The sequence below is a fragment of the Dipodomys spectabilis genome, unplaced genomic scaffold, assembly GCF_019054845.1.
Source record: "Dipodomys spectabilis isolate Male_0828 unplaced genomic scaffold, ASM1905484v1 ptg000140l, whole genome shotgun sequence".
NCBI lineage: Eukaryota > Metazoa > Chordata > Mammalia > Rodentia > Heteromyidae > Dipodomys > Dipodomys spectabilis.
In genome coordinates, this window is record NW_024870817.1 from 15,404,004 (window position 1) to 15,548,182 (window position 144,179).

Below are 144,179 nucleotides of genomic sequence, written 5' to 3' on the forward strand. Positions count from 1 at the left end.
GGAATGAAACTATGTGTAAAAAAACCCGTGTTGTCCATGAACAATTAACAGTTCAACAAAATGATTAGTAGACTAAAACACAGTTTGAGTGGGAGGAGGCTAATGAGACAGGAGTAGAAGAATGGAAAATGGAATGGGAGCAAATATAGGCACAATACTCATTGAACACATGCCAGAAAGACAGTGTTAAGCTGAAGGACTAGGAGGAGTGGAGTAGGGAAAATGAGGGATATGGTACATACTTAATGATTAAATAAAAATAAAATAAGATGCTAATCAAGAGAGTAATGATAAAAATGCATGAAGTGCCCAAAAGAAAATAATCAGTGACTTCAATAGGGCCCAGCTGTTTTAAATCTTCCACTTCCACTCCAACTAACACTTCTTTCCAGCTGCAAAGGCCACTACTGTTGATGGTAATCCTGCTTCAGGTAGTCATGACCACTCTAGACAACCTACGTTGACCTATCACCCCAAGCTAGGACTTGGTGAACTCTAGATGACCTCGCTTACTCTGCAGCTTTTCATGAAGGCTGGGGAAGCACTTGTTCCCCACCTTTTTTTGCTAAAGCTTATGTTTGGTGTAATATGAGATTTCTGATTAGTTCTTATTTAAAGCCGTTGCTGGCAGAAAAAAAAAAAAAACTGCTGGAATTTGTGGAATTTACAATAGTTGCATGCATGCCAGACTTAAATCATATCACTTTAAGGATGTTGGCCACACATCTCTAGTAAGCTAAGATGTACCTTCTCGTGCTACCCTTCAGTGTTAGAACATTACAGGCAATAAAACACTTTAAATAATCTGTATTGTATGTAGAGTGGGATATGCTGGTACACAAACAGGAGATGGTAGAAGTCTCAGTGAATCACAGAGAGTAGAGGTGGTGGTAGTCACCGCCTTGCTGAAAGCAGCAGCAACAGAATGAAAATAGCAATAAAGAGATGGTTGAAGAGTTCTAAAGAGTAATCAAGATTATGCGGAGCAACAGTGTCTCATGCCTGTAATCCTAGCTATTCAGGAGACTGAGATGTGAGGATCACATTTGAAGCAAGCCCAGGGAAGGAAAGTCTGTAAGACACTTATTTCCAATCAACTGCCAACAAATAAAAGAAAAGAAAAGAAAAGCCAGAAGTGGAGCTGTGGTCCAAGTGGTAGAGTTCTAGGTTTGAGGGAAAAAAAGAGAGAAAGATTTAAGGGAGTGATGGTGGTAGAGATGACCAACAGTGAAAGTGCAGAAAAAATGAAAAAGTGGGAGATGGTGGAGAGCTAATTGTAGAAGGCAGTAGCTTGTGAAGAGTTCATGATAAGAAGTCACAATTCTTAGCTGCTGGAAATGTTCTAAGGAGCTGTCCAATGGTCCTGATATCCAAGACTCAGAGCTATAAAACTAGACACGGTGATGGTCCAATACCTAAGGCTTGAAAGCTGTAAAACAACTCGCTGTATGGAGCTCAAGGTCCTCATACCAAACACTTGAAAACTGTAACACTAGTTGATACTAACTGCTGATCTGGCAACTGGCAAATGAAATTCAGAGCAATAAGCCTCTAACTAAGCACTTAGATTCACAAGCCTTTAGATTTCAGGACTTGGAGCTATATACATCTCCAGGTTTGTCAAGCCTTTGCACTCAAAAGCCTAGATCTCCCAAGCAGGATATTTATAGATCCCCAGATCAGGATATTTTTAAAATTTCACTTCTTTTTTCCTCTTTCTTATCATAGATAAGAAATCACCATTTTCTATGGCTAGAATTTTCCTCTAGTCTCTCTTCAAATGCAGTCTGTATTCTTCCAAACTTCCCTCTCCAAGCTACTCCTATAGTCAAAATCAGATATTTTGAGAGCTACAGTTACCTGTCTGAGTCCTTCTAAAATTTATTCTGAAGAAAAGAATTTGGTAGAGAATTTACATGTTTTTCCATGAGTAATTACTTTAAGAAACTACCTTGTTAAAATTTTTCCAAATTCTTATGATGGTAGATTTTTAAATTTTGACAAACTGGTACAGGAATGATGGTTGGAGTTTTAGTTTAGTACCTTCCCCAACACCCCTTAGAGCTGCAACACATGATCTCTTTTCCAGTAAAGCCAGCTCTGTTTTTGACACACTACAAAGAATGGCTTTCTGATCTGCCCTTAATCCCACATAACTTTTATCTATTTTCATTCAGAGGTATTTCCTCAAAAAGCTAAGACAAACTGCAAGAGTTGAAAAGAATTTCTTGTTCTTTTACCTAGACTGAAATGACCTAAGTTGCAAGGACTAGGTGATCTCAGATTCTCTGGAAAGTACAAAGTACTGTTTTTCTTGGTTGTATCATGGGCAAAACCAAAAACAATTCTTCAGTCTATGACCTATTGCCTAAGTTAACAGCAGTTTACAGTGGATCGCTCTATATTTGGAAATCCAAAATGTTAGCATTCACAATTTCTCTAAGAAACATGACTTGACAAATGAGATTCAATCATCACTGTCGTTGCACTAAAGATGAAGAACATTTCTTTCCCCTGTCCAATAATTAGAAACCCCAGCTTTAACTTTTGTAAGTCATATTTTAGTGTGGAAAATCTAGAGCCCAAAGACACCAATGGAATTTTATTGGAAGTAGTATACTGTCATTATTTGAGATGCATATTATTGAAGGAGCTTATAAATAAGTAACCAATGCAAAAAATTTAGAGGGAGATGGTATACTCAACCATTTTTGGTGCACTATGAAAAAGCAGGTATAGAACTGTGTATGTTTCTCATTAAATGCAAGTTTTGTTCTCTTGCATATTTTTCATAAGTAGTAAATGAGAAAATAAACCCCAGTGGTATGAGGGTTAATGTTTGTATCCCTATACCTAAATCAAAACTGAATAACCTTAAAAAATCATCATCACCTGCCTAAATTTGTGTCACTGAAAAAACTTCTTGCTTTACACAGACACTTGAAATTCAGTCAGCTTATTCAAGTAAATGGTGGTCATAGCTTAAGGAACTAATACAACAAAATGACTAATTATATTAACAATAATAATTACATCTGCCATATAACTTACCATGTTAAAAATTTAGACTTCAGCTTATATTACCTCATTTAATGCAATAAAAATCCTGTAAGGTAATTTTCATTTTCAACTTACAGAGAACAGATCTAAGGGACAATGTGGTAACAAGGTTTCTAAAGCTTAGTATGATGGCACATATCTGAAATCTCAACATTTGGGAGGCTAAGCCAGGAAAATCATGAATTTGAGTCTAGCCTGGCCTATATAGTGGGACGTCCTTAAATTGTCTCTAACATGACATAGATAGGAACTGTCAGAACTTTAACCTCAGCAGTCTATCTTTAAAGCAACCTTTATAGCCATATACCTTCATTAATCAGATTATTCTTTTCTTTTCACCAAGTATATGTCAAATATGAAGTAAGTTCTCAGTACTATAGTTGGCAATAGGACACATATGAATGAACCTTCTCTCATAGGATATAAGGTTTATTTAGAAATAAATATGAATATTAATAGTCAAATATATTTAAAATTGCAATGTGACTGATGGAAGCATAGAATTCCATTGTGTATATATACCACATTTTCTTGATCTAGGTTGGTTCTACATCTTAGTATGGCAAATAATGCTGCAATGAACATGTGGTTGTGCTGGTCACTTTAGTATGGCCTTGTTTGTGGTCATTGGGTAAATGCCCAGGAGTGGGACTGATGAGTCATAGGAGAGCTCTATGTTTAGTCTTTTGAGGAACCTCCATACAAGTTTTCACTCCCACCAACAGTATACTAGTGATCCTCTTTGGCCACAAACCCACATCTGTTGTTATTAAATTTCTCGCTAATGACCATTCTAACTAGCATAAGGTAGAATCTAAATGTTGTTTTGATTTGCATCTCTTTTATGGCTAGAGATGTTGAGCATTTCTTCATGTGTCTATTTACCATTCTTATTTCCTCTTGAGAGAAGTCTCTCTTTAAGTCTTTAGCCCACTTGTTAATGGGGTAGTTGCTTCTTTGAAGTTTTGTTTTTGGAGCATTTAATTTCTTGAGCTGTAAGTATATTTTAGATATGAGGCCATTTCTTATGTATGGCTAATGAGAACATTCTTCACATTTGATAAATACATGGTGAAAAGAAAGAATAACCTTATTAATTTAATGAGATCATATGGCTATAAAGAGTGCTTTAAAGATAGACTGCTGAGATTGAAGTTCTGACAGTTACTATCCATGTTATATTAGGAACAATTTTTAGGAAGGCCAGGCTAGACTCAAATTCATGATCCTCCTGCCGTAGCCTCCCTCATGTTGGGATTTCAGATATGTGCCATCATGCTAAGCCTTAGAAACTTATTACCACTGCAGAAGCTCTCCAGTTTAATGCAATCCCATTTATCCAAACTTTCTTTTATTTGTTGTGTTTCTGGGTCTTTTTTTATTGTCAAGGTGATGTATAGAGGGGTTACAGTTATATAAGTAAGGTAATAAGTACATTTATTGTCAAACTTATTACCCTTTCCCTCATTTCTCTTCTAGTTTCCCTCTACTCCCAACCCCCCTCCCAAGTTGAAAGTTTGAAAATCTAAGAAAATCTGCACTCAACAAACAAGTTAGTCTCAATTACTGGCATACACTTTAGTTCCTCCCCATGTAGATCACCCGGTATCAGCTTACCCCCATGTAGATTACCTTCAAAAGCTTCATCTGTGGCTATTTTTTTCTTCAGAACAATCAAAGGGAGAATACAGTAAAATCTGCAATGTCTTTAATGAATGATTTAATGTTCTCATGAATGAATTAGTACACTGAAAGAAAACTGGAGTAACAGAGTGATCAATTAATAGCTATTATGGAATTAATTTTGCCAACAAATTGAGCTCTGGAAGTCATATTCTGTTCTGCCATGTGATGCCTTCTGCCATGTCATGATTCAGAAGGACCTCATTAGAAGCTGGTGACATGTTTAAGGACCCCCTTGCCTTCACAACCATGAGATAAATAAACCTCTATTTTTATGTATCACTCATTCCACTCATTTGTTATTATACAACAAATGCAAACTCATGTAAGCCCTTGAGAGTCAACTTGAAGGCTAACTGATACTACAATATACATACAGCAATATGTTGAGACAGGCAACTGGTACACAATTACTGTATGGAGAATACTTTGAAGATCAAACTTTTGGCTGGGTGCCAGTGGCTCACGCCTGTAATCCTAGCTACTCAAGAGGCTGAGATCTGAGGATCACTGTTCAAAGCCAGCATGGGCAGGAAAGTCCGTGAGACTCTTCTCTCCAATAAAACCAGTAGAAAACTGGAAGTGGCACTGTGGCTCAAGTGGTAGAGTGCTTGCCTTGAGCCGAAGAGCACAGGGACAGTGCCCAAGCCTAGAGTTCAAGCCCCACTACTGACAACAAGAAAAAAGGAGAAAAAAAAAGATGAAACTTTTGATGCCATTCTTAAGAATACAGGTCATGATGCTTGCTAAACTTTCATCTACTATTCTGCAAAGTTGGGGCTGTTTACAGTATATTAGTTAATTCAAAGTTCAATATTTTAAACAAAATCAGTTTTTGAAAACCCCTTCCTAATATTCATTATGCTCATTAGCAAAACCTGATACAAGATGCCTTAAACACTATGTACTTGCCATAGGTCCCTCTTGAATATGGCCTTTTGTAGCTGGCCATACATGGGAATTTGAATTCATAATATGGTGACTGACAGCAATTATGATGTAGCCTAAAATAACACGTGTGACTTCCCATTGTGTATCCTTGATTGCTTGAAAGTAAACTATGAGTAATATAATACCACTCATGATTTAGAAGGATGAAAAATGAAAAAAGTAACTAGTCTGGCCAATGACTACCTCAGATAGATAGAGTGATATAGAATGGAAATTATCAAATTGTATTAATTGTAATTGTATTTCTGCTATTGGGATGTGTTGCAGTAAAAAACATCTATAACTGGTTATCACTTTGGACAAAGCATTTTGTGTTGTAAAGCTATTTTGGTAATTCTTTGAGAGTTCAGAATTAATCATTTCAAAGCACTTAGGACAAGTGTTTTACACTTGTAATTTTGCACATAGTAATCAATCAGTGTTTGTAATAATGATGGTGGTGGTAGTGATCATCGGATCTTCAGACACATACATCCTTCCTCATAATTTGTACTACCCTCAACTGATGGGAATTCTATTCAAAATGTCAACTCCACACTGGCTACTTTCACTGCTCAGGGTCAGTCTTTATCAAATGACTGGAAACTGACAGTTACACAATATTCCAATCCTCAGCTTCATCTTGACGCACATCTGAAGGGTTACTCTAGTTTGAGAGCCATAAGTAGGGTCAGAGTAGGGTTTCCTGTAACTAAAGGCCAACTTCTCTCTCCATCTCATCCTGCCCATCCTGTATTGCACATCAGAGCTCATTTCAAGAACATGCCCTAATTAATTTTCTGACATGCAAACTTTACTCTGAGGTTCACCTTCTCAGGGAACACAAGCAAAAGAAACATGAATGCTATTTAATTAGAAAACTACATAAACCAAGCCGGATGCTGATGGCTCACAGCTGTAACTCTGGCTAACTCAGGAGGCTGAGATAAGAGGATCTCAGTTCAAAGCCTGCCAGGGCAGGAAAGGCCATGGGACTCTTATCTCAGCAAAAAGTCAGAAGTGGAGCTATGGCTCAAGTGGTAGAGCACTAGCCTTAAGCAAAGAAACTCAGGACAGTGCTCAGCTATCTAGCACTAACAAACACACACTAAATGAAATTATTGTTCATTTAGATTAGAAACTTTAGGTCTTAAGTTGATAGTTGATAATCTATAGAAACTGTTTACTGGATATACAGGAATGCAAAAGGCTGTGGAAGTTTTTAACATTGTAGAGTTTGTGTGCAAATTATGTTCACCAGAACAGGCTAGGTAATGCTGCTTATAGAAATCTGAGAGAACTTTCACAAAACAGCTTTTGACTCAGGAAAATTTTTGGAATCTAGAAGGTCTATTTATTTATTCATTCATTCTTACTGTGACTTTCTCTTGTTTGCTTCCTTTGGAAACGTCATCCCAATATGATGTCTTATTATCTTTTGTGCCAGAAAGACAATATTGTAGTGACTCATATACTGAATTTTAAATGCTTTGGCCTAGAGGTGATACATGACACATTTGGTCAGTGGATGAGTAGAACTAATCATGTGTTCCAACTTAGCCTGAAGAAATAAGGAAAATAACCCTTGACAAAAGCTAGTAGTTTAGTATTAATAAGGATTACTTGACAAGAGCATTCTATTCTTGAGACAAATTCTCTGAGTAGATCTTATCCTCAGGAAAGACATTAATTTTAAGCAAATGTTTATTATGTAATATATATATAAAGTTAATTTAGTTAAGTTTAAACTGAACCAACATCTAAAGTAGAATTTGGCAAGCTATGTAAAGTTTTTTCAATTATAGATAAAGTGGGGTGGGGGAAGGAAAAAACATATGAGAGAGCTGTAAAAATTGAGGTAAATTTCTTTCAAGAATGTTCCTTAGAAAGTCTGCAAGATTTAAAACAAAAATAAAATAAAAACAAAAGTGAGATGTGTCTGAGTTTATCCCTATTTTTGATTGCTCCTCTAACAAAAAGGAACAAAATTTTCCAGCCAAATAAAATATGTCTAACATCTTCAATTTCACCGTTACTTATTTGGCGACAATGTACTGTTATGTGGCTAAGGCTGCCTGGAAGATGCTCTATCGCCCAGGCTGACCTTAAAAGCTTTTTGTTTCACCCACCTAAGTTGTAAAATCACAGGAATGCACAACAAGCCTGGCTCTATCACACTCTTCAACAAGAAAAAGGTCTTATATGAAAGAAATTCTATCACACTTTATAGCATTTAATGCTCAAAAATTAGAGTCTGCTATAGTTTGGATCCAGAATGGCTGCCCCAATTTGTGGTCTTCCAATTGGTACTATTGGGTGATGGAAGGAAGAGCAAGGTCACTTGAATAAAGTCCTTAAAATAGATACTGAGGATCTAGTCACTTTTACTTAAACCTAATTTATGGTACTCCAGATAGCATAATAGCTTAAATCTGTATATGAATTAATAGGTGATTCCTTTTTACTATTAAGTATCATTCCATGATATGGATGTACCACAATTTTCTCATACAGCTACTGGAAGACATTTGGATTATTTCCAGGTTTGGCTTATCTCTAAAATAAAGCTGAGATGAATATTCTTATATAGGGTTTGTGTGAACATAAACTTTCATTTCTTCATAGTAAATATTCACTGGTTGGATTTCTGGCTAAGATGCTAAGTTTATATTTATCAGTACAATAAAGTACCAAACTATTTGTCCACAGTGATTGTTCTATTTTCCATTCCCCTCAGCAATGAATGGGAGATCCAGTTGCCATCTAATTTGTTAGCATCTATATCATAAGTACTTTTAATTCTAGCTTTTGTTTTTAAGCAAAGGAGGGGGGTAACAATGTTTGATAAAAAATGTAATTATTACCTTACTCATGTAACTGTAACCCCTCTGTACAGTATCTTTACAATAAAAAATATTACAAAAACAGGTATGCATTGATATATCATCCAGGTGTTAATTTGCATTTCCTATTGACCAATGATATTAAGCTACAGTAATATTTTCACTTACAGAATATTTTACAGTTCTATAAATGTTTTCAACATATTCATTTTCACTTATGTGGTATAGTTGAAGTGATAAAAAGCTTATTCGTGGGCTGGGAAGGTGGCTCAGTGGTAGAGGGCTTGCCTTACACACATGAGGCCCTGGGTTCGATTCCTTAGCACCACAAAAGCAGAAAAAGCCAGAAGTGGTGCTATGGCTCAAGTGGTAGAGCGCTAGCCTTGAGCTGAAGAGCTGAGGGACAGTGTCCAGGTCCAGAGTTCAGGCCCCCATGACCCCCCCCCACACACACACACACAAAGCTTATTCGTATATGTCATATAAAAGATAGCCATGGCACCTGAAGAGACCTGAGGACCAATGGAATAGAACTGAAAACCCAGAAATGAACCCACAGACCTACAGCCACCTAATTTTGATAAGGGAGCTAATAAAATAAAATGGAAAAAAGATATCCTCTTCAGTAAATGGTGCTGGCAAAATTGATTAAACAACTGTAGAAAACTAAAGCTAGATCCCCATAGATCCCCATATATCACCATGCACTAAAATCAACTCCAAATGGATCAAAGACCTCGAAGTCAAAGCAGACACCCTGAAACAATACAAGAAGGAATAGGAGAAACTCTAGGTATCCTTGGCACAGGCCAAAATTTTCTTAATAAAGCTCCAGAAACACCACAAATCAAAGAAAGGTTGGACAAATGGGATTGCATGAAACTGCAGAGCTTCTGCATGGCAAAGGACATAGCTAGCAAGATCAATAGAAAGCCCATGGATTGGGAGAAGATCTTCACTAGCCATACAATGGACAAGGGTCTCATATCTAAAATTAAATCCCCCAACAACAACTCTTCAAAGAAATAATTGCCAATTAATAATGTCTGAGACAAGCAGAAAAGGTCAGATAAGTTGATGTTAGGTGAAACAAACCCCAAGATAAGTATTCAAATAGTTTTTCTTTCTTGTGATTGTCTCTAACATATTTATAAGATGATTTTTTTTGTTGCTTTGTATGTCCCTCCCCCATGGTATAACCCTTGCTTTCACTGTATTTGATCTTGGTATAATGTGTGGAGGGGAAGGGGAAAAAGAAATCGTTTAAATAGGGATACAGGTGGACCCATTGCAACAATGAGATGTACAAGTCATTATGTCGAAAAACGAGCTTTACAACTTTGGCGAGGGGTGGGTGGGAAGGGATAGGAAGGGGAAACAAAGGAGGAGGCAACAATGTTTGATAAGAAATGTACTCATTACTTTGCCCATGTAATTGTAACCCCTCTGTACGGTATTTTCACAATAAAAAAAAAACCAGCTAAAAAAAGTAAGTGGGCTCAAACAGAGACTTCTCTGAAGAGGAAATAAGAATGGCCAATAGACACATGAAGAAATGCTCAACTTCTCTAGCCATAAAAGAAATGCAAATCAAAACAATATTGAGATTCCACCTCACCCCATTTAGAATGGCTATAATCAAGAAATCTAATAACAACAGATGCTAGAGGGGATGTGGCCAAAAGAGAACACTATTGCATTGTCGGTGGGAGTGTAAACTTGTACAACCACTTTAGAAAGCAGTATGGAGGTTCCCCAAAAGATTCCACATAGAGCTCCCCTATGACCCGCTTTTAGGCATTAACCCAAATGATCACAAACAAGGCCATACTAAAGCTACCAGCACAACTATGTTTATCACAGCATTATTCACATTGCTAAAATATGGAACCAATCCAGATGCCCCTCAGTAGATGAATAGATCAAGAAAATATTATATATATATATATATATATATATATATATATATATAATGGAATTCTATGCCTCCATCAGAAAGAATGACACTGCCCCATTAGGAAATGGAAAGACTTGGAAAAAATCATATTAAGTGAAGCAAGCCAGATTCAAAGAAACATAGGTCCCATGGTTTCCCTTATCTGCAATAATTAGTATATGTCTAGGACAAGCAGAAGAGGTATACACCCTGATGCCAAACGAAATGAACCCCAAGATAGGGACACAAGAGGTTTTATCTTTGTTGCTGTTCTTTTTAATGTACTTATAATGTACTATGTGATTTTTTTTGTTTCTTTGTATGCTCTTCCCCCATGGTACAATCCATGCTGTCACTGTTTGATTCAGGTGTCCTGAAACTTGTATATACAATTTTCTAATTTGGGGAAGGGAAGGGAAATAACAAAATGCTGAAATTCAGGATTCAGGATTCAGGATGGCCCATTGTAATAATGAGTTGTACAAGACAGTATGTTGAAAACAAACTTTACAACCTTGAGGGAGTAGGGAGAAAGGAGGGAGGAGTTGTCCAGGTGGGGAGGGAAGGGATAGTAGGGGAAAAACAAAGGAGGGTGTAACAATGTTCAATACAGTATCTGTATAGTATCCTTACAATTCAATCCTCTGTACAGTATCCTTACAATAGTATATATATATATATATATATATATATATGTATATGTATATACATATATATAAAGAAGAAAAAAAGAAAGCAAAGATAATCAAAAAAATTAAAAAGTCATATGTAATTTCACCAATGCAGGCTCAAAGCAATGTAAAATAAAAAAGAACACAAGAGGAATTTAGTAAATTTTCGCCCCGTTGTACAGAAAATCAAGTCCCACAATGGTTAAATGACTTCCCACAATCCTGGAACCATAACAGAAATATACTTCCATGCTTACCTCTCTTTTATAACGTCCCCCCTACTAGAATTTATGCCTGAATCTTTCAAATGGCTGGAAATTCACTCACTTTTTGCTTTGTTCTTTTAGAAAGTGTTTCCTGACATTGAGGTGAAATTGCCTATAAACAATTGACAGTCTAAGTGTTTTGACATTGAGCTGAAATGGCTTCCTATATAGACCCTGCCAATGGGTTTAGACCCATTTTCTTAGATCTTCCCTCGGAATCGTGATCACTTTTCTTCATTGCAAAAATTCAGATACTTGATACCAGCTATCTGAATCTCACAAACATATATTCCAGGCTAAACATTGACATTTTCCTTCAATCATTTCTAAAGTGAGTTTATTCATGGTATTACTTGTTTTGATATAAACCAGATCTAGATTTATTATGGTATAAAACACTGAATAAAGTATTTCTTGTAATACAGATAGTCTATATACTTTCTAACCATATACTAGATACTGCAAGAGATGAAATAGCCTTGATTTTTCACTTAGCATAAATGGTTCTTTGTATCACTAATGTTTATATTTATATTTATATAAAATCTGAAGCAGAATGTTTTAAAATTGCATTTAATTTTTACACATATAACATACAAAGTTCAAAACACTGAAGAGGGCGGTAAAATGGCATGGTCCTTAGCTTTCTAGTTAAATATAGTCTGTGCTATATTTCACAGGCATTTTTTAAAAAGTACGTAACTGTTTACAATTATATTTTATAACAGCTGTATCTTTGTCTAAAATCTTTCTAGTTTTCTCAATCTCTCACCTTATTTTGCTGTAATAATCATAAAACTTCCATATGTAACATTATGTATTGAACTGAGAGCCTTGTGCTTATAGGTAGATATTCTAATACTTGAGCCATTCCTCCAGCCCTTTTGACATTGGTTAATTTCAAGGTAAGGCTTTACTTTATTTTGGGCTGGACAAGGCTGCAATCCTCCTACTTGTGTAGCTGACAAAATAGGGATATGCCACTGCACACAGCCATTAGTTGAGATTGATAATAATTCTGTTTTTTTTCTTTATTGGCCTTGAATTTCAATCCACCAATCTTTGCTCCCTAAGTAGCTAGTATTATAGGGTTAAACTACAGACTCTGGATGTTTTTAAAGTTCATAACTAAAAGAAAATTGCTGCATCAAATGGTATGACTTGTACATAAAATTTCTTCATAATATGGTAACTTTTATATTTGTATCAGCAGTATATACATATCCCTTTGTGGTACTTTTTAATTCCTAAAGGTATTTCATACCAGCTGGTGCTCATCACCCTATATATTGTTACCCCTTATAACTGTTTTATACTAAACATAATACCTTTGAATTAACATATTATAACATATTTTTACCTCTTTATAAGCCTGTTTCCCTTATCAGATTTTAAAGTGCAATTCAAGGACAATATCTTAATCATATTTCTAAAACCTAACTAGATGAGCATTAACATGGAGTATTAATTCCATAAATTTTAGACTTTTAAATGAATGAAAACTTTTGAAAATTCCCACTAGTTTGATGAATTCTGTTCATGTAAGACTCCTTAAATTAATACTCAAAATTTTATCACCACCATTTAGAATTTAACTTGGAGTCAAGATATCCAATGTTTAGAATGTACTCTATCCTTCCCCAGTTGAGTAAGATAAAAATTGGGTAAATAAGGGTTTTATGTCTTTATCAAGTAGACCCTGAAAGAGAGTGTGAATCTATACTATTCATCTCCAAAGATGCTGATTGCTAACCAAGTGGCTACTATCCTTTCATGTTAAGCTGTTACCTGAAAGTAGATTAGACTTTTTTCTTTTTCCCCACCTCTACTTACATGATTTTAAAAAGTAAAATACATCTTGGTCCATGATAAACACTGTCTATTCTATTTTACTTTTTTAATAGTCTAGTAGCTTTGTCAGAAAGAAAATTTAATTACACTGCAATAAATTACTGCAGGCAAAACAAACATTAGTTGAACAGATGTCTCTTATGGATGCTTTCAGAGTATTTCTTATATTGAATTTCAGATTTTTGCCTAGGATTAACATGGTCCTGGCAGGGGATTAGAGGTGTCAGGGAATCTCAGCTGAATAAATTAAGTTCCATTCAAGTAAATATTGAAGGGAGGGTCTCCAGGTGACTCTTTCTGGTTTTGTGCCTGCTTGGGAATATTTCATCCTGAGTATGCACATGGTTATTTAGGTATTTGCATATATACAGAAGTTATGCTGGCAGATCAAGGGAGTAAGGCATTGGAAGTATTTGTCAATCAGAGGCTCTCTCTGATCACCTGAAATATGCTCTGGAGGATCTCTGGCTATGACTTGGGCATTACATGGCTTCATGGCTAATACACAACAAACCTGTGAAGTCTCTTTCAGACCTTGACATTCTTAGCCAAAGTAGAAATATAGGATCTGTATTTCCCTAACTCCACTCTGGTTTAAAAACTGTCAGTTTCTGAGGCTCACATCTATAATCCTTGCTACTCGTGAGACTGAGTTTTGAGGATTATGGTTTGAAGCAAGCCTAGGCAGACAAATCTATAGAACTTTCCTCTCCAATTAACCAGCAAAAAGCCAAAAGTGGAGGCATAACTCAAGTGGGAGAGCACCAGTCATGAATGAAAAAGTTAAGAAGAGTATGAGGCTCTGAGTTAAGCCTCAGCACTGGTACACACACACACACACACACACACACACACACACACACACACACATGCACAAAAGCAGGTTGAATGCTTGGCTCAATTGGTAGAGTACCAGCTGAGCAGCCTAGCAAGCATGAAGCCTTAACTTGAAACCTGAATCCGGCCAGAAATAGGAAAAAAGAAAGAGTTTCCATGAAGTTTTATGGACTTTTCTTACCTTCTACCACTCATTTTAGTATATGTTAATTCCTATATCCTGTGAAATCCAAATCATAATAGTTAATTTTATGTGACAACTTGTTTGTACTGAGAAACTTAGATACCTAGTAAAATACTATTTGTATGTGTGTATTTCTGGAAGAGGTTAGCATTTGAACCAGCAGACTGAATAAAGATGTTTCTTCACCAGGGTAGGTAAGCACTATCCAAATCATAAGGCCCAAATAGATCAAAAAAGGCAGAAAGGAAAATTTGCTTTCTTAAGTTTTCATTTTTGGTGGGGGGAGGCAGCACTGGGGCTTGACTTTGGAACCTTACATTTGCCTGCTAGGTGCTTTTTTCCTTGGACCATGTCTCCAGTCCTTTTTACTTTGAATATTTTTGAGATATGGTCTCATTTTTGCCTAGGGCAGGCAGGACTGCAATTCACTGTTATGACAGATGATACAGCAGCTTTAAGATGGGTCTCAAAAGACTTTTGGCCCAGCCAGGCCTGCATTCATGATCTTCCAGACTTCAGTCTTATGTAGCTGGCATGACCAGTAGCTAGTTGTATGCCTATCATCCCAGCTTCACAGGGGGCTGAGACCAAGATTACAATTCCAGGGCAGCCAATGGAGATGAAGTCCCACAGTATAAAAAGTAGATACAATCATGCATTTGTTAGCAGGAGATAAATCTGAGAAGTGATTTGTCAGGCAATTCTGTCCTGAAAACACTATAGGCTGTACTGAACACAGTTTTATTTCTTTATTTTTATTGTCAAGATGATGTACAGAGGAATTACAATTACATAAGGTAATAAATACATTTCTTGTCAAACTTGTTACCCTTCCCTCATTTTTCTATTTTCCCTCCCCCCAATCCCCAAGTTGTACAAATCATGTCCAACATATTGTCTTGTGTATATCGCTGTTGCATTGATTCCCTCTTTTCCTTTGTCTCATCATTCTGTTGTTCCCCTTCCCTCCCCTAACTCATATAAACGTATATACAATATCAGTGTACCAAAATCAAATACAATGACAACAGGGGATATACCATAGAAGGAAGAACATACATGATAATGTGTACTTGAGCTATTAGGTGTCCTTAAGAATTTCTTCCCCCAAACTGGGAAAGAGTGAGGGAAGGGCTGATATTGTCCAAAGAGAAATGTACTCTTTAGCTGACTTAGGTAAATTCCTCTGTACATCACCTTTATAGTAACAATAAAATTTGTTTAAATAATTTTGTCCCCTATTTGGGATCAGTGTTGCTTTCTGTCAATATTTTCAATATTGGATGGATAATATTAGTAAGTGCTCTTTACTTCTAAATCTGATCCAGTGTTTTAAATATTTTACTTCCATTATTCAGAAAAAGTCATTCTGTGGAGAAGGTGTGCATTATTCTCTGTCCTTCATAGGTACATGGCGACAGAGAATAGCAGTGCAAGACATACATGTGTCAGCAGCTGACTCTTAAACAGATACCAAAGGAATCAAAAGAAAAATCTTGGACCCTGAGTCTGTTCCTCCTTACCCAGAAATAATTTCTTCATTGATTTATTTATTGCTTGTTTTGTTGAGGGATCCTGGTATGTAGTCTAAGCTGGCCTGGAGCTCTCTATGTAGCCCAGGCTGGACTTGAACTCATGATAACATATCTTTCTATAAATAATCAAGAGTAGGCTTTATAGGCAGGAAAAGGCTGAAAAAAGTAGTAACTAGGAACAAGAAAGTCTAGTCAGTACAAAGTAAAACAAAGGTTTAAAGTACAGATGGCTTCCTTATCATATGGATTAAAACTAGTCCATTTTTGGATTTTGGCTGTTTCCTTTTCCAATTTCTTTTTTTTAAATATATGTATATTATTGTATAGATACTGCACAGAGGGCGGTTACAGTTACATGAGTAAGGTAATGAGTACATTTCCTATTGAGCATTGTTACCTCCTTCTTTGTTTTTCCCCTACCATCCTCCCCACCTCCCCAACTCCTCCCTCCCTTCTCCAAAGTTGCAAAGTTCCTTTTCAACATAGTGTCTTGTACATCTCATTGTTGTAATGGGTCATCCTGAATCCTTTTTTCAGCATTTTGTTATTTCTCTTCCCCTCCCCAAATTAGAAAAAAATGTATTTACAAGATGCAGGGCACTGGAATCAAATACAGTGAAAACAGGGTTATACCATGGGGGAAGAACATACAAAAGAAACAAAAAAATCACATAGTACATTGTAAGTACATGAAAAACAACAGCAACAAAGATAAAACCTGTTGTGTCCCTATCTTGGGGTTCATTTCACTTAGCTTCATCTTATATGATCATATGTACAATTTCTTAAAGGTCAGATAAACAACTTTGTTGATGTAGAACTTTTCTATCACTGGCTCTATTTGGGTCTGGTGTTTGGACCCTAGAACTGAAGCTCAATTGAAAACAATGGTCTTCCATACATTTTAACAGTATAGAAGAAGTTAATCTAGGCTTAATTCTGATACTACAAGCATGTTCTTTTACTGTGTCAAATTATTCCTCTTTTTAAAGAAAAATAAAGTATGATGCAAACCAACAGTTTAGGACCTTTGCTTTTTCTGTTATCTCTAAGATTATAATAGAGGCTGAAAGTGGTTTTCTTGAGTATCTCCTGGCTCTGAACAGAATTGTTAAAGGTCCACTGTTTGTCAAATCTTAGCATTTTTTGCAAGTCTCACCTTATTTTGTGGGCTTCAAGTTGCTTAACACTATCTTTCAGTTTCCATTATAATTATCCTTGGTACTTTAGTGTGTTTTCTCAAGGTTTCTGTCACTTTCAATTAGCTATGCAATCCCTCCTTGTTGGTGAGAATCAGGTTTGCCAGTTATCTGTTGATATTTTAAATCTTGAGAAAGCAAGCAAAACCTTCTCACATTTCTAGCCCAACGAAACTTCTAAAGATGTTCAGCTATTTGAACTTTCTTCTTTAATTTTAGCATTGCAACAGGTATTGAAAATTATATAGAATGTTCAGTACTGTAATAATTATAATCTTTTTTTTTAAGACTAAGATGTGGATGTACTTGTTTGGAACCAGTTTTAGACCTCCTTCAAAAAACACTCGAAAGCACTTCCAAGTTTCTGTGTGTGTGTGTGTGTGTGTGTGTGTGTGTGTGTGTGTGTGTGTGTGTGTGTGTGTGTGTGTGTGTGTGTGTGTGTGTGTGTGTGTGTGTTTTATCCTAAGCCATTCCCATTTCTCATCCCTCACACAAGTTCACTACATGAAGAAATATTTTTTGTCTCTAATAAACTAGTTTATTTTGATATCTTCATACTTTGTAAGCTCAGGCCAGAAAGAGTAAGGTGGGATGGGAAATATGAACGATTTCTCTGATGTGAAATATATAGCAGATGTCTATAAATTTAGTAAGGAAAATGTTATATCTTAAATTTTGCTATTTTTTTCTGTGCTGGACACTGAACCCAAGACCATATACCCTCTACCAATGAATTACACTTCAAACCCTATATTTGCTAACTTTAACATAACATTTAACATGTCATTTCATTGTGAACACATGCAACCAATTTTACGTAGAAGAAATGTTGATGTTTTTGTAGGAAAATATTTTCCTATCACATTAAGTATTTCAAGATAGAATTAGTGTATGTGAAAATAAGAGATACTAGATAGTGGAGTCATCATTAAGTACCCTAAAAATGACATGTATGCTACATTTAATATTTTGCCTACTTTATTATAAAACTGATTTCATTTTAATTGTATGCATCACATTTCATATACTTAAGAGCACTATTATGAAAAGGGTTCTGTAAGCTTCATCCAATTGCCAATGAGAAACATAGCACAAAAGACCTGAGAATGTCTTACAGACTCGGGGTCTCTTCTGGCATTGAGGTCACAAGCATGTAGGTTTGTCACATCATTTGGATTCAAATTCTGCTTTGCCATATACTCTCTGAAGTTTAGATTCTTAGAAACTTAGGCAATACCTACCTAAAAGTTTTCCTACAAAGGTGATATATCTGTAAACAGTAAAACACAATGCTGGGCACACATTATACAATTTATGTCCGTATCTATTTAAGTGAGCAGGGCAGTCATTATGATCTTATTTGCATCTATTTCACATTCAGATTTTAACTATTTTCATTGGCTAAATAATCTAATATTATATTACTAAATATTAATTAGTTTCAAGTGAGTATTTGTGAGATATATCTATGGCATATAGAAGGATGAAGAGCTATCCACTCAGCATGAGGGAAAACATTTCTTTAAAAAGAATAAGCATGTATTTGTTACACAGATAATTTTGAGGGCAAGAATGAAATTAGTTATACCACGAAGTAGGACCATGACAGGAAAACCTGGACCCTCCTGTTAAACCAACCTGTATAATCATATGCTTAATGTTTTTGTATTGTCTTCCTTATTCTATCTTCTTTCCTCTTTAGCTAGAGAGAAATCATCTTAAATTTTGTTATTCACCCAACAACAAATCCTCAAAGAAACAACTGCCCAATAAGTAAGTGGGCGAAAGACTTAAAGAGAAGCTTCTCTGAAGAAGAAAGAAGGATGGCCAATAGACACATGAAGAAATGTTCAACATCCCTAGCCATAAAAGAAATGCAAATCAAAACAACATTGAGATATCACCTCACTCCAGTTAGAACAGCAAAAATCAAGAACTCTAACAACAACAGATGCTGGAGGGGATGTGGACAGAAAGGAACCTTACTTCATTGTTGGTGGGAATGTAAACTTGTTCAACCACTTTGGAAAGCAGTATGGAGGTTCCTCAAAAGACTTCACATAGAACTCCCCTATGACCCAGCAATCCCACTTTTGGGCATTTACCCAAATGTTTACAAAAAAGACCACACTAAAGCTACCAGCACAACTATGTTTATTGCAGCATTATTTACCATAGCTAAGATATGGAACCAACCCAGATGCCCCTCAGTAGATGAATGGATCAAGAAAATGTGGTATATATACACAATGGAATTCTATGCCTCCATCAGAAAGAATGACATTTCCCCATTTGTTAGGAAATGGAAAGGCTTGGAAAAAATTATATTAAGTGAAGTAAGCCAGGCCCAAAGAAACATAGGTCCCATGGTTTCCCTTATTTGCAATATCTAGTATAGGTATGAGTCAAGCGGAAAAAGTCAGAGAATGTGATGTTAGGAAAATGAACCCTCAAATATGTATTTTAATGTTTTTGTTTCTTTCATGCATGTGTTTCTAACGCATTTATAAGATTATTTCCTTGTTGCTTTGTATGTCCCTCCCCCACAGTGTAACCCCCGCTTTCACTATATTTGATGTCAGTATAACATGTGGAGGAGATGGGGACAAACAAGTCGTTTAAGGATTCAGGTGGACCTGTTGCAAAAATGAGAAGTACAAAATGTCATGTCAAAACCAGCTTTACAATGTCGGTGTGGGGGGGGGGGGGGTATGATTGGGTGGGGGGGAGTGGGGAGGCTGGGAAGGGAGGTGAAGGGTAAACAAAGGAGGAGGCTGCAATGCTTGGTAAGAAATGTATGCATTATCCTGTCCATGTAATTGTAACCCCTCTGTACAGTATGTTCTCAAATAAAATAAAATTAAATTAAAAAAAATTTTTGTGGTTATTGTTCTGTTGCTAAATTATAAACCTATTTTACAGACTTACTTAGCTTTTTGCCTCTAAGGTATGGCTTAGTTTTAATAGTTCTTTACATAAGTGGAATTCTATTGTGGTATTCTTTTATGAATTCCCATTTTATTCAACACGTTGTTAACAAGACTTATCATTTATTTTCTGAAGGGCAGAGAGTTGTTTCCAAGTTTCAATGTTATAAATAATACTAATATAATTGTTCTTGCTCATGTCTCCTGGTACACATTTTCCTAGGTCAAAGATCTCCATAACACCAATTCTTCCTATCCCACTTAAAACCATCTGCAGTTGCTCTGAGGCTTGCCTATGCCTATTTACAACCTTGCCCCAAAATAGTAGAAACAGAACCCACAGGGAAGTTCTGTATTGAACTCAACAGGATCTGTTCTTACAAAACTATTCCAGAGCCTCACTCCACTTCCAACTGTTTCTGTCACCATGATTCCTCTATCTTCTCAAATTGTCATACTGTATCTCTCCTCCCCCAATTTAAAGCAAAAACCACTATGTCATCACCTTGTCTTTGTGTCCTTTTCTAACAGAAACAACTGTTTCATGCCTGCTTCTTTTGGATATCTCAGAATTTTGATTTCTAGAATTTTAGGGCCATATATAACTTAGTATCAATTCCTTCTTGGTACTTTGACAAGGAAGATTAAAATTACCATCCATGGCCATCTTGCTTGATCAATCAGAAGGTTTTTTAGCTTCTCTCTCTTGCAACTGCATAACAGAACATGACAAATGTTATTCTGAACATAACTAAGGTAGCCACAACATAATCATGCCTACATTCTGAGATGCATCTCTGGGTTCAAGCCTGCCTCCAGAGCTGTCTAGTTATACCTAAATGAAAGGGCGAAAAGAGTGGATGGTAGTGAACGTGTCGGGGCAGGAGGGGGTGGGGGAGAGGAAGCATGTCACAGAACTATGGGTTCTAGGGGAAGTTTGACTTCTAGCCCCCGGGTAACTGTTACTGTCTTTTAGCCAAAACAAACTCGCCCACATCGAATGTGTTAAACGGGAAGCATTTTCTTCCTGGTGACTCGGTTCCTTTTGGCTTCGGGTCGTGTCTGTGATCAGCGAAGGAACCTCTCACTCCGATCCGGAGGAGTCACACGCAAGCCCCGAGCATCAGTCCACGGAGAGGGCGAGACCCGAGTCCACGGCAGAGTCAGGAAAACCAGAAGGCAGACGTGGAGTGGACGTGACCGCGACCACCCAGCATACACAGGGCCTGGCATCTCGGTCTCCACGCTCAGCAAACCACTGGGCCTGGGGTCAGCTCCCACGCCACCCCAGCCCAGGCTCCCTCACCTCCCGGAGCAAGGCGCGCCCACCTACCTCCGAGGCCGCTCCGGCTCCCAACCACGCCCCGCCCACTCCACCCACCCACCCACCCACCTGCCTGCGCCGCGCCTGCGCCGGCGCCTCCCGGTCTCAAGGTCAGCGCCGCCCCCCAGCCTCTACCCGAGCACCCGCGGAAGTGGCTTTAGAGGACGTCCTGCTTCGCCCCATCTCTGCGTGGCGCAGGGTCGCCGGCATGCTGGAGGAGGAGGAACTTCCTGTCCCGCGCGGGGAGAACTTCCGGTAGAGCCGGAAGCCCTGATCCCTGGCGGTTTCCCGAGCTTCCCCTCACGCAGCCTGGGGAGTGGAGATCCGGGGCGGTACTGGCGACTCCGGAGTGTCTAGTTCACGACCTGTCCTCGGCGCCATGGTGAGTCCTTCCGCGAGGACCGGTGGGACCCCTGTAGGGAGGAAAAGGCCCGGGCGGGGGCCGTGGGGAGGCGGTCCTCGGAGAGGAGCGGGGCCGGTGCGGGGCTCCGAATGGAGCCGGCTGCGGGGAGCCGTCGGGCCGGACCTCACCTGTCCTGCGGGCTGGGGCGCGGCGGGGCCGCGGCGGGGCGGGGGCGGGGGCACCCCGGGGGGGCAGCCTGCCCGCTGCGGGTCCTTTCTCCGTCCGGCCCGCGGCGCCAGGTGAAGAGCGTTGACCTTACCCGACCCCGCACCTCGGTCCCGCCAGCCCCTCCGCCGCCGCAGGACCGTGGGCAGCCATTGGAGACCTTAAGAAATTACCTCTGGGAAACAGAGTGCGGCCCCCTCCTAGACAGGAGCCAGCCACCCTCGTCATTGCAACGATCCCAGTCAAGTTATCTTCCAAACTTAGCTACTCCAGAGTCGGAAAAGGTGTCCGACTTGGGCTCCAGAGCCGGGTATGGTATGGGAGTAGGAACCACTGCGGTATCAGTTCCTCGAAGTGCAGGGCAAATGAGTCCAGGAGAGAACTCGATACGGGGGAACAGGTGGAAAGGAGTGATCATGGAGGACCGTAACCGGAGCCTGTTTCATTTTGAGGCCTTCCAGTTAGGGAGTTGTTAAAGAAGGTTTCTGTTTTCTGTATTGTTTTCAGGCTGAAGGTACTCCAGGACCGGAAGAAAGAGGATCTTAATCAAAATTGGGTTACTAAGGATTTAGTTCCCCGTAGCTTTGTGGGCCAGCAGGTCCACAAGCCATTTATGAAAGAAAGGATAGGAATTTCAAGGTTATGCTGGTACTCTCACCTAAGTGCCCTGGGGGAAGGGAGGGGGGGTGGATTCCATTCATTACATCATTTTCTGGAATTTTTTTTTTTTTAAACCTTACCTGCCTCCGAGATTGATGGGTTTTAGTACATTTCAGAGCCTTGTTAGGTACTTAACTACAGGAAAGATTTCAAACTCATATGAAGGAGCTTGTGTTTTAGCCTTCAGTATTGGCAGCCTCCTCTTTTGTATGATTTAGAAACTTACCTGAGTGTAAAAACAAAGACCTTCAACAGTTACTATGTCTCTCAACACTATATTTATATATGCATTGCAAATGTATGAATAGTACGGCTTATATTCTTTAACTTAATTGTGAAACTAGGCAAAGGGAACAATATAACTGGAAAGACCCAAAGCCTAATTTTCTAATTTTGTATAAGAAGGGAGACTATCAAAGAATACAATTGCTGAAATACATGATAACATGATTATAAGAGCTGCCAAATTATCTTACAAATTGGCTATACTATTTTTACTTTCACTTGCAGTAAACGAGAAGTTGTGTTGCTCAGCCTTGTCAGCATTTGGTATTATCTGTTCAGGATTTTGGCCATTCTGATACTTGTATATTGGTATCTTACAGTTTTGGGGGATTTTTTTTCTGCAGATTTTTAAAGAAGCAATTTTATTGATGTTAAATTTATATCTATTTTTTAAGGTCCTTGTAGTGTCCATTTAAACGTTGAAGTTCATTAATATCAGGCCTCCAACTTTGTTTTTCTTTATTATTGGCTATTCTGGGTCTTTTCCTTCTTATAAAATTTGTCAGCTTTTTTTCTACCCACCACTATTTTTTTTTTTTTTTTTTTTGCTTTTTTGGTTTCTTATATTCTTTTGTTTTTTGGTTGTATTGGGGTTTGAACCTAAAGCCTTGCACTTGCTAGGCAAATGCTCTACCTCTTGCTTGGGTCTTGTTCCCAGTCCTTTTGTTATTTTTCAGATAGAGTCTCATAGTTTTGCCTAGGGCTGACTTCCTACTGTGATCCTCATACCTCCCCATATGGCTGGGATTATTACAAATGTGCACCACCAGGCCCTGGCTCAGAGTTTTACTTTGAATTTTGTGGGGTTTTTTGTCATTATTGGCTTGTTTTGTTTGTTTTGTAGTTCTTTGGATCAAACCCAAGGCCTTGATATTTTAGGCAAATAATCTACCACAGAACTACATCCCTAGGCCCTATCCCTTATAAACTTTGGAAACAAGTTTTTTGGTATTGAAATTACTATTTCTCAGGATTTTGATTGCATATATAGATCAAATGGAGAAAGACTGACATCTTGACAATATTGACCCTTCTTATCCATGAGCACAGAGTAACTACATATATTTTGTTGTTTGGGTTTGATCTTAAGAGTCTTGTAGTTTTCTTTCAACAGATCTTATACATATTTTCTTAGATTTATATCGAGTTATTTAATTTTTTAAAAAATGTTGATGTAACAGTGGTATTTTAGTAGCAGTTCTGTGATGCTACACACACACACACACACAGAACCTAGAACATGACAGGCACGTGTTCTACTAACCTACATCTCTAGCCAAAATCACTTTTTTTTTTTTTTTTTGGTCAGTGGTAGGTCTGAACTCTGGGCCTGGGCACTGTCCCTCAGCTCTTCAGCTCAAAGCTAGCACTCTACCACTTGAGCCACAATGCCACTTCCTGCTTTTTCTGCTTATGTGGTGTTGAGGAATTGAATCAGGGCCTCATACATGCAAGGCAACCACTCTACCACTGAGCCACCTTCATAGCCTCCAAAATCACATTTTTAACTGCAAATTCTTCTTCATTGTTGGGAGATGGAAAAGTTACTAATTTTTGTATATTGACTTCTATTCTGAAATCTTGCTGTATTCACTTGTTGTTAGACTAATTATCTTTTGTATTGGAAGCATTAATCATGAAATTTAGAAAAACAAAACAATTTCAAATTTTGCTACTTTGATATTAAAGCTTAAAAATAAATACTAATGTCTGATTATAGTATATAATCTTTAATCAAGACACGTGAGTCTTTTTGTATGTGACTATTTCTAAAAATGATTGATGATAAAATAAGTACATGGCACAGAATGTCAGCTTGAATTAGAACTGGGTGACTTCTAGTTTGACTTAGCATTTCTGTGATTCTGAATGTATTAATTTGTAGATGTTGTTGATGTACAGTTAGTTGAATGTACATTGAAGGGACAATGGAAAGGATATTCAATATTTGTAGAATTCAAGAAGGAATTTACAAAGTGTTATTAGTCCAGATTTTTAAGGGCCAAGTAGAATTACTACAGAGGAGTAAAATTGAATTTTACTTTTCTTCAATAAGTAATAGTTACATATATTTTATTCTAAACTTAAAACTCATTTAGTCCTTTTGAAGTAATTAAATCTTGTGTAGATTTTTTTTTTTAATATTCATTTTACCGACATAGAAATGGAGGCACCACAAATTTAACCTGTCAAATTACACAGTTCCTGGTGATAAAATTTGACTTTCTAACCCAGTCACCTTGGCTCCTTTCTTTGTTTTCCAGTCTTGTTATCATTTATGTTTGATAAGTTTCCATTTGGAAGGGGATTGAATTTTGAGAGTTTAATTCAGTATTCAAAACTCAATCATTTTCCTATAAAAATATTATAATTAGAAATAGTTGCATTTTGTAGCTGTATAATTCAATTTCTAGAAAATCTTCTCAAGCCTAGTTAATATAGAGTGTCTTATATAATACTAGAGAAATTAATAATTACTGTCAGGCTATGCATAGTGACATTGCTTACTCAGATGCCAAACACATCTGCTACTGCTAAAAGAAATGAGAATACAGATTCTTTCATATCTTTGCTATCTTAGTTGCATCCAGTTAAGGCATTCCTTTACACTTGAGTAAGAGTCTCCCTTAGAGCTGGGGGTGAACTCTTAGTAATATTGATGAGTGAGAAACAAGTAGAAAAATTGGGGCTGAGGAGCTGTGATACACTAGAATTTCTTAATGAGCGTACGTATTTTGTGTGTCATTGTTCCAAGCCTGAATTATATCTATGTATTTCCTTTCCTGAGGGCTGTAAGAATAAGCTTGCTTTTTTTCTTTCTACTTGGATTCCTACTCGTGCACCTGTAACTTAGCTTTTTCCTGAGTTATAAGTATGTACTCTCATAGAGCACCTGGCCTTCCCTCCCATGTGATCACCAGACACGTTCCCTTGAAAGATTTTATTATTAGCATAATTTTCAAAGGCTCCTTTCCTATGTTAACATCTTAATACTCACCAACTATTTATTTACTTACTTATTTTCTTTCTCAGGTATCACAGGGAAAAGTAGAAGCCCAAGATCATAATAATAGAGTAAGTTCTTGGAAGTAGAGAGTTTGGATTATGAAGAGATGAGATTAATATAAATGGACACTGGAAAGAAAGAGGAAACTTTTTCCACCAGTGGAAATGGCCTATGAAGAAAGAACTTCAATAAACTGTTCAGCTCTATTTTTATACATACATGTTTGTAAACATGTTAATGTTGTAAATCCTTGACTCTGTAAGGGTATGGTGGTTTTTATTTATTTAACTTTGTTTTGTAGTCCTGGGAATTGAATCTAATATTTTGTCCATGTTAGACAAGTACTGTAGCAGTGAGTTAACACTCCCAGCCCTATTTCACTTTTTAAATGAATTTTATACTTTATCTTTGTGATGAAGAGAAACATTTTAAACTATTATATTTAGTTACTTCCTTGTGTATGTAGTTGCCTATATTTATCCTATACAGAGAGCTTAGCTAATTTTATTATCTTTTATTTGGTTCCTTTGTTACTGTTTGTCCTAATATAATACCCAGAAAAAGAAGTTAAAGTTTTTTCTTCTCAAAAGAAAAAGTACTGGCAGATTTCTTTCCAGCAGAATCAAAGCTTAATTTCTTGAAGGTTTAATGATTTTTATCATTCCAGAGGACTTTGGACACTTTTTTTCATGATGGTTATAAATGACTGATTTCAAAATATGTCAGATTCTTAGGTTCATGGGGACAAGGTCTCCCTATGTAGCAGGGGCTACACCTGCCTAGGATTATAGGTGTACACTACCACACAGGTTCCTCCCACCCCGAACCCTTATCAATTCCAGGACTTCATATATGTTAGGCATGATCTCTTCCACTGAGCTATATTCCCAGCCCCTCTTTCTATTGATAGCCCCAGTTTAAAAAAATAAAGTTTTGGTTATAAACAGAATGAGTCATTTAAAAAGGGAGAATTGACACAGGTGTTCAGTCAGATTTTAACGCAAAACAAAGTAAAATTATAGAATTTGTGGCATTCATAAGTCTTTCCTAAAAGAAATCCACAAACCACTAAATAGGATGAGAATGCTGGGTTGAAGGCCAAGTCTGCTACCTTATACTAATTTGGAACTCTAATTTCTTCTCAGAGCAAATATTATATATAAATGTTACATTTTCTTACAGGTGTTAGGTGATGTAATCTTTGTAAGGAACAGATTATTCATTGCCACTAGCAATAATTACATATCACAGGCTCTTATGGTGAAGTAGAAATGTTAAGTGCTTGAGTGCCAATGATTTATTTTGTATTTAGTTAAAATAATGTAGTCATAGATAAATCAGCTTGAGATTTTAGAGATCACTTATCATTTTGTTGATAAGGAATATGAGAATTAGAGATTTTCTAATTTATTTGTAGCTAGTGACGGAATTTATATTCCCAGCATGTTTAATTATTTAATACATTAGAACATTTACAATGAGTGCATTGCCTAAATGGTGACATCAAAGGTACACATTAAATTTTCTTGTTTTTTTTATATCTGACTTTAAATTTTGAGTTAAGCTTAATTTTATATTTTAACTTTGTTTAGTTAATATTTTTTAGTGTACTCAACAATATTTTTTTCGGTGGTGGGGCTTGAACTCTGGGCCTGGGCACTGTCCCTTAGCTATTCAGCTCCAGGCTAGCACTCTACCACTTCAGCCACAGTGCCACTTACAGTTTTCTGGTGGCTAATTGGAGTCTCACGTACTTTCCTGCTGGCTTTAAACTGTGATCCTCAGATCTCAGTCTCCTGAGTAGTTTAGGATTAATGGCATGAGCCATCGGCATCTGGCTCTCAACAAAATTTTAATTTTTAGTGTGTTGAAAGTATTTGTAACATCTGTTGCATTAAATTGAGGTTATCTCATAAAAACAAACCTTGTTCTCAGATCTATAAAAAGCAGATATTTTGTCTTTTGCTTTTAGACTACTTTTCTTTATGCTGAAATTCCTTGTATACTTCTGAATATAATTTTAAAAAAACAGGGAAATTTATGATTTATGTTTTTATCTATAAGGCAAATAGTTCAACATATTGGAAACCTGCCATGTCACTTTTCTGGAAAATTTAAAGATGAGATGAATATAATTTAATTGCAGGAGAGATCCTGAAACTAGTGATTATAGTTAGGAATGATGGTGGCTAGTTTGCAATTATACTGGGCTTTTTTGTTTTTGTTGTTTTTTTAAGTAAAAACTGGAAAGTCAAGAAAGGTTTTAAGACCTAGCTGAAATCGACTTAAATTGATTTGTAAGTGTCAAATGACTTGATTTATTGTTTTTGGTTAATGGCTAATAGTTTCTCTGAATATAGACCTGCAAGGTTTTCTATAGTGTCAAGGAAAAGTAAAAGAATTTAGGCTACATTCTTCCATTGAATCTTTTAGTGGTGTACTGAAACATTTGTGCATGTCTTGGCTAGACATGAAGCAACTTGTTAACTAACATCTTTTAAAATGATTCACTTCCATCCACATTTTAATGACTATGGCATTGTTCTATATGAGATGCTGCATAATTTGTTTAACCCACTGTAATTGAGAAATTATCTTTTAAAACAACTATTAATTTCACCACCAATGTGTTAAAATGGTTTATGAATTGTATTTAGTTTGAATGTCCTCTGTTCTTGTGAGAAAGTGTATTTATCTTTGCTCTGTTTAGTCTTCCACTTGCCTTATCACCTCTTTTTACATTTAATCAAATTCTGATAAATGACTATATATTGTCATCTTCGCCAGAAAGTCTGAAGCAGCTCTTTTTGAGCTGCTCTTTTTTTTTGCTTGTGCATTCTACTATGATTGTAGTTCTACTTATGACATTTTTGGTATGTTTAGGTATTTTATTGAAGATTGTTCATTTTTCACTTTAGTTTTTATTATTTTTCTAAATTAGAAAATAGCAAAAATGTCATGCTTGTACATTTTCCTCTGAAAAATTAAAAGCATTTTGTTCTTTGAATCATTGGTGCTGACAAACTAATTCTCTTTTAAGTTAATGTGCATTAATTATACAAGGAGAATTTCATGATGAAATTTCTATATGTTTATATACTGTATATTGATCAAACTCATAGCTCTGCCATTTTCCTTTATCTTCTTCCTCCCTTCCTAAAATAATCCCAACTGGTTTCATTGCTGTTACATACAAATAAACTACTTTGACCACATTTATCCTCATTCATTCTCTCCATTAATCCTATTGCCTCCCACTGGTACTTACCTTCTCAGTAGAACTCATGACATACTAATACTCTAAACAATTGTGTTTGAAAATCCATATGCCTGTTAATACAGTTCTATTTATCTATTTGTAGTATTGTTTTGATTTATTAAGAAATTGCTATTTTATAGATCAAGATAATACAGTATCAGCATTTCATATGAATCAATACATCAGTAAAATGATAAGTCAGTATTGCATATCAGTAGGCTATTTATTCCTTTATCTGCTTTTGTGCCCAATCGGCATCCTTCTGTAACCTCAGTTGCATGTTAGCACAAGTCTCCTTTTTAGTTCTATTTCATTTTTTAACTTTCAGTCTAATTTACTAAGTCTCTAAGTGTTATGGCATAAAACTGATAAAGTCAAGAATAGCCCATATAATCTACCCTAGGATAATAGTGATTGTCTGGGAGAGATTTTTTGCCTCTTTGTGATTTCTTTTTTTAACCACTATTGGTGGTAATTATAAAAATTTTATCCTTTGGATTTTAAACTGTCCTCAGTTTTGGTGAAGAAACTATTAAAGTAACCTTTTTTTTTTAAACCTCTCCAGCATCAATTCTCCAATTTCAAGATCTCTTTTCAGTTATACTGATTATGTTGGTAATCCTAATTTTTATTTTATGGCATTTTTCTCCTCACCTTGGTGTGGTTAGTCCTCAAAGATATCTCCCAAGCTTATCTTGTACTTTTCTATTCATGTAACCTTTTCAAAGTTAACTCCAGATCACTCATATCTCTGATGCAGTACCTACCTGCTAAATCATGCAGACTTGTAGTTGCTTGCAATCATTTATTTAAGTATTAACTGCTCTTACCTTTCTTTGAGAGTTTATCTCTTGTACTTATTCTGAGTTTGCTCAAACAATTGCTATAGCTGGTCATTTTTGTGCTTTCTTGTAATTCTATCATTCAGGAGGCTGAGTCAGGAGATGAGTTTGAGGCCATCCAGGGCTACATAGTGAAATCTTGTCTCAATAAAACAAATACTCAAAAGCAGGCTATATAAAAAGACTCTTGATTTGCTTTTCATTAGCTTGACCAACTGCATGTAACTTGTGAAGACTTCATTTTTCAAATTTAGTACATCGTTGTACTTTGATTCTATTTAGTGGGACAGAACATAAAGTTATACTTTTACCATGTTTAGTCTATTCTTGTTCCTTTAAATGAGAACATTGGTACCTTCAATGCTGTGTGTGTGTGTGTGTGTGTGTGTGTGTGTGTGTGTGTGTGCATACACAATGAATGTGTTGCTTTTACTACCTTTTTGGGGAAGAGGAGTAGTGTTGAGGACTTGAACCAGGGCCTTGTGCCTAGATTAATAACAGTTGTTTTCCCAAAATTTGTTTGACTTAGTTTCTTGGGCTTAAGATCCTGTAATTATTTCCAAAAACTTAAAAAGCCTGTGGTGTGTAATTCATAGTAAAATGTAGCCATCAATATTCTCTTTCCTTCTCCCTGTGATAGTGGTATATATTTTTATCCTTGTCCAGCTAGTTCAGCTGTCACCTTTGTGAACCAGATTTCCCCAGACCTCCTTTTTAAAGATATAATCACTCTTTTAACTTGGATTGTTCCTGTAACATTGGGAATTAACCTCTGCCATACCACTTATCACATTCTATTTTAGGTCAAGGTGAGAGGTGGTTAGCACTAAGGGTTAGATAAAACCAACACTGAATAAAGAAATGAATTACATCCTTTCACCTTGAATTTAAATGTCGGTCAGTTCCAAGATCTGCTGTATACTAGTTTTTAGCCAAAACAATTATATGTACATATCACAAAAGAGTAATTTTTACATAGGATTTTTTGTTGTTGTTGTTTGTTTTGTTTTCTTTTGTTTTTGGTGACAGTCCTAGGGCTTGAACTCTGGGCTTGAACTGAGCTTTTGTAGTCAAGATTAACACTACCACTTGAGCCACAGCTCCACTTGGCTTTTATGGTGGTTAATTAAAGGGAAGAGTCTTATGGTCTTTTTTGCTTAGGTTGGGTTTGAACTGGGATCTTTAGATCTTAGCCTCCTGAGTAGCTGATTATTGGCAGGAGCCACTGGCACCTGGCATTTTTTACTTGGAGATAAAGTCTCTTGAACTTTCTTTCCCAGGCTGGCTTGAATTGGGATTCTCAGATCTCAGCCTCTTGAGTAGTTAGGATTACAGGCATGAGCCACCAGCTCTAATTTCTGTGTTCTAGGAAACCAAAGATGCAAGAAAAGTACTCTGTGTAGGAAGCCTGGCTGAGGCTTGTCAACCTTCTTTCAGACCTTAGCTTGCCTATCCATGTCTAATATTCTGCCAGTCATCCAAATAAAAACATTTTGAAATAAACTTTGAGACATTGTCATCTTTGGTGTTCAGTCTCACTGAAGGTTGATTGATTTCCTTCTAAATTAGTCTATCTTTGGTCATTCTTCTTAGTTTCAACTGCTTTTTATTCTTAATCTTTCTCATTATGCACTTCAGTATCAGATATCCTTACCTGTTACATTATTTCATACTGCTCTCTCAACTGCCTGTTAAGATTTACTCAGTTTCTCTATCCTTTTTCTGTGCTCTTAAACTTTTTATTTTATTTAAACTATAACCCTCCAGATTTAAGCCTCTTGAGTAGATAGGTTACAGGTGTGAGCCACTGCTGCGCAGCATCATTACTTTTTTCTCTTTGCTGTCTTAGTGAACTAACTGCTCATTGATGGCAGTTGCTGGTGATCTAAGACCCCACCATTTAATTTGTTGCACAATAAATGTTTATGTAAAGCACTGACTTTAGTGCAAAAAAGCAGTGAGTAATTGTTTGTTATAACTGAATAGCTCTAAGATTTTTATTGTTTGCATCTTGTATTCTTCATTTGTAAATTGTTCAGAGATGGTTTGTTTAAATGCTTAATGTGTAAATTCTAAATTTTATATGTAGCGAGTTGAAATTGGAGTAAAAAATTATTTGAGCATGTCTAAGAAATCTGTTTGAACATGTCTAGCAATCAATTACTAAAACATGTAAACAGTTGAGAAACAGAAAGTAGGAAATATATTGAGTAACATCTCTTCTTTTTCTCCTTCCTAACTTATTCAGGGAGATGAAAATTGAAACCATTTGGAGTGGTGTGAGTCCCAAGTTTATATGTAAATATGTTTTCTAATGGTAAACAATGTGTGCTTTGTTTCAATCTGATTGTCAGCAGGAGAGCTAGTTTAATGAAACATAACAAAATTCTAACTCCATGGAGGTTGATACAGTATTCAGAGTTTGAATTTTAAAATTGTAGCATGTTTATATTTAAGTTTTGAAGTTTTATTTTTAGTGTCTACAAGAAAGAAGAATATTGCTATTTGGTGTATTTTATTTCTCAGAGAGTTGTTTAATTTTCATTGTCAAGAATTTTTTTTAGCCTACTTGGAAACTATTACTGACAAAAATTGAAATGATCATTCTTCCAGACATTAAAGGCAAATAACTTTGTTGCTTTCATGGCCTCAGGTTAATAGATGTGAAAAGGTTGAAACCTAAGTTATCCCAGTGTTTTGCCCTTCTTGGGTGCTTATGAGCTATTTCATAAATGACTTTCCCCAGTTCCAGTTATCAAGAGAGTCAGAACCTAAGGGCAATGAATCCAGACAGAAACCATCTTTTTGGTCAAGTTATTGTTTTGAAGCGTTGATAAAACCATTAAGGCTACTTGAATCAGTGACCCATATGGTTTTGTCTTTGAGACTTCAATCTTGATGGACTTTGTAGCTTTACTGCATCTCTGCTCAGCTTAACAGTTGTTTTGTTTTTGTCAAATTTATGTTTACGTTTAAAGTAAATATGCTTAAGCATTCTTCTTTAATTACAAAATAAAATTCAAGACAGTTGATTTTTAAACATTTCAGAGAGTCATTTATGTAAAAAACCCTATATATGAATTTTGGCATGAAGATGGGTCATTAAAATGGTTTTTTTTTTAATGTTAAAACACATGTCTGTCACTTAAGATACCTTAATTCTTTTATGTATGTTGTAATCTTGATAGGTGCACTGTAATTGTTAATTATATACTGAGGATCTCAAAGTTACTCTAAATCAAATACTAATAATGTATAATTTTCTTAAAAGATTGCTATTTTGAGCCTGGCCCAAGTGGCTCATGCCTAGCTATTCAGGAGGGCAAGATCTGAGCATCATGGTTCAAAGCAAGCCTGGGCAGGAAATTCAGTGAGACTATTATCTCCAATAAACTACTCAAAGAAGTCAGAAGTGGTATTGTGGCTCAGGTGGTAGAGTGTCACCTTGGGCAAAATAAGCTTAGGAACAACACCCAGGCCCAGAGTTCAAGTCCCAGAACTGGCAAAAAAAAAAAAAAAAGTCTAAGGTTTCTTCCCTTCATTTGTATGAAAAGGAATAACTCGTAAGATATATTTTCCATATAATCTTAAATTATCTATGTTAAATATTATCTGAGGGTAAAATTGACCTTTTTAATAGCACATATGTAGTCACCTCATAGCAATAAATTCTAGAGAAGATTCAATGATTTCTCACAAAAAGTTGAAAGATTTTTATCAGCATATGGTGTTGCATTCCTATATGCATGCACATCTACTTAGGGGGTGGAGATAGGAGGAGGATTGGCTAGTTCAGGGTCATATAAGACAAAAGTAAGGAAAAATGTCTGAGAAATAGAAAATATGATGGAAGATGAATATGATTTGAGTACATTGTATATAATTATGAAAGTAATCGAATGAAACAGTAAAATTTGTTAAAACAGTTCGGGGAGGGGATGTTAAGAATCAGTAATATACACAGGGTGAATTTGATCAAACTACATTATAAGTGTGTATATGAAATACATTTGAGCACTTTATGTCTACAAAAATTTTTAGAAACTTACAAAAGGGGTGGATATGTGGTTGTAGTAGCAGAGCCCTTGCCCTAAATTCAGCCCCCATTACTACAAAGGAAAAAAGCAAAGAAGAATAAAATTTCTATTATACAATAGTATATAGTATAGAACTTAGGGAACATAGGTGAGGTTTTAGAGGTCTTATCAGCTTTAATTAAAAGAGTAAAATGACATAGTAAAATTATTAAAGTTACACTTTTGCATGAATTCATTTAAGTAATTAATTAGAACACCAAGAATGTACCAACCTTCCCATGTTTGTCTTTCTCAAGGTGAGTCTCTCATTCTTTCCCTCCATACATAATCAGTCTCTTAAGTTCTTAAACAATACCCTTGGAATGTGTTTCTCTTCTGGTTCCCAGAAGTACTTCATTATTTTGGAGTTTGGATTTTTATATATTCCTAGTTTTAGTCCACTTCTCTAATTTTTGCCTTAACATGATTTACATCATTTAAGACTGGCAGTATTTCTCATGTCTGTGACAATATCTGTGTTTTATTATTTGAAGGAAACAAATGTTGGCAAAAAAAAAAATCTTACTCCAGTTTATCACATTTCATCATATCTGTTTTCTAGAATAATCTTTCTGAAATCCCATTTAATAGTTATGACATTTATTAGATGTGATCAAGATAGGTTTCTGCTTTTAAGGAACAGAAATATCTATACAAATAACATTTTACAAAATGTTTGAGATATTGTACTACATGACCTTGAAAATTCTGTGATACTATCACTTCCTTGTAGGCCAGGTTGAGGTTACTTACTGTGTCCACAAAACTGACTAAATAGAGATCTTTTACTTTTTGACACCTATAATCTCAAATATACTATCTTTCTGACATGTGTTAATATATTTCTTGGCCTTGTTCTACTTGAACAAGTTTTTTGAAGTGTCGTGCACTGTATGGTGATTGCAGGATTTCTATTATGAATTACAGAAAAATAATGATAGGAAATGGAAAAGAAAAGAACATTTGATGTTAGGTTAATGTAAAAGTTTAACCTAGTTAACTTTAACCTAGTTGGTAGAGATTAAGGCATTAAAATATCCCAAATAGAAGTAGCTAAGGTAGGTTTGTTATACTTTTTTTTAGAAGTTCCATTTAAGAACCTTTTTAATTATTTTTTGAGGAATCATCTTTTTAAAAATTAGATTTAGATGATTGATTGCTTACTGAGTTATAAGAACTCTACATACTATTAAATTGTCCCTTTGTGACATGAGTTACAAATACTTCACTCCAGTTTGAAAGGATCCTTCAGGACCCTCCCAGAGGACCACAGCAGGCAGCACAGGAGAAACGTAAGGTTTATTAGAGGGGCTATATCTCCCCGTAGAGGGAGCACATGGTATCTGCCTCCATCCAAGTCGAGGGTCTGTCTCTGGGGAAGTGAGGTAAAAGGGAAGCCATGTATGAGCAGGTGGGTCTGGGCAGAGAGAGGAAGTGGCCAGCTGTAGGTCTGGAAGCTCCAGGGCAGGGAGTAGCTCAGATCTAGGTGGAGCTGAGGAGCAAAGGTGGGGATATTGCTAACACAGTTGGTCTTCTGACATTTTTATATTACTTCTTCATGCCAAAAATTTGAGTTTCTGAGACTAATAGCACTTTTTTCTCCATTCTTGATAAGAAAAATTCTGTCTCCTAGTACTTGTGATAATAATCATGATGACAAAACCAAACAATACTATCATGTATTAACTGCTTAACTATGTATGAGGCATAATTCCCAACCAGTCTGAAGACATAGATAGAATTATTATCTCTGTTTTATGGAAGAGAAAATAAAGGTGCAGGGTGTTTAATATCTCCAGAATTACACATCTAGTGGGTGGTATAGGATTTGATGACAGAAAATTAGTAGGATTGTTTTATGTTGTTGAGGACCTACTCACTGGAAATAGATGGTAACAGTATAAGTTCAGTTTTCGAATCTGCAATTTCAGTTTTCAGGTTCTGCCATCAACATATCATATTCATACTTCTCTTTTTTGAATGTTAGAAATATCTCAAGATGTTGAGGTGTCACATAGGAATAAGGACACCAAGTGGAAAGGAACTCAGCAAGGCCAAGTTCACTTCTAGAAGGGTGCACCATCAGCCCAAAATCTGGCAAGCAAGCACACAGAGCAGGCAGGCTGCTCCCTTTTTATCCCTAACCTAGCAGGCAGGCCCTGCCCCTCTGCTTGCATTGGCTTATCTCAGGTTCACAATCTGCAAAAGGTTGTGGCTTAATGCATCCAAAATAACTAAAATTGAAGGAGCTTCTAACAGCATGTCTTAATGAAAGTGCTTAGGAAAAGGATGTATATATCTAAAAAGTATTTAACAAGGGTCAAGCCACCTGGTCAAAGCAGGAACTTTTCAGAAAAACATTCTCTCAAGATTAACAAAAAGGAAACAAACAACTTTGATAGAAAGATGTTTTTCTCATGTGAGTCAGGTTCTTTTTGTTTTGTGTTGATACTGTGGCTTGAACTCAGGGCCTGGGTGCTGTCTGTGAACTTTTACTTGAAGTTAGCACCCTACTATGTTAATTTGGAGGTAAGAGTTTTAAGGACTTTTCTTCCTGGGATGACTTCAAACTGTTCCCCAGCCTCCTCAGTACCTAGGATTGCAGGTATGAGACACTGACATACACTTGGAGTCAGGTTCTGATTATTCATCTTCTAGCCTCAGACTCCTGAGTACTGGAATTATTGAATTAACTACTAAAGCTAGCTTTGCATACTACTTCAAAAGCTTATTAGCAAGATGGTGTTTTAGGTATATGGAGGATAATCAATACTTTTCACTTTATTTTGATATCCTTAATTTATAGAAAACATTTATTGGGAAAAGATTTCAGAAGTGTATCTAATTCATTTTACTTTTGTTCACATGGATGTAACACTTCATTAACTTGTAGCAAAGGTTTGTGAGGTGAGACTACATACTGAATTTTAAGTTTAAACTGAGTATGTCATCTTGAATACCTAAATGCCATGATAATGATGTATTTTAATAGTAAACTTATTTTTCTTAAACATGTAATTTTCAAGCTGTATGGCAAGTTTTTCAGCAGTAAACCCAAGTCAGAATTCATTTACTGTTAAATTTATTTGTTTGTTTGTTTGTTTTACACAGGGTGTGATAGGTATACAGCTGGTTGTTACCATGGTGATGGCCAGTGTCATGCAGAAGATTATACCTCACTATTCTCTTGCTCGATGGCTACTCTGTAATGGCAGGTAAGGCAAGGACAGGTTGATTGTGATTGGCATTTTCAGTCTTTAAGCCTGGTTAACTTTCTAGAGATGCTAATTCCTGTTTTTGAAGGTATAACATGGGAAGGTTTCTCCCATTCTACCTCTCTTGGTTTTTTTTTTTTGTTTTTTTTTTCTCTGAGTGTCTGGCCACTGTGACTACCACATATCTTTTCTAGTTAAGTTTAAATGAATTGTTGATTGGGGGGGTGGGAAGTTGGCTCAGTGGTAGAGTGCTTGCCTCGCATGCATGCATGAGGCCCTGGGTTCGATTTCTCAGCACCACATAAGCAGAAAAAAGCTGGAAGTGGCTCTGTGGCTCAAGCGGTAGGATGCTAGCCTTGAGCCCAGAGTTCAGCCCCCAGGATCGACCAAAAAAAAAAAAAAAAAGCAGAAAACCAATTGTTGATAAGGAAGGTGAGAATTTATAATGAAAGTGCTGACATGTTTCCACCATTTATTGGGAGAAGTTTCTACAACATGATTGTCAATGACTCATTTCAGGATTTGTAAGTTAGAGATTCTTTGTTTTATTACAAGAAATTTACTGTTCAATTCAACAAGGAAAAGAATGAAGTGATGTGGGATTTTACCTATTGTACTATAAATTCAATAGTATCTTCAGCTCTTTCTGAAAAAGAACTACGTTGTTCCGGTGATAAATGAACAATACATGAAAACTCGAAAATAGCAAGTTAGATATTTCATATAGTTAGAAGCAAAAAAAAAAAAGTCTCTACACAATATATATGCTAAAATTCTCTAATTCTGGAAGGTAAGTAATAAATTTGCTACTATGTCTAATTATTTATCTTTAATAAATAACCAAATTCTGGTATTATTTAGTATATTCATTTTCTTTTCTTCAAACATTTTGAAATGAGAAAACAATGACTAGCTCTCTTATGAGTAGTTTCGTAAATTGCAAGACAAGTTAAACCCCAAAAACTTCAGCAATTTTTTTTGTAGAAATTGTTAAATTGTTGTGTTCTTCTTTATACATTATACCTTTTTCATATTGATGTTCAAATACAGAAAAATATTTAGTCATCTTTAAAATTGCTTTGAAACACTGGTATGTCTGCATCTGTATATAGTGAATGTGTGAAGGAATAGCTACTTATAGATGTATACTAACATAATAAAAACTAAAGTTTTGGTAGAGTTGAAGCCTGTGTCAGACCTTTAAAGAGGGAAAATCAGTCATCTATAAGTTTTTTCATGTAGCTTTAATACAAGTAATCTGGTTTAATGCTTTACTTAGCAGAACCAGTGTCTACAGATTAAAGGAAATGCATCTACCATGCAAATTATCATTAGTTCTAGATGAAATAAAACCTTCGTTTGTAAAAGTATATAAAATACAGTAATTTATTTTCTCCTCTAAATTGCATGTATCTGAACTCTTATGCTTATAATACAAATGAGACTTCATGAAAGTCATGAAAACATGATTGTTTCAACTTTTTTTACAATTAATGCTTTATCAACTTTTTGTAATATGAAATGGTACCATTCTAATACTGAAAATCATCTAAAATCTCTTCTCCATTTCCTATATAAAAATACTATTGATAAGTTGGGCACTGGTGGCTCACAGCTGTAATCCTAGCTACTCAGGAGGCTGAGATCTGAGGTTCACAGTTCAAAGCCAGCCTGGGCAGGAAAGTTCATGAAACTCTTATCTCCAATAAACCACCAGAAAACCAGAAGTGGCACTGTGGCTCAAGTAGTAGAGTGCTAGCCTTGAGCTGAAGAGCTAAAGAATGGCACCTTGGCCTAGAGTTCAAGCACCACTATCAACCTTCCCACCCCCTCCAAAAAGTATTATTGATAATAAATGGCAGTTTGTATTTTAACCCATTGGATTGAAGAAAGAAAAATCTGAGGGCATTCTTTTAGTTCCTGTAAAATACTTAAAGTAGTTTAAAGGGAAAGATACAACAGGACTTTCATTTTTTCAAGTTTTTTATTGTTTATGTATTCACTTTTGGTGCTGATCCTGGGGCTTGAACTCAGGGTCTGGGCTCTGTCTCTGAGCTTTTTTGCTTGAGACTAGCACTCCTACTTGAGCCACAGCATCATTTCTGGCTTTTTTTTTTTTTTTTTTGGCAGTTAATTGGAGATTTAGATTATCATGAACTATCCTGTACAAGCTGGCTTCTAATTGCAATCCTCAGATCTTAGCTTCCTGAGTAGCTAGGATTATAGCCATGAGCCACCAATTCCCACTTTAAATTTTTTTTAATTAAAAATTTTAAATTACCTGTAAGTAGTTGTATAAAGAGGTTTTAATTCAACATGTCAGTTTATGCGTACAATGCATCTTGATCAGTGTCACCTTTTCCATCACTCTTCTGCATTTGTCCCAACCCAACGCATCACCTCAAGTTACTTGGTTCCATTGTACATTAGATATTATGACTGTATTTGTTCACCCTTTCTCTCAATTTGTCTGTCCCCACTCCTCTAAACTTCCCTGCCTGATAAAACATGTTTCAGCTTCTTGGTATTTATTTTATAAAAACTAAATAATTTAGCGTGTCTTGGAAGTAACTCTATTGAACAGAACTATTTAAAGGAACTATTTAGGTGAAAATATGTATAGATAACACAGTGGATGTAGATAGCCATGAGTATGTGGAAGAATTTTGGCTTTAGAGTTTGATATTTACAGTATTACAACTTTTAAGTTACAAATATATTGTTTGAAATATTCTTAAAAATTACTATTTTCTTTTGGTATCTTGTTAATTTATATCCCTATCACATAATGGCCTCTGTCTTTAGCCTGGTTTAATTGTATTATTACCACATACTTGCATAAGACATATTGATAATTTTTTTAATGTGGTAAGTCATTTGGACCTTTACACCATGAGCTAGGTCAGAGGGGAGATGTTGGGATGTGCTCTGAAATCTTTGTAGACTGAGATCTTAAGACCTTGGAGTTCTTGTCACATACCATGCTAGTTGGCGTGTGAAAAGAGTAGGGGGGGTACCATAAGAGATGGTGGGATATCATACTTAGAAATAGCTTCATCATTTCTTCTCAGATTACATAGCCTGGGTCCTTTGGAGTAATCCTAGCTGTAGGTCAGGAAGGAAGGTCTGGAAAATAGTAGTTTTTATTCTACCTTGAAAATAAAAACAAGGTTGGTGAGTTCCTGGTGTTTTTCTTCAATAGATGATACTATATCTTTTTTTATTTTTTTGCAAATGAGAAAATGAGTTTTAAGTGATTTATTCAAGTTTACATTCTAAGAAAAGAAACAGATTTGGAAATCCAACTTGCAGTCTAAGACAGCATTCTTCTCTTACTTGTGTGTTCACTTTCCACTATTTTATTTGCCTGTAGCTAATTATGGAACCATGCCAGTAATCCCAGATACTTGAGATGAAGGCAGGAGAATTTGGGGTTTGAGGCCAGCCTGTGCAAAGGTAGTGGTAAGACCCTCTCAAGAACACATGTGGGATTGTAGATCAACTAGTAGAGTACTTTCCTAGTGTTCACAGGTCCTAACGCTCAATTCCTAGTACTGGAGATGGGGTTTTCCAAAGTTAACAATTTGTAAGTTTTAAATTGTACATCATTGTGAGTAGCATGAAAAAATTCTATTCTGTGCCTCCAGGGATGTGAATCATCTCTGTCCAACATCTGTCTACTGGATCTGCCTCTTAGTCAATTAGTAGCCATCTCAGGTTATCAAATCTACTCTCTGGTACTAAAGTGCTATGTTACTCTTACAAGCACATATCACAATGCCACAATGCTTACATCATTCACCTATTAGTTAGTCTCATCATGTAGGCATTTTATTATACAGGAAGTGTGGTTGACAGACCACATGAACACTTTTAGAGTATATTGTTATAATTGTTCTATTTTACTATTATTGTTGTGAACCTCATATGTTTAAACTTTATCAATAATGTATATATGTAGGCAAAAGCAATATATGCGGGGTTTGGTACTGTTTGCAGTTTCAGGCATTTGCCAGGGTCTTGGGCAGGTTCCCCGAAGGTGTGGGATAGACTACTGTGACCACACTACCTCTTGCCCTAAAGTGTCAGATTTGAGCAGTTTTCATTGAGATGGAACGAATTAAAATTATCTTTTTTTTTTCTAGCTAGTCTTTGCCTGTTAGAATATATCCTTTAGGTTATAAATTACGTATAATTCCTCTTTACATTCTGTGTTCCATAGCTGTTCTGCTTGTGTTAACCAGTTTGTGTTCTCAGTCAAAGGAAATAATAATCATAGATTGGATGGCCCAAAACCTACTAAATATGAAGTCGAATTTAAGAAGTATTTTCTCATTTTGTCAATACTTTATCTGTATCTCTTACCTTGCCATTTGAGATTGTTTGTTCCTTGTTACTGTTACAATATTTTAAGTTGTACTCTGTCCTTCCAATATGTAATAGGAATATGTTGACTAATTAGTCTGCAATCTGACAAAATCTAACACAGCCTCAAATCTGAAACTTTTTGAACATTCATGTGATATCATAGGTAGATAACTCTATACTTGACCCTTGGGGACTAGGTTTTAGTGAAAACATAGGTGCTTTGAAAATACTGTGTAAAATTACCTTCAGGCTATGTGTATATGAAACATAAATAAAATGTGTTTAGACTTTACTCTCATCTCTAGGATGTCTTCTGTAAATGCAAATATTCCAAAGTCTGAACTCTTAAAACACTATTTTTCTAGATATTTTAATAAGGGATACTTATTAAGGGATTATCAGCCTGTATTATAAAAAATATTGCTCATTCTCTTTTTGTTTTTTTTTTTTAAATGACTTTATTCAAGGAGCTCCTAGTTTAACAAGAACTTTTAGTAATACTTCTTTGGTTTACAACTTTTAAGATGTATTGTTGACTTTGGAAACTCAATTCTGAAGTGCCTGTGCTTTCTAACTAACAGAAATGCTTCTTCATTCTGTTGCTCTTTTTCCTCAGTGTTTTTTGTCATGTCCACTGATTTGTGGCCAAAATATTCTCTAATTCTACTGTAATTACAGTTACTTTTTTTTTTTTTTTGGTCCAGTTGTGGGGCCTGAACTCTGGGCCTGGGCACTGTCCCTCAGCTCTTCAGCTCAAGGCTAGTGCTCTACCACTTGAGGCACACCGCCACTTCCGGCTTTTTTTCTTTTTTGCTTATGTGGTGCTGAGGAATCGAACCCAGGGCCTCAGGCATGCAAGCCAAGCACTCTACCACTGAGCCAACTTCCCAGCCCTACTTTTTGTTTTGAAGTTTGCTTGGCCTTCTTTTCATGAAGAGATAAGTGATAGGTTACATTCTTTGTACATTTGAATAGTAGGTTTTACATGAAGTGTAGGATATTGCTTTTTCTCCATAGTGGCTTCCATGCTGTATTTGCTCTGTATTTTCCTAATTGTTTTAGCTCAAACTTCATGCATTTTTCTCCACCCTTTTATCTCCCGAATCTCTGACTTTGGTCTGCTAATTCCTTCATATGTCCCTCATCAAACCTCTGTTTTGGTCAAATGTATTCTGATTTTGTCTCATCTTACATTGGGTAAAGAGGGTATTGTGGTACCTTCATATTTGATTCTTTAATTCATTTTGCCTGTTATTGTTGCATGTGTCCTAATCACATGCAAGTTCCCTTGGTGAGAGAAGCCTACTATTCAAATGCACAGTAGGTGGGACCTGTGACCTAAGGGAAAAATTTAAACCTTCTGCTACCTTTATTGAATGCTTGTTTCCTTCTTTGCTCTCTTTGCTTTAGCTGTCTTCATGATAGTCTATGAAATTTTCCAATGAATAACATTATAAAAAAATAGATTTCTCTTACTGCTGCTGAAAGATTGCTTCGGTTTTAAGCAATCTTCATTTTCATTTTTTCAAAATCTTGAAAATTTAGAATAGAAACTAAAATTGCCTTTAGCTACTTCTGTGGTATATAATGAAGTATCACAGCCTGAGTGAAAGTTTGTTTTTCATAGTTTTGGAGCCTAGAAATCTGAAAACAGGATCCAGTTACGTTGAGAACTCCTTTTCAGTTTTTCCCAACTTCTTGTATCTTCATATGGTAGTCAGCTTGCTTCCTTCATTTTAAAATCCCATTTATGGATCTCACCTTTACAACTTGTAAATGCCTATCTTTCAAATAGCATCACATTGGGGATCAGATTTTAATATAAATATTGAGGCTAAGAAACACATATTTAATAAATGAGCCTATGTTGTGTACTCTGAAGTAGAGTTCTATATGATTGTGTTTTAAAACTCTTTTAGCTTTCTCTGTCAATACTTTGTTTTTTGGTATTTGTTCACTTTCTCATTTCATACTCCTAAAAGTTTTATTTCTTAAAAATTTTGAAGTTGTTTGCTGTACATGATGTTGCTTCATAAATTTGTAAAATAAAATCTAAGTTCATTCCATATTCTCTGCAACATACTTTTGTATTAAAGAGTGGATATGAGAATGGTCATTGTAGAACTATTTCACAACTTTAATGAAATACAATACCAAGTTAACTTTATTCTGAAGTACTACTAACAATTTCAACTGAACATAAGTGTGAGAAAAAGCCAATAAATTGCCAACCAATGTAAATGTTATAAAATTGATTTTTTTTTAGTGAGTTTCTTTTTTACTTCAAAAGCCACACAGGTCTTTAATATGGGAAAAGAGACAAACTGATTTTAAAAAAAAAATGGCACCAGGTGCTGGTGACTTACTCTTGTAATCTTAGCTATTCAGGGGGTTGAGATAGGAGGGTCTTGGTGCAGATCTAGCCTGGGCCAGAAAGCCCATGAAATTCTTATCTCAAATTAATCACCAAAAAGCCAGAAATGAAGTTGTGGCTTAAGTGGTAGAGTGCTAGCCTTGAGCACAAAAGCTCAAGGACAACACATAGGCTCTGAGTTCAAGCTTTAAGGACTGGCATCAAAACCAACAAAAACAAAAAAACATTTTAGTGGACTATATTCTCATCACAAAGAAAAATCACTATAAATTTTGTTGTATTTCCTTCTAGTAATTTTTGTTTATTTATTTTCTTTTTATAGGTGATATGCTCAATTATACTTCATACTCTTCAACATACCAACATAAAACATTTTTTCCGCTAATTGTATTATCATGGCTATTATTAACTGCTGCATGGACTCTAAATCTAGTGAACTTAAATATCTGTTCTCCAAGTCAACATTAGAAACGCATAGTACAACACTTGCAAGAAAGCAGTCACTTTGCTAAGGTATAATATCAATTTAGCAGCAAAATAAAAAACAAAATGACACCAGAATACAAAGAATAGTAATAAATATAAACCACCTGGTATAAACTGTATATGAGGCACTGACTGTTGTTAAAGAAAATCATGCAAACAAACTTATTTATACCTTGAATCCATGATCCCTGACCATAGGTGGTCACTTCATGCTGCCAGCCATGTTTTTGTAATCTACTTCTTAGTCAGAATCTTCTCACCTGAAATCTTTTGTGTGCATGCCTCAGCTTGATTATGAGTTCCAGAAAACAGAGCCCACTGCTGTCATCTTTATACCCCTAGTTCATGTACCAACCCCTAACTTAATTTTTACTTAAAAATGTGTATGCATTTAAATTTTTGTTTATTAAAGAAGTGTTAAAGAAGGGCCAAAATCTTACACTTAAGTGGTGAGGTGGATTTTAGTGTCTCTTAACTTCCACCTAGGTTTTGCTACTTGCCCATATCATCCCCCCCTCCCCCTTCTCTCCAAAATGTAGAGTTTCTAAACTTAGGGCTTTACACTTGCGGGTCATACAGAATACCATTTGAACCATGCCGCCAGCCCTTGTTTTTGAGATAGGGTCTTATTTTTTTTACCCAGGCTGGTAGACTAATATCCTCCTATTCACATTTCCCATGTTAATTGGTAGGACAGGCATATGCCTTCACATCCAGCTTTTATGTTGAAATGGGTCTTACTAACTTTTGTACCCAATAACCACTATCCTTCCAATCTCAATCTCCTGAGAAGTTAGGATGATGGGTGCACATCACTATGCCCAGCTCTTGGTTGAGATAGGATCTCAAAAACTTCTTGCCTGGAATGGCCTTGAGCCCTAGTCCTCCTAAGTATCTAGCATTACAGGTGAGCTACTGATACTCAGCTCCTTCTTTTTTGTTTTATATCTTAATGTCTTCAGTTTCTGTTCGTTTTTTTTTTTTTTGCAAGCACTTATTTTCTTCTAATCTCCCCCATTAAAAGTAATGGCAAAGCCAGACCCTGGTGGCTCATGCCTGTAATTCTAGCTACTCAGGCAGCTTAGATATTACGATCTTGGTTCAAAGTCAGCCAAGACAGGAAAGTCCATCAGACTCTTTTCCAGTTAACCACAGAAAACTGGAAGTGGAGCTGTGGCTCAAAGTGGTAGAGCATTAGTCTTGAGCAAATGAACTCAGGGACTATACCCAGTCCGAGTTCAAGCCCTATTATTGACAAAAAAAGAAAGAAAGGAAAAAAAAAACAGGTAATGGCAGCAAAGAAGAATAACAACCTTGCTTGCCTCCACACTAAAATGAAGTACTTGTTTTCATTCCCTGGTATGTGTTTATTTCTCTTGTTTCTCTTTATAGTCAAATTAGTAAGTTGAATTATCCACAATTTTTCAGTAACTGTTCAACTTTATATCATGTTTATTCTTTGTATAGATCACTTTATTTAAAATTATTTGATATGGGGACTGGGAAGGTGGCTCCATGGTAGAGTGTGTGTGTGCCTTGTGTGCATGAGGCCCTGGGTTCAATTCTTCAACACCACATAAGCAGAAAAAAACAGAAGTGACGCTGTGGCTCAAGTGGTAGAGTGCTAGCCTTGAGCTGAAAAGCTGAGGGACGCCACCCAAGCCCAGAGTTCAGGCCCCACGACCAACAAAACAAATAAAACAAAAACATTATTTGATTTAATTATTACTAAAAATGGATTTTATTACAACTTTTTTTATTAAATACAGCCATTAGCCAGTGACCCAAACTATCTCTGAAGTTTAGATTTTAATGCATAGTTGTCCTTTTAACATTTTCACTTGATGTCCAAAAGGCACTTTTATAATTATTACAATAATAATTATTATTTATTACTATTTCTATTATTTTGGTGCTAGTACTGGGGCCTGAATTCAAGGTCTCATGCTCTTGCTGGCTTTTGTGTATATGGCTAGCTCTTTATCTCTTGAGCCTCATTCCCACTTCCTCTAAAAGACATTTGAAAGTCAACATCTTTAAATTGGTTTCTTCCTGCTTTATTCCTTGTCAATAATGTAGTATCATCTTCAAATCAGAAATGTAGATATCCTTTATTTCTTATTGTTTTTACCTGCTACTTTAAGTCTTTCAGTAAAGATTGTTGATTTGCTGTCCAAAAATATATCTTCTATTTTTTTCTTGCTTTTCTTTAACTCACAGAGCAGCAAAAAGGGATTATAAGATGTAAAATAAATTATTTTTCCTATTTTGAAACTAATATTTTAGCTTAAAATCTAAATTCAGTACTATGATCTCTGAGATTACATGATTTGCTCCCTTCTTGGATATTTATTTTCTTTGTTACATTTCTTCTTGAGGCTTCTGCCTCATTGGATTTTTAGTTATTTCAATACTGTATGTTTTTTCTTCCATGTTCTTTGTGTTTTTGGAATACTGTTCCTGCCTGAAGTGATCTTCTCTTTACTTTTCTTACCCTTTGGGCTGCTAGTTAAATGTCTCAGGGGAATTATCTTCACATGTGTCTCATATCCTTTCCCGCCATTTGGTACTTGCTGTGACATCACACTTGTGATTTATGTTTCTTTTTTTTTTTTTCAGTTGGTTAAATTCTACCCTGACTGGAGTAGAAGCATCAGAAAGGCAGGGACTTTAGCTGTATCGCTCAGGACTGTCCATTGTCAAGCACAGTACCTGTTAAATAGAATGCTCTCTGTAAATAGCTGGTGAATGAAGGGAAACATACCAGTCCTAAAAGCATTCAGCATCTTTAGGGTTCAGCTTTGAAAAGTCATATTGCTAATCAGTCTAATAAAACTATAATAAACGTAATCTATTTTAGCAAAATGAGCTTAAAAGAATAAAATGGAGCAATGTTGAGTAAATTTTTAAAGTAAGTGTTTTTTTAGAAAATGTAAAGGTCTGAAAATACTTCATCATTCTAAATATAATTTAAATCTTGCTATGCTGACTTTATTTACTGATTATTTCTCAAAAGTGGACAACTAATTTTAGTTTTTTTTAAATAAGTTATTTACTGAAGTGTTCTGAATTTATGTACTCATTATATGTAGATTCTGTATATGATATGTACACATGCTCAGTCAGTACTTGGAGCTTTCCTGGTCATTCATGGGGGCATAATGCACAGTCATGAAAATGTTGTGTGTATCTATACACATGGTTTCCCAGTCGGTCTTTCATGAGAACCTTTGCCTTCTTATTTTAATTCTCCCATTTTATCTCTGCTTTTTTCACTTTTGTTAGTGATTTTGCTGTTCAAAATTCTCCCTATGCTTAATATGGAAGTACTGTCTAGTATTCCCAAGTACAAGAAAACTGAGCTACCTTACATGAAAATCTGCTGGAATAATTCATAAAACAGGAAAATGTGGTATAGATATTAACATAGCAGTGTAGATATTGGATAAGCTTTGCTCAGGCGTAAAGTATGAGAAGCTGGTCATGAATTCGAAGTTAAGGAATCAACAATATATACATGATGTAAAGTAGATAGGAGTACACATAAATCAAGATTACTGTGTGCTTTCATCGATCAGTTGATTGGTCCTTTGATGAAAATATTGTGACCTAGAGGCTTGCAGGAACCTAACCCTCTATTTCCCCTAGGAGCAATGGTTCAGTGTTCGCGGCGACTTTATAGAACATAACTACCGCGAATAAAGAGAATTGACTGTAAGTTAAAGTTCTGGACTTCAATAGAAATTTCAGGAAGTGTCTACTCGTTAACTGTAATTTAGGGACTTTTTTTGGTTGGGAGATATATATATATATATATATATATATATATATATATATATACACATACAGACATACATATACAGAGAATTGAATATTTTCAAATTCTTTTGATTCAATGATCCTTTATGAGCACTTACTATATGCCAGTAACAGTATACAGAAAAACAATTAAACCAGAAAGTCTTCAGGAGGATTAAATTGCATTTTAATCCAACTCACCTGATGTCAACTCAGTTTGCTATAATTTAGTTTTGACACAGCCTTGAGTTAGTGTGGATCCCACAGGTTAAAAATGAGAGTCCTGTACAAGTGTGCCTTTACTCACACATCAGCTTTAAGTTGTTGGGGGTAGCCAGGCCACCTGTACTTCTGACTGTCTAGCTACAAATGCAGGGGTTCCTAAGACCGCCTCAAGTTCAGTAATTAACTGGAATGACCAACTCAAGAAACTTATGATTTCGGTTTTCTATAAAGTGTTCATATGGGTTAAGGTCTCTGAAAGAACACAGAGCTTCCTATTCACTCACTGCAGAGTCAGGTGTCACCTTCAGAGTGTATCAGTGCATTAACCAACCAGGAAGTTCCATGCCTTGATGTCCAGATTTCTTATGGAGTTTCATTCATAGATCTGATATTGTTTCATTGATTTTATATCATTGATCTATGAATTGAAATGACTACACTTAAATCTCCAGTCTCTCTAACAAGTTTAAAGTCCTGGCCCTCTCAAATTATGTGTTTGCATTTCTGGTGTCCACACAGAAGCTACATAGTAGCCTGTCAAGAAAATTCATTTGTGTAACAGTTGCCTTTGTCACTTAATATAATCTGGGGCTTTTGAAATTTTGTGTCAGGAACTGAGAATTATACCAGAGAGTCTACTTTGTAAATCATAGGATACAACTTCAGGGTAAGTTAAAGTATTGTCATATAGGAACATAGTTCTTTATAAATAGAAGAATATATGTAGAAAATATCAGGAGAGAATTTCTGAGGAATAAATGTCATTTAGTCAGAGTAGTTTTTTTTATTACTTTCCATAGAAAACAGTTGAAGATGAATCTGCGGAAATAGACTAAGGGAACACAAAGTTGTAAGCCTAATATACATTTGGATCTTGTGTGTTTCAGTGAAAAATTATGAGCACAGAATAATGTAATGAATTTCTCTATTTTCAACATGCTAGTGGTCAGACTTAGTTCATTTGTATCGCCCTTAATCTCTTCTCACTCCAACTGTAGTAGACTATCTTGTTTCTTCAGTCATAAATATTCCAGTATGTATCTGTAGAATAGGTGAATTTTTAAAAAGTTATCACAATTCATTATCATAGGTCAGAAAATTTAACAATAAAGGGATGGGCACATGCCTGTAATACTAGCTATTTAGAAGGCTGAGATCTGAAGATCGAGATTCAAAACCACTTGGGCAGAAAAACCTACAAGAATCTATCTTTAATTAAAATAGCGTGGCTGAAGTCCTGGCTCACATGGTAGTGTTATCTTCTATGAATTAAGAAAACCAAGCCTGAATTCAAACCCTGTTATTGAAAAAAAAGGTGGCTTCCTAATAACATCAGATATTATAACCAGTACTCAAATTGTCGACTCTTACTGTTTTAAAAATAGTAGCCAAGGAAGTGGCGCTGTGGCTCAAAGTGGCAGAGCGTTAGCCTTGAGGGAAAAAGCTCATGGACAGCGCCTAAGCTCTGAGTTCAAGCCCTAGGACAGATTAAAAAAAAAAAAGTTCTGGGCTGGGATGTAGCTCAGTGGCAAAGTGCTTGCCAGCAGGTATAATGCTCCAGGTTCTATCCATAGTACCCGTCCCCGCCCCCCCCATAAAAAAAGCCAAAAAAGTTTGCTAATATTTTCTAACAAGGATTTTTCACATTAAAAATTGTGACTTGTGATTTAAAAATTGGGAATTCCATCAATATTAGGTCTTTGTTTCTTTTATAAAAATAAGATCTTGGTTAAGGTCCTTGCTTAGCTGTTCACTGATTGTTTTACCTTCTGAGAAGCCTTGGACAAAATTTAAACAAGCATGTACTTGCTTGAGCTGATTAGTGATTATGAGGGGATAGTTGATTCATTTCGATATTTTTATTTTGTGATAGAGATGAATATACTCAGTTGTCGGAACTCTAACCAAATAGTGTTACACTATTACACTATAGCCAAGAGTAAAGGGGTTTGTAAGAAAACAGTTTTCTCTAATTGTTATAAACTCAAACTCATGCAAATTCTTCAGTGAAATTCAAGGAAGGGAAGGAAATGCCTGTAAATATCTGAGCATTCAAGCAAGCAACTTTCTTTGAAGGATAACTATCAATTTCTTCACATGAAGAGTGGATAGAGAATTAATATGCTCCTGTCCCATTGCCTGGAGAGATCAGTTCACTTATTTCTAACAACAGTATAGGTTATATGAACTGTACTCTTACTGTAGCAGGGCCTGGCATCTAGTAAGTGCTTGGTGTTAACTGAATTTGAATTCAAACCCTTTTTAAAGACATTAGTAGTATTTATTTTAGATTACAGTTTTCACCTAATATTTCCTTGCCAGTTTCTTCACAAATAGGAAACTCGTTAAATATTTTTAGAATAAAGGAATAATCTAGTGTTATGCTTTACTCAAAGGATTTATTTTCATTTTTCCCTCAGTTTGAGATGGTACCAACATCCTACAGAAGAAGAATTAAGAATTCTTGCAGGGAAGCAGCAAAAAGGGAAAAGCAAAAAAGACAGGTAAGTTATATTGGTGATCTTATAAAGTATTGACTAACAATTTATACAAATGTTTTATGCATAAACCCTATGCATAATTTATTTTATGCAAATAAATGATTAAAGAAACATCAAATGTGCTATAAACCGTTGGTATACTTGTGGTTATAACCTATGCAGTCTAATAAGTAGAAATTATAAGACAAAACAATGGTTATTTACTAAAAATCATTAATTATATTTGTTTAAATTATGAAAACAATAGGAGATTAATCATGTTAAAGAGAATTTTATTACACAATGATTGAGGAGAGAACTGTAACCCATGTACTTTATTTAAAGATGTCAATTGATGTGAGTTCTTTCTTTTTTCTTCCTACTTATTTTTTAATTAGTTCATATTATGTTAGTTGGTAAACTGACTTCTTTTGGATTGCACTTTCCTTATTTTTTAAAGTAAAAGAGGTGGACTGAGCTGGGTGCTGGTGGCTCATACCTGTAATCCTAGCTACTCAGGAGGCTGAGATCTAAGGATCACAGTTCAAAGCCAGCCCGGTCAGGAAAGTCTGTGAGACTATTACCTCCAATAAACCACCAGAAAACCAGAAGTGGCACTGTGGCTCAAGTGGTAGAGTGCTTGCCTTGAGCTGAAGAGCTCAGGGACAGCACCCATGCCCAGAGTTCAAGCCTTTCGACCGACAAAAATAGAGAGAGAGAGAAAAGGTGGACTGTATAACTTTATAGGTTCTGTTTATTTCTTAAACTTTCACAGTGCTGGGGACTGAACCCAGGACCTAAGCAAGAATTCTATCACTGATTTATATCCCTACCACTTAGCTCTTGAATACTTTACCTATGATTAAAGTTTATAGAGAACTGCCTATCAATGATAGCTTTTGTGAAATGGAAACACTTAATGTAGTCACTTGGAAAATTTCTAGCTGAGTACCAGTAGCTCATTGCCTATAATCTTATCTACTTGGGAGGCTGAAATTAATAATATTATGACTCCAGTGCAGCCTGAGCAGTCGGACCTGCTGCTCAACAGAAATCTGGATGGTGCTGGCACTTGCCTGTTATTCTAGCTACAGTGGGAAAGCCTAACTTGGACAGATTGTACCCAGGTATGCACCCTGGCAGAAAACAAAACCCTATCACAAAATAATCAGCAAAAAATAGCAGGGTTGAAGGTGGAGCTTAATTATAAAACCACCTGCCCACCAAGCTCAAGGAAGTTCAGTTCAAACACAAGTACCACAAAAAATAGAAATTAAAAGGAAAGCAAACTTCATCCAGTATTAAATTTGCTTATCTTTATTTAAGTTTAATTCACTGGGAAGTGTTCAGACTAATTATCCTCCCTGAATTGGCCTTCATTTCCTCAGCTGTGGATTCACTTTGACTCTGAAATTATTATTTTAACATATTATTAAACATTAGAGACAATAATGATCACCAAATTTCTCATGTATATTGCAAAATTATGTTAACCTGACCTAACGAATTTGTAGGTGCTGAAAAGTTCTTTAGACATTAATGGTTGTTTGGCATACAATGGAAATTTGGAAAGACTGTTTTCTGACTTTACTGCCATCTTCTTTTTCTTTTCTCTTCATAAATATACCTCAAAGTCATGGGAATATTCATTAAAAGCCTTCCTTTTCATTAAGTTCTTTAATAAAATATTCTTGTCTAATAGTATAGTTTCCAAAACTAATTCATACATTCATGTGTAATACACAGAGCAACCCTGAATAATTTAACTTAAATTTTACTAAGGAGAAGTTGTTGATCAGAGATGCTAAATGCACTGCCCAAATTAACATACTTAAGGGCCAGGATTTTAATCTGGGTTAGTTTTCTGTGTACATATTTTTTTTCTGCATTCTACCTCTACCTTCATAGTTCAGCACTTGTAGAATTTAGTTAATGCAATATGATAATCATTTTGTAAATACTTGAGTTTTTAACACCTTGTAATCAGTAGATATTTAGTAACATTTTTATATGTTGAACATGATTTATAATTGCAGAAAGATGTACTGGTGATGTTCTCTTGTCCCTCGTTGTTTTAATTGAGATTTTTATCTGTTTGTATTTATTCAAGAATAAATGAGGGGCTGGGAAGGTGGCTCAGTGGTAGAGCGCTTGCCTTGCATGCCTGAGGCCCTGGGTTCGATTCCTCAGCACCACGTAAGCAAAATGAAAAAAGCCGGAAGTGGCGCTATGGCTCAAGTGGTAGAGCGCTAGCCTTGAGCTGAAGAGCTGAGGGACAGCACCCAGGCCCAGAGTTCAGACCCCACGACTGGACCAAAAAAAAAAAAAAAAGAATAAATGGAAACTTGCCAGAATTGAAACAAATGTTACTAAAACTTGGTTTAAATCATTCTCTGTGTATTTGATTATCTTTAAAAATTAAATTTGGTTTATTACTTTCTACATTTGTCTTTAAAACCTAAATTTAAGAATATACAGATGCACTTGAAGAATTCTGTTTTTCTGTCTGTGGCTTTTTGTAGAAACAAATATGTTAGGCTTTCATGTTTCTGACTTTCTTGTGTATATTAATTTTACTATATTTCTTCAACTCTTATATGTAGTTAAATATCTGTGTGTGTGTGTGTGTGTGTGTGTGTGTGTGTGTGTATGTTATTCCAGAGACAATATATTTTGTCATCATTCCCTTTATTTTATGCCTAAAGAAATAGATGTTAGATAGCATTAAATCTATGAGAGAGAACAGGAGAATGGTTGGGTGTACTAGCAGCCAAGCTTTTGTTCTTGTTCTTGTTTTTGATAATATATATTAACATAATAATTTGCATCAGTATTTTGGACTCTCCTTTTTAAATTTTTGAGTTACCTTCTTTAGGATGAAATAGTAGGAATTCTGCTTTTTTTCAAATGAACTTTTAAATTTCCTTTGTATTTAGTTGATAGAAACACTTGGGTAGCAGTGTAGATAACTTGTCTTCTGTGTCACTTGTCTGATTTTTATAGGAAATATAATGGTCACATTGAAAATAAACCACTAACTATTCCAAAGGATATTGACCTTCATCTAGAAACAAAGTCAGTTACAGAAGTGGATACGTTAGGTAAGGGAAATCTTGGTAAAGTGTTCTGTCAATCTCAGTTTTATATTATGGAAGTGAAAATACCTTCAATTTATCTGTTGTGGCTAGATCTTTTTTTTCTAATCATTAAGTCTATTATGTAGAATATGATATCTAAGAACTTAGAAGATCAAGATGACTATTTGAATTCAATTTGTCTGTTTGCCTTACCTGTAGCATCATTTTCCCCATTCCTCAAAAGAGGCTAGTTTATACAAACCTGTTATATACTTTTGTTTAACTTGAAGTCACAATTTTATAATCTCAAATTCTAAACCACTTTTTGCTCCTTGAACTAGTCCACTCCTTTCATTGTGCAGTTTTCAACTGTATTTGTATATTTGTATTGAATTACTTACATTTTCAGTAATTTATTCTAACGTACTAGAAAGGAATTTTAGAATCTGAAGAACTTTACTTATTCAATATTTACTTTTATCCATTGGATATCTCAGAATAAATCATTTACTCTCTTCCGTCTCATGTGTCAATTTCTACAATAATGACTATACTGATTTCAAGTTTAAAATGAAATGTATATGAAATTGTTTGAATCTCATGTACGGAATTATTATTTGAAACACTAGTTTTCAAAACATATCACTGTACATTAGGATCACTAGAGAAGTTCTTTACAAGATTTGTCACTCCTACTCTTTGAGATTCAGTGACACTTGAGATAGGTTCTGGGACAATTTTAAAAGCACTCCAAGGGCTGGGAAGGTGGCTCAGTAGTAGAGTGCTTTCCTTGCATGCATGAGGCCCTGGGTTCGATTCCTCAGCACCACATAAGCAAAAAAAGCCAAAAGTGGCTCTGTGGCTTCAGTGGTAGAGCGCTAGCCTTGAGCTGAAGAGCTGAGGGACAGCACCCCGGCCCAGAGTTCAGGCCCCATAACTGACAAATAAATAAATAAATAAATGCACTCCAAGTGATTTTGATTTTTTACTGTTTGAGAACCACCTGATCATGTGATAACAAAGAATAGAAAGTGGGACATTAAAATTATTTCGATGATGCATAGAGCACCATATGTCATTTGACCTTTTCTGGACTCAGACCAGACTTGAAAAATTATAATAGATTCTTCTGGCATTTTACATATAGTGTGATATGAGTATCATCAAAATATTTGAAAGTTGAACATTTTGTGTATTAATTTATAACTATATATAACAAAAGGGGACAAAGATATCAATAAGCAACAGTCTAAGTTTATTATCTAGTATCACTGAAACTTTTGAAATTGGTTATGTTACAATATTTTTTCACTTTTTTCTATGCAACATTTAAAACATAAGATTTCTACTGACTAGTCATCACATTTGTTTTGCAAAGTCCTTATATGTGTCCTTAAATGAAAATATCCAGAGACATGAATGAATACAATAAGCATATTTTCCCTTATTTCTAGTATAGTTTTACCACTTTACTAATAGCTATTTATAGAAAAATTATCACTATTTTACTTAAATAATATAAAAATACTGAGTATCAGACATTATTATAACTATATTAACTCCTTCAGTCCTATGCATTAGGTAGAGGTAGCTGCTATGTTAGTTTTTTTATTTTTTCTTTTAACTCATTTAAAGAAGATTTAATGACTTTGAGATAGAGCCAGTTAATAAGAACAAGGCTATTTTAATGACCTTAAAAAGTTGAAATTAGGTAATGCAGCTTTAGAATAGAGTAGATTGTTTGGTTTCACTTGTATAATTTTGAGAGCTAGTTACAAAAATATTGAATATTAAGAGCAATTCTAGTTATATTTATGTTACCATTTGTGAATGCATTCTGTATATGAATGTTTAGATAAAAGTTTTTTTTAATCTGAACCTTATTTGAGTCTTAATTGTCTAGTGTAGGCACATACAGATTTATATAAAGAAGAATGTAATTTATATAAGAAGAATGTAATTATAACTCATGAGTTAACTATATGTCCAGAGTATATATCATTTGTACTTTTGTGAGTCTATCTCAATTTGTATTAACTGTGTATTATAAGAAGCTCATCAAGAGTATAAGAACTTTTCAATGTTTACCATGAGTGATGTCCATGGAAGAAGCTTGGTGAGAGTATGGGCAGGTGTGAACATTTAGAATGCTTACTTCAATTAATAAAAACTAAAAGCCTTTATTTGAGTAGATATTTATCTTCTACCCATTTTACTGTCCTTCCATAAAGTTAGCCAAAAGGCTGAATCTGGGTAACTTTTTTCTTTGTGAGGGTAAGGAATTGATAGAGGAATCATTTCTACAACCATTTTGGAATAAACCTTCCAGTCTGATGTTCAAAAACTTCCTCAGTCACAACAGAAAACGTAGAGCAATTAAAATAACTTGAAGCACATTCAGAATATTACCATAATGTAATGTAAAGAAACCAGGAAATGTATAAAGTCACACACACAAAAAATGGTGTTTAAAAATATTACTGTTTTTAACTCAGAAATGATACATGTTTGGCTATCTTGTTTGGATATTTTTAGAAAGCCTTTGAGTATATGATTTTTTTAAATATGATTTGTTCTGTAAATGTGTGGCATTAGCAGTTATAATTGTAATACTTTACAACCAAATACTTTCCAAAGCAAAATAAATCACTTTGTTAAGTACCAATGAGAACATATGAATTGATGTTTATGTATGTGATGTACCTCCATGAATTAAAAAAATAATGCTGGTATTTTGGACTACATTCTATAGAGAAGATAAACTTGAATATCTATACTTTGTAAAAAGTTTGAGGAAACAGTGATACAAAGAGTGATGGAATTTTATTTACTACCAGAGAATTTAAATTTTAACATAAATTGTGAAGAATGTAACCATGTGTTGAAGGAATTTGGTCTTAAGTAAAACTAGCAAACACTCATCAGCTTTGCTTAAGAGAAAAGGGAATGCATTGTCTGTCTATTTATTATTTTCATTTGCAGTTACTTACAAAATTACCAGTCCTTCATCAGTTAATAACTTCTCAGAAATGAACCATTCAAGTAAATCTTTTGTTTTCTGTACCAATTTATATTTACTGAAGTTAAAATAATAGCTAGATTCTCAAAAGAGAATATTTTTGCTTATTGTTTTATAAAAAATGGTTAGTTAAAATACCAACACATTTGCAAATCATTTAAATATTTTGCATAATTTTTTGTAATTTCAGGTTATTTATGAGCTATTGAAGTTAGTTTTAGGTTTTAACCTATGAATTTCTTTACTGAGTTTTATATTTGCAAACTTTAAGTTGCAATCTAACATAAAATGTAGCACATTAAAAGTTAATTATGGTTAAATTCTTATAAACTAAAACTGTGAAAGTTTAAGTGAACTTTTTTTAACCATTATTTTTCAGCATTGCATTACTTTCCAGAATACCAATGGCTGGTGGATTTCACAGTGGCTGCTACAGTTGTGTATGTAGTAACAGAAGTCTACTACAGTTTTATGAAGCCTACACAGGAAATGAATATCAGCCTAGTTTGGTGCCTGCTGGCTTTATCTTTTGCAATGTATCCTTCAAAACATCATTAATAATTATTTCAAATTTATTTATCTTGTGCTGTTAATACTATTAGGCCTTATATTTGATTTTAAACAGATTATAAATCATTAGAACTCCTATTAGTGATTTGCTCTTCATTTTCAATCTTTTTGGAATTCTTATTCATGTAGTGGATCTTCTATTGTCATCTTTGTTTACTTTTTTTAAATCTTTTTATTACATTTATTTTATTTTCTGGGAGATTTTCTTCTCCACTGATGATGGAGTTCATTGAATTTTTGTATGAAGTTTCAAAAGCTCTTTTATTTCCTTACCTTCTTTATGAAACTGCTTGGGGTGTGTGTGTGTGTGTGTGTGTGAGTGTGTGTGTGTGCTACAGTGCCACTTCCGGTTTTCTAGTGGTTTATTGGACATAAGAGTCTCGCAGACTTTCCTGCCCAGACTGGTTTTGAACCATGATCCTCAGATTTCAGCCTCCTGAGTAGCTAGGATCTCCTTACCTTCTTTATGAAACTGCTTGGGGGGGGGGGGGGGTGTGTGTGTGTGTGTGTGTGTGTGTGTGTGTGTGTGTGTGTGTGTGTGTGTGTGTGTGTGTGTGTGTGTGTGTGTGTGTGTGTGTGTGTGTGTGTGTGTGTGTGTGTGTGTGTGTGTGTGTGTGTGTGTGTGTGTGTGTGTGTGTGTGTGTGTGTGTACTTGAGCTACAGTGCCACTTCCGGTTTCCTAGTGGTTTATTGGACATATGAGTCTCACAGACTTTCCTGCCCAGAATGGTTTTGAACCATGATCCTCAGATTTCAGCCTCCTGAGTAGCTAGGATTACAGGCGTGAGCCACCAGCCCCGGCTAAGGGTTGTTTTTGTTTGTTTGTTTGGGTTTTTAAACTGTATTTTTTTGTCTTAGTTGTAAGTTATGTTTTCATGAAAGGTGCCAGACAATAGCATCTCCACAGGAATTGTTTATCTTGTTCATCCATCCCAGAGAGGATAGAGACTGCTGAAGAGTTTACAGTCCAATTTCTATCAGCTTTGACTCTACAAGAGGTTGAGGAAGGAGAAGGAAGTAGAATTGTTGGTATGCTTGAGTACATTACATATGAAAACATTTAGTATGTGAGAAAATAACCTCTGCCAAGAGAGGCTTTGCAGGAACTTGAAATTAAATGTCACATATCAGATTAACATCAAAAACTTATCTTTTATATTAGATATATCTGGTTTTTCTTTCACACCCTGTGAAGTGAGTCTAGCAGAAATGACCTGTGTCTGGTTTCCCTTCATCTTTCCATTGCATGTGCCTATTTATTAGTCAAACGTATGTCTCCATTGATTACATAGGACAATAGCTCTCTGAATTTGAAGGTCACACATACATCAATTGATTCAGAAATTATCTGCAGTTGTTACTGGTGGAACAGTTAAAGTGGTCTTCAAATTGGACATATATAATTTAATTAGTTCCTTTAAAAGTGATGAAGCAAATTGCTTTATTTCCCTTGTCATTTGTTTTCTTCCCTTTGTTAGTTATATTTGACACACTTACAACAGCAGGGATATTTTCTGCAGAACTTTGAAGGTCTTCTAAGCATAAGAATGATTTTTGAATGTGTGACACTAAACATAGCATCCTGAAACCTGGAACTGAGTCATCTTTTGTTTTCTACTTCCGTTTTCTACTTGTGCTAAATTGTCACATCTCCATTCTCACTCTTGAACCCAATGTGATTCTCACCTCTACTCTTATTTCACTTTCTGAGTTTCTAACCACCTCTCTGACTAATTCCACCTATGTCAAATTGTACAATTTGGATAAGACAAAGGGTAAAGAAAGTGAGAATGAAGCAGTTCTGCAATTGTCTACCATATGATGGCCAGTGAAATTTAGGGTCTCGGAGGAAGTCATCCTCATTCCATGAAGTGTTATTGCCTGCGTTTATGAAAGAATGAAAAGTAGTAAGATAAAAATGATTATGGCAAAAAATTTTCTAAAATTAATCTTACAATGTTTTTCTTTTTTTGTTTCTTTGTTCTTTTCATGTCTTTTTTTCTGCTGTTACAGAAAGATATAGAGGGGTTGCAGTTACATAAGTGAGATAAAGAGGACTTTTTTTTTTTTGTCAGCTTGAACTCAAGGTTGTGCTTTTTCCACTTAAGGCTAGTGCTCTACTACTTTGAGCCATAGCACCACTTCTGGTTTTCTGGTGATTAATTGGAATTAAGAGTGTCTTGACTTTCCTGCTCTGACTGACTTTGATCTCAGCCTCCTGAATAGCTAAGATTACAGATATGACCTACCAACACTCAGCTAAGACTACATTTCTTTTTGAACAGTCATCCCTTCCCTTGTTCTCTCCCAGTTTTTTCCTCCAATCCCCATCCAGAAGTTATATAACTCATTCTCAACATAGTGTCTAATGAGTACCACTGCTGCATTTGTTTACCCTTTGTCCCACCATTTGTGTGCCCCCTTTTATCCTCCCAAAGACAGATAAACAAAAAAATGACAAAATGAAAAGAAAAACAGGAACAACAACAACAACAAAAAAAAAAACTTCTTTCCATTTGCTGGAGTTCATTTCAGTAAATATTACTTTATATGATCAGATGCACATAGGTATTCTGTCTTTGTGTTCTAAGAGTAGCCTCCTTTGGTCTCACTGTGTGAATGACTAGAGACCTGATGATATAATAATATGATATGATATAATTTTATCATGTCCCAGTGTATTTTTTAAATGCTGGAATAAAAGATTGTTTTTTCAAAAAAAGGATTGTATGCTCAATAGGAAATGGACTCATTACCTTGCTCATGTAACTGTAACCCCTCTGCACAGTATCTCTACAATAATATATGTATATATAAAAGCATAAAAGCATTCTATTTGATAGGTCTAGAGAATTGATGTTTCTTTATTCATTTATATGAAGTTTTAAATTTTATCAGTTTATATGAAAATTGCTTGAGTCCAAATATGATCTATTTTTAAAGAATCACAAATTCATGAAAAATATTAGAGAAAATTTTATTTATTAGAATTGGAATGATTATTTTTCTCTTTAATTCCCTAAGAAAGCATTGATAAAATATTTTTGGATAATTTTAGGAAGTTATGATATAGAAGGCATATTTTCTTAATGTACTAGTAGCCTTTTAAAACAACATGATTAAGTTGATAAATATATTGTTTTCCTAGAACTGAGAGAAATTTGCCATTTTAGACCTAAAAATTAAGTTGATTTACCATTGCAAAAATTTATATTCAACTTGTAGGTAAGCACATTTAACATACTTTTCCTGAATAAATTTTTCTCCATTCTTAATTTATTTTTCTTTTAGAATTTTTATATTTGCATCTCTATGGAATGTGGTCACTTGATAATATTGAATTAGAACATTAAGAATGTCAGCCTTGTGGCAGGAAAAAAAATGTTGCCACCTCCTCTACCTTTCTCTTTGTTCAACATTTGAAATTTTATAACATAAAGTAAAAATAACTTAGCCTGGAACTGGTGGCTTATGCTGTAATCCTAGCTACTAAGGAGGCTGAGATCTGAGAATCATGTTTTGAAGCCAGCTGTAGCATGAAAGTCCTTGTGACTCTTATCTCCAACCAACAACCAAACAAGCCAGAAGTATAACTGTTACTCAAGTGGTGGAATGTTAGTCTTAAGCACAAATAAAGCTCAAAGACAGTTCAAGCCCCATGACCACCAAATAATAATACCAACAGCAGTAATAGCAGCACATAAAGTAGGTTCAGTGTTCAACTAGCAATGAGAATAGAATGGGGAAAAAGTTTATAAAAAGGAAAGAAAATGACAATTTTTGGCCAGGAATTATTTTTGGAAAATGATCAAATTTTTTTCTTTTGGGGGGAAATTATAGCCCTTATATCAGCCTATTTATTTCTCCAGGATAGGTTAAATACCCCCCTCTTTTGTTCTGAGCTTATTTATATATCTTAGATCAAGATATACTAAAATACTTTTAGTTGTAGATCAATATTAATTGATTATTATGAGGACTTTACTCTGGAAATACCTCAGTGTATGAGATTCTTAACATTAATTCTTAACATTCTTACATTAATTCTTAACATTAATTATCCTGTTATATAATTGTATAATGTATATGGATATTATATACAATTATATATAACTATATATGTAGTTTACATACATAAACAAATGTGAATTTGTATGCATCTTAGGTTCTGTTTCATTCCGGAATGTAGTAGCCTTTTTTTCACAGATTTAGATGACTATTAAAATTTAGATTTAATTTTCTAAAAATGTTATTTTTTTGTTAAATAATATGCATATCTACGTTTTATGTAGTCATAGAGAACTAAGTGTTGTATTAAAAACTTCCAGTTTGTATGGGAGAATGATTGAAGACGTGATAGTGTCAAAGTACATTGTACTCACAAATTGACATCTTGACTTGAAGCCCCTTTTACAACTACTTAGAGATAATTTTAAAATTTAAATTTAGAAAGCATAAAAATAAAATAGAAATAAAATATAATGGTAATAAAAATTTAAATATTAAAAGAACTCCAGGATTCTTTATAGTATACTGCTACTCCTTCCTATTTTACTTCCCTAATTTGGCTGTTCCTTTTTGGTTTTAAAAAATCTTTGTATTTGGGCTGGGAAGGTGGCTCAGTGGTAGAGCGCTTGCCTTGCATGCATGAGGCCCTGGGTTCGATTCCTCAGCAGCACATAAGCAAAAGGAAAAAAGCTGGAAGTGGTGCTGTTGCTCAAGTGGTAGAGCGCTAGCCTTGAGCTGAAGAGCTGAGGGACAGCGCCCAGGCCCAGAGTTCAGGCCCCACCACCGGACCCCAAAAAAAAAAAAATCTTTGTATTTCTAAATAGAATACTTGTTTTTCAGCTTTGGCAGGTTACATTGTACAGATTTTGGTGATACCAGTCCTCATTTTGGTGCCAAAATGAATATTAATCATTTGTGAGCACTATACAGCATTATAGTTTCTTTTAATAAATTAGTATTTTTAAATTTTTAAAACATTAATTTTAATTCTTGTGCTTTTTATTTAACTCCATTGACTTTTCAGTAGTTTTCCAAGGTCACTGGAGCCCTCCATGCTCTAGCTTTTATCTAGTTGGTTGCCTTTTAGGCCAACTGCCTTATTATCCTAATACTTTTATTGGTCAAATACAGAATTCAGAGTTTTTTTTCTTTATATTCTTGCATTCATTGGTTTGTTGTCTAGCTGCTGTTTGCTTTCTCTATTACACACATTGTTTGCTTTCTCTATTACACACATTTTTTTGGGGGGGGGGGGTCCAGTCGTGGGGCCAGAACTCTGAGCCTGGGCGCTGTCCCTCAGCTCTTCAGCTCAAGGCTATCGCTCTACCACTTGAGCCACAGCGCCACTTCTGGCTTTTTTCTTTTTGCTTATGTGGTGCTGAGGAATTGAACCCAGGGCCTCAGGCATGCAAGGCAAGCACTCTACCACTGAGCCACCTTCCCAGCCCCTATTACACACATTTTGATAACCAGAGGTACCTCTTGGATTGATCCTCTTTTTGTTCTCTCTTATGGAAGGTAATAAACAACACCCCTAAAACCTTTTGAGATGTTTCTCACTGGACCATTTCTAATTTTGTACTATTTTTAATCTTGCTGAGCTAACTTTTTCAGCTAACGATTCTTTTTCTGTAGCATCCTGTTCTTGTTTCAAAGATGTATTTATCTTTACTTAACTCTATGGAATATAAATACCTCATACAGAAACTATAAAACATATGTGCATAGTTATTGATATGTAATTATGTATTTTTAAGCTTTATTCTTCTGTCTGCATGTCTTTTATTTAAGTTAATTTTTCTTGTTCATAATTTTGTCTCCCATCTTTTATATATGATACTGTGCTGTATGGACAAGCTTCAGTCTATGTTATCTAGGTCACAGCCTAGTTTTATATAGCTCTAGATAGAGCTATGAATGGCTTTTATTTTTGAAGGATTGAGGGAAAAACAGACAGAAGAATTTGCTAGATACTGTATATATTGCCCACAAAGTCTAAAATAATTATCCTTTGGCTTTATGGAAAGGTTTCGGATCCAAGCTTTGGTATCCAAGGATTTGTTTCTTATTTAAGAGTCAGAGCTCAAAAGCTAATTGGAAGCTCTGTAAGTAGGTCTTGGTCAATCACTGAAGGGTTTGATAGTGCTAAAGCTCATTTTATTTAGATGGCTAATAATGCCCTTGCCTATTGTGATTTCCTTTGGGACCTTTTGGCTTACGTAAACTTTTAAGTCTTCTACCTGCAGTGTAGAAACCTAATGTGCTTGTTTTTAAGGTGAATACAGACAGTCCCTGCCATATGAGTTTTTTACTTTAAGATGGTGTTAAATCCATGTGCATTCTAAAGAAACCATCTTTCAGTTTTGAGCATTGTTCTTTTCTTGGACTAGTGATCTGTGTGATACATTGCTCAACGCTGGGCTATAGCAGCATGCTGCTGAAATCCATTGCTTCCATGTTCAAAGAGGTAAATAGCTAATATTTGACATCTCACTTGTTGCTAAGCTATTATGCATCCTATAGGTGAAGTGTGGTGTAGCAAATGCAATTTGTTGTTCATGGTTGTTTTTGCTAGTACTGGAGTTTGAAATCAGAAGCATTGTACTCTCCTTTGGTTTTTCCTGCCCAAAGTTAGCATTCAGCCATTTGAGCCATACCTCTACTTCTGACTTTTTGCTCGTTAATTGGAGATAAGAGTCAGAGAATTTGTCTGCCTAGTTTTGCTCTAAATCTTAGTTTTCAAACTCTTAAATAACTAGTTTTATAGGCATGAACCACTAGTGCCTGGATACAAATGCTTTTATTTATTTATTTATATATTTTTGGTTGGTCATGGGGCTTGAAATCAGTACATTGGGCACTATCTCTGAACTCTTTGCATAGGCTACTGCTCTACCACATTAAGCCGGAGCTCTACTTCCATTCCTTGAGTGGCTAATTAAAGATAAGAGTCTCACTGGGACTTTTCTGCCTGGGCTGGCTTGGAACCATAATCCTCAGATCTCAACCTCCTGAATAGCTAGGATTACAGGCATTGGCCACTGGTACCCAGTTTACAAATGCATTTTTAACAGAATATTTGAAATTAAGGTAGGATTATCAGGTTGTGTCATCACAGTTTAGCATTTCTTACCTTAGAGTATGTGCAATATCCTCAATCCTATTAATCCTCAGTCTTATTTTTGTGCAGTTGACTTAATCTATACTCATCCAGGATCAGGTTCTTTCTCTTAAGAGACAAAATTTTAATTTTCTGTTGGAATCAATGGGTTACCTGTGTGTATGAGAAGGCAATGGCAAGGAAAGAAAGTGAGTCTGAATTGTTCCTCAGCTAGAAACCAGTCTACACCTCTGTAAGCTGTAACTCTTAGTACAACTAAGCATTGTGTCATCATGCAGTCCCTCTGTTCTTACGTATTACTTTTCTCATATGAGAAGTTCAGTGTAAAATTCTGTTATCTAGAAAGCATAAGGTTGTTGCTGGGAACACTGCAGAGGCACTGACAATGCTAAACTGTCAAGTACTCCTTGGCTTGCATGTCATTCCCATCAGGTTTCCTTCACTGTCAAGCTCTCAAGGCAGAAGAGGACATAGAAGATTACGTGTACCTTCAGTTAGTGTGAAAGGTTTTTATGCTTTTTTTCACTTGTTTCTTATTTTTAGTTGACACATGCTAATTACATTTATTTACAGGATGCCATGTGAATTTCTGTTATGAGCACATTTTAATTTTCAAACAGTAAACATATCTGTGAAAGTGAGTTTGTGATAGATATATTGTGTAAATATATTTAAAATATATTTAAAACATATAAAATATTTAAAATCCTTTCTTCTAAAAAAAAATCTTAATTTTCATAGACTTCTGAGGTGAGATATAACTGGCTTCATTTTACAAATGAAACAGTAGCAAAGGCTTATGTGTTTTTGTGCCAAATATCATGAAGTAAAAGTAGATACAAGACTCAGCCAGACACTAAATCTAGAAAATGCTTCTTTTTTATAGCTTTGTCATACTACAGGTCAAGTTACCATGTGGTTATATGGCAAGTAAATTATGGTAGTAAGTGCTATCATAAATTCACAAGAGGATAAGAATGTTCTTGGCTGGAGAGGTAATAGTAAACTTCATGAAGGATGTAGAGCTTCAGTTGAGTCTTTGACTAGGTAAATGGGAGGGAAGAGGATAGTTTAGATGATACAAAGACTGATCTGAGACAGTGTAACTCTTAGGAGACAGTAAATATACTCCTGATTCAAGTAGAGATGTAGGGACTGAAGAATGAAAGTTTGAACATGTTTGGATAACCCATAACACTGTATTTCAGAATTTTGTAGGTGTATACTAAGCAACATTTCTAACATGAGGCTCAAATAAATGCTTATTTTTATAAGTTGTGTAGTATGCAATATGAATTGAGCGGATGGTATAACATTTTATGCATTTATGGTGAGAAATTATATTAAAAGATTTGTGATAAGAGCAAGAAAATGTTTCATATCTGTGTCAAGTTACATGTAATTTTAAACTCTTAGATTTTAGTAGATCTAATTTTTATAAATTTAATTCTGGTTATTTAATAATCAATTTTGGCCAAAGCTGTTATTTTGGTTTTCATTGTAAGTAAAGAAGGCTCTTTAGAGAATCTAGCCTCCATTTTCAATAAAATGAAGCTTTGTTTTCCTAAACTAGGCTTGGGACTTGCAGGCAATGGGATATATCTATAACCTCAAAATGTTTCATGTATAGTTTTGGTGTTTGTGTATTCTGATATTTAGACTGTATCCACCTTTCTTGTCTTACCAAGAAAGATATGGACCTGTGACCAGGCACTGGTGGCTCACGCCTGTAATCCTAGCTATTCAGGAGGCTGAGATCTGAGGATCGCAGTTCACAGCCAGCCTGGGCAGGAAAGTCCATGAGAATAATATCTCCAATAAACCACCAGAAAACCTGAAGTGGTGCTGTGGCTCAAGTAGTAGAGTGCTAGCCTTGAGCTGAAGAGCTGAGGGACAGTGCCCTGGCCCAGAGTTCAAGCCCTACCACTGACCAAAAAAAAAAAATAAAAAAGAGAGAGAGAGAAAGAAAGATAGATATGGACCTGTGGTGTTTGATACTAGAAAAATAAACCACTAGGTTTGTTTCTGTTGGAAAAGAAGGGAGTAAGGAACCCAGAATTCAGATTAGTACGGAGAGAAATATTTAAGCATTTGTATTCTACAGTATATTTATATTCTACACCATTACTGAGGCTTGAACCCAGAGCTTGTCCCTTAGGTTTTTGCTCAAGGTAGGCCCTGAGACATAAAATTGTCCCTCCCTTGCTTTTACTAACAATATACTTAGGTCTTGGATACTTCACTTTTTAAAAGACAGACTATATGATAATCATACAAAACCTTAACACTTGTAAGGATTTAAAAATCAGATCTTTTATTCTTTATTGCTTGTTTCCATCATTTTCAGGTATACACTTGGCTTTCAAATCTTTAGTAGTATAATAACATTATGTGTGGTGCTGGGAAGGTGGCTCAGTGGTAAAACGCTTGCCTTGCATGCATGAGGCCCTGGGTTCGATTCCCCAGCACCACATAAGCAAAAAGAAAAAAAGCCAGAAGTGGCGCTCTGGCTCAAGTGGTAGAGCACTAGCCTTGAGCTGAAGAGCTGAGGGTCAGCGCCCAGGCCCAGAGTACAGGCCCCACGACCGGACTTCCTCCCCCCCCCAAAATAACATTATGTGTTTAAGTTGAATAATTTATAAACTAGTTTGACTCTAGACTTTCCTATGTGTAATACTTTGTTTTCTCTTGTGGATAGAAGCTATAGAAAGTCTTTCTCCCTCTTTACCCTTCCCAACCTTCCCCTCCCCCAAATTGCACTGATCATTTCCAACATATTGTCATGTGAGTATCACTGTTGCATAGGTTCCCCCTTTTCCTTTGTCTCCCCATTTTGTTGCTCTTTTTCCCTTCCCTAGTTCAGATAATTGTATTTCCAATACCCAGGGAACCAAAATCAAATGCAGTTACAACAGGGGATAAACCATAAGGGGGGCGGGGGGAAGCACAAAAGAAAAAAGAAATCACATAGTACATTGAGAACAACAACAAAGAAAAACCTTGAGTCCATATCTTGGAGTTCATTTCACTTAGCATCACCTTATGTGTTTATATGTACTATTGAGCTATTCTGTTCATCTGTTAAGATTATTATAGATATACACTAATTCTTAAAAATAAGGAAGACCATGGGACCTATGTTTCTTTGGGTCTGGCTTACTTCACTTAATATGATTTTTTCCAAGTTCTTCCATTTCCTTATAAACAGGGCAGTGTCATTCTTTCTGATGGAAGCATAGAATTCCTGTGTGTGTGTGTGTGTGTGTGTGTGTGTGTGTGTGTGTGTGTCTGTGTGTGTGTGTGTGTGTGTGTGTGTGTGTGTGTGTGTGTGTGTGTGTGTGTGTGTGTGTGCGCGCGTCACATTTTCTTGATCCATTCATCTACTGAGGGGCATCTGGGTTGGTTGGTTCCATACCTTAGCTATGGCAAATACTGCAATAAACATAGTTGTACTGGAGTTTTAGTGTAGCCTTTTTTGTGGTCATTTTGGGTAAATACCCAAAAGTGGGATTGCTGGGTCATATGGGAGCTCTATTTTAGTCTTTTGAGGAACCTCCATACTGCTGTTAGAAAGTCTTAGAGGCGGGATAGTCTTAATTCTTTATTTTTCCTTGTTAATGAAATTTGTAAAACCACAATGTAAATTTTAAGTACAGTGTATTTACTACTTTGGTTCACTGTAAAACTATTCTAAGTCCTTGGTTCATGCAAGGCTTAAAGGTTTAAAGTTTAAAATGAGGTTGTTGTTGTTTTTATTATTCTAGGTAGTATTGAGGTTTTAACTCAAAGCCTCATACTTGCTGAGCTGGCCATCTATCACTGGAGCCACACCTCCATTTTGAGTATTTCTTGACCTTCTTTCCTTCCAGGTACTAGTTTCTGTCAGATGCATTTTTAAATTTCAATTTGTTTTAATTTAAATTTTAAAATTTTAATTTTAATTTACTTATCTTTTTCTCTTTCCTTCCTTCCTTCTTTCCTTTCTTCCTTGCTTCCTTCCTTCCTTCCTTTTTCCTTCCTTCCTTCCTTTTTCCTTCCTTCCTTCCTTCCCTCTTCTCTTTCTTCTCCTCCTCCACCACTTCTTCTTCTTCCTTTCCTCTTTTTTTTTTTTTTTCTTTTACTTACCTGACAGAAAGGGAATGGTTTTGCCTTGGCCTAGCTGAAATCCTTTGATTACTGTTAAGGTCTTACTCTTAATAAATATAGTCTTCTTTTCCCCACTTCTGTACTGGAAATGTAGGGCTCTCTCTTGGCTTTTTCACTCAAGACTGATACTACCCTCTAGCCACACCTCCATTTCTTAATTTTTCCTGAGAATTCTTTTGTTCAACTGTAGATTTGCAGTGTAGTCTGGTGTAGTGAGAGGATCGATTAAAAACTGAATTGAACACAGAAAAGTAGCAAAGAATATTGGTAGATTGTATTCAGTAATTACATTGAAGAAAAGTTTTAAGAATTCGTATTCTTTCTCAAAATGACATAAAGACTAAATATGTTTGTTTTAAACATCTTATTAGTTATGTTAATTGAAATTGACATACAGATTTACAGTCGGGAGTTTCTTTTTTGATATCACAAAATCATGCCAACAGAATGTACACATTGTTTATACGTTATTTAGTAGCTGTTAGTCAAAGTAGGAAGATTGACAAATAAGTTTAGGGAAAACTTGTATAATAATGTTAGTGATTTTAGAAATAATTTAGAAGGAATCATCATAATACTTTACTAGGACTAGAGTGTAAATATTACTCCTAAATTCTTACTATATGGAGAGATAGCTGGTTTTGCAGATTTATAAACTTAGTGACTTATCCCTGGTTGTAAAAATAGTTTAGTTTTGTTTATTAATACCTTAGAAAAACTGATAATTCAAATTTTGAACTATTTACTTCTTTAGGGCAGTTCTTGTGTTGCTGCTAAGCTTCTGTGTAACTGATAGGTGCTGTGTGCAGTGGGTAGAGGCGTTGCATCAGTTGTGAGAGCACAGATTAGATTCAGAATGCCTAGCTTTAAATCCCATTGACCTCTAATCTAGCTGTGTAGTTTTTCTAGAATTGTTTTGCTGATTGTCTTGTTTTGTTTATCTTTTCAAAGAGAACAGTGTTGTATAATGGAGATAGATCCCAGTTCTAGTTTTGGATCATGTTTTAATTTGATCCTGATTAAATAAATTAATGTAAATTGGGGCAGGCTTTAGATAGATGATCTCTTAACTGTGTCTTAAAAAGTGAGCACAAGTTAGGTATTGGTGACTCATGCCTGTAATCCTAGCTACTTAGAGGGCTGAGATCTGAGGATCATGGTTCAAAGCCAGCTCAGGCAATCTATGAGACTTTATATTCAATTAAACATGGGGGGAAAAAAAAGAAAGAAAACAAAAACAAAAAACAGAAGGGGAGCAGTGACTTTGTTAGAGTTCTAGTAACAAATCTAAGAGATAGCACCCAAGCATTGAGTTCAAGCCCCAAGACTGGCACAAGAAAAAAAACAGCACAATAAAACTAGAAGGTTTTGAATCAAAGTGTTCTATAGAGTTTGTTGTTTTCATTTCACCTTAGTGTACAGTGGTGATCCCAGCTGCAGATCAGCATAGCTATGAGGAATTTTCAAATTTTAAATAATTAGGTGGTAAACAAAAGTTCATCTGCTGTTTGTTGTGTTTAATTATAAATGATGTTTGCCAGATATACTCAATATACTACCCTAAAATAACTCTGTATCCTGGCTTTCATGTCACTTAGAACCTATTACATGAAATACCTTTAAATGTCCCCTAATAAATTTGAGTCAACAAAGATTTGTCCCCTTAATTTTGATACACTTTCCCTTAATTTAAAAATGCTCTATTTTTAAATGCTATATTCCACTTAAATTTGCTTTGTTTTTGTGTCCAGTTTCCTGAGAGACTATTAAGATGCTGTTGTTTTCTCTTCCAAAAGGCATCCTATAGACAAGCATGTAGAATCAAAATAAATATTGTAATCAAATTCTGTTGGAGTTCCTGTCCTGTGAAAGTAGTTGTGCATAGCTCCCACAGTTATTTGTACTTTTTCCTGAACTTTTCCTTCTGCAGCAAAGTTCTATTTTCATTAACTACACACTATTTTAAAGTAGAAGATGGTGGTGAAAGATCAGTCTGTGTCACCTTTGGATTTTTTTTCTTCGTCAAAGCAATGGCCGTCTTGATTGTAACAGAGAATTATTTGGAATTTGGACTTGAAACAGGTAATGGTTTCATTTTAAGTTTGTTAATTTTTATTTTGTTTAAGTTGTTTTATTTAAGTTTGTTCAATTTAAGTTTTTTTTTTTTTACTTCAGTATTTATGTGTTATAAGTGTTGAAGGTTAGAGTTGAGGTATATGTTCTTCATTGTTCTCAATAATGTTTTTAAAATGCTAATATTTACTCACATTAAGAATTAATACCAATTATGATAATCTATGAAATGTACAGTATCAAGGTATTTTTCCAAGACTGAACAGATAATTACCAAATTTTATCAACTTTTATCAACCAAATTTTATTACATTATATCATACTAATGGACACATAAAAGAACTAAGCTTAGTTCTGAATTTAGAATGTTCTGCTTTCTATTTTGAATTTCTAGGGAAAGATGCTGTATTTCACTTCTATGATAATGATATCTTTTTTTTTCAAAACAGGGTTTACAAATTTTTCAGACAGTGCAATGCAATTTCTTGAAAAGCAAGGTCTAGAATCTCAGTAAGTTTTTTTTTTAAGCATCTTTTAAATTTTAACACTTTCTTTTTTAGTAGAGCAGTTTTTGTTTTTCATACATGAAAAAATTTCCTCTGTGTGTGTGTGTGTGTGTGTGTACATGTGTGTGTACGTGTGTACCAAATGTTAGGGATCAGCCCTAGGGCCTTAGGCATGTTAGATTAGGTCTGGCACTGAGGTCCATTTCCAGCCCTAGACCATCCCTTCTAGAAACAGCATTCTTTGTAATTTTTACAGCTGTTTAAAAATTTTTTTTTAATTCTTAGGTAGATTTTTCTCTTTAATTCCACTGTCTTTAAAGATGAAACTAGCTGGGCGCCCATGTCTCACGCCTGTAATCATAGCTACTAGGAGGCTGAGACCTGAGGATCACAGTTCAAAGCCAGCCTGGGCAAAAGTCTGTGAGACTCTTATCTCCAATAAATCACTAGAAAACCAAAAGTGATACTGTGGCTCAAGCAGTAGAGTTCTCGCCTTGAGCTGAAGAGTGCAGGGACAGCGCCCCTGCCCAGAGTTCAAGCTCCATGCCCCCCCCCCCCCCAAAAAAAAAAGATGAAACTAAACTAATTGTATATTTAAGTCATATATGTTTTCTCTGTTGGTTATGTGGTTTGGGTGTTAATGCGTTTAATTAAAGAAGTACCTGACTTGGTTTTTGTTCACTAAGATCTGTTACAAGTACTTGAGTAAAATCAGTCCTGTGTATATACATTTACTTGTTTATTTTATTGATATTACTGTGATTGGAAGAAAAGAAGTTCTTAGAAAGTTAATTGTAAAAATTCACCAACTCTTTTTTTTTCTTTTCCCACCTTTACTTTTAGAGGTCCTGTTTCAAAACTCACTTTCAAATTTTTCCTGGCTCTTTTCTGTTCACTCATTGGGGCTTTTTTGACATTTCCTGGATTACGACTGGCTCAAATGCATCTGGATGCCCTGAATTTGGCAACAGAAAAAATTACACAGTAAGCGGAAAATGTACATAAGCACATGCAGATAAATATATGTTTTCCATCTTAATGAAGGTATATTATTATAATAAAATCATAAATTTTATATTGAAAATTAATCAGTTTGATAGAGCATTATTACTTCCTCTCTCAAACATAAGCAGTTTCTTCAAAATTTTAAATGCTGTGTTGAAAAATATGTCATTAATTACAAATTTTGTTTTATCTGTGAAAAATGAAAATACTGAAATTTTTAATTCAAAGAGCTCTGATATTTTAAGCTTGATATCTGAACTGAGGAGCTGTAGCAATTTCGATTTAAAACATCAAAGCACTTAAAAATACTTATTTAAATTTAAATGTTTATTTTAATACATTGCTTTTATTTAAAATATTTTTAAGCTAAAGACCATAGAAGAATACATGTTTTCTTTCAATTATTGATCTGCTTATTAGGCTTTTGGTAAGATGATATGCTATTTTGGAATTTTATTTTGCTAATACTGTGCAATATTCTATAATGTAGATTATTTTTAACCAACAAATTGTATTTTAGTCTGAATTGGAGAAATCATATTGAATCTCTTCAGAAAGTCCATTACTGCACTCTCCCTGATTGTTACAAATATTTTGTTGTTGTTGATGTAACCGACACCTTGACAGAGACCAGCTTATATCCAGATCTAAGTTCTTACCATTTTGTTTGTAATAGAAGCCTAACTTGAAAATAATCCATTTTTTTACATGTATTTATAGTCATTAAATTTCTCCAAGTAATCATATTTTCTAATGATGCTGCTCTTTAAGACCCTATATTTAATGATGCTGGTACTCTAGACTTTAGCATTTCCCCTCTCTTATCTACATGATATTCCTTTATTTTAATTTTCACTGTCATTTTTCTCCTTGTCTCCATTTTTCTACCTGTGCTTTCTGCATGTGTTTACTTATTCTCACTTCCCTTTACATACTCCTTTATCCCTTTCCCCCCTCCTTTTACTCAGCATGCTCTTGACTATGTCATCCTGCTTTTCTCCCACCACCTCTCTCTCTAATGGCTTCTTTTAAAACAAAACCTGGTTCTCCCCCTTCTCTCTACACACACACTTCAGTCCACTAACCCCAGTGTTAAGATTTAAATAAGCTGAAAAGGGTGGGTGGAGGGGAGCCCTTCACAAGCTACTGAAACCGCTGTGGGCTTCTCCTTGATACTAGAGTGTTCCCTAGCAACACTGCATACCTAATACTGCTTCTTTCTTCCCCCACACCCGATGGTTTACCAAAGCTGTGGGATGAAAGAATCACTTTATAAAAACATAGAGCGTTTAGTGGTGGTTCTGGGGAGGGGTGTCACATTTTAGTATCCTTTTCAGTAAAGGTGCCTTCTTTTTTAAGCTTTTTTTCCCTTTGGGGATTTGGGGCTTTATTTTATTTTCAGTGTATTGCAGCCCCTCATTGTATTATAGCACTCAGCTCTGATCCAAGGGTGTGGGCAAGCTAGTTCCGTGGTGAGTAACCTGACTGGCACAAAGAGCAGCATTGTCCTCGTGCTCATGGCTAGGCACTAGGACTTGTTTTCATACCAGAGGTTGTATTCAAAGGCCCACTTTTCCTTGTCAGGTGTTCCTGGCTTTCAAACCAAGTCCTGTTCCTTACACAGATCACTCCCATTGCCTGTGTAATGATATTTTAAATTTTGTTTATATATTTTAAATTCCCTAGTTTAGCTCCCTGTGTGGCTGATAGTGCAAGTAGTACATTGTAATAAAATAGCTTGAAGAATTTGCCTTTTTCCCAAAATAGAAAATAATTTTACCTGCCAAATGGTCCTATAGGTTAGAAACAGTAATTATGGAGTTATAGCTAGCTCAGCCCTAAGACTCAATTGCAGTGTTAGGTATATGACCTTATCATGAGAAATTTTTCTTGCTTTGTTTAGGATAAGGAAATCAGTTTCAGCTATATTCACAATAGTCAAAAATGTATGAATCATTTTTTATTTTAACAAGATAACTTAAACATTATACATGCTCATTACATATTGAAAGGTTTCTCAGTTATAGGTTTTTATGATAAGTTCCATCTGCAAAATGTCTTCTAACATTATGGCCCTAGCTATTCACTATCATTTACTTGTAAATCATAAACAAACACTTTGTTTCAGCTGCACTGGAAAATATCATTTGATTCTCTGTATCTACCAGTGAACTCATAAATAAGACAAAATTATTGAAGTACCGTTTGTTGGGATTTATCAAAAGATAGTAAAAGAATAGTTCCTAGGATTGAAAGGAACAAATACATATTTTAGTCCTAGACCTACTTCTAACCTGTTTAAATTGCCAGAGATTGAGTGTTCTCATCTGAAAAAAATGTTCGAGAAACACTGTTTCTCAAATCAGTGCTAAATAATGAAGAAAAATTTAATGCCCATGTTTCTATAGTTAATTAGTGCATTTGTTTCTGGATTTTTATGCTTGTTTCTTACACACTTTCAGAACATTACTTCATATCAACTTCTTGGCACCTTTATTTATGGTTCTACTCTGGGTAAAACCAATCACCAAAGACTACATTATGAACCCACCATTGGGTAAAGAAAGTGTCCCTTTGTAAGTATGTTTATTTGAGGGCTAAATATTATTTTGTTATAAATAAAGCTGTTTTCCTAACAGTTACTTACAGTATTTAAGGGCTTTTTTATTTGCTTAAGACAGGATGCCAATCCACTATTAGGCCTCCTGCCTTCACATCCTGAATGCTAGAATAGTCATATGCTACTATACCAGATTGTATTTAAGTTCTTAATGACAGAACTAAGATATTATATTTTTTTTAATTAGGAGAAATGCTAAAAGATATGCTACAAAGTTAAAGTTGCAAGCCTTTATTTATTTATTTATTGGTCGTGGGGCTTGAACTCTGGGCCTGGGAGCTGTCCCTGAGCTGTTCAACTCAAGGCGAGTGCTCTACCGCTTGAGCCACAGCGGCACTTCCGGTTTTCTAGTGGTATATTGGAGATAAGAGTCTCACAGAATTTCCTGCCCTGGCTGGCTTTGAACCGTGATCCTCAGATCTCACCCTCATGAGTAGTTAGGATTACAGGTATGAGCCACCAGTGCCCAGCTACAAGCCATTATTTTTATGGATCATGTAAAATGAATACTGTGCTACACTAATATTATCTTATATACACCTGTATTTTTTTCTTAGTGGCCAGTTATCATCTGATACTTTTCTGTTGTCATTGTGCCTATTACTTGAACCTCTTCTGTAATGCTTTTATTACATTTTTTGAATTAAAATTTATGGAGGGCAAAAGAGTAAGTGGAATCACATCTACATGGAGATTTAAAAAATTTTTACATTTCTGTTTTATCTACTTTGGGAATAAAGTATTTTTCAGATAAATTAGAAGAATAACATTGTTATACAGAAGTAATGTGTTGCATCTCTAAAAATTAAGGACATTTTTCTATGATGAAATTATTATTATACTTTCAAAATAATTCTTTAACATTATTATATAATACTAGATACTAGTTTCTCTAGTTAGAACATTTTAGCTCAGGAAGACGTCAAGGAAACAAACAATTTACTAAGAAGTGTTAATAACTATATCTGATATGAGACATATATCTTGTGGAACTATGTTTCGATAATAGAAAGGTTCATAGAGAGCTGGCTCAAACTTTAGTTTTGCTTTTTTCTGAAATTGTCAGTTGAGACAGGTAGTCTCTACCTCACAGTGTTATCATTAGAATTAGATGATATTAATGCATGTAAGCAACTAACTGGAAGTAACAACCTAATAAATGTTCTTTTCACTGCTTTATCTCATCAAAACCAAAATAGAAAAACTTGACTAGTCATTGACTCTACATCATGCTTTTTATATTAAATGTTTCTTATATATCCTGGTACAAGTACATGACCCTTTTTCAAAATCCTATTTACTAGGGAAGTGTCCACCAAAGAGCATGTTTTTTTCCTGCACACAATTAAACCTTAAGAGTCATTTTAACTTGACAGATTCCTAGTGCTTAAAAGTAATTCTAAGGATTCTAGTTTGTAGGAAAAATCCTACAGATACTTCTAATTCATATTGATGTTGAAAACATCTTAGTCTTACCCTACATTTGGTCACAAAAATATGAGTTCATACCCTTATAGTTATGATCTTTGATTTTATTTTAGTAAAGTTGGAAAAACAAGGAAACTAACACTTGATACAAGCAGTTATGCTACCTGTTAATGTTTTGTGGTTTTTATAATTTACCCAGGAATTATTGATCTATAGTTGCTGTTCTCATTCAGATGAAGTGACAGATTCAGAAGTTAAACAATGTCATTAAGATTTATCAATCAGGTTTGGTGTATATAAAATTTTTGGAGAAAGACTCCATTATTCACCCCATTAATCCTAAGTACTTGAAACTGAAATCTGAAGGATTTTGAGGACAATACTAGACAGTTTACCAGATTCTGATTCTAAAACAACCAGCTAAAGATTAAGCTGGAGGCATGGCTCAGGTGTTAGTGCACCAGCTGTGAACAAGCAAACGGTGTTAACTCAAAGCCCCTGAATTCAAACTCCAGTACCACAGCTGAGAGAAAGAAAACATTTGAGAAGCTAGGTATGATGGTACAGCACACCTATAATCCCAGCTAAAGCAGGAAGGTTGTGAGTTCACAGCCAGCCTACACTACATAGTGAGATTTTATCTCAAAGAGAAAAAGATAGCTGTATTAAAATTTATTTCTCATTTTGTTTATTTACAAAATGCTATAAACGCTTCAGACAAAATTATAGTTAAGTCAGTTTCATTCCATTTTTCTCTATTAATTAACAATGGTGGTTTTTCATTTACTTTAGAATCCATAGTCTGTGATGGACTGTGAGTGAGTGAGTGCCCATTTATCAGAGCTTAAAACAAAGGAAAAAGTAAAGTAACAGATTCCTTTCCTCTTACATAGGCAATTTGGTTTATCAAAAAGTCAGTAGTAAAAATTATTGTAATCCTGTTTCAAATTGGAAGTGTGTTTAAATTCATCCATATATTCTGATACAACATCAAAAAAAATAATATGGGTTTAAACAATCCTTGTAAAGACCAATGTTAGAAAAATTTCTGTGCCTATTCTTCACCTACATGTTTGACCATGTCATACTACTTTAACCTGAATTGCTAATCACTTGACTATAATCCCAAGGTTATAAATGAACAAGTACATTTCTAATTTCCTACTTTAGTCTCTTTCTTTGCCTGTCTGTTGTCCTTAGAGGTTGTGGCTTAGCTGTCTGCAGGAGGCCACCAATCATTCCCCTTTCACACACTCCAGAAGCACAGTTATATATGCAGGTCCCCTGGATAGCTTCCAGGCTTTGTATTCATTTTGCATTCTTTTATAATTACATAAATGGTCCCTTCATCTCATTGTTATTATCATAGACATATACTGATATGTTATCCCTTCAGAGCAAATGAACATATATTGTAAAGCCTTGGTTCTGTCCCTAGTTCACACAGAATCATAAACTTTTATGACTTCTGTTTCCTAACCTATTCAACAACATAACTTCCCCCAAGAAACTTTCCTTTGTTGTGCCTTTAGTTCTTTTCCTAGGTACTTGCTCTAGGACAGAAGAACTGGGTGGTAATGGAACCATTTGGGGAGAGAACTAGTGTAAGGTTGTTGATTTTTTTTTTTCTTGGGGGCTTTAAAAATCTTTTCCCATTTGTGCTGGTTTATATCCATGTTCTTAAGAATTTCAGGAGGACCTTTCTAAGTTCCAGTTCCTAAATAGCAAATCAGTCAGTGTGTTTAAACAGTCACATTAAATACTTGATATGTGTTAGATACTAGAGTAGATATCAAGCATGGTCTGCTTATGGCTTTCAAATTACAATGTGATCCTTTATCAAAGCAGAAACCATGGTCTTTAAAAATAGCAACAAATTTAACCCTAAAAGGACATAAAAATTTCTGTCATCATTCTAGAATATCATAAGGAACCTTGTTTAGTTTCTGAAAAAATCTTATAAGAATGCAGTTTGCTATGTGGATCCTCAACTTACCTTTGAGGAATTGCTTAGAACTGGGCCAGATTCAGCATAGGGTAGGTTAAAACCACCTATAGAGGAATGTGAGACATCTAATGTCTTTATAATATACCAGAGCTTTGGTGTTTCAATGATCTTGACTAGAGACATGGCAGAGTGAAAGGTCCCCAGCTAAATATGTATACATTCATATAAAACTATAGTCAATTATAGATGGATCATTGACTTGATTATTGTCATTGGTGATCCTATGACTTTATTTTCTCTGAGAGTTCCCACCTTTCATGTCACTAGTGATATTTCTTCTATGGATGTGAGTAGATAGAAAAAGGGCCTCCAGTATTGCTCTAATTTTTTTCTTCTAGATATTTGTTACTGAAACTCTCATGCTATAGTGATCTGTCTAGTTCTAGTATACATGAAAAATAACTATAGAAAAGTCTATGGCAGAGTGGGGCTTGAACTCTGGGCCTGGGCCTATCATTGAGCCTCTTTGTGCTCATTGAGCTCTACCACTTGAGCCACAATGCCACTTACAGTTTTTGAATAATGGTTAACTGGTACAGCTACTTTTCTGCCCAAGTTGGCTTCCAACCAAACTTCAATCCTCAGATCTCAGCCTTCTGAGTAGCTAGGATTATAGGCATGAGCCATTGATGTCCAGCTAGATGCTTTGGTTTCATGTCTCTAAAGTACAGATTTCCTGTATTTTGTATGGTGAACAACAGAATATTACTATCCTAGTAACATATTGTGGTCTTTGTGGGCACCATGTCAACTTTTTGATCTGTAGAATGACAGAAGCTACCTTCGATACTCTGCGACTCTGGTTAATAATCCTCCTGTGTGCTTTGCGGTTGGCCATGATGCGTAGTCACCTGCAAGCATATTTAAACTTAGCCCAGAAGTGTGTGGATCAGATGAAAAAAGAAGCAGGTCGAATAAGTACAATTGAGCTACAGAAAATGGTGAGTCTTATGTCTATAAAAATAAAACATGGCAAAAACTGTGTTGTAAAAATACAATGGAATTTGGTTCGTTTTAATGGACAGTGTGGCATCCCATAATACTCTTGTTGTAAATAAGTGCAACAGTGTTAGACTGATTTGCATCAGAGACCGTTATCTAATATTAGTGTTAAAAAAAAAGATCTTGGTTCCTCCTCCTATTTTATGTGTTAAATAGCTGGGTGATACAAGGTTGTAGTATGCTACTGTTGCTAAGTGGGACTTGTCTGAATTTAAGACATTACATTACTAGTTAGAACTTAGTACTTAAAGGAGCAGGAAATACTAGTTTTAATGGCTAAATTTATTCCTTTTAGCATTAGTCTCTGTATCTTGAGATGTAACTGTTTATGGAGATTACAGAAAATAACCCCGTGCCAGTGGCTCACACCTGTAATCCTAGTTACTCAGGAGGCTGAGATCTGAGGATCACTGTTCAAAGCCAGCCCATGCAAGAGCATCCATGAGACTGTTATTTCCAGTTAACCAGCAGAAAACCGGAAGTGGTGCTGTGGCTAAAGTGGTAGAGTGCTAGCTTTGAGCTGAAGAGCTGAGGGACAGCACCCAGGCCCAGAGTTGAAGCCCCATGAACGACCAAAATAAAATAAAATGTGGGAATATATCTATTATAGTGGATTTATAATCTGATCATATCATTTTTGCTGAATTGGTATTAGAGTTCTCTATTTCTTATTCTTCTATACACCTAGAAACCTTTTTTTTTTTTACCTTTCAGTATTTTCATATTTTCTGTAAGTTGATCTTAATTATGTCCATATATAGTAAGGACTTAATGTGTTTATGAGGAGTTTCTGCTCGTGTATAACTTTGCTACATAGAGATTTGAACACTTTATCTTTGAAATTTTTTTTAATTCTCATATTTTCACATTCCAAATCTTGACCTACCAGTTGAACCTTTCTAAGATTTGGGCATATTTATAATGAAGCACACACTTAATAATATTTAGTTTTCTTCCCTTGAAAGGACTGCTTAACTCTTAAATGTTTCAATTTGATAATTACATGAAACTTTATTCCTAACATGTCAACTATATTGGGTAGTCACACATATTGTTGGTTGCAGGTGGCTCGAGTCTTTTATTACCTTTGTGTCATAGCCCTGCAGTATGTGGCACCTCTGGTAATGCTGCTTCACACAACTCTACTCTTGAAAACACTAGGTATGTATGCACTGGCAACTAGGAAATGTTTTCTATAAAAGTCAGAAGAAAGCAAATAAATGCTTCCTCTGTATTATCAGGGTGGATTAATGTTACAGTATTTAAAAATCACAGAATAGATTACTGTTGACACTGGCACTAGAATTTTAAGTTACTGTTACCTTGGTTATTTCAAGAGGTCTATCTGCAAGGATAATACTTTTGATTACCTTGGCTTACAGTAGGAACCTTTAGCTGTGTTTAAAACTTCTTATATTTTCCCCAGTTATGGATTGCTTTTAATGATATTAAGGTAATTAATGTTTTTGGTTATTTGAAAAAAATATGCTTTGTAACAATATTTCTCTTTAAAAGTCTTAAGAAGAAGGATGGGAAGTTTTAGCTATAAAAGTTGATTCATCTTGATTTTGAAAACTCAGGTTCATATGATATAACTTCATGCTTTTAAGAATTATAAGTAATTCCCTAATTTACCAGGTAGCATAAATGAGTACTGCCAATCTTAGTTTTATTTAGAGAGAATGACTTAAGGGTTTGTGTCTTAACATTCAGATTACTACAAGCTAGTTGTAAACTTAGACAAATACCAAGCCCTCAGATGGGTTTGATTTTAGAAAACTTGTGTTGAAAGGATAGAGATTTTTCAGTGAAAGGACAAAATTCTATTACAAGTCTCTTCACTAAGTTGTTAAGTCCCTGAGTAGTAGTACCCAAGAGCAATCATTATTGCATTGATCATTTCCCTTTGCTTAGATCAGGAGCTACCATCATGCGATTTAAGACACTGAAAGAAACTAAAACCATTATTTGGTAGGCTTTGTTGATACTATGGAGCTGATGATAGATGCAGATGTCCTTTAGGAATATATAGAACGTAAAAGGGTAGGTAGCTCAGTTGTAAATTACATGACTCATATCCTATGCAACGTAGGAAAGTATATGATGAAAAAATTCTAAGAGTTATTAATAGTTTTTTTATATTGAAATCATAGTTTCTAAGAAAGAAATTTACTCTGATACTGTAGAGGTAGAAAAGGTTTCTAAGAAACTGTTGAGTCTGTAGTTGATTCATGTCTTATACAAGGAAAAACTTGTTTTTAATATCTTAGCAGGTTTTACTACAGTTAATTAAAGTATGTCAGACTTTTTGCTTTTGTGTATACCTTCACTGATGAGAAGAGACTATAGTCAAGTGTTTAAGTAGATAGAAAAATACTATTATTTAACTTTATTTTCAACACTGAATAAACTTACCAAGTTTTGTGTCTTGAATTTTCTAGGTAATCATTCCTGGGGGATTTATCCAGAACCAATCTCTGCCTTGCCAGTGGATAATAGTCTTGCCTCCAATTCTGTTTACTCTGAATTGCCATCTACTGATGGGAAGATGAAGGTAACTGTTACGCAAATAACAGTGGCGCTGAGCAGCTTAAAAAACATTTTCACTCCTCTTCTCTTTCGAGGACTTTTGTCATTTCTGACATGGTGGATTGCTGCTTGCCTCTTTTCTACAAGCCTTTTTGGGCTTTTCTATCACCAGTATCTGACTGTGGCATGAATCTCAGTCAACAAGGAAAGGATATCCAAGTCACATTTTTAAGTATAAATATTATACTTGTGTCAGCATTGAAGGCCTGACACAAAACCAGAAGAAAGTAAATACAAAGAAAAAAAGAAACGAAACATATCAGAAAATCTTATTTTAAATGCTTCCTCTGTATTCTCAGGGTGAATTAATGTTATAATATTTAAAATCACAGGATAGATTGTTAACTGTTACACTGTGGCATTGGAATTTTAACTCATTGTATTAACAAATGTGAGAGGGCTATCTGCAGGGGTAATACTTCTGATTACCTTGGTTTACAGTAGAAACCTCCAGCAGTCTTCACAACTTCTCATATTGTCTCCAGTTATTGATTGCTCTTAATGGTATTAAGGTACTGTTAATAGTCATAGTGGCTATCTATAGAACAATCTCCAAACTGAGCCATGCTTTAGGGGAGGGAAAGGAACTAAAATCAACTGTTGGTAATGTTCTAGTTACTATCATATAACCACAAAATCCAACAGAAAGGAATAGATAGTTACTGTATATTACAGTAAAGAAAGCTGCATAGTTATTTTTAATGGAGATTTACATGCTTGATACCACAAGTACTGTTGCTTGAGAGTAGCAAGAATATGTATTCTACCCAACTTGAAAGTTGTTTTAAAAATAACTGGCCATATGAACATTTGCAATCTTACTGTTAGTTTTGGGCCTGCTATATTTTATTCTTTCTATGATCCTAAATTCTTCCAATAGTCTAAAAATATTTATCAATACTGATCAGACTTTTTAAGAAATTTCTTCGTAATCCTGCTGACTACCTGTATGTATTGTATTATATATTAAATATATAATATATTGAGGGATAAATGGTGAAACTATTGGATTCTTATAATATTTTATGTTGCTGAATGTATGTGAAAAAAATGATTTTGAATGAGATGTATTTGTACCAAGAAGTTTTATTTCTGTTTGGAATGAGATTAAAATACATTTTGAAAGTTCAGCAGAGCATGTAATTTATTTGTTGCACACGTGTAAAAGTACTTAAAATACTGTAAATGCTTTGAAGATATCTCTCAAAATTATTTTTCTATCATATTCAAAAATCACAGTCTTAAAGGGCTGAAGGTGTATCTCAATTACAGAGAGCTGTTTAGAGAGTACATGCCCTGCAGACCTTCCAGACATGAGCCACATGAAACCACTTTCACTACTGATAACTAGGACTTGATTTAAATTTGTAGAATTTAAATACTAAATTTTTTTTAGTATTGAGGTAATTTGGATGAAAAAAATAAACTGAGCTGGAAAAAAATGTTAAATTCCTTTTGGAGCTTTTCATATATAAAATCCAAACTGAAATATTAAGCTTATAAAAGGAATAAATATAAGAGATAAGTAGGGTTTTTTCCTTTCCTTTTTTAAATGAATAAACAAATGTCCTTCCATATGGCTCCATATAGATTGTATATTGTGTTTCAGTGTTATTTCCACTGTTGAAAGCAAGTTTGAAGCCCTTTTTTGGGAATTTCACTCACAGATTAAAGTTTATATTCATTTGAATAATTTTAATGCAGCAAATTCATGTCTTCTAATGTAGATTTAAATATTCTGGAAATATTTGATATTTTTAAATAAGTAGTGCTTTAATTAGATAAAACTCTAAATTGAAATAAAGTGTGAATATACCCAATGATAATTCATGCCTTTTTAAAAGAAGTATTTCACATGTATCTTCAGTATATCAGCATCACTACAATGGTGGATAGGGAGATAATACCAGAGTTTGACATCTATTTTGTACGTGAACATTCAGATATGTTAGATTTGTAAAGAATCATACCTGATATTTATGATCATTCTTATTAAAAATCAAGTTAAAAGTTGTTTTGAGTTTGGAAGTTTGTATAGTGGAGTACTATCAGGAAAAGCACATAACTCATTATTATGAAGTAACATATACTTTCTACTACATATGTGAAATCACATGTACTTCCATATCAAAAGTACACTGTGAAATTGGACAAACAAAACGGGGGATTTGCCTAAACTTAATTACAAGCAGATTAAACTGGTTTAAGTATCTTGTCTTTTTTTTTTTTTTCCAGTTGTCTTGGGCCTTGAATTCAGGGCCTGAATGCTATCCCTGAACTCTTTTTGCTCAAGGCTAGTGCTCTACCATTTAGAGCCACAGCTCCACTTCTGGTTTTTGGCATTTAATTAGAGATAAATGACCTTTCCTTACAGGACTGCTTTCAAACTGCAATCCTCCTCAGATCTCAGCCACCTTAAGCCATTTGGCTTAATTATGTTGTTTGCGTGCCATAAATTATGTTCTTCCATTGAAGAAGAGTTTATATGTTTTAATGTTCCTCAATTAAGCCTATAGAATTCTTTTGTTTTTTTATTGAACTCTTATCAGTGTAATAGACTTAAAAGCCAATTATTTGTATTATCATGTTAAGTAGGAAAATCTTGGTTTGTGTGATTTGAATATTGTATTTGACAATCTGTTGATTTGCTTCCTTTCTCCACTTTTAGAACTATGAAAATCAGAGCTGTGTTCTCTCTTTTACTCCCCTTGATTTGTCTAAAATGGGAAGCATATAATTTTGTTTTAGTATTTGTGTCTTTGGTATTTCCCCCATAATTTCAGTCATGGGGCATAAGACTAGCAAAGCACATGAGCATTATGGGCTCTTTGTCTTATTTTTCTGGTATGAATGCCATTGGTAAAATAGTGTTGTTTCTTCTGGAGTTATGATTCAGAAAAGATATTCATCTGTTAATGGAATTGGTAGGTCCAGGAAGCAATAAGTAGAATTCGCTATGAATCTGTCATTGAAACTTCACTGGATAGATACTATTCTTTCACATGAAAGATTTAGATTCTCAGTATTGGGAAGCAGAAGGTCTCAACATTCTCTGAATTCATACACACTTTCTGAGCTATCACGTAATTGAAAATATTCTATGAAGATATGTGGCTTTATCCAGCAAAATAAAACTTACGGGATTTTTTAATGTGGTATGTTCTCTGTCTTTAAAGAGCCTGGGCAGGCTTAAAGAATCAAATTAAAACCTCAGAGTTGAACTCAGTGTCTCAGGTAGTCATAGATCCTTATCTTTCGATGCCTACTCATTATGCATATGCATTGGTTTTATAAGTCAACCTGGTTATATGCTATGAAAATTTTCACAGAGACACTAAAGATGGGCAACATTTACCTTTATTAGTGTGGTGAATATTTTCACTATTTTTTTCCTAATAAGGTAGGAAAAACAAGGTGTAACTTTTTTCATGTTTGTCTTCTGTTACCATTGAACTTCTGCTGTAGTGTAAAGTAATTATTAAATGGTTTGGTTTGAGTTGCTTGTATTGTTTTAAGGTAATCTCACTATTGAAACCCGGGCTGGCCATGAACACATGATCCTCTTGCCTCTTCCTCCCAAACGCTGGGATAAATGCTGGGGTTACAGGTACTTGCTACCAGAGAAAATTTACTGGTAGAAAACAGCAACAAACTTGATTGCTGGGACTTCCCTAGCAGTAAGATCACTAAAGGAATTTTCTTTTCTTTTTCTTTTTCTTTTTTTTTTTTTTTTGCCAGTCCTGAAGCTTGAACTCAGAGCCTGGGCACTGTCCCTGAGCAACTTTTGCTCAAGGCAAGCACTCTACCACTAAGCCACATTCCCAGCCCTAAAGAAATTTACTTAATGGGCAGTGTAATATATTCCCATGTTCATTTGGATTGTACTGAAAGGAGTATAGTCATTGAAACAAATATTCAGTGTTTGCTAATACATATAACAAATATAATCTCCTAAGGCCACTTTTTATAATTTCTTTAAAAGGCTTTTAATTTAATTTGGTTTTATTTACACTTTATTTCAGTAAAGATTAGATTGCAAATGCTCAATTTGCAAAACTCTAGAATAGCATAATGTGCCAAATGGCAGACAAATATTTTAAATTTTATTTTTTATTTTTATCTGTCAGATAATCTAATTTTACTTGGAAATGTAAAATATGAAGAGTACCCAAAGTATTTTCAAAATGAAAAAGCAAAAAAGTATTTGAAGATGTGTTCTAAATGATAGATGAATTAATGAAGGAGAATAAATAAGCCCAGGAAGTAGAGCTGAGGCTCAAGTGATAGAGTGCCACTCTTGAGCAGAAAAACCCAAATAAACACACAAGGTCCTGAGTTCAAGCCCCACTACCTTCACAAAAAGGAAAAAGAAAACATACATGCCCCATCTGCTATTTGAAAAGGTATCAAAAGAACACAGAAGGAAAAGATGCTAACCTCAATCTCCACCTCATACTACACACAAAATTTATTCAAGAGCTAAGTGTGTAATAGCTAAAACTTTGGGGCAAGGGTTGGAGGTGGACCTAGGGCTTGACCTTAGAGCCTGGGCACTGTCCCTGAGCTTGTTTTGCTCAAAGCTAGTGTTCTACCACTTGAGTACCAGCTCAGTTTCCAGCTTTCTGAGTAGTTTATTGGAGATAAAGAATCTCACAGATTTTTCTGCCTAGGCTAGCTCCATGACCATCAGATCTCAGCCTCCTGCATAGCTAGAATTACAGGCATGAGCCTCCAGCACCTGACTAAAAACCATAACATTTTACGAGGAGAGCATAAGAATAATTTAGTAATTTTGATGATGGGTATTGATTTCTAAGAACACAAAGTATTAACTACAAAAAAACAAATTTAAAGATAATTTTCATAGGAACTTAGAGTTTTACCAACCCCCCCCAAAAAAAAAAAACCGGAAGTCTGTTAAGAAAATGTACATAACATCTTCGTGTAAAATACTTGCAAAATTGAGACATAGGGACTTATATTTAGGATACAGGGAGTACAAAAAAATGAAGAATGGACAAGAAATTCAGATTTGCTTCTTAACAGCTGACGAACAAAATGGGGGGAAGAAAGCTCAACCTTTAGCTATTTGTTATGGTCCTTGATAGAGTTTTGTTTGGACTTGCTGGAGATCTGCTAACATTGGATTTTTTATCTCAGGCCAAGTTAAAGAATAATTCATTTCTTTCTCCCAAATAAAGACAGAAATATGGTTACAGTGTACTGGGTTTTACAACAGTCTTATTGGCAACTTTTTGCAAAAGAATGTTGAAATGAAAGGGTGTTAGATTCATATAAGTGCCTAGGATTTTTTTTAATGTTCAGAAAGGCACCTCTTAAGATACAACATAAAAGGCTTTCAATTACATGATCCCACATATGGAGTAAACTTGGTAATAGTTTTATTTGCCTCTTTAAGTATTCAGTCTCCTTGAGAAAATGTAAGTTCTTAGCAGATGTGAATTTGTTTTACCAAGGTCACTAAGTGGAACAGCACTTCTCTGGTCTTGTCATTCCATTTGAGAATTAGAAACATGATGTTTATAAGTATTTAGTTATATTTGTTGCTGGCTTCTAAGGAAATAAAAGAATCTGGGGGGGGGGGTTGTTTGGTTTGGTTTTTTGTTGTCTCACCAGTCATTTTTGCTCTGTGCAAATTTTTTTTGTTATTTTTTTCTACTTGGTGTTTGGACAGTTTTTTTTAATCACTGCTTTCATATTTTCTCTGTCTCTGTCTCTCTGTCTCTGTCTCTCTATGTCTTTGTCTCTGTCTCTGTCTCTCTCTCTCTCTCTCTCTTTCATTGGCACTTAATTCATCCAGTGAATTTTTCACCTTGAACTTTTTTAAAAATCTGTTCAAATTGAACTTGAATTTTTTTTGTTTCCCTTACTCTCCTTATTATGTTTGTGTTTCTACTTCTTGAACTAGAGAATATTTATCATAGAAGATTCATTGTCCTTGTCTACAGGTTTTATCTTCTATATCATATTAGAACTTATATTAGTTGATTTTCCTCTTGATCAAGCCATATTTTCCTCCTTTTTTTGCATTTGTTAAATCTATAAGTGGGAAACATCTTGAGTCCTAGATTCTTTCTGTTGCTTTAAATATTCTTGAGTTTGTGCAGTGATACAGCATAGTTACTATGAAATTTAGGAAATAGTTTCAAATTCCACCCAGAATTTGGTGGTAATGTTTACTCATTACTGAGATAATGCACCTGAGTAGTCCACCTAATACTACGTATATTGAAAGGCTTTTGAGGCACCAGTGGATCACACCTGTAATCTTAGCTATTCAGGAGACTGAGATCTGAGGATTGAGGTTCAAAGCCAGTCCAGACAGCAAAGTCGATGAGACTCTGACCTCCAGTTAACTACCAAAAGAGCCAAAAGTAGAGCTGTGGCTCAAGGGATAGAGCACTTGCCTTAAGCACAATAGGTCAGAAACAGTACCCAGGCCCTGAGTTCAAGCCCCAGGACTGGCATGCACACGTGTGCACACACACGTGCATACACATACATGCGCACACGTGCATACATGCACACACATGCACACACACCATGCTTTCTAACTCTGATGGGAACACGAATTCAACTATTCCATCTGTTTGAAGGATTTTTCTGCATGTTCCTCTCTGATGATTCTTCCAGGATAATTCCTCAAGTGCATGTATTGATTAGAACTGAGCTAAGAATGTGAGGGAACACTGTCTAGAATTCTTGCTGCACAGCTTTGTTGTCAGGTCTAATTCTTGAAATCTACTTCCCTTTACATCATCAGCTTCTCAGAGAGACCAAGGGACCCTGTTTATGTTCTTCCCTGACTTGGATAGCACAGGAAGATAGAACAACCAAAGGTTTCACCTCATTTGTTTTCCTGTCTTACACTACCTGCTTAATGTCTGTTAGCTTTTGTTTCAGACATTTTCTGCAGATTTTATTTTTACAAAACAGAAAATTGTGCTTGCCCCAATTATTTTTATTTAAAGTGAGCTGCTTATTTTAAATTCTGGTTAGAAAAAATTTGTTTTCTCTAAGAGTCTACTGAGAGATAGGCTTCTAATTTTCATATTTTAAAAGATATACCACTCAGCCAGGTGCCGGTGGCTCATGCCTGTAACCCTAGCTACTCAGGAAATCTGAGGATCGAGGTTCAAAGCCAGCCTGGGCAGGAAAGTCCATGAGACTCTTATCTCCAATGAACCACCAGAAAATTGAAAGTGGTGCTGCGGCTCAGGTGGTAGAGCACTAGCCTTGAGCTGAAAAGCTGAGGAACAGTACCCAGGCCCAGAGTTCAAACCTCACAACCACACACACAAAAAAAAGATATGCCACTCAATATCATTAGTCATCAGAGAAATGCTCATTAAAACTACAATGAATACCCCTATATATAGCCCCTGAATTGATTAAAAGTAGAAAGGGTGATATCAAATGTTCCATACAATAGTATGGAACAACTACAAACTCGTAGTTTGTAGTAGTGCTACTTTGGAAATTACTCACCCACTTTACAAAAAGGTCTAGTCACTTTTTTGGAACTAAATATATACCTACCCTACAATTGTTGACAAAGAATGTTCATAGAACTTGTATTTACAATAGCTTCAGAATGGAAATCCATCAAATCTATGACCACACTGATGTGTGTGTGTGTGTGTGTGTGTGTATAGATGAGTATATTATTTTTCACTTAGGATTGTATCATATAATGTATCATATATTTCATGTATTTATCATATATATCATGTATCACATGATATGTAGTAGAAAAATATGTCATATGTCATATATATCATGATACATATGATACAATAATACTCATCCAAAAGAAACAAATTACCAAATCATACAAAACCTGAGTGAATCATTAAAATAATACACTCAACTTTAAAAACTTACATAATAGTGCACACTAAAATTTTTATTTATATAACTTCGGTGATTTAGACTAAAAGAACATACTTGTTTAAAAAAGGCAGCATAAAATAAAAGAGTAAATAAAAGGTCTTAGTAGTCTTCTACCTGTTAAAATATATCCATTACTTGAAAACTATTTCAGAAAGAAAACATATGACCCAGATAGCTTCAGCAGTGAATTTTGCCTAGCAGCAGAAGAGATAATAATACCCATCACATGGTACCATCCAGAGAACCAAACTGATTCTCCTTATTCTTCATAAGGCCGGACAATCTTGATTCTACTGCCTGATAAATATATTAGAAGAAAGGAATGTTGAAAACCAATTGCCCTCAGGCCTGTAAAGATTCTAAGTTGAAAATAAATAAGAAATGAGACTTGGGGATAGACAAAATAATGCACTACTTCCCACAGTGAGTCACAGCAGAAGATAGTTTGACATATGGACTATATGACAATGGGAAGAAATAGTCTCCCATCATGTGCAACAAACTAGATGAATCGCACAAGCATTGAAACTAAGAAACACATGGTACAAAACACTTTTATTCAAAATACTGAAGCAGACCAAGCAAGCATGCTGTTGGGAATCTGGGTGGTGTAGCAGTGACTGTAGGTAGCGTGAAAGAACTTCTCAGGATTTGAGATTTTACTGCATCTTTGCCTACATGCAACGTGCAGAATCATGTCCTATTTGTAAACATTTGCGATATGGAATCGTATCATGTGCTATTTTCTATATAACCATTATGTGTGGAGAATAAGAATTGTTGCTATTAATAAGTATATGACAAAATAGTTTTATTTCCCATATAAACCTAATGAAACTGTATATGAAAGTGTTTTACTGCAAATGTTTTTAAACATTTAATTTTCTGATAACCCATTCCTAAAAGAAAAAGCAAAGTGAATCTGATTTTATATTTGAAATCTAAATCATTCTGATTGGGGCTATCAGACACACACTGGTAGAGTGGACTTAACATGAAAAAATGATGTTTTAATTCGTCTTTTAAGAATTCTTTATCAGGGAACAGCTGATGCTATGCAAGACAAAAGAAATGTATATACCACCCAGTGTGGAAGAAAACTGTATCACAAAGCTCACAGAACTCATAAATGTTATAGACTGTGATAGACAGTTTGCTCCAGGAAAGTTAGAATGTGTTTGTGACTTTAACTGAGCATCACTAGCCCACAATGCTGTGAAATTTGGGAAATTACATAACCACTTAATCACAATAAAAAATTTTGAAAAAAAAAGTTCTTTATTTTCAGCAGCATAAATCAACCAGTTTAAACTTAAAGAGATATGCTGCTTGCTCTTAAATTTAATGATCAATAAGTCTGGTCTTAAGAGATTCCACTACATTATAGAGCAACGATGAAAACAAAGGTTAACAATTATTTTTAATTAATTAGTTGGAGGAGAGGTGTTCTTACATTATTCTAAGATTCTTTGCTCTTTATGTGTCATGAAACCTAAAGCATCACCGTACAATCTTTCAAAGCATGACACTCATTCCTGTGATAGCATAAATCTAGGAAATACAAAAATTACTAACTTTCCTCAAATACCTAAAATTAGAACTATCTTGTAGTTCTGCTGTACCACCCCTGGACATATAAACAAAATGTAAATCAGCATTAATAGAGGTTCCTGCACACCTATGTTTATTGCAACATAATTCAGAAAAACAAAATTATGGATTGAATGGAAAATATACACATACATGCACACACACACATATACAATGAGGTATTTTTCAGCTACAAAAAAAAAGGTTAAATTATGTCATCTGCAGGAAAACAGAATTAGAGATCATCATGTTTGGTGAGATAATCCATGCTCAGAAAGATATGTACCACATGTACTCTTTCGTAAATGGTCGATAAGGAAATAAGTGAACACAGACACAAATCTATACATGCATGTTTGTGGAATGATTGAAAGTTGTGGAAGGACAAAGGTGGATGATTGTAGGTGAATAGGTCAAAATATATTGGAGCCATGCCATCATCCACACAAATATATAATTACAAGATTTGATATTGTTTGTCATATAATTTTGGTTCAGACTTTTAATCGTTTTATATGTACGTATCTGAATATAAATAGTATTTACATGTTAAATATTCAGAGCAGTTATATTGCTCTTGGCAAATTTAGAATTCTTATCTGTATCTATACAGTACAGAATTGATATTCTGTATCACATAACTGATTTAAATTTTCTCATAGGACTCAGGAAGTGGGATGGAGTGATTGCCTCGGCCTATGTACCATGACCTTATAATATGTAATAATTAACTCTGAATCGTGTATTTGTACATAAAATCTATCTATAATCTATAAAATATATATACTTATATATTTTAATTGTACAAGATAATGGTTCATTATGATATTTCCACACATGTACACAATATACTTTAATCCTTTTCACCTCTTGTTTTTTCCCGTCTTCCTTAGCCCTTCCACCACCACCAAAATAATTAGTTCTGGGTGAACAAGTGCAATCATGCCATTCAGTAGACACTATGTAAAAAATGACCTATGTAAATTGTGGTCAGGGTTGGGAGGGGGAAACTGAAAGTCAAAGAAGGGGTGACACTGTCCAAAAAAGAAATGTACTCATTATCTAACTTATGAAATGGGAACAACTCTGTACAACACCTTAATAACAATAAAATTATATTTTTAAATAGTTCTCTGTTAAGACTCAAGTCTTTGTATTTATTCATGAATCTAGATTCCACATATGAAAGGGAACATGTAGTATTTGTCTGAGCATGGCTTAGCTCACTGAACATGATCTCACGTTTTCTTTATCCATTCGTTCAAAAATATGGCTTTTGTGAATTGTGCCGTAATAAACATGAACATATAGGAACATCTGCTGTTTGCTGAAGTACATTCCCTTAGGTATATACCCAGGAGTGGCAGTATGAGTTTTAGGTTTTTCAGAACATTTCCTAGGGTCTCACTATGCATCCTAGCCTTCTGCTTCAGCCTCATCTATACATACTTCATGCTAACTTCATCTATACCACCTCATTCAAGTTTTGCTCGCTACTTTGAAGCCTTTAGTCTGTGATTGATTGGCCTCACTGTTTCTGAGCTGTGGCAAGGCCACTCCTCATATGAGGAAGCACATGGTAGAGCAAAACTCACAGCCATGTAGCAGAAGAGAAGAAATTCTGATCACAGAATCCCCATCTAAGGCAAACCCCAGTGACCTAACGACCTCCCATTAAACTTGACTTCTTCAAGTTCTACTGCCTCTTAGTGATACCACCTTGGGGACGGAATGGTTAACCATGCACATTGGGGCATCCTTAAGATCAAAATTATAGCAAGTTTCAAATTGTTTATATAGATACTCTATCCTCAAGGAGGAGCGCTTAACTCCTCATTCTGCAAAATTGTGACAGGCATAGTAACTTCCTTACAAAAAGTACAATATACAGAGGAAGAAAACTAAAATTAATTTTACAATGAAGGTTCCTGGAAAACATCCCTATAGCCAAGTTATCAGGGACAACATCAGTGACGATATGTTCTTATATTTATCCTTGAACTTTTCCTCTGTGATCCACATCTTAAAACCTTATGACACAGTTCAAACATGAGAAAAATAGAAGAAAATTCCTAATGGAGAGATATATTAGTTAACACTTGACCAGTTTATTCCCAGAACTTCAAGATAATTGAAAACAGGGAAATTCACAAGCATGTAGAGTGAATAGGAGACTAAGGAGGGAGGATAACTAAACGTAGAATGGTGTTTACTAGCCATCCTGGAGTAGAACCAAAGGATAATGGATTAAATGGAAAACGAAAAGGAAGTAGGAACTTAAAGTAATAAAAATGTATCAGTGCAGTTTCATTAGCTGGATAAATATACCATAATGATATAAAATGTTAATAGTAAGGGAAAATGGGTTTCAGGTGTATGGAATTTTCTATTTTTACAATTTCTTCTGTAAATCTAAAACTGTTGAACAATTTATTTTAAAATATAGATGAAGTTTGTTTTAAAGTTTATTTAAATTTTATGTAAATATTAGGCTCCAGGAACACAGACTCTTAAGAACAGAGTTCATAGTCAAATTTCTGAATGTAATAAGACTGTTTGCTCTTCTTTAGAAATATAAGGACACTTTTATATGTTTTTCATGAAGCTAAATTGATATATTTTAAAGGATCATTTTTTATTCTGAGATTTGAGTTTTGGCATTAATATTTCTGGTATGTAATAAGGACATTGGTACCTTTTATACAACGTCATTATGAAGGTAAAATTGGAATAATCAGTGTGATTCAGAGTTGATCAATGAAAGTTGATCATTGCTAGGTTATTTCAGTTCTGCATGGCTGGCAATAGAAGATGAGGGATCGTAATCTAGGGTACCTTGGGAAAGGAAAGTGCTTACCAAACATCTGGGAATTTCAAGCTAATGTTTTTGTATGTGAAAATTTTGAGTCGAAGGTTCATACCTTTTATCATACCACAGTGATGTGAGAAGTTTGGGAATGAAGTATAAATGGACAAGTCTGCAAAATTCTAGGAATATAATAGTCATCAGAAAATAAAGGGTTGGAAAAGAATAGAAACAGTGAAGTTACAGTGAGGGAATACAAGCTGAAGTTAATCAAATGAAGTAATACTACGTTTGTACTGAGTAAAACAGGTGAGTGATTGAACTTCACACACATAGAATTATGCAAATTGGTGTAAGTCATTGATTGCCATACTTTCCCCCAGTGTAAAATAACAGTATAGTAGTGGTGAGCCATTACTATTTTCCCTCCTGTGCTGGTGCTAAAACCCAGGTCCTTGTGAGTGTTCTACCTCTGAGTTCTGCCTTGAGCCCCAATTTGAACTGCTTAACTATATTTGAAAAAAAGTAGCCTCATAAATCAAAATATGTTGAATTCCTTTGAGTGAAGGAGCTACTTAAAGTCAAGGAGTTATAGCATACTTCTCCTTCAGAGTTTAAATTACTTTTCCTGTATTTAATAGTAATGATGATTTCTCAATAAATTCATTTTAGTGACTCTCTGAGAATCCTAAACTTCAGTTATTGGCAGAGAAGCTTACCCTTCCTATTGATATCTGCACTTTAACATTCTTTGGGATTGATGGTGGTCATCATGAGCAACCTAGTTTCTTTACTTATCCACTGTTTTTTACACCATTACACCATTACTCGTGATCTCTTACTGCCCACCTCTTCCTGTCCTGCCATCTACACACTCCCAACCCCCCCCCCAAAACACACATTTATTCTTCCCCACTCAATTGAAAGCATCTTTGCATGGTTAAAATAAAGATGACTTTCTCAGAGAGGCTGTCCTTCAACCTCCGCAGTTAACTAGCTCTCAAAAATGTAATTATTTCTTCAATTTTTGTTTTTCTCGCATAACACTGGAACCAGGTTGGAGAAACACAGATTTTTTCTTTTCTATTACTCTATCCCTGGGATTTCATAACTGTATGATTTATATCAGGGAAAAGATGATTACTATCAGTTATTTTTAAACTATCTCCAACTTACAGCAAAGTTACGAGCACAGTACAAAGCACATGTTTGGTTTGGTTTGGTTTGGTGAACCGTCTGATAGTACATTATCCACATGCTGCCTTTTCACACACTTTACTTTCACACACATACTTTAGTGTGTTTTCTTGACAAACAAGGGAATTTTCCCTCTATAATCACACTACAATCAATAAAATGAATGGTTTGGATAGGAAATGTCTCCTCCAAAGGCTCATGTGTTGGGGGCTTTATCTCCAGCTAGTGACACTATGGGGGGGGGGGGGCTTATGGAAAAGGTAAGAGGTAGGATCTTGCTGGGATAATTAGTCAGGTCTTTGAGGGCATATGCTCTCCCTGCTTTCCTGTCAGTCTCTTCTGTCTGGAATAATTCCTTCATCTGTTCTTGTCTTTCACAGCCTTAATCATTTTGAGACTATAACCCAGATTTTCTAGGATGGTGCCCAGAGTGGGTTTACTTGATTATTTTCTGATGTGCAAATTTAAATTATCTTACCTGGGAGGATTTCTGTGCAACTGACACTATGCTAGTATTACTGCATCCTAGTAGCTAGTATACTATTATTTGTGCTGTATAAATGTCTTGATTAAGGTAGTATTTGACTCTTAAAGACATGTTTTGTTCATTTGAAATAAATAGGTATTCTCTGGAGGTGTAAATTTAAACAATAAAAAATACCTTCATTCTTTCTTCTATCGTGTCCACGCCTGCTTAGTCTATAGGTTGTTGTTGTTATTATTGTTGTTGTTGTTAAATTATTAATTTGGTAATACTATGGCTTAAATTCTGGGCCATGCTCTTGCTGAGAAGGTGTTCCACCACTTGATATATATCCCAAACCCTTTATGCTTTGGTAATTTTATAGATAAAAGTCCTACAGTTTGTCTTGCCATAATCTTGGACTGTAATCTTCCTATCTAAGCTTTCTGCTTAGCTGCAATTAGTAGGATTACCACCATGTTTGACTTGTTGGTTAAGAGACAGTTCCACTAACCTTTTTGCCCAGGGCTGCCTTTAAACAGAGATCTTCCAAATCTCTATACCGTAAGTAGCTAGGATTACACCTGTCCCTGGAGTGATTATCTGTTTGTAAAACTACTTATTTTCAAGTTCATGTTGTTCTAGATTTAACTACTGGGAGCTGTCATCAAGTGGGTCTTGTGACCTTTGACATATCCATCCTCCTGCTATGTACTATGAAGGGTTTCTTAATCCATTTATACCAATAATGCAAAACTTTAATAGACTTGGGAAATCAAAAAAGAATCTATATTTATTAATCACAGTTCTGGAGGCTGAAAATCCAAGATGAAAGGCTTGAAGCTTTGGTGTCAGAAGACAGTGTGTCCTGAAAGGTATATGCCTGGCTCCTGCATGCTCTGCAGAACCAGATGCTGTATCCCTGCTTGATGGAAGGGCTTCAAGTCCTCTAATAAATGTATTAATGACATTTCTAAGAGTGGACTTCTCATGACTAGCATCTTCTAAAGGTCCCATACTGTCAAATTGGTTAGGTTATAGAACATTAATTTGATGGGGAGGTGCATTCCTTCAAACCATAGCAGGGCCTCTTCCCCATAGCACCGATGCTTCCCCCCCCCCCCCCACGCCATCTGATATCTTTAGGACTACATTGTTCAGCAAAAAGAAAGGGATCAAGATTGCTGTTCAAATATCAAGTTCTCCAACCTCTAAATAATAATAATAATAATAATCCTTTGCTCAGATAGGGAATGGAGAGAGTTCTTTATCAAAGGAATATTAAAAACGATCAGCATTTTCCTGTTTTAGTTGTGTTTGTATGTGACTTTTCTTGTTGTTGGCTGTTTGTTTTTAGCTCAGTATGTCTCAGGTGAAGCACCATTGCCTTTTTTGGAAGTAATTCTTGATTTCAGGATTGTCCCTATATTGCCAGGCATTTTATTGCCCTGATTATCCACTCACTATTGCCAATGAAGTACTCCTCCAAAGATTAAGAAAAATATATCCTGGCAAAAATGATAAACAAAAATAGCAGTAACACACCCATCCACATTTTCATCTATGTCCTAGGAAAGCAGCTAGCTCCCGGCTAGGTTTTCAATTCCCACCCTAGCAGCCAACACCTGGAGCTCTTTGCGGTTTGAATAGTAGTGATTTCCTAAAGCATCTTCAGTGCACAGTAATTGAAAGGGAGCTTCATAAGGTACAGCTCACCGCCACTGTTTTCCTCTTCCACAAGTGTTTTAACCTTGCAAAAATCAGTGTTCTCTTTCTTGATTAGGAAATGTCCCTGGGTTTCATGATGGCCTTGTTTTGGATCCAGAGGCCTCCAAACAAATGCTGCTTTGTAAAGGATTTTCCTCTCTTACTGAAATATCCCCTGAATTAATTCAAACATCTAAACCTAACTATAAAGTTGTCTGAAGCAAATTCATTAGAAATGCTCAAAGCCCCAATGCCAAATAGGAGATGTAACAATGCCTTAACTTCTCAGCTGTGTATTTTCAAAAGAAGGTTGGATTAGTTTGTTTAGACGTACTAAACTGTAGTTAAGATGTAGGGCTATGCTCAGTGTGTTCTACCCTGAGCTTCTGAGTCTATTGTACTTGATGTGCTGAAGGCAGTGCCTTTCTTCCCACCTGGAAGAGAAAGGGCAATTCCTTCTCTGACTCACAGAGTACACCAGCAATTCTGTTCTTGTCTTCACCATGCGGATAGGACAGTCTACTGGCAGGATGAAGAAGCCATAACCTTGCAAATCTCTTTCTAGCACACGAAGACTTAAAGGAAAAAGAAAATGTGTTCACGTTTTGTCCTTGTTTTATAGCTTCAGGTTTTCATTTAGAGGAGAAAAGGTATCTGTTCCTTATTCTACTAACCAAATATAGAAAGAGGAATTCACGCCGAACCCATGTTGTATCATGAAAAAAAAATCACTTTAGATTTGAAAGTAAGTTCTGTATTAATATATAGTAGGATTTTCTTTAAAAAAAAAAAAAAGAGTATTGTGGTACAAATTGTGATTTACCAAGATCTATAGCAGAAGTATTTACCCTTTCCAAACATCCAAGACTACACTTCCCAGCTATCTCTCAGTTAGAAAGGGTCTGTATGATGGATTGTGCCAACTAGTATGAACTAGGATGTGAATTTATGTATGTCACCACAGTTTCAAATTTGTGGGGATATGTTCATTATCTTTTTTAAATTCAAATCTGGCATCACAGCTCCACTTCCAGATATGTTCATTTTTATGTATGCTTTTGAAGTAAAGTAAATTTAAGTCACACTAAAACTGGTCAGAGAACAAATCCATTAAGGTTATTACAGTTGCTCCAGGAAAAGGAAGAGATTATTACACTAGTCTGGTGTGATACTCTCACTGAAAAACTGGTGTTTAAACCTATTCTGAATGAGATCCATTTAATCATTTAAAGAAAGAAACAACTGGGAAAATGTGCAAATATAGCAATGTCTCAGTGCTTCTTGGTGAGCAGTATAAGCCATAGGAAAGTTATTTCAACTAAAAAAGAACCTTGAACATCTTTTGCTGTATAATCCATCTCCTTCTCCATTCCAGCTGAGGCTTTCCCTGACAATGTGGTACATATTATTTCAAGGAGATTCCTAAAAATTTGCATCCAGAGTCCCCTTTCCACCCTTCAATGCCTTCTTCCTTAAGTTCACTTAGGATCCTCAATGGATTGTAATACATACACAACACAATACAACACACACACACACACACGCACACACCACATCTACCTTGAATACCTAAAAGAAAATATTTTTCATCTAAAAACTTTATAGAATTTGATTACTTGTAGCTGTTAAAAGGTGGAGATTTTGTGCATCTGTCCTTATGACCATTTTTTTTAACTTGAACAACAAAAATAAGGAGAAAAAAAAATACCTAGAACAATTTCATACCTAAAATTGAAGGAGTTGATTACTGTCATTTTGATGATGTGCCTTTTATATGTTTGCAGTGGTTAAGAAAGACTTTATGGTTTGGAGCATGAGCACTTTAAAGTGATTCAAAATTATTGAAGAGCTACAAATTTTATAAAGTGCTTCAATTTGTTACCGACTAGAGCAGCAATGGAATGATTCGTCAGAGCTTTTAGTACTATGCACGGCCTGCAAATGTTCTCATAATCTTCCCAGGTGTGTCTGCTTTATTGTGGGGGCTCAGAGTGCTCCTGCTCAGAGACTCGCCATCCCTAAAGGCAGCAGAGCTTCTGTTATGGAGGCCCAGATACACGAAAGCAGCACTCACATTTGGGTATAACTGTCATAATGCTGTGGACCCCAAAGCAGCCTCCAATTGCTATTTGACTTTGCCAGAAGATGAAATTACTGCTCAAAAAAGAAGAAGTCACTGTTGGGCTGTTGGACACACAATTTTGTGTCTGGATGAGCCTGGGCACGTGAAGTGTAGAACTGGGTGAGGTAAGAGCTGGGAGGGTTTTCAATCCCATTAAGAAGTGCAAGAGACTGTTTTACAAGTTGATGCTTTGGGGACTGGGAAGGCAGCTCAGTGGAAGAAAGCTTGCCTAGCATGCATGAGGCCCTGGGTTTGATTCCTCAGCCCCAGATCAACAGAAAAAGGCAGAAGTGGTGCTATGACCCAAGTAGTTCAGCCTTAAGCTGAAGAGCTGAGGGTCAGTGCCCAGGCCTAGAGTTCAGGCCCCAAAACTGACCTAAAAAAGGAAAAAAGAGTTGATTGATGATTTGGGGAGAGACAAACTTTGTTTTAAAAAAAATGATTAAAAAAAAAAGTTGATGCTTTGGGGAGAGACAAACTTTGTTTTTTAAAAAAATGACTTTTTTTCTGCTTTGCCATTCATTTGTATTATTTTACTGGTTCTTGGTGATGGTAAAGTTTGATTGCCAACTTGATCAGATTAAGAAACACTAAGCACCAGTGGCCGTAATCCTAGCTAATCAGGAGACTGAGATCTGAGGATTGTTCGAAGCCAGCCCATGATTACTAAACATGATTATTAAATCATGTTTCTGGGTGCGTCTGTCATGGTATTTCCAGACCTAGAGTATGGATTAATTCCTTGATGTATTCATAATGTGATGGCATTACTGGAAGGTGGCAAAAGGGACAAAGTGGAGTCCATTTGGAGGAAGTAGGTCACTTGGGGACATATATTTGCCCTTATCCAGTGGGGTATTCCCCTTTCTCTCACAGGCTGTTGAGAAGTGCTGTGCTCTGTTCTGTCCCTGCATAATGAATTGTAGCCTCTGAAACCAGGAGATAAAATAAACAATCCCTTGAAGTTATGTCAAGCAAGCTCTCAAAATGAGAAAAAGAACTAAAATATCTCTGATTTACATGCTTTAGCTCATAATAGGATCTGCTTCTGTAGATAGAAAAAATAGGACATGATCTTTTAAATTTAAAGAGACCAGGTGCTTTAGATGTTGGCTTGTAATTTGAGTTTCCATTTTGTTGTTTGTTTGCTTTTTGTTTTTGTCGGTTGTGGGGCTTGAACTCTGGGCCTGGGCACTGTCATTGTGCACTCTAGTTCAAGGCTAGCGCTCTACCACTTGAACCACAGCTCTACTTCTGGTTTTCTGGAGGTTAATTTGAGATAAGAGTCTCACAGACTTTCCTGCCCATGCTGGCTTTGAACCACGATCCTCAGATCTCAGTCTCCCGAGTGGCTACAATTATAGGCTTGAGCTACTGGCTGGGCTTCCATTGGAACGCATGTAATTTTGCTTTTTAAATAATTATTGGCACAGCTGAAACCTATCCTGAATGGTCCATGGCTCCTGCATGGGATTGTAAATTACACCCATCTTATTTTTTTATAACTAGATTTGTAGGTCACCTCACTCAAATGACTCCTGGCTGAACTGAACTCAGAGTTCAGATTGGCAATGCTCACCAGTGTGCTTTTAATTATCTTGCCATTATCAAGGAAGTGGTCTCTATGCAGTGTCTTCCCAGGTCCTTAATATCTTGAAAAGAGAATTGAGCAAAATGTGCGCAGGTTTATTTTAAAGTGAAAACTAAGAGGAAAGTGGAGAGATGTTTCAAAGTGTGGAAGTGGCCTGAACCAGAGGATCTAAGGAATTGTGTTTGGGACAATTTGTGGTTTGTTGATTAGAGCTGAGGGATCAATAGGAGGGTCCGTCCCACAGGAGGGATCCTACATGGTACACAGCTTTGAGTGACAAGTGGTGGTTTCATAAGAGTTTTTCTAACTATGGGTGTCCATTCCTACAATGTGTTCTGTTGTGATATTAATGATACACAGCACATAAACATTAGTTATGGGTTTTCTCCCAAAAGTTGGAAGTTAAGTACAGATTTGTGAGTGCACTATTAATGGGAATTTTATTTTTCTGAAGAAGCATCCTTGTTACCAGGAGATGAAGAAAACTTGTCTGGTCCACAGTACATTTATCAATACTTTTTGATGATCATGAGATAGGGAATTACAAGGGGCTCTGAGGTGGTCTTTAGACAGAAGCATTTCTATGGGCTGGTTTACCAAGTGGCTAGGACAGCTAAGAACTCTGTTTTATCTACCTACCTCAGTGCTTTTAATCATTCATCTCATTTTAAATGTTAGAAGGCACCAAGCAGAAGAGGTCTTAACATGTTATGATATAGCACATAAATAACTTTAAAGCAGGATGCTATCTTATTTTTCTATATTAGAAATCAAATATTTAAATGGAGATTTATTAATGTAATTACTTTGTAGGTCCACCACTCAAACTTCAAAGATCCTAAGCATCTCTCCTCATCTCAATGTCTTGGTAACTTTTCCAGTACATCCCTCAGTATAGGCCTGTCTTGTCGCTAAGTTATCCTTTAATTGAGGTGGAGCTGATTTCTCACGAGACCGATGACTTGTACAGTCATGAGTTAAAAGCAGAGCAACTAGTTCACCATACTGTCCAAAGACAACGAAGGGAAGATTGTAGGTCATTTAAAGATCATATTTACTCTCCCTATCCCTTGCCAACCTTTATTGTTTTTGTCTCCTTGGGTGAACTGATGCACATAAAGAAACAAGCCTTCATTACATTTCTGTTATTGCATTTGCATAGTTAATCCATATGATACTTGCTGCATGCTACAGACTCATAATGCTAATACATTTATTTTATTTCATTTTCATTTTATCTCTTCTTTGTGTGTGTGTGTGTGCGTGTGTGTGTGTGTGTGCGCGCGCGCGCGCACGCACGTGCACCAGTACTCAGGGCCTTATGCTCTCTCCACTCTAGTTTTTCACTCACAACTATAACTTTACCACTTGAGCTATGCCTCCAGTTCAGCTTTTGGCTGGCTAATTGGAGATAGTCTTGCAGATCAAATCACAGCCCTCAGATCTCAGCCTCCCAAGTAGCTTAAGATGACAACGTGTAAGTCATTCACGCAAGACCCTAATATATCATAAATAAATCTGGTTTCCCAAATCTGATCAGGTTTCAGAACTTGGTTTGGACATGTATTCACTCAACATCTCCTTGACACATGTTTATGAATTGGCCAAAATGTAAGAGATATATCAATCTGGTACTGTAGTGGTGTAAAACAAAGGCATGCCCAAAGTCCCGTAGATGTAAAAAGGTAAAAGTAGATGTAAAAGGTAAAAGATAAGACTTTGTGTCTGAGAGGATGGGTGAGAATATTGAAAGGGATGACACTGATTGAGAAAAGTTGCCTTTTCTAGGTTTTTCATACTAGACATAGGCTCTCTTAGAAATAAATGTTTGATATTTATTTCATATTATGAAACGTAAATTTCAATAAGAGTTATGTTAGTGCAATAAAATAAAGTCTATTCTTACAATGAAAGTCTATTCTTTCCAATGGTATTGTAAATTAAACTCATGGCTGAGTCCAAAAAATGATTAAGACTCATTGTCTTAATTAATTAAGACTGTTGAATGGCAACTCCTTTGTGTAATGATAATGTTTCTTTTTAAAAAAAGAGTACTCAAATAGGACATCAAAAGTTCTGTTCAATTAGTACCAGAAATCACATACCAAAGAACTTTTCTTGCTAAAATGAAGGTCTACTTTTCAAGTTCAACCAACCCTAAAAGCTGGATGTGTTAAAAATTGCATAATAAAATAGATGGGAAAGACTTTCAGATTGGGAATAAATTGTTTGGTATAACCTCTCTGGCTGTCTCTACTAGACATTGGACATTGCAAGACTGACATTAACCATTAAACCTCACTTTCTGTGTAAAAAATTCTAATCAGGTATTGTATGAAATAAGCGAAAATAATATTAAGGTATATTTAAAATTAAAAATTTGAAAAAAAACAAGACAGTACTTTCTGTGGGGGAAGGAAGATTGCTTGAAATCTTATTTCTGAAACACAAAAGATCATAACTGAGTATCATATTTAGTGTAACTGAAAACTCTAAAAATAACAATGGGAAAAGTGTAAGCAAGGATGTTGTAGAAGCAGCTAGAGGAAGCTTAGTCTAACTAAATATTAACCTTCAATTTTCTAAATAAAGTCAAATTTACATCAGTTAGCATTTAAGACCCAACTAAGTACTATATAACCTATATCCCATATAATAATGAATAAGATTATTATCATTATTATTATATGTTTAATTATACTTAAATATCATTAATCACATATTGGCAGTATTTTTACTACGAATGCGTAATTGAACAGCTGCGGTAATTTGTCTGAGGCCTCATGGTCAACTAATGGGGGAGGGTGTTAAGAGTGTGAAGCCAGCTCACCTGACTTTATGGCCCATGCCATGTTACTTGCCCCTTCCTTCCTTGCCCCTTCCTTTCTTCTTTCCTTCCTTCCTTTCTCCATCCCTCCCTCCTCCTTCCTTTCCTCCCTCCTTGCTTTCTTGCTCTCTCCCTCCCCCTTCTCTCCCTCCCTCTCTCCTGTCTTTCTCTCTCTCATTCTCTTTCTTTTTCTTTCTGTAGCTAGTAGCAATATAAATATATTCTATGGAATAATACAAGCACTTGTAAGTTTTCTGAAATTTTCAATGAATTATATGAGCATCTATTTAACACTGTTCTGTGTGACAAACTACTTACTAGCTATGAGCTCTGTCTCAGAAACCAGGCTGCCTCCTTTTGAATCTTGTCTCTATCACATGCTGACCAGGAAGTTGGCCTCTGGGTATTTGCTATCTTCACCCGTAAAATGGTCATTATTCCATGGCTCAGAGAGTCTTCCTGAGGGATGGAATAAGATGTTCCACACAAAGCACTAAAACATTGTCGAACTTTATATCCTCTATACTGACTCTATCAAGTAAGTTTGATTTTCACTTTCTCCATTTTTCTCAGTTTGAAGACTTCTAAAATAATTTTATGATAATGGACTGCTTAGCAATTTTATTTCTGACCTGATGTGTATTTAACATTTGATTGTGTTCAATTTGTATTTTTTTTATTTAAGAGGCACTTATAATATTGGACACATGCTAGTAATCACTTAAAAAGCTTCCAACACCCCCTTGGATTCAAAAAGTCAAATAGATATTGGACACCATGCATATTTGCATACTTATTTTTCCATTTGTTAATTCTCATTTTCCTAGACCTGTGCCAGGTATGCCAATAGGGGAAGAAGATGAGAAATCAATGTTCTACTAGTTCTTCAAAAATGTAGGCATACTATAGTGCCTAAATTTGTATTTGTTCTTCTGTTCTGAATGCTAGTGAAGGTAAAATTAAAATAACAATAATATGTCTCATTATTTTGTATGTGCCGCTGTGAATTCACTTGTAATCTGTTAACATTTAATAATTAAATGTTTGTGAGGTAGGATAGCAGAATGGATCAAAAATCCTGTCAATGAATGCCAAGGAATCTCAATCAGCCTACTGATGTAAAGGTTGGAGGTGGGGGGAGGGGAAATAAAGTTTCAAAACTGTTATTCTGCTTTTATTCTGTGAGGGGAAGAAAAATACCAGTTCTTTAATTGCAAACATGATTTCCTTAAGCATTCCAAGTGCTCCTTGGAGATATATCAGGGCCAGGGATTGATTCTCCTTATGCCTGCTTGGATGGAAAAGGGCTTGATGGAAATGCTATGTCTGCTGGCACAATTTAATCACTTAATACCTTGTTCCAACTGAAACCATAACCTCACCCCATTCAGATGATGGAATACCTACACTTGATCTGTCTGCGGTGTGTGCAATCATGGATATTTCCAAGGGAAGTCTCATGATTATCAAAATGGAAATTAATTTCATTGACTTGGGACTGAATGGGGGGGAAATATTCATTGTAATCTGCTGCTGCTGATTCCTGAAAATGTTGCTCCAGTTTGAAAACATGGGCCTGAATGGGGCCTGGGTAATGGGAACAGAGATGGTTGGCAGGTGAAAGAGTGAGAAAGATGCTTTGTTACTAAAGAAAAAGACAACTTTAATGACACTCTCAAAGAGCATATGTCCAATGTAGTCCTTGTTTCTTACAATTGCTGAGTTGAACCAGAGGTCTTCCAGAAGGTTATAATATTTTCAAAGGTATTAATTTACCAACTTCAATAGCTGGAGGAAAAGTTTAAGCTCTTTCTAGAACCATAACTTCTTACAGATAAAACTATTCCCAAGAACTTCATTTCCTACAATAGTAGCAAGTAGACAAGTTCACATAGCATTTGGTGCCCTTAGTTTACTCTTAGAATCAATCTTTTCATACATGCAAAAGAAAAGCTGCAGTAAGGTACAAAAGATCACAAAGAGGTAAAGCTCACAACTCAGATTCCTTGCCTAAATTATGACCTATGATGTTTGCTTTGAAACCACTAAATAACCAGAGAACTAGTGGACTTCACAGCATGAAAGCTTCATTGACTCTCAGGAGTAGGTGAACTTCCAGAGCTCATCTGACAATGAGCTCATCTCACAGCAGAGCTCTTCTTGGACAATATGGGCTCAGGAAAATAAGGTGTCTCTCTTAGATCTATAGACATTTAGAGGAAGAATCAGGTCAGAATAATTCACTTTCTAACATTGTACACTCCAGGATTTCTAGAAAAATAATTAGTTTTGTAAAAAATGTAAATGAAATGATTGCTGTGATTACTTACAGTGCTCTTATTTATGAGTTCTTAAAGTATAGAACAATGAATTGGAAATCCAGTAACTATATAGTCTTTTTTATTGAAAAGTACATATATGCAAAGATACATAATTCTTTTTAATTTATAGACTGTTAGTAGTAATTGATTTGGTTAAGAACTCTGCACACAAAGCAAACAGAATATTATGGGTGCTGATTATATCAAATATCTCATGAAAGCTTTTATATTATATAAATATATATTTTATCATCTTATGTAATTATAACATACATTAAGATATTTCAAATATCTGTAATTTTGAACTGTAGAACTCAAGCTATGAAATTAACAAAGCTGACATCTATCAAAGATAAAAGACTTAAATACCATGGACCATTTAATAGCAAAGAATAGGATACACACCCCCCCCACCCCCCCACACACCAAATTTTGGAACTCCTGCGCACTAAATTCTGATTTAAAGGTTCAGTTTAACTTTCAAAAGAGAGCATTGTTTGTCAATAATATCCATTTGGATTTGTATCTGACACACTAGGATGTTCTGAAGATGAATTCAGAAGCATTCATCTCTATTAGATTAGAGAGATTTATTACCATACATTTTATTAATATCTATATCTTGCCATGTAATTTTTTCCCAGCTCACTTGTATGAAAATGCGATCTACTTACTTTTTCAGATCTTTTTGTAAGCCATTTGGTTGTCATGAAAGTTTAACTCCGGAAGAATTTGCAAAATTACTTTGGGGAAAGATTATTTGTAAATACTTCTGAATTGATACACTTGTTAAGAATGGAATAGGTTCTGTTCCATCGTTTCTTGTGATCTGAGTCAGATACAAGTAAGTAGGACAAATAGGTAATAAGGAAGATGTTGTTACACAGTTTTTAGTGTTTTCTATGTGAGAAACTTGGGGGAGAGCTGGCGTTGCTAGAACTTCCACTGTTTTGAAAACAGCTATGGCTTCTCCTAGCAAAGACCATCCCACTTCCGCACTCCTCCACCCTGAGACGCTGAGGGGTGGTAGTTTGATCTTGAACTCCATCCAGAGACTGCATTCTGGAAAAGGTAAACTTCCAAGTGGTGATGTTTCTCCTTGGGAGATTGTCAGCACTTTCCAGAGAGCTGGTGCCACTCAGTGAGCAGAGGCGGGACTTCCTGCTACCTGGTGTCTGTCACTGTGGGGCCCCGAACTCTGCCACTCAGCTGGGTGGGTGTAGGACTCCTCTCCATCCTCCCCCCCTCCCCCCTGTCCTTTACCAGGGGTTTCTGGGTAAGGTCCTGAGAGTTTGACTTTGAAAGTTCGGATTCCTATGATGAAGGACACAAAAGGCTCAGTACCAGACTCTGGCAACTGCGCTTCTAGAAGTTCTGACCACTTTACCTCTGTCACTTTCCCCTACAACCTCTCCCAAGAGCTCAGCGGGATAAAAATAGCCTCTCAAAAATCTCAGGGCTGAGAAAGACAAGCGTGGTGCGAAGGAGAAGAGGCTGCCCAGCCCCAGCTCCCAGCTCCACGCGCCCACCTGGGGTTATTTTTATAAATGAGTGACAGTTCCATTCTCATGTCTGGCAAAGGACATGGCTTGGGGTCTATTTGTTGTTTTATACATCCCCCCCCCCCCTTACTTTTAGATTTTTTATTTTCCCTTTTCTGTTTGGGAACATCCACCTGGATTTAGTTACCTCATCGCCTAATCCATTTTCTTCCTTCTTTTTTTCTGCATGCCTAACCCCAACGCAAACCGGCGGTAGCGATTCCTGACTTGCCTCCGATGGCTACAGCCCACCTCCTCAATCTGCCACCGCTGACCCCTTGGGGGTCCGAGTTCTTAGCAATCAGTTCCAGAAATAGGAGGCCTCTCCATCTCTGGGCATTGCTCTGAAGACTCCTCTACGCTGGGCAGGCTGACCACTATATGGGCATGGACCACAGAGAAACCTGGGGAGGCTAGCCCCAGCCCCACCCAAATCCTCTCCATTGGCCTCAGAAACACGTTTGAAAGAGCGAATGCTTCTTCATCTTAGCCGTTCATTTCAATAATGATTTCCTCAAAGCCAGAAAAGCAATAGGCGAGGAATCATGGCGCTGGGGGTGGGGTGGGGGGGAAATGGGGGAGGGAGAATAGCAATAAGAGATGCTCAAATTGTATATTTATTTTATATAAAAGATGCATGTGTAATTTTAGATTTTCTTCCGAATTAGAGTTCTAAAGCTATGGAAAAACCTATTTTTAACACCCCCTTGCTCTCACACGGTCTTGATTGCCCAAATTGCTTCTAATTGGGTGGCTCCCATTACTGGAAACGAAGGGCGCATGACAAGCAGCCTTCATTCTTCCTCAGATGGAGACATCTCCAGATGAGAGCATCTTTGCAAATGAGCAAAACCGAGAAAACTTATAGACTCTCCCTAGTTTGCTGAAGGGGTGGGGGGGGGGGGTTGTACCATAGGATGCAATGTCCGCACACTCCTGCCACCAGGCACACCGACTGCATTCTTTCCTCCAGTGCACCCCCATGACACCCCCCCAGCACCAACAGTTTTCTCCCAAATCTAGCTTGGCCCAGAAAGGAAAGATACTTTTTTTTTTTTTGCTTGTTTTTGTTTTGAAACTCACTTTTAGCCCTTCGCTTCACATTTTAAAGTTTGTGTCCACCAGACTCTTTACAATGTGTCGGTTGCCCTCACACCCTGCCCCTACCTGAAGCTGGAGCAGCACCCTGGATGCCCTGCGGGCACCGAGTGCCAGCCCCTACAGCAGCGAGCAGAGGTCATTTCCACGCAGACCGTGAGGCTGTCGGCAATTCGGAAGAGCCAGACGCTCGCCCCTCTGCGGGATAGAACAGTTCTGGGACCACTGATGGATATAACCCCAACTCGAGTTTGCTTAGGGCAAGCATCTGAAGTGACAGCATTTTTTTTTTTTAATGCTTTCTCTGCGCTCCGGATGAGGTATCTCAAAGGCTAACATTTGAATGTTCACAAAAATAAAATAAAATTTAAAAAAAGGCTAACATTTGAAATAAGTGAAGGCTGAGCTAGAGAGAACAAATGGAAGGTGGAGAGATGTAACTCCCTGTCTTGCTCAACTGCAGTTGTCCCACTTTTTAAAAAATTAGTTGGAATACATAAGGTAGCAAACAAATCCATAGATCAAGTTATTAATTTAGGCCAGAATCAATGAAACCAGAGCAAATCTCCTTCCCCAGGTCAACTTTCAAGCACCGGATTTTCTTGAGCAATTGTTTTCCTTCAGGAAAGACTCCCTCCACCCCCAATACCAGTGGAAATCCCTTCAAGTCAATTTAAGTTGGGTCTTAGGGGTGTCGGGGCAAAGCCGTATACCCTAAAGTAAGGGTGCTTTGGGCGCTTCTAAGGGATGTGAGGAATGCCTTGAAGGTAGAAGGCCACCTTTCATTAAGCCTTTTCTTTGCCTCTACACAGGGAAATAGTCATCTGGAGTTTTGAGAAATTTAACTCATGTGCTGCAACCAAGGCCCACTGCTGAATACCTTCCTGGTTTACATTGGCCCTCAACTTGCCTTTATTTGCCCCATAAAGTGGGATCTGCCAGTTAAATTCTCAAGGAGGGCATTTCAAATTGGTCCTTATGACACACGTAAGCCTGGTGTCTGGCTTTGACTGGGTCACAACAGCTGCCCAAACTCCTGCTCTACCTTTCGAAGTTGAACGGGTTGAGGGTTGACGGAAGGTGTCATACAAGTGAATGGGGGCTGACAATTTAAAGGGACAGTAAAAATCCCTGAGATTTAGGCAGGAGATTCTTTTCTGAGACAGTTTGAAAACTGTAGGGAAACATCAAAGCTTCTACTCTCAAAAACTAACTCTGGTCACTGGAACTCCATCCTTTCCCTAGGAAAAAAAAGGCAATTATTTGAAAACGAAATTGGCTTTCAAATAGAATTAAGTAAGCCCACGATCCTGGACTACATTTTGGATTTTGGAAAGGAACTTCCCTGGTGCTACCCTGTTTCGAAAGAGAGAGATAAAGGAATGGAGAGGGGGCAGAAAAGGGAAAAGAGGGGAGAGCACAAGAGAGAAAGAGGAAAGAGGGGGTATTTAGTAAGTTAAGAGGTTAAATATTTGAACAGATTCGTAAATATATAGACAGCCCTTGTTATTTGGGACGTGTAATAATGGCTTTTGTGGTGCTGTCTGGCTAGGATCAGTGGTGAACATCGCTCCTTTCTGGCACCTTCCTCCCTGGGAAATCAACTGGAAAGCTTATTTGGGAAACAAAAACGGAGCTATCTTCCTTTAGAGGAAGAGGAATTCCCCCTTTTCTATTTTTAAAAATAGGGAGTCAAATAAAGGGAAGAGAAAATAAGAGAAGAGCGAAATAAGTGAAAACATTTTCTTTGTGTGTGTGTGTGAGTGTGTGTGTGTGTGTGTGTGTGTGTGGTATAAATGTCTTAGGAGGATCTGGCCAACCTCTCTTAGCTGAAGTAAATGTTGAAGTGTTTAAGGTGGTGGCATAGAGTAGCACTGTTTTCTGTCGTGCATTTATTATGTCTTTGAACCCAACTCTCTTGTCTAACAAGGCTGTGTGTGTGTGTGTGTGTGTGTGTGTGTGTGTGCTTGTGAAAACCTGAGTTCTCAAATGTGCTTTTAGCTGGATAGGGTCTCTTTTTTCACAGTATTATTTTCTGGGCAACTATTCTGTGCGCAGTTGAAGGCATCTGTCCTCTGCCTGTGCCCATGGGCGGAGGACACAGGCTGTGGGTGTGTCCTGCCCACAGGCGCGCGCGGGCGAGTGTGTTGTATACATGCTTTCTCTGGTGTGTGCATCAAATGGAGCCATTTTTCTCCTATTGGCGTCCTGCGTCTATTACCATTATGCAAATAGAATCATTCCGCTTGAGCATTTTTTGGAGGGGGAAGGGATGAACCCGTTTAATTCTGCTCTAGTATTTTATCAGCAATGTTTTCACTGCGTTTTGAATCTTTGCAATGAATATATTTGGATGCATTTCCTGAAATCCGTGTGTGTGTGTGTGTGTGTGTGTGTGTGTGTGTGGTTGGCGAAGTGTGTGCTGGTCAAGCCTGTGTGCCTCGGTGTGTAGGAGAGCTTCTCTGCGTTCTTTGAGGACCTTGGGAGTGATGTGTGTTCTCTCCGGGTGTCTGTCTGTCTGCCACTCCTGTGTTTGTGTTCTGGGTGCGATTATGTCCGTATTTACATATGTGCCTATTCTCCTACCTCCATGTATTGTCTTTCTGTGAAACCCACACATTTCATATATATTCTCTTATCTTTTGGCAAAGTGCCCCCCCTTTTTTTATTCCTGGAAGAATATTTATTGATGTGATAATCTGAAATGAAAAAGTGGTCTCCCATGAAGGAGATAGAAGAGAAAGGAGTGGTCATCTTTCTTAATAGACGGGGCAGTGCCAGTTGACTGGATCACAGGGTTTCTCTGCACTTTCTGCGTGTGAGTCTCTGTGTGTGTGTGGGGGGGGGGAGGTGGGGGCGGGGACGGGGGTACCGAGAAAAGCAACCCTCGGAACAAAGATGGGGCATTGCGCCCCTTTGCGGCCAGACTGAACGATTGCGCCGACCAGGCCCGTCCTGGATTTCTGAAACCGTACAAATCCGATAATATCCTCGGGTTTAACCATTCAGGAGCCGCCTCTCAGACCCAGCCCCCGGCCGCCAGCCAATCACCGGTCGCCATGCAAATCACCTCTTCCGTTCTCCAGTCGCTTTAGCGGTGGTTCCAGCCGCCCCGCCCTCTCCTCATTTCCTCCCCTCCCCCTCCCGCTCGGTCCCCGCCCGCGCGCCGCCCGAGCAGCTGCAGGGAAGAGGGCAGAGCTGGGTGCCTCATGCATATGCAGACAGGCCCTCCACCCCGCCCCCCGCCGCTCCCTCCCCCTCTCCCCTCCCCCTCCAGCCGGCGGCCTCCCTCCCTCCCGCCCGAGGTGGCCCGCCGCGTCCCGGAGCCTCGACGTTGAGGTCCGGGGCCGCGATCGGTCAGCAGGAGGCCTGCAGAGCGCCTTCAGGGAGCCTCTGCCCTTGAAACCCTCTCGAAGGTCAAGTTGGAGGCTTGCTGAGCAGGGGCGAAAGGCGTCGGGAAACCGGGGGCTGCGGGAAGGCTCGGAGAGCAGGCCGATCGCTGTCAGGACTTCCCCTCCCCTACTCGCCAGATTCGTTTCTCGGACACGCACGCTGTGTCGGGGTCAGGTCGAGGCGGGGTGACGATCGGTGGGTGTCAGTGCCCAGAGCCGCGCAGCGTGTGCATCTTGGACATCAGGGCTAACACAGTCACTAAAGAGCAGCAGCAGGGGGGGGGGGGGTGCCAAGACCTGCCCAGGGTGCCCGCCAAGTGTCCCCAGCAGGGACGGGGACCCGCGGAGGGAAGGGCCCGTTCCTGGAGACTAAAAACAAGTTGTTCCTGCTGTGGGCATTCTCTCTCTCTCCCTTTCTCTCCCCCCCCCCACACCCCAGTCGAGGTCATTCGAGCCTACGGGAACTGTGCTGAGCTGACCTTGAAGCACCGATGATATGTCACTGGAGAAAAATCACCGTTCACTAAGGTGCTTTGAGATCCTCCCAGGAGGATCTGTGAACCGACCTTGTTTCTTAGCTGTCGTCTTGGATATCTTGTAGGACTTTCTCGTCAATATTGAGGCAGTTTCCCATCAGATCTTACTCCGCAAAGAAGTGAACAGAGAGCTCAAGCCTTCAAGTAATACTAACTTGTTCAACACGTATTCATTGGACACGTTTTTATGACCTGCCAGGCACACAGCATCGTATGCAAAGCACATTGTGTGCGCAGTAATTCTCAGGTATTGTGGAAATGAAAGCACACATTCTAAAAGGTTTCTGCCCTGGAGTTTCTCGTCCACGCTGCAGAAGGAAGAGAGGTGGATGAATGTGACACCATGGAACAGGGAGCAGGAAAACATCTTAAATATCTGTCAGAACTGCCACGAAAATGTTGGTCTCTCCTACAGGGAAATTCTCTGCAGCAATTAAAAATGACTGTCTCTAGTTGGGCATTGTGGCACTGTCAGTGAATCCCAGAAGTGGGAAGGCTGAAGCAGGAGGACTTCAAGGTCAGCCTGGACTACATAGCTGGGCCTGACTCCAACAAGTCAAGAATGGGGTTATAACTTAGGATAGAACACTTGCCTGGCATGCAAAAGACCCAGTATTCCATCCCCAGTAATGAAAACCAATGAACAAAAAGAACATCTTGAAAGCAATATTGTATAAAAAGCAAATTATAAAATAATACACGTGGTAATGATGCAATAATTTTTAAATGAATCAAAATTCAAAAATCACATAGCTATGTGTATAAAAACATGCCTGAGAAAGGCATATCACAGCTGCAGGAAGATGGTTACCCCTGGGAAAGAGGGATCTTTTAATCTGGTGTTTAGCTTTATAAATAACACTTTAGGAAGATCAGGGAACAGAGAGAACTTTGATAGGCATTGTAGAAGAGCTGACACTGAAGCCAAGTCTAAGTTTTTGAAACTACTAAGCAGAAGTCTAGTAAAAATATTCAAAAGAATTTTCCTGAGTGTATAATAATAAACATATAAACAGGGCTGGGAAGGTGGCTCAGTGGTAGAGCGCTTGCCTTGCATGCCTGAGGCCCTGGGTTCAATTCCTCAGCACCACATAAGCAAAAAGAAAAAAGCCGAAAGTGGTGCTGTGGCTCAAGTGGTGGAGCGCTAGTCTTGAGCTGAAGAGCTGAGGGATAGCGCCCAGGCCCAGAGTTCAGGCCCCACGACCGGACCAAAAAAAACAAAAAACAAAAAAACATATAAACAGCTAAATGTTAAGTTTTCACACCTTTAAATGTGATTTTTAAACTTATATAGAGTAAAATTGGCTTTCTTAAGGGTATACAATTATTTGAACCTTAAAAGTACAGAGCCATGTGACCACCAACCTCAAGGAGCAAACAGTTCCCTTTCTCCTCTGAAGTCCTTTGTCCCTTTTATTCAGTCCCTTCCCATATTTAAGAATAAATATTTAAGAATAAATCCTGGAGGCTACAGGCCTGTTCTCTAGCTTCTCATCTTTTCCTTTACAGATTTTCATATAATTGGAATCATACACTATATTGTTTTTTTGCCCTCTGGCTACTTTCACTTAACATAAAATAATATTTGATCTTTATATTTGTGTTACTGGGTCTATGAGTAATTTGCTCCTTTTCATTGCTATGTAATATTTCATTGCTCAGGGGGTACCACAGCTTCCCTTAATCACCAGTTCTAGGCCAGTTGAGTTGTTTTTGATGGTGTGTGTGTATGTGTGTGTGTGTGTGTGTGTGTGTGTGTGTGATGCATGCCAAGCAGGTGCTGAACCACTGAGCTCTATCTCCAGCCCTTTATATATAGTTGCTTGATTTCAAGTCATGTATAATGTGGTGCATATTCTGTGAATGATTCTTACATTATTTATGATGAATTTGTTCAGTTATTTCTCCCTCAGAGGCTAGAATTTATAATTTGATACTAAGTCCAGTAGAGTGTTAAGCTAGGCAAGACCCTCTCAGCCAAATATAAAACAAGAGGTGACAGACTCACAGTTTTTTCAAGTTGCTAATTTGATCACAGTGTGCTCAGTAGAATAAGCTAGCCAGACAGGCTGGTTGATGAGCGGGCATCATGTATGAACTTCTCTGTGTGTGGGCGATCTAGATTTCCAACTCTTTGAGCATCTATATAGTTTCTGGCCTTGTTTCTAAATATTTCCCAAATCTTTAGAGAAAGTTTGCCCCTGCCCTCTGAATGCCAAGTTGAGCTTTCCTGTCAGGAAGAGTTTCCTTACATTTGATACAGGATGATTACTTTATATCACCCGCGAAGGAATTCTATACACTTGGAAGGATTCACAGAAACTCTATATTCCATCCTATATTTTGTATCTTAATAGTTTGGTTCCCTTTTAAAATTTATTTTTCTCCAAAGTACATTGAGAAGCCAACTGCTGTGTTGTACAAGTTACTGAGTTCAGGCAGAAAGTAAGCCCATGGTCATATAAGCATTTCTTAATGTATGTCTCAGGGTTCCAAAGTCAGATATCAACTATTTATGACCTGCTGCTTAGAGCCCTTATTTATTTACTTACTTATTTTTTTTAATCTCTAGCTTCCTTATGCTATTTGAAAGCTCTCTTTGTCAAAGACAGCCGTCTAGGAATAAGATGCAAGCTGGTAAGGAAAAAAGTAAACAAATGTTCACAGGATGATTACCTTCTGGGTGTGGTTGAGCGCCTAGAGAAGGACCATCCCAGCTGTACAGGCTGATAACGCTGACATCAAAAGAACTCTGTTGTCTAATCCTAACTCTATGGGTAGAGCAGGTTGCTTTATGAATTTCAAATCGTATCCACTTGCTACAGGTGAGACTTTGAATGTCGTCCCCAGGTTTAGTTCTAATAGTCAGCATCACCCTCTGGCATAACTGTAGAAACAGAGTTTTCATCTCACAGTTCAGCCAACTATAGGGATGGTTAGAAAATAATCACCAGAAATTTACTTTGGATAAAATCTTAAGTAAAAGGTATAAAGGTCATACATCAAGGGATAGATACATGTTACATTTTAACTTAGTTTAAAATCTGTAGTGTTTGGGAGAAAACACTCTGCCTCTATGTATTATAATTTTGTCAAGTACAAAGGGGCAGAGAAGTAAACATGCTGGCTATTTATGATTTTAATAGTCCTCAACCAGGAAGTACTTTAACCAAAGGCTTTTTACTATTGCCATCCATCTTATCCTGATAGAAGAGGCAGCTACCATTTTCCTGGTGAAGCTAGTTACAAGATATCCAAACTTCTTGTTGCCTACAGCTTAATGATTTTTTAAAAGTGGCTAGTTCTCTCTCCCAAAGATGCTAATTTATAGTCCTTTATTCAAATGAGATCATTTAGAAGCACATGCTCTTAACTTTTGCCATGACTGCTGTGGTTACATTCACTGGTCTCTCAATTTCATCCATCTAATTCCCCCATTCACCGAAGATCACCTTTGTGTGTTGTGCCACAAGTTAAACTGATGCTGCCTTAGTACCAATGAAAATCAAAAGTTCTAGTGATCAAAAAGAAAAGAAAAAAAAAAAAAAGAAGAAAGCGAAAACCCTTTCGAAGGACCACCAATTCTAGGATCATGAACGAAGCCAGTAAAGCTTTTTCTCTTCTAGGTGCTGTCTTTTGAAAATGAGTTTCTGTGAAAGAGCGTTACTGTAGCATAATATAAATGGGTGTCTCTGGCTTTTTAAACTTTGCTTCTTTCTCCTGTAAAGCAGCAAAAGTGAGTGCCTTATCATAACGTTCAAATAATGACATCCCCTGTGTGCTGCATTCATGAGCAATGAACGTCCTGGAGCAGGTTTGACTCAGCACTACCTGACCAGGCTGCTTAATGCATGATGAATACCATTGCCCCTAGGAATTAAATATAGAGGTGCCCGAAGCTTGTGTAAAGTTCTCTGTGCCATTTGAAAAAGGTACTTGGAGAAAAGATAGGCTGGTTTTTTTTTTAAATTTTAATGTTTTACTCATCGATTTAAGTACATTTATGGTTTGCTTTGCAAAATGTCAACAGACATCCCAAGTGGATAACATTTTAAAAAGATTGAATTTCCAGAATTTACTCTAATACCATCTCAAAAATGTGGTCATCAGTGCCTATGGGTTCATTGGTTAAGACACTTCATTCAAATGATTATTGTAAGACAACTAGCAACACTTTCTCTTATTGTCCAAATTCTTGCAGATTAGGACTTTACGAAGATAGAACGAAAGGTTTCATTTTAGTTTTGTGCATTTAGAAGGGTTTCAAATGAGTTTCCATCAATAAAATGGCCAAAGCATGCTCTGAGAAGGACTTATTTGTCATCTGCTGGTATTAGCACTCATTTTTATAGTATATATAACAGTATGCATTTGAATATTATAGATGCAACAAGCACCAGAACATTTTCATGTAAATTATCTCATTTCATGTAAATAATCTTAGCACTACTTCCAAGACAGGTTGGTAATGACGATTATTATTATCCTCATTTCCTACTGAGGGATACTGAAGTTTAGAAATTCTTTTAAATAGCTGGCATTTTAGCAGTGCTTACTTTGTGCCAGCCAATGTTTGTTCTAACCATTTAACATGTTTTAATTTATTTGATCTCCACAGCAGCTACAGCAAGTGTATGTAATTATTGCCATCTTTGTTTTGTAAAGGAAGTCATAGAGATACAGAGAAGTAACTTGCCCAAAGTTAGTAGAGGATACATGAAGAGTCAGGTTAGAATCTACTCAATCTGTTCCATATCGATTGCTTGACCATCAACCTTTCTGCCTAGCTAAGGTTCAAAGACTTGGCCCAAGGAAATTAAGTTCTTCTCCAGTTTATAGAAAGCAGAAAAAATTCTGTAAACACAAGTAAAACACTGAATGTCCATCACACATTCCTTGGCTTACACTTCATTTATTTTGACTGACCAATATTATAGTACTTTATTATCTCACTTTATTGACTTCTACAGTAGCTATTCATAAAATTGACCCTCTTGACAACTGTTTCCTGTAGGAGTATTTAATACCCTCAATGTGCATGACATGACTAGAAAACAATGTCCTAGACATTATATACTCTACAACATTTGGGTCTTGGCATTGTAATTTTTATTTTATATTTCTGACTTGAATTGGAACTGGTTTACATCTTATCTTTTAAAAAAATTTTATTTTGGTGCCTGTCCTGGAGTTTGAACTCAGGGCCTAAGCACTGTCCCTGACTTTTGTGCTAATACTAGTGCCCCACCACATGAGCCACAGCTCCATTTCCTGTGTGTGTGCACGTGTGTGTGTGTGCATGCACTCATGTGCACATATGTATGCATGCATGTCTACGTGTGTGTTTAATTAGAGATAAGAGTCTTATGGACTTTACTGCCCTGGCTAGCTTTGAACTGCAATCCTCAGATCCTAGTCTCCTGAGTCGCTATGATGACAGGCATGAGCCATCGGCACCCAGCTACATCTTAACTTTTCAGTAGGCACAAATTCCAAAGTCATCCTCACATAATGCCATGCTTCTTTCTTCAGCATCATTCTATGGTTGTGCATGTTTATAGGGTTTACCTATAAATTCCCTTTCCCTACAAAAACCCTGGTGCCTTATGTCCTTTGAGGCCTTGAAGATTTCTTTCTTGCCACCATGCTCCATTGCACAGAACTAGGCTGGGATGATTCTTTGAATGAGAATGGTTTCCATATAAACTATATCCTTTGATTCCACAACTATCCAAGGCCTCTCTTCCCCAGATGTGCCAAGCTACAGTAATCTCTATCTCAGAATCCACGGTCCCACATTGTCAAATAATGCCCCCCACCCCCTGCTCAGAGCAATCTTCCCTTTCCCTGGTCCCAAACAATCCTTCTTCTGACAATTGCCTTTGTTATTAGAGTAGACCCTCCAATAATGTCGGTTTACTTCTGTTTCTCCTGTCTTCATGGAGACTTGTTCTCTGAAGGATAGAATAGGATCTTTTCTGGCATCTTCTTCCTCTAGTGGTAATTACAAAGCACTATGTGTCTTCAGCAGGTCATCTTATCAACTGGTAAAATCCTCAGTGGGGCACCCCTTTTTAAACATGCAAATGCCAGATGTTGATTGAACATAGAATATAAGTGAGTTTTCCTCTTTCAAAGAGTCACTTGATACCATGCAATGATGTTACCATTGTTCAAATATTTTTGAGTCCTTTTCCAGTTTTTCAGGCCCTACAGCCCAATCTTTTTATGACTCCTGAGGAGAGCAAATATTTATACTTGAAAATTGACTTGATTTTGGAAAGAACCCAACGCTATTTGGCTTAGTCTTTTGAATCAAATCAGTGAGAAAAGCTGATTTTGGTCCAAGAGAAGGTAAAACTATAATGACATAGATTTGCGAGTCTTACAGAGTCCAAAAGAGGATTTCCAAATACAGTGTCTGTGATGGAATGACAGGGGAATAAGTAAGTATACCATTCCCAAATGTGACTGCATTAAGAATGATACCAGCTGGGCACCGGGCAGCTGGGCCAGGAAAGGCCACGAATCTCTTATCGCCAAATAACCAACAGAAAACTGGAAGTGGTGTTGTGGCTCAAGCGGTAGAGCGCTAGCCTTGAGCTGAAGAGCTGAGGGACAGCACCCAGGCCCAGAGTTCAAGCCCCACGACCGACCAAAAAAAAAAAAAAAGAATGACACAAATGTGAAGATAAATGTTGACCATTTATGACCAACTAATTTGTGACCAACTATTTGTGACCAACTCATCTTGTCTTCACAAGCTGCATGAAGGCATAGCTTGTGCATGATATCCAAAATTCTTGCTGAAAATATCTACTGGGAGACTAATCCTTGTCAAATAGTCCCCTGAGGTTGCTGTTAAAATCAGATTTAAGAGCCACATGACTGTTTCAATCTTGTGTTCCAATATCTACTTAGAACTTTAAGAACAGGAGGATGTGGTTCAAAGCCAAACTGGGAAGAAAAAGTGCTCAAAGCTCATTCTCTAGAAAGCTAGGCTGAGGTGTCAGAACACCAGCCATATTTGCAAGTGGAGCCAATGTCCAGGGACCTTGAGTGCACATCCTGGTATTGGCAAAACAAAGGGAAATAATTAAACAAAGGACAAACCCTAGATGCCAGGCAGCAGCATTTCCAACCTGCTCCAGGTCCCGTTGGGCCAGGGCCATCTCTCTGAGACCTAAGGCTAGTGAGCAAGTTAAATCCCGACTTGCACATGGATATTGTTAGCTGTGGGTTAGTTTGTTATTTTGTAAAACATTTTTTTTGTGCTCACATACATATGAACTTATCCTCAGAATCATTATTTGTCTGTGAACTTTATTGATGAAGAAGCAGCAAAGGATGAATTAGTCCTTGCATTGGAGGATTATTTTATGCGGAATGAAGCAGGAAGTTCTATGAAAAATTGATAAAATAATTTAAATGTTTAACCTGACTAATTATTATATGGTGGATGTTATCTCATGGGAATTAGCAAAGTACTTTTTGATGCATTTGAAGCTACTATTTCGGCTCTGATAGTTTTTGAAACTGATATAACAGAGGTTCTCTTGCTAGCTACAAACAAAAATCCTATTTCACAGCTAACTTGTAAACAGCTAAGATGTAATCGCAGGACTGAATTTCACAGCTGTGAAACAACCTTGGAAAGTATACTATAGCCAAATAGCTTTGCATGCTAATAATAGCTATCATAAGTACAGATGAAAATGACTTTGGTAGAATTTTTTAGTGTTTGAATACCATCACCATTGTTACTTCAAGTATGCCGACTGTGTACATCTTGCTAGTAGTTAGTAATGTAGAAATGTTGTGCTATTGAGTCAATCCAAACAATTTTTTAAAATTACGTAATACGTTTACTGTGAGGTAAATGTTTAGAGTCACTCTTTTGAGATGGTAAAACTAATGTATGCATACTGGAAAAATACTAGAAACCATAGGAAAAAATACTTAAAAAGTCAAATGTTTAGTACTAAAAATATCTCACTGATGTTAATGTTTTTATGTTGCTTTTAAATCTTCCATCAAACTAATTCTGTATTTTTTTGTATTTTAGTATGCACTGAAGTATAAAAATAACACTGAAAAATTTTACAAAAAGAATAATTGGACAATATCAAGATATATTTTGGATATATATTTAATATAATATATAATAAATTATATTACCTATAATATAATTTGTCAGTATTAGCTTTGAAACCCAGAGCCTTGAGTTTACTAGGCAGGTACCCTAACACTTGAGCCACATTCCCAGCCCCTTATGCTTTGGATGTTTTTTTGAATAGAGTCTTATATGTATGTTTCAGCTGGCCTGGACTGTATTTGTTCCTATTTGTGCTTCCTAAGTAGCTAGAATGATTTGTGTACATGACCAACTTAGCTTTTTTTTTTTAATGGTTAAGTGAGGATTGAATGGAATTTTTGTCCATGGTTGGCCTTAACAATGATCCTACTAATCTTTGCTTCTAGAGAAGGTAGGATAACAGGCAGGACCCGCTATTCTGGTTATTGTAGTTGAATTATGTTTGCCTGGCATGAACTTTGGAAACTTACGATAAGTGTATATAGTGTGTACGGTGTGTATCTCTCTCTGTGTGTGTGTGTGTGTGTTAGTTGGGAGTGAGATTTTCCATGAGATTAGCCTTTTTCTAATCTTGAAGTCTTCTTTACCCTCAAGAAACTTGAGAAATACATAAAATTCCATTTAATTTTATATATTATGATTAAATAGGAACTCTTTTTATCCTCAGAGTTACTATTGTACCCATTCTAATGTTTCTCAGTTTTGCTGTAGTTTTTGGAAGGTGACAATTCTGAGTCAGGGGTTAGTTAACGTGGTACATTAAAACTGACTGTACGTATTTTCTTAGCTGTATAATAAATGACTTCAAATATGCATTTTAAAAATTCTCTTATTTTTAAAAAAGTTCTTTTGGAAGGGGCAGTTAGTAAGATTTGAACTCAGGACTTTGCATGTGCTAGGCTGGTACATATGTACTGGGCCACATCTTCAGCCTTGCTTTTTCCTGGTTATTTTTAGGGTAGGGGCATACTTTCTTGGTGTATACTTAAGATACCATCCATCTACTTTAAGCTTCCAGTCATTTCTGAAATTACAGGCATGTGCCACCATTTTCAGCTTCCCTCCATGGGGATGGAATCTTGTGCATTTTACTTCTCAGGCTGGACTGGCACCATGGTCTTTCTAATCTCATCTTCACACATAGCTTGGGATGCCAGGTGTATGTTGCTGCACCCAGATACGGTTTGAGAAGTTTTGCAAACTTTTCTGCATAGTTGGTCTCCAAGTAAAATTCTCCCTTTCTCAGCCTCTCAAGTACCAAATATTACATAAACTATACATAGATTCTTTTACTGCAACTTACATTTTTTCTTTGATAGCACAGATGTGGACCAATTTGTTGAGGAGTATCTATAAGAATTTATCAAAGACTTGAAGGTAGTCAGTTAAATCTTTCAATAGTAGCATAGTGAATATGTTTACAGAATTTTGCTCTTAAAAGAACAATCTTGTTCTTACATTATAAAATATTTTAGAATCCAATTCTCCTAAAATTTTTACTGTTGCTTGTTTAATCATTTTCTAATTTCTCTGTTTCAGATTTTCTGGTCCTATGTTTGTACATATCTCAGAATGTGTTCTTATCTTTAAACAGTATAAATGGATGCATTCCAAGTAGAAAATACTATAATATTCATTGAAGATTAATTTAAAACGCTATATAAAGATGCCAACTTTTTTTTTTTTAAATTTTGTGTACAGCTTTTGTATCAATCTGGTGAGAATTATGCCAAAAGATTTTAATTTTCTGAACAGGGAAGAATTTATCACCTCATTAATACAGGTCCTAACCAGAAGTCTCTACTTTTCCTGGATGAAATAGCATACTTCTTTTTCCTTTTTATACAGGTTGAAAAGTGTGCCTGGTGGAAATGTACTTCTCACTATAAATCACAAATTTGTTTTCAGTGAGCAATATGGTAACTGACTAGATTATCTCCCTTGTGACATGTGAGTTTCTCCAGAGGATGAACTGTGTTTAACTCATCTTTCTGCCTCAGAGCTGCATTTGGCTAGCAAATTCTATGCTCTCTGCCTGATGTGTTGAATAAAAAATGTAGTGATGACATAGTAAGATTAAATAAGCATAATTAAGTAGATAACTATAGCATTGGTAAAAGCAGACCTTCCAAAACAGTGTCTATCCACATATTTTAGATCATTTTTGTACCAATGTTGAACGAAAAACAATGTAAACTTAAATATTCTTTTTTAGAGTCTTTTTAATCAGACACCTGGCCTTCAGTGATTCAATTACAGAGGACAATCTAAAAGCCAGAATGATAGGTTGTGAGGATAATCTATCTTACTTTTTTTCTCCAGAAACATACTTCATTAAGCAATTAAGTCCATATCATTATATTCCTTTCATTTACTCCTTCCTATACACATGACTATATATTCCTTCCTATACATATGACTTTGAAATTCCATCCTCTTGAAACTTCTCCTCACATGCCCTCTATCCCATACTAACTTAGACATGCACACTCAGCAATAAAGCTACCCCTTTTTAAAAATACAATTATATAACTCTAATGATTTATCACATACTATCTAGTATTATTGGTTTTTCATATGTATATGAATTTCTCCAAATAGATTTTACATTTGTTGAGGGTACTTGGGACTTTCATACCTTTCTTTGTCCATATTATAATAAATTAACATTTATTGTTGAGTTTACAGTCCAAGCATTGGATTTTCACAAGAGAACATTTAATAATAAGAAGGGAAGAGAATTCTCATACTTTTTTTGGGGGGGGTCATGGTGGGGCTTGAACTCAAGACGTGAAAATTGTCCCTGAGCTCTTTTGCTCAAGGCCTGCACTGTACCATTTTGAACCACAGAGCCACTTTGGGTTTTCTGGTGGTTAATTTGAAGTAAGAGTCTCACAAACTTTCCTTCCTGGGCCAGCTTCAAATTGCAATCCTCAGATCTCCACCTCCTGGGTAACTAGGATTCCAAGAGTGAGCCACCAGCGCCCGGCTCTCATACATCTTTTTTTAAAGCAAAAATTAAATCAAGAGGGACACACTTTCCCAGATAACTGTTAGAAGATTTCCCTTTACATCTTCTTAGCTAGGACCTGGTCAGTTATGCCCCAGCATAAGTCAGCTATGATGGTAAGGCTCTGCTAGTTCTTGTCTCTGTATTTGTTAGTGAGAAAAATGATGATTAAGAAAGCTTTGGGGTTGAAGGTCTCTAAATAAATACATGAACTCAAGTACAATTTAAAAAAAAGAAAGCTTTGGGGGCAGATATTTAAATCTATCTTACTTTTTTTCTCCAGGAACATGCTTCATTAAGCAATTAAGTACATATTATTTTATTCCTTTCATTTACTCCTTCTTATACACAGGACTATATACTCCTTCCTATACATATGACTTTGAATTCCATCCTCTTGAAATTTCTCCTCACATGCCCTCTACCCCATACTAACTTAGACATGCACACTCAGCTCTAAAGCGACCTCTTTTATGAAACCCTCTTCTTCCCTTCCATTAGGTGCAGTTTCTCCTTTCTTCCAACTTTTGCAGCACTTTCTGTATACCAGAAAGCAGTCACTCCTGGATTTAGCATTTTAATTTTAATTACTCCCAAAACTTCACAGAAGTGCAATTCAAAAGCATCTTCAACATGGCTTAAGGGAATTGAGCTTTGCCTGCTGCCAAGCTGGCAAGTAGGAGTGAGGTTTCTCAATGGAGAGAGAGTTATGCACTGCCTAGGAGTTCCACCCCAGTGTGCTTTCACTGTTCTCTCCTTGTAATACAAGCAGTAAGTTTTGTGAACGCATTAATGGCCATACTCCATTGTGAAAATGGCTGTTAATCCAGAGATAAAACTTCAGATGAACGTTGAAAGGTAGTTAACTGAGGAAAGGGACAGGAAAAAAGTAATCCTCCAGAAAACGTAATTTATCAGCTAGCTTGGCACCTGGGGAGATACTTATACATTCTCAATGCTATATTATCTATTGTAATTACATATGTATTACAGTTATTTATGCAAAAGATCATTTGAAGGCAATAAACTTTCAGAAGGAAGTGAGCAAATCATTTGGATAGTGTGGTAGTTTGGGAGACAGTGAACTGAGGTTAAATTATATACTACCTGTTCTCCAAGACTAGGATGTTTGGAAAGATACTTAACAGTGCGGTCCTACTTTTTCCTCTCTCATGAAGTACCCATTTCACAAGTTACTTAGAACTAATAACTAGAATAATGCCCAGGAAAGTTCCCTTTAAACCATAGATTGCTAAGTGATTACCATTGTCTATGTCACATTAGTATCTATCATGAGAGTAGGTACTCTGAAAAGATTTAATTAATGACAACAGGAATGAATGAACAAAAAGCTATCATAATAGCCAACTTTTAAGTAAAAATAAGGCACTCTTCATAAGAGAGTCTCTGACTCTAAGACATTACACTCTAATGTTCTAAGACATTTACAGTCATTACTAAAATATGGAAATAAATAAAAACCTTTGGTAAAATTAATTATCAGTAGATTTTAATATAATGCTGAATTTCTTTTCTGAATAACTTGTTTTTCATAGAGTGCTGGGGCTACAGTTATGCTGTTAATGATGTTAGTGGAATCCTCTACATGTACCCAAGCTTTGTAGTTTCTCTGGAGCTATGTATTCTTTCCTGGATACATTATTATCTATAATTCTTCTTCAAAACCTAATAAAGTTTACTATAAGATGCTTGTGCTATGTGTTGTCTTCAAACATAATCTTTTGTATATCTTTCTTGGCTGTTAAACTTTATAAAAGGTCTGATATTGTTAGCATGTTAGCTCATTTGTGTTTCAGATTTATGCCTTTCCAAGGTAAGAAAGAAAGTGCTGCTGCTAAATAGGAATTCTAAAGCTGTGGGAATCTGTGAATAATGTCATATTACTGCTTGCCCAACCAAACAACATGCACAAAGCTACAAACTAGACTGAGTGTTATGTACATTACCTGGTTCAGTGTTCCGCAGGATCCATAACATTAAGAAAATAGTTTTCCTTTCTTTTGGAAAACATGCATTGATCTAAGGAAATGATTGGCAGATATTTAAATAAAGCAAAAACTAGTTTATTGAAATACCAGGACAATGAAGCAGGATATTTCTCATCCTTCTAGTGCTGCTCAGAATTGGCTTCATCATTGAACGTTGGCCCAAGAACCAAGGCCAACTGTGGAAAGTTCCACCTTTTCTGAATATCATGGAAGGTTTAGATACTGTCAATTTTTTGGTGACATTATTGAATTTGGCCTTTGTCCCCCCCGCGAATGGTTAGTGGTGATGTTCAACCAATGAAATCATGAATTATTGTCTCTGCTTATGGATCTTAAGTTTTGTTGAATAGTCTCTGCTTCTTACCAAGTACAGAGTTGTGGCTTCTCTACCACTTAATATGTGCCCGAGTTCCCTGTAGTTTGGACTTTTGAGAGTCCTAGATCCCTCTCTGTATTCGATGGAGGCCACGGTGGGACATTTCAAGAAGCAAATAGGCTTTCAATCTAGACCGCAGACATCACATCAACTGGGTTATGACTGGGTGAGGTTGTATTAAGAGAGAGTGCAGCCTTTAGAGCTTGAGAATGTTGCCTTGTATGGCAAAGGGGGCTTTGTAGATGTGGTTAAACTAGAGATCTTGTGATAAGTACCTTGTCATGGATTAATCAAAGATAATCACTCTTAAATTTAATACCAGAATCTTTGTACCAGGAAGGGTAAAATATTGAGTGAGGAAGGTAATGTGGTAATAGTAGCAAGGAGAGAAACAAGATCTGATTCAGGATCTTGAGGCAAGGAATGCCAGGTTCTAGAAACAAGAAAGGACAAAGAGTAGTCTCTTCCTTGGGTCTCCTTAGCCTATTCCTGACAGAGAAACAGTTTGTGTTGTTTTAAGCAAACAGCACAGGAAATATTGTCAGATCTGGCATAAATGGTTGAAGTTGTTTTGGGTGGTTGTGAGCGCTTTTCATCATTAACAACTGGAGCATCCTTGCAAGATCCTACGCAGCTTTTCTTCCATGCTCCTGGCTGGCTCCTGTTGGGCTGCAAGTCCTCTCCTTTACAACCAGACCCTGCTGTCAGGAGTCCATTTGGCTGCCCTCATGTTTCAGGACTCTTCTAGTCTCTATCCCTTCAATCTAAAGACAGAAAGACATTGTTTTCCATTAGACTGTGATTGTCAATGCACCCTAGAAACACAAGGAACTGCAGTAGCTCTCGACCTTCCTGAAAAATCAAGAAGGATTTAACTTTCAAACATTGCTTAGAGAAACACAAAATTCTATGTATTTTACTTTTCTAATTTAACAAGTAGAGAGCCTCAAGCCACACAGTTCTAGTTCTGCTTGAAAACAAACAGAAACATATTGGCATTCATGGAATTCACGAGTGTAGTTTCTTGTTGATATGGTAGAGTCGGAATTAATGTTTTGGTTACACATCCACATCCTTCCTGAACTGACAATGACAAAGATTCTATCAAGTGGGTAGAGCTCTGGCAAATGATTGTTCTCTATAATTTCTTGTCTGCACAAAACTTAACCATAGTACAAGTTTGTACAAAAATATACAAAACAAATGAGTGCAAGTCAAAAGTGAGTATCATGTGAGAGAGTAGGGAAAAAACAAACATCCATCCAAAGCAGTAGTTTCCCTATAAAGCTTCTTTTTGAGTTGGCAGCACATATGTCTAATTTAGGCCCATTTTGAGTAAAAGTGGCAGAGTTATCAAAACTCCATTAACCTAATTTGTTTAAATGGAAGATAGTACCTTTTGCCTGGCTTAAACAGAATTTAAATGAAAAGAGAGGAGAAATATCATTCTATGCAATTAAGGTCGCAGACTCCACTCATTTATTATTTTTCTAAAAGAGAAAATGTAAAGTCAACAAAAGAAGCCCTGTGGTATAGTGCTTGGTTTTGAAAATGCTAAATAAGTGGAAAAGAGGCTAATGGTAACAATAATAGATATGTGATACTAATTCAGAATCTTCAAATGCAGAATTTTCTCTCTACTTCTCATTTTTTTTCTCACTGATGCAAATCTCACTAAAATACGTGAGTCTCATTTTAGCTTCTATCCTAGGCCTATAAGGGTTAACTCCTAAGAGCCTTTAGTATAGCCTAAAGAAAACTGCCAATAAAATACATACATCTAAATGCTGCCATTCTGAAACCTTATTACTAGAAGCCAGAGACTCTGGAATTATCCTTGTCAGATCTAAGAAAGCAGCCAACCTTCTCAGCAGTCTCTTTTGCATCTCTGAACTTCTGAATCATTGCATTTCTAGGGCTAGGAGTAATGGTGTGACAATTGCATGGTACTCCCTCTTCTCTCCAATTCTATTTCTAAGGGTCGGGATGACCTACAGTGTGACAAAATAAGCCAGTCATTCAGTTGAGCCAGGTGTCCTTTGAGAAGCTAAGAAAAGGAATAACAGTGTCACGAAGTTATTAGTGTACCATATATTATAAGCCATAAATGACAGCTCTGAGTGAGACTGTCCTGCTTGGGAGTCTGCCACTTCCTGCCAGAATCACCTGATAGCAGACAGGAACTGACACATAATCAAACATCTGTGTTTGCTAGATGAGCAAGAGTCCACAGGCCTAAAAATTAGAGCAAGTCTGAGAGAGTTGATGAACAGTGGCAACTGGAAGATAGATATGTTTTTCAGGAGAGAAAAAGCTTTTATCCGACATCATCAGGGTATCTTTAAATATAATGAAAATTTCCGCAGACATTGGCAAACATAACTGGAAACACAAGAAACCACCAAATTCAGCAGACCACACCTTTCTGTTTGCAAAAAGCCATTAAAAGTAAAAAACAATATAATCTCTAAATAGCAGTTTACCCACCCCATGATGGAGCTGATTGACTCTACCCGCTCCTAGTCATTAAATTCTCTTAGTGATTTCTGTTGAGTTGCTAGGTATTTGTTAGAGGCCCTTCACTTGTATCTCTCATTGAGATTTCAGAATGATGTATATTCAGCAGTGGATTCATTTGCTGGCTAACTTCTGCTCTATTTTCTGTACATTACACAAGCACAAACCATTCTGTGTCCTGCCCTGCAAGCTCAACCTTTCTTTCAGAATGATTCCTCTCAACTCTCTTCTTCCTGAAGTCTGCGCCAGAGCCTTAAGGTTTGGGTTGGGGTGCAGATTGGGAAAGAAAAGAGTCCAGGTTTGTTGCTGCTCTTCCTAAACCATCAATAAACACACATCAACGAGCTATCTTAATCATGAAGAATTTTAGTCTAAATTCTCATATTTCTTTGTAGCTTGGAGAGATTTATGATTTTAAGATAGTATTGTAGTATAAGTAGATCATATTTTAAATATTATTCTAAGAAAAGCCTCTGTGCTCTGATTATTTTGTATAATCTCAGTGACTCAAGATTTATTTTCTTTTTTTTTATATTTTATTTTATTTGTGAACATACTGTACAGAGGGGTTACAATTACATGGGCAAGATAATGCGTACATTTCTTACCAAGCATTGCAGCCTCCTCCTTTGTTTACCCTTCACATCCCTTCCCAGCCTCCCCTCCCAACCCCCCCCCCCCCCCCCCCCCCCCCCCCCCCCCCCCCCCCCCCCCGTCCCAATCCTTCCCCCTCCCTCCCCCCTCCCCGCACCTATGTTGTAAAGCTCGTTTTGGACATGACAACTTGTACTTCTCATTGTTGCAACAGGTCCACCTGTATCCTTAAACGACTTGTTTTTCCCCATCTCCTCCACAAGTTATAGTGACATCAAATATAGTGAAAGCAGGGGTTATACTGTGGGGGAGGGACATACAAAGCAACAAAGAAATAATCTTATAAATGCGTTAGAAACACATGCATGAAAGAAAAAAACATTAAAATACATATCTAAGGGTTCATTTTCCTAACATCACATTATCTGACCTTTTCCGCTTGACTCATACATATACTAGATATTGCAAATAAGGGAAACCATGGGGCCTATGTTTCTTTGGGCCTGGCTTACTTCGCTTAATATAATTTTTTCCAAGTCTTTCCATTTCCTAACAAATGGGGCAATGTCATTCTTTCTGATGGAGGCATAGAATTCCATTGTGTATATTTAGGCAAAATGTGAGACACAGAATCTGGTATGGTGTTATATATATTTAATATGAGTTACTGAGAAAGGGAGGTAGGAAGATTCTGAGTTTGAGGCCAGCTGATCTGCAACAGTTAGCGAGACGCCCTATTTCTCAAACACACACACACACACACACACACACACACACACACACACACAAATATTGTGTGTGTGTATGGAGGAACTCAAGTGGTAGAGCACTCGCCTAACATGCAAAATGCCTTAAGTGCAATCTTCAATACAAAAAGGAAAACTAAAAGTGTTGGATGATAAGAAAGTTCTGCTTTTCAGGGTCATTGAGAGGTTTAGGTACTGAAGCTTTTATAGCAGACACTTCCAGACTGTCAAGAGATATGGTGAACTGTGTATGATATCATTGTTTCTATTGGGAGTGACACATATTGCTTGATCACAGTTAACTGGTTAACACAAGTTATGCTTATATCTGCTTTGGGAATCATATAATTTGTGAATAACTCTACTGAGCCCTAGAGATGGCCTTTCCCTTTTTATTTTTCGAGTCTTATGGCTATTTTCCTTCTATTTAAATAAGATGTTCTTGTATCTTCCCATTTGGTCTCACAAATGCACTCTCTCCCTCCTCTCTCCCTTCCTTTCTTCCTCTTCCTATTTTTAATCTATGTATTTTTATTGTAAAGATACTGTGCAGAGGGGTTATAGTTATATGAGTAAGGTAATGAGTCCATTTCCTCTCCAGCATTGTTACCTCCTCCCTTGTTTCCCCCTACCATCCCTTCCCTCCCCACCTCCCCAACTCCTCATTCCTCCATTCCCCAAAGTTGTAAAGTTCATTTTCAACATAGTGTATTGTACGTCTCATTGTTACAATGTGTCAACCTGTATGCTTGGTTCAGCATTTTGTTATTTCCCTTCCTCTCCCCAAATTAGAAAAATGTATATACAAGATGCAGGGTATCGGAATCAAATCCAGTGAAAATGGGTTAAACCGTGGGAGAAGAACATATAAGAGAAACAAAAGAATCACAACAGCAACAAAGAAGAAAATCTCTTGTGTCCTTTTTTTAATTCATTTCCCTAAGCATCATCTTATATGGTCATATGTACATAGCTTTTGACCTTTTCTACATGTCTGGTAAGAATATCCTAGACATATACTAGTTATTGCAAATAAGGGAAACCATGGGAACTATGATTATTTGGGCCTGGCTTACTTAATTTAGTATAATTTTTTCCAAGTCTTTCCATTTCCTAACAGATGGGGTGGTGTCATTCTTTCTGATGGAGGCATAAAATTCCTATATATATATATGTGTGTGTATATATATATATATATATATATATATATATATATATATATATATGCACATTTTCTTGATCCATTCATCTACTGAGGGGCATCTGGGTTGGTTCCATATCTTAGCTATGGAGAATAATGCTGTGATAAACATAGCTGTGCTGGTAGCTTTTGTTGTGATCATTTGGGTAAATGCCCAAAAGTGGGATTGCTGGGTCATAGGGGAGCTCTATGTGGAGTCTTTTGAGGAACCTCCATACTACTTTCCAAAGTGGTTGAACAAGTTTACACTCCCACCAACAATGAAGTAAGGTTCCCTTCTGTCCACATCCCCTCCAGCATCTGTTGTTATTAGAGTTCTTGATTTTTGCCATTCTAACTGGAGTGAGGTGGTATCTCAATGTTGTTTTGATTTGCATTTCTTTTATGGCTAGGGATCTTGAGCATTTCTTCATGTGTCTATTGGCCATCCTTCTTTCTTCTTCAGAGAAGTTTCTCTTTAAGTCTTTAGCCCACTTATTTATTGGACAATTGTTTCTTTGAGGATTTGTTGTTGAGGGATTTAATTTTTTGAGTTCCAAGTATATTTTAGATATGAGACCCTTGTCTGTTGTATGGTTAGTGAAGATCTTCTCCCAATCCGTAGGCTTTCTATTGATCTTGCTAGCTATGTCCTTTGCCATGCAGAAGCTCTGCAACTTCATGCAATCCCATCTGTTCAACCTTTCTTTGATTTGTTGTGTTTCCGGGTCTCTATTAAGAAAATTCTGGCCTGTGCCAAAGAGCCCTAGAGTTTCTTCTATTCTTTCCTGTAATGTTTTCAGGGTGTCTGCTTTTATTTCATTTCTTCCTTTTTCCTTTCTCTCCCTTCCTTCCTTCCTTCCTTCCTTCCTTCCTTCCTTCCTTCCTTCCTTCCTTCCTTCCTTCCTTCCTTCCTTCCTTCCTTCCTTCCTTCCTTCCTTTCTTTCCTTTCCCTTCTTTCTTAACTTTTTTTCTCCCTCCTTTCCACCTTCCCTTCCTCCTCCTCCCCTCTCTCCCTCCCTCCCCCCTCCTTCCTTCCTTTCTTTCTTTCTCTTTCTTTCTTTCTTTCTTTCTTTCTTTCTTTCGTTCTTTCTTTCTTTCTTTCTTTCTTTCTTTCTTTCTTTCTTTCTTTCTTTTTCTTCTCTCTCTCTCTCTCTCTCTCTCTCTTTCTTTCTTTTTTTTTTTAATCAGTCGTGGGGCCTGAACTCTGGGCCTTGGCACTGTCCCTAAGCACTTCAGCACAAGGCTAGTGCTCTACCACTTGAGCCATAGCACCATTTCTGGCTTTTTCTGCTTATATGTTGCTGAGGAATTAAACCTAGGGCTTCATGCATGCAAGACAAGCACTCTTCCACTGAGCCACCTTCCCAGCCCCTCCCTTCCTTCCTCCCTTCCTCCCTTCTTTCTTTCTTCCTTTCTTTCACTTTCTCTTCCTCCCTCTCTTTCTTTCTTTTCCTTTTCCTTTTGCAATAGCTTTTGAATTTACAGCTTTGCACTTAGTAGCCAGGCCACACCTCTTGTACTTTTTCTGCTGTGGTTATTTTGGAGATAGGGTCTTATTTTCCTCCACAGGCTAGTGTAGATCTAAATCTTCTTATTTATGGTTTCCATAGCTGAGACAGCAGGGTGAACTATCATGCTTAGCTTTTTCTGTTGAGAAGAGCTGTTGTGAACTTGCTTTGTGTGTGTGTGTGTGGGGGGGGGGGGTAGAGGGGAAGGGTTGGCCTGAGCTGCTGTCTTCCCAATCTCAGCTTTCTGAATATGTTGTGGTATATCCTTCTCCTTTTCCTTCTTTCAACATGAGCCGGGGTGGGGGGGGGGCGGGGCAGGGGCAAGGAAAAGGGAGAGAATCATTTATACTTCTAGGCCACTGTCTTTCCTAGATTATATTTCTGGCTGTGGAAATTTTCCAAACTCTTTCCAAATGACTTACCGTACCTTTCTTCCACCCTGGTTTTCGTGTGGTATTCTAAACTCTGAAATGCCCTGGTTCTTACTCAATGACTATGACTTCTTACATCAGTGACTGGAATGACAGGCACGCACCACCATGCCCAGGTATTGGTTGAGATATGGTTTCATGAACTCCTTTTCCAGGCTAGCCTTGATCTGAAATCCTCCAGATACTTGACATTAGTTAGAATTATGGGTATTTACCACTTTATATGCCTGGGATCTTAAATGCTTTTGATATGATCAATGATCTTGTTTACCTGAAGTCACTCATACTGTATCTTCCTTTTCTCTTCCTTTAACATGAATATAGAGGAGAAATAAAAAAGAAAGCATCATTTTCCTTCACTGTAGATTCTGGATTATTTTTCGGTCTGTGGATTCTGCAGTCTGTCCTTTTCCTAGCTGTCTCTACCAACCTTCTTTCCAGCCTATTATCTGTGTATATTCTCAACTCTGTAGTATCCCTGCTCTTAGTGAATTTGGTCTAGGACTTTTTGTATCAGTGATTCCACACAGTCAGCTGTGGACACTAGTGATGCTCAACTTCACCCATCCCTACCGCTCAGATTCTGAGCATCTTCAATGTCATTTTTTCTCAATTCCTTACTCACATCTACCCTGGCTTTCACTTTCATCACAACCTTCACTTTGGCCCTTTGTAACTTTCCTTCTCCTTCATGTCCTGCTTTCTGTGGCCAGCTAATTCAGCCATGCCTTAGCTCAGCTTGTAACTATCTCTGCTGACCTTGAACTTCCATTTGCTTCCTTGCTGTTCTGAAGAGAGCTTCAAGAGAAAGCTGTCCTGATTGAGCGTGCCACAAATTCCTGCTTTCTCCCTTAACCCAGCCGTCATTTCTGCTCAGCACTGCTTTTCTTCATTGCTTGCTGACTCACTGCTCAGCCCACACAGCAGTTTCTCCAAACATTTTTAACTCTCTTTAAGACTCAAGCTCCGCTCCAGATATGGCCCTAAAAGACCTCTCCAGTTTCAGCTCTCACTTCTTCCCAAAAGCTTTCTAAACTTCCCTATTTGTCCACCCTTTTATACATTTCAATGAAAATTCATCGAACTTACTCAGGCTTTTCTTAAAGAGAGATCTCAACTTGTTGTAAGCACAAATGTGATTTTATTTTCTTCTGTGGGACTTGCTCTCTCTTTTTCTTTCCCTCCCTCCCTCCCTCCCTCCCTCCCTTCCTTCCTTCCTTCCTTCCTTCCTTCCTTCCTTCCTTCCTTCCTTCCTTCCTTCCTTCCTTCCTTCCTTCCTTCCTTCCTTCCTTCCTTCCATCTTCCCCCTCCCTTCCTTCCTTTCTTCCTCCTCCCTCCCTCCTACCCTCTCTTCCTGCTTTCCTCCTTCCATCCTTTTCCCCTCCCTCCCTCCCTCCCTCCCACCCTCCCTCCCTTCCTGCCTTCCTCCCTTCCTTGCTTCCTTCCATCCTCCTCGAGGACTTTCCTTCCTTCCTTCCTCCTCCTTTCCTACCTTTGTCCCCCCTAACTATTTTCTCTATGTGTCTTGCTATGTTACTTAGGCTGGTATTGAACTCATGATCCCCCTGTCTCAGCCTCTAAAGTGCTGGATTAGAGGCATTTGCCACCATAGGCTGCCACACCAGTAAGGCTTCTTTATTCCAGGTACTTAAATAGGTTTGTCTTCTTTTCAGCTACTGAAAAGTAGAGCTCTTGACAGTTTGTATACATAGTGTTGATAGATGATACCTTGCCTGTAGGTAGGTGTTTAACTGCTGTTTAGACATGTATTGGAGAAATAAGTGTTAGTTGTTTGTCTGGAGACTAGAATATTTCCTTTCTTTTTCTCCAGTCAGAGTAAAACTAAAATTAAAATTCAAGGATTTTTAAAAATCCTATTTTTATTATTTAAATTGTGATTAACAGTTACAGCTCTTTGGATGCTACTACTTATAGATTTTTCTATATATTGTGAACAGTTACAAGAATCCTATTTCATGTAATATTCCTCAATTCTGAAGTGTATATTGATATTAGTTAATTAAGACCTCTCATTGCTCCTTAAGTTTATTTCTTTAATTTCTGAATAAACAGAAAATAGCTTATGCACAAAATTTTGTCTTATAGAAAGAAGCTTTAAATCCCAGTGTCCTAAAATACATCTTGTTTCAAAGTAAACACTACCTTTCTTGGATTTGCTACTCCAGCCTGAACGTAACTCATTTGAGAAATGATAAGACAGGATAGAGAGACAGCCCTCACATCTACTTGATTGTTGGTAATGTTGGGGGATGTTGGTAACAAGGAGTTTTTAGTATCATGATGCAGAATTTTATTATCATCATAATGCAGCACCGGGGCAGCGCAGGTTCCTTTTGTGGGGACTGCCCATGTGCAGGAGCCAGGAGGGAATAGCATCTTCCAATGGGAGAGGGAGATTCACATGGTTGTTATGGCTGGCTCTCTATATCTGCTGAGTTCCTTTACTTGATCAAGAAAAAAGCAAGGTAAAGCAAAATATTGTGAATGCTTAGGGAAAATACTTGTTCCTGGAAGTGTAAGGACTAGGAGAAGAGAATTTGTACTTTACTGTTCATGAACATGTGGTGCACCCTCAGGGTGATTGAGAGTCATCAAAGATGATCAGTTTACTCTCTTGGGTCTCTAGTGAATCTTCTAATTATTAGCCAAATAATATGTGGTTTGTAGCCCAGCCTGGCTTAGGATTCATAAATCTCCTGCTTTTCCTGAGTACTAGTTTGCAACTCTGTATCACCACACTTAGATGAAAAGAAATGGTATATTATTACCTTACAGTCTTAACCATATAATGATAGTATTCTCTCATTTAAAGTTTAGCCAAAATTTCATTTTACTTATCAAATTCATTCAGAGTCCTAATATTTTCCCACCTACATCTAGCCTGAAGTTCATTAAATAACATTTTACTATTTTTTTCTCTCTCATTTGTCTTGCACAGATATTTTGCACTTTCCTAAGCACTGAGTCAATTCAACCCACTTCTTTCTTCATATCTAAACTGTTGAATGTTGTCAGAATATAAGGAAAAGCGGAAGGCAAATAAATATGTGATGTTATTTTCAGCAGTGATAAATTTTCTAAAGGGAAAGAAAGTTAAGGATAGAGTTAGAATATGGCATGGGGGGTAGACATTATTGGAGTGGAAGGAAAGTTGTTTTAGAGAGCTCTTGGAATATATATATATATATATGGATTAAATCAGTAAATCACATAGGCCAGATCTCAGGTAGACAACAAGTAGCCCAATGGCCTCAAGGCAGCAGTAAGCTTCTTTGGATCATTCCAGTAAAGTTGGAAGGATAGCACTTACATGACCATGGAGTAGGTAAAGTGAAGAAAAGTGAGGCATAACCGAGATGCAAATTATAGCCAAATCCACGGAAACAACCATTTTCTGGAAACTCTACCTGGAGGTGACATTGATATGCCAAATAGAACATGTCTGAACCTGACCTTATATTTTCTCTTGTTCACATACTTCTATTTATTTATTTTTCTGATCTAATATACAGATGCAAGTCCATAGAGTTACCAAACCAGAACTACCATAGTTATCTTTAAATACTCATTTTTTTCATGGCTTGTTCTAGTTAGTCACCAATTCTGGTCAAGTTCCAGCTCCTAAGTATAGTGTGAATTGGCTTCTTTATTGCTACTTTATCAGTCCCTTATTTCCCTCTTGGGCAGTGCAGCAATCCTCTGTCCCATTCCAGACCATCCTTTGTATCATTGTGACTACTTTAAAATATGGATTTAATTTTGTTTCTTTATCATATAAAATCCTTTCAGGAATTCCCTTGCCCATAGTCCAAGCGCTTTGGCATACCATGGAAGATATTTCCTAGGGTGGTCCATGCCTACTTTTCTGGCTCTTTCTTCCCTCTGTGTCCCTTACTCTGTTCTCTGCTCCCATAGGACATGATTGCTCTCTTTGCTAGTCTCTCCCATCTGGAATGCTGCTATTCTACGTGTGGATAGGAAGTAACTTTCCAAGGTTCTAGTGTTGAATACTTGGTCTTCTGACGGGTAGATTCAATCACTGAGATGATTGGGATCATGAGGCCTCTAGCCTCATCAGTTTGTTCATCCATTTGTGGATTCATAACATCCTATTATGATGATATCATTGGAAGGTGATGGGAAGTGGGAGGTGGCACCTAATAAGAACTAGGTTACAGGGGGTCATATCCTAAAAAGACATACTTTTCCATCCCTTTCCTCTGACACTTTCCCTGGTCCATGGATGCCATAAAGTGAGAATATATCACATCCTTCAGAAATGCGCTTTCGCCTCACCACAGGCTCAGGAACACAGAGACAGCCACTGCAAAGCCTCTACAACTGTGAGTCACTATAAATCTTTCTTTCACATTGTCTCTCAAGTATTTGTCACAGTGACCGAAATGGTAACTAACTCAACTACTCTAGTTTTACTGTCCTGGATCATGCTAACTACTTACTAATCTCAGCCCAGAAGGTTTCCTCTTTTCTAGTTTGGTGATGGATCTTCCTACCTAGCCATACTACAGCAGGTTTTTAATTATTGTTTTGTGTGACTTTAAGTGACTTTAAAAATCATGTTAGCAACTGATTGCTCTTGCTCATTTGTTTTCCTCTAATACTTGGCACCACATCTGGTACAGGATGCTTGCAATGGTTATGAATAAATAACAGCATCTTAATCCTTATGATTTTTTAAGAAATAACGTATAAAAAAGGAAACATAACTAGTTCAAAAGTATACTGCCTTTTATAAAAGAAAAACTTCTTAGATTTTTATTCTGTCATCTTATCTGTTGTTATTACATAGAAAAGATTCAAATGCACTTAATGATGCACACAGGCACAGACACATGATATCCATGTGTCTCTTGGAAGTCCATCTATAATCTAGTTGTCTAACTTATTTAGGGCATTGTTTCAAATTTATTCTTCCAATTAATAAAATTCAACCATTTGTAGTTATTACTCTGTGGGGTGCAAGCAACAAAATTTAAAACTTCAATTAAAATATATAAAACAAAACAGCTGCAGTTAAAATAACATATTTGAAAAATCTCTTTAAAATGATGTCCCATTGGGGAAGGGCAATTTAAGAAGATATATATATATATATATATATATATATGCATATATATACATATATATACACACACACACAGAAGCAGCTATGGAGAAGAAAATGCTGGTGATTTAAAAATAATCTTTGTACTATGAAAACAAATGTAGAATAGCTTTGCTTTTTAAATCCTTATTATCTTTATCTCTTCTCTCCTCTGCTGCCTTCCTTCTCTTTTTCTTCCTTCCCTTTATTATGTCCCTTCCTCTTCCCTTCTTTCTCTTCCCTTTTTTCTTCCCCTACCTTTCCACCATTCTGTCTCTATCTCTGTCTATCTCTCTGTCTTGCTGTCTCTCTCCCCTCCCTCTGATTTTTTTGGGGGTGTCTAGTTGTGGGGTCTGAACTCTAGGCCTGGGTGCTGTCCCTCAGCTCTTCAGCTCAAGGCTAGCACTCTACCACTTGAGCCACAGCGCCACTTCCGGCTTTTTACTTTTTGCTTATGTGGTGCTGAAGAATCAAACCCAGGGCCTCAGGCATGCAAGGCAAGCGCTCTACCACTGAGCCACCTTCCCAGCCCTCTCTCTGATTTTTTGAAACAGGTTACTTCTATGTAGTCCAGACTAGCTTCAACCTCCAGTCTCAACATCACAAGTGATGACATTATAAACACATGCCACACTATTTTCTGGAATATGTTATTTTATTTCTAGTTGTGTAAGAGGTTAATATTCACTTCACAGTTAAGGTAACTACTTAATAAGTTCTTCTTTCTTTCTTGTTCCTCTTCCTTCTCCTCCTCCTCCCCTCCCTCCTCCTCCTCCTCCTCCTTCTTCTCCTTTTCCTCCTCCTCCTCCTTCTTCTGTGGTATTTAGATCTAAACCCAGGGCCTTATGCTTTATACCTCTTGAGCCATACTCTTAGTCCTCTTTCTTTCTCTCTCTTTCTTTCTTTCCTTCCTTCTTTCCTTTTTCCTTCCTTTCTTCATTTCCCCCTCTCTCTCCCTTCCTTCCTTCTTCTCTTTTCTTTCTCTCTTTCTTTCCTTCTTTCCTTCCTTTTTTCTTTTCTTTTTTTTGTTGGTCATGAAGCTTGAACTCTGGGCCTGGATGCTGTCCCTCAGCTCTTCAGCTCAAGGCAAGCACTCTACCACAAAGCCACCTTCCCAGCCCAGAGATACCTTCCCAGCCCCCTTCCTTCTTTCTTTCCTTTTTCCTCCCTCCCTCCTTCCCTCCCTCCCTTCTTTTCTTCCTTCCTTCCTTCCTTCCTTTCTTTCCTCTTCTTTCCTTTCTTCTTCTTTTCCTTTTTAAGGCTTTTGATATTTTTTTACAAGCCTGCCCTCTTTTTCATTTTAAGGTTGTGTGTGTGTGTGTGTGTGTGTATGTGTGTGTGTGTGAGAGAGAGAGAGACAGAGAAAGAGTAATGAAAGAGAGCAAACAAGCATGTATGTGAGAGAGAGAGAGAGAGAGCAAGTGAGAGAGAAAGTATTTCCTGGGGCTTGAACTCAGAGACTGAGCACTGTCCTTTAGCTTTCTCCACTCAAGGCTGGTGCTCTACCACTTGTGCTATACCTCCACTTCCAGCTTCTTGTTGGTTAATAGCAGATAAGAGTCTTCCAGACTTTCCTGCCTAAGCTAGCTTCAAATAGTGATCAGAAAAAACAAAGATGTAGACAAAAGTTAAGAAAAGATAAGATCATTAAGAGATCAATTGAAAATGACCAATACCTGGCTCCCCAAATCTCCAGAAAGAATGAGTAAAATAAAACTGAACAAAGAAATCACATCAAAAAATTTCCCAGCACTGAAGGATATACGTTTGCACAGTGAAAAGGCCCAGCATGCAGGCTCATGAAGGGTCCACAGCAAGACTCCTCTCAAGGAAATTTCAGGACAACAGGGATATAAAGCTTCTTTAAATGCAGGAAAGGAAAAGTGGTTCACTTACAAAGGGAATTATTATGGCATCAAACTTCTCAGTAGCAACAATGGAAGCTTAGAATTCTATATTCATTCAGAATAAAAATAAAGCACACAGGAGAATGAATGCATTTTATATACAGAGTCTCAGAAAAATTGTGCCAAATGGACCCGTTTACAGAAGCCACTTGAGACTTGCTCTAACAAGATGAAGGCGTCACTAAAATGGAGATTGACATGAGAATCAGAATACTGGGATTTATACTCAGGAGAGAGGAATGGTGGAGATCTGAGTTGACAAGTGGATTTCAGGACTGGAGGACAGACATGTAGAGTAGAGCTGGAGAGAGAGGGGGCTGTCAAGAAATGGGGGAAAAAGGGTCACTGTTTTCATTCTACAGAGCACAATCTCTAAACCATCTAAGTGGGTTCTTTCTTTACTATGACAAAAATACTGCTAAAATAATCAATGTTGTAAAAAAATGTACTTTGAAGAATGAAAATGGCAGAGACTATTGATGTTTGGCAAATACCTAAGCAGTTATATATATTTTGCTGACTCTCTTGCAGTTAAATGAGGTCTGTGTAACTGAGATGTGGCTAATGGGATATGGGTAGGAGAAATGTAATTTGTAGGGCTGATCCTCAAAATAGTCCTGCAACATACTGATCCCATTTTCCCCCTCTGTGGCAGCAACTGTAGGAGCTCATTGTAATTGGTGAAGAAAAACACATTTGATAACCTTCCTTATGTTAAACCACTGAGATATAAGAGTTCTATTTTTGTTTTTATTTGCCCAAGACCAGGATTCAAACAAGTATTTGATGTTTTTGCTTATTGGTGGGCCTCTACCACCTGAGCCATGCCTTCAAACCCTGGGATTTTTTTTAAAAAAAATACATCATACCTTAGATTTCAGCTCTTTAGGATGCAAAAGGCAACATAAGATCAGCAGTCTGAAATCAGACCGAGGAGATTAAAACTCTTTTCCTGTCTTGCACTAGCAATGGTATCTTTAGCAAATTAATTTAAGTGTTTTTGGGAATTTTTCCTTTTCTAAATTCAGAATAGCAATAATATCTTTCTCTCATGACTGCTGTAAAGATTGTGCATGCTACTACATTAAAACAATTACTATCATATAATCATTTTTTTTTTGCCAGTCCTGGGGCTTGAACTCGGGGCCTGGGCACTGTCCCTGAGCTTCTTTTACTCAAGACTAGCATTCTACCACTTGAGCCACAAAACCACTTTCAGCCTTTTCTGTTTATATGGTGCTGAGGAATCAAACTCAGGGCTTCATTCATGTTAGGCAAGCACTCTACCCCTAAGCCACATTCCCAGCCCTCATATAGTAAATTTGGGTTGGTTACTATTATTTCTAAGGAGGGAAACAGAATGATCTACGTTGATAGATCTTAGATAAATACTTCTTTGAGGTATGACGAATAAAGAAAGTGGGATGTAAAGAGGTTAACAAAGGACCTGAGACTCAGTAACTTACCAGCAACAGGATTGGATTTTTATAGTTCTAGAGGCTGGTAGTAGTCCAAGACTACCAGCATGGCTGCCTCTTGTGAGGATTCCCTTCTGGCTTAAAAATATCTGAGTGACATTTTTGTATCTTCATACAAGGAATAGAAGATCAGAGAGCTTCTGGATTTATCAGGACACTAATTCCATCCATGTGAGTTCCACCATTAAGACTGAACAATCTTCTAAAGGACCAGCCTCTTTCATTGAGGGTTGGAATTTTAACAAATGAATGTTGGAGGAATGTGAACATCCAATCCATTGCAGGCATGCAAATAATAAATTCATTAGAGTACAATACGAGAAAGGACACAGCAAAAGTGATGCAAAACAAGGGGTTTATTACAGGGATTAGATCTTCTCACATAACTGCGGGAACTGGAAAAGGAACCTAAGGAAGGCTATGGCTTGTGTGTTTCTGGGAGAGGCTGGAAGGCTTGGTAGTCTGGAAGTAAAGCTGAAGAAAGATAAACCCATGCAGAACCACTTATAAGTTGTGTCTGTCTCCACCTCCAACCTTGATCTTAATGTTTTGCAAAAGTGGATAAGGAGAGCCAGCATATTATCACCTATGTGTATGAGAGGGAGTAGACGCTAGCATCAAATACCAATTAGCCTTCAGTGCAAAATGGCCTCTTTTTTTTTCCTTTTGGAAAGTCCTTGGGAGCTTTCTCTTATGGTCAACTAACCCAGGCTCCTATAGAAAGAGTTTTGGAGAAATGCCATGGCAATGACTTTGGGCTTTCTTGTGAAAGCTATGAAGTCCACTGAAAGCTGACAAGATTGATAGTAGGGACCCTTAGCTAAGGTGCTTTTGAAGATGTTGACGTGTTGTTAGGGCTGATTTTACCGACTATTTATTGCACACCTATTGTGCTTTTATAAAGCAATTCTGCTTAATTTCATTACCTAAGAAGGCTCATGGCATTGGGTTTTCTTTCTTCCTCCCTTTCTTTTATCTCTTCTGGTTATAAAGAAGAATCTTTATCACCAGTACATTTGATCATTCCAGGGACAAAGTGTTAAATATAGAGGGTACAATTCAGTGTCATTGCCAGTAAAATAGTAATAATATCACTTGTTTTTAAAGTGCTCTAAGGCCTTTGGAGGAAGGGTATTATTGGATGCCGGTATAAAGTTAAAAAGGAAATTCAAAATGAATGATGCTTATATAGTGATAGCTTAATAATGTGTTTCAGAAGGACAGGTGAGCAGCAGTGTTTGAGAAAAATGAATGCTGCTTTATAATGGCACAGGCTGTCCAAGTTTAATCATTTTAAAGAGTAGTTTTCCTGTTTAGCAGTGCTGAAAACAAAGGTAGAGTGACTCTCCAAATAGGAAGAATGGCTCCTCGCATGGTTTTACATGGCTCTGAGTCCACTCTTCTCTTAGTTGAAATTTGCCTGTCTTTCAAAGTTCATGTTGTCATGATGACTTTCTAGGAGTCTTCTCTGATGGCTTTGTTCAGAGAACATCTTGGCTTAATTTGCATAGTACTTTGTAGTAGTGGTTGAGCTTTTTACTATATTAATTTATTTATCTTAGCTATTGTATATTGTTAGCTTTACACTGGGATGCAGAGTTTGACCAAGAGCTCAAGAGATGTAGGTTAATGTCCTGTTTCTCTGCCCATTGTGAGATCTTCAGTAAGATCTTTACCGGTAACATGTGGTCTTTGATAAGGGTATGACCTTGTTCTTTAGATCTTTTAGATTTCATTAGAGTTTTTGAATTTCTACAAAATTACCTTTCAGCAGCTACCACATACGGATGAAATTAATGCCATTCTTCTTATACTTCACCTTTCTTTTTTCGTACTTCTTTTTACTTTATTTTCTTTTTTATACTATCCCCCATTGGTTTTAATTACTTTGAGAATATTAGTGTAATTGCTGTTGACTTTTTAGCATTTAGTAGAATGTCTTAACTTCGGCATCCAGTATGATTCTGTGATGAGTGAATAAGAAAACAGCAGTCCAATGTAGTTTGGGTTTCTACCGAAAGATGCTACAGGAAA

At 36.6% G+C, this 144,179-nt stretch overlaps 1 protein-coding gene across 5 annotated transcripts; it reads left to right on the forward strand.

The window, feature by feature from the left end:
- Positions 1 to 21,490: 21,490 nt before the first annotated feature.
- On the forward strand, positions 21,491 to 83,191 carry Tmem161b (transmembrane protein 161B). 5 transcript variants are annotated; one of them, XM_042690805.1, is made up of 14 exons: positions 21,491 to 21,628; positions 25,793 to 25,834; positions 32,116 to 32,146; positions 37,055 to 37,158; positions 50,830 to 50,913; positions 53,893 to 53,990; positions 57,365 to 57,521; positions 70,761 to 70,912; positions 71,353 to 71,413; positions 72,253 to 72,393; positions 74,877 to 74,990; positions 79,237 to 79,411; positions 80,537 to 80,633; positions 81,914 to 83,191. In XM_042690805.1, exons 3-14 carry the CDS (start codon positions 32,120 to 32,122, stop codon positions 82,189 to 82,191), a joined length of 1,488 nt encoding a protein of 495 aa, XP_042546739.1. In that variant the 5' UTR covers positions 21,491 to 21,628; positions 25,793 to 25,834; positions 32,116 to 32,119; the 3' UTR covers positions 82,192 to 83,191. The 5 variants fall into 5 exon arrangements, with proteins under 5 accessions (XP_042546739.1, XP_042546738.1, XP_042546740.1 ...); XM_042690804.1 differs by lacking the exon at positions 32,116 to 32,146; XM_042690806.1 differs by lacking the exons at positions 25,793 to 25,834; positions 32,116 to 32,146.
- The last annotated feature ends 60,988 nt before the right edge of the window (positions 83,192 to 144,179 follow it).

Coding starts and splice junctions, on each gene's coding strand:
- Tmem161b (XM_042690804.1), top strand. Junction 72,394..74,876: donor GCAACAGAAAAAATTACACA/GTAAGCGGAAAA, acceptor ACACACTTTCAG/AACATTACTTCATATCAACT. Junction 79,412..80,536: donor CAATTGAGCTACAGAAAATG/GTGAGTCTTATG, acceptor TGTTGGTTGCAG/GTGGCTCGAGTCTTTTATTA.